The following is a 133,058-nucleotide window of genomic DNA, read 5'->3' as shown; positions in this document are numbered from 1 at the left end:
TAGCTTGTCCAGTCCTTTTATAATTTTATACGTTTCTATAAGATACCCTCTCATCCTTCTAAATTCCAGTGAATACAGGCCCAGTCTTTCCAATCTTTCCTCACATGACATTCCCGCCATCCCAGGGATTAACCTCGTGAAGCTAGGCTGCACTGCCTCAATAGCAAGGATGTCCTTCCTAAAATTAGGAGACCAAAACTGCACACAATACTCCAGATGCAGTCTCACCAGGGCCCTGAACAACTGCAGAAGGGCCTTTTTACTCCTATACTCAAATCTTCCCCCACTGTCCCCCATCAAGACTAATCGGCTTTCACTTCACGGCAGAATAATATAGTCTTACTTGCAGCAACTAGCACCATTGTCTGAAGGATTCCGAACCGAAATGTCAACCATACTTTTTTTTTCTGAGATGGTGCCTGTCCCGCTGAGTTACTCCAGTATTTTGTGTGCACCGTTGATAACTGGTTTCTAACAAATGTAGAGGCACAATGTAGTTTCTAACAAATGTGGTGGCGCAATAGTCCAACAGAGGGCAGGCACAAAAAGTTGGAGTAGCTCGGGGTGAGTTACTCCAGCTTTTTGTGTCCATCTTCGGTTTAAACCAGCATTATGGCATTAACATTGAATTCTCCCAATTTTGCTAGCCCTTGCTGTCTCCTCCCCTTCCTTAACCCTCTAGCTGTCTCCTCCCACCCTCCCATCCGCCCGCCCTCGGGCTCCACCCCCTCCTCCCCATTTCCTTCTTTCTCCCACCCCCCATCAGTCTGAAGAAGGGTTTCGGCCCGAAACGTCGCCTATTTCCTTCGCTCCATAGATGCTGCTGCACCCGCTGAGTTTCCCCAGCGATTTTGTGTACCTTCTGCAGTTCCTACACAGTCCAACAGAGGGCGATGGAAGCCCAACAAGGAAGCTTTGGGTGAATGAATGTTTGTCATTTCACAGACCTACAAGAATTGGAATGAAAACTAAAAGCTACAATTGGGGGGGGGGGGGGGGGGGAGAGTCTTAAAAAAAAGCAGAATTTCCACCATTCAGATCTGGATTAGCCTCCAATACCATTACACCAAATGAACTCATCTCCAAACTTCTGGACCGAGGCATTGGGGTTCCATCTGAAACTGGTTTCTGGACTTCCTGATCTGCAGACCTCAGTCTGTTAAAATTAGTCATGACATTTTGTCACACATGACCCTCAACACTGATGCTGCTCAGGATGTGTGTGCTCTAGTCCGTGTATACCCATGATTATACCCGTGATACCCAAGCAGTTGTCCCCACGTGCCTTAAAACCACCTCCATCGTGCCAGTGCCAAAACACTCCACTGCGGCAAGCCTCAACGACTTCCGCCCAGTTGCACTTACCCCCATCATCACCAAGTGCTTCGAGAGGCTGGTCCTGGCACACCTCAAAAGCTGCCTACCCCCCACACTGGATCCCTATCAGTTTGCCTACCGCAAGAACAGGAGTACGGAGGATGCCATCTCAACGGCACTTCACTCCGCCCTCTCCCACCTCGACAACAGAGACACTTACGTAAGAATGCTGTTCATCGATTACAGCTCAGCATTCAACACCATTATACCATCAAAACTGATCACCAAACTCGGTAACCTGGGCATCGACCCCTCCCTCTGCAACTGGATACTGGACTTTCTAACCAACAGACCCCAGTCTGTTAGGTTAGACAAGCACACCTCTTCAACCCTCACCCTGAACACCGGCGTTCCACAGGGCTGTGTGCTGAGCCCCCTCCTCTACTCCCTCTTCACCTATGACTGCACACCTGTACATGGTACTAACACCATCATCAAGTATGCAGATGATACAACGGTGATTGGCCTCATCAGCAACAACGATGAGTCGGCCTACAGGGAGGAGGTCCAGCACTTAGCAGCATGGTGTGCTGACAACAACCTGGCCCTTAACTCCAAGAAGACCAAGGAGCTCATTGTAGACTTCAGGAAGTCCAGGGGCAGCACGCACACCCCCATCCACATTAACGGGACGGAGGTGGAACGTGTTTCTAGCTTCAGGTTCCTGGGAGTCAACATCTCCGATGACCTCTCTTGGACCCACAATACCTCAACTCTGATCAAGAAGGCTCACCAGCGTCTCTTCTTCCTGAGGAGACTGAAGAAGGTCCATCTGTCTCCTCAGATCCTGGTGAACATCTACCGCTGCACCATCGAGAGCATCCTTACCAACTGCATCACAGTATGGTATGGCAACTGCTCTGTCTCCGACCGGAAGGCATTGCAGAGGGTGGTGAAAATTGCCCAACGCATCACCGGTTCCTCGCTCCCCTCCATTGAGTCTGTCCAAAGCAAGCGTTGTCTGCGGAGGGCGCTCAGCATCGCCAAGGACTGCTCTCACCCCAACCATGGACTGTTTACCCTCCTACCATCCGGGAGGCGCTACAGGTCTCTCCGTTGCCGAACCAGCAGGTCCAGGAACAGCTTCTTCCCGGCGGCTGTCACTCTACTCAACAACGTACCTCGGTGACTGCCAATCACCCCCCCACCCCCCGGACACTTATTATCACTTATTATTATTTATTCAAATCATTTGCTATGTCGCTCTTCCAGGGAGATGCTAAATGCATTTCGTTGTCTCTGTACTGTACACTGACAATGACAATTAAAATTGAATCTGAATCTGAATCTGAATGATTGTGTGGCCCAGTACAGCATCAACTTGATCTTTAAGATCGCCAAAGGTACCATTGATGTCAGCTGGAACAAAGATGGCACGGAATATAGGAAAGAGTGAACCACAGCTCAAATGCCATCTATAAATTTGCCAATGACACACAGTAGATGGCTGAATCATGAATGGTGACGAGTCAGGAGAGAGATCGTACATGTGGTTGAATGATGCCGCAACAATAGTCTCTCACTCGACATCAGCAAAAGCAAGGAACTAATTGTTCACTTCAGTTTGGGAGAAATTGGGTGACCGCATGGCAGTTTTCATGAGTGAGTCGGCGGAGGAGAGAGTTAACAGCTTCAAATTCCGAGCAGACCCTTCACAGTGACCTTCAGAGTCCAAACCAGTGACAAAGGTGATAAGGACTGTGTGGGGCGTATACACTGGATCTCAGAGAGATTCAACTCCTTCCCTTGCTATAATCCAGAGACATGGGGGTCAAACAGGAGATAGGGTTAAAGAGGCAGGCTGGGATTCTACCTTGTGGTCCATGGGTGAATGTCAGCTAGATTAGATTTCTATCATTAAAAAAAGGCAGGGAGCAGGTATCAGGATTGTTACTATCAGTTATCTGCAGATTAGCGATAAAATAATTTATGCCATACATCATTCGGGAAATGTGCTCAATGTTTGTATCAAGGTAAATTCAGTGAATTATTAGCAAATAGATTTAAAATACTTCACAACTCCGGTTTCCTCTCTGCAAGCTCCTTCCTCCGTTCTTCACCCTTAGTTTCCCCACCCACACCAATTTTACTTGGTACTTCTTGGAATTTCTTGCGATTACAGCTGCTGCTGCTGGAAAGTCCCGAGCTGTAGAAACTGTGCAACTGGATGCAGCCACAGGGAGCAAAGCTAATTACCCTCCCCAGTTGATGTCGCAGAGGGAAATTAAAGACTGGGCTCCCTCAGTGGGGAATAAATTATCTGAAGGAGGGTCTCAACCCAAAACGTCACCCATCCCTTCTATCCAGAGATGCTGCCTGTCCCACTGAGTTACTCCAGCTTTTTGTGTCTGCCTTCAGTGTAAACCAGCATTTGCAGTTCCCTCCTACAAACAGTATCTTCAGTTTTATTTTGGTGCTAGTAAGAATTTAATTGTTCCATCGTCAGTACATATGACAATTAAACACTCTTCACTATCTTTAGGATTCGCAGTTTAGGATTCAGTTTAAAGTTTGTGGAGTTAGGAAGCAAGTTGCAGGATGAAACCTTCTCTGAGCTGCTAATTTAGCCACAGAATTTATGTGACTTATCCAGTTCATGTTTCTGAGCCACACTGACTGATACTCGGGGGAGGGTGGGGGGGGAGGATTCAGCAATGCTAATGGTGGTTATAGCCATAGAGTGATACAGCGCGGAAACAGGCCCTTCTGCCCAACTTTCCCACACCAACCAACAAGTTCCAGGTTAGATGGTCTCTTGTAGTGTAGCACAGCCTGCCCATGGATAGTACCACTCAGCCCAGGTATATGTATCCCTGAAGTTAGCACATCTTCCCCAGCCAACAATGGGCCATTACAGACTCCACCCTTCCTGGGGTCATTCTGTTGCCGGCCCTGCTTCATTCTGGCCTCCTCTATCTTTCAGCCTGAAGAAGCGTTTCGATCCGAAACATCATCTATTTCTTTTCTCCAGAGATGCTGCTTGAGCTGAGTTACTCCAGCATTTTTGTGTTTATCTTCCGTATAAACCAGCATCTGCAGTTCCCTCCTACACAGAAGTATAGGTAAATTTCCTTTTTATTCCCTCACACAGTACAAACTCCACAGTTCCAGAGAGTGAATTATTCCAACTTGGGCGTAAGAAACAGGAACTCCTGCTAAGTACTTTACAGTGCTGGAATGTAGGGTGGGGTAGGGTGGAGGGGGACTGTGATTATAGATAGGTGAACTGGAGCGACACTGTAATCGATGCGAGACAAGCCTACTTGCCTTGGTGTTGTGTTCGATAAATCACTGATTCAGTTACAGTTTTGGTTCACTCAGTAATTTATTACACTACTAAATAAGGCACATACACTCACTTATCCCCGAACGCACTCGCAAACCCCGAATACACAGCAGAGCAAGCCGCAGGCTGTTTTGAACACAATTTCACTTCACATTAACCCCATACAGCAGACTTTAACTATAAGTCTGACACATGCCACGTACAGAAATATTCAGATGATACAGCGATTGTGGCATGTGTAAGGAACGGGCATGAGGAGGAATACAGGAACTTGACCAGTGCCTTTTGTGCCTGGAGTGAAGAGAACTGTCTCATCCTGAACACAACTAAGACTAAAGAGATGGTGGTTAACTTTGGCAGGTCCAAGCTCCCCCTTCAGCCGGTCAACGCTGCAGGGGCTGACATTGAGGTGGTGCAGACATATAAATACCTTGGAGTGCACCTTGATAACAAACTGGACTGGTCTGTCAACTCTGACTCCCTCTACAAAAAAGGCCAGAGCAGACTCTTTTTCCTCAGAAGGCTCAAATCCTTCAATGTGTGTAATGATATGCTGCACATGTTTTACAACACTGTGGTTGCAAGTGTTATTTTCTACACTGTTGTCTGCTGGGGCAACAGCATTAGTGCAAAAAACAAGAAGCCGGTCAAACTGGTTAAACGAGCTAGCTCAGTGCTGGATGGGAGAGTAGACTCTGGGATGGATGTGCTTGAGAGGCGTATGAGGCACAAGGTGCAGGTCATCCTGAAAAACCCCGGGCATCCCCTCCATGTAATTCTGGAGTCAAAAGAGCACTCGGAACAACTCTCCCTGCCCTGTAGAACGGAGCGGTTCAGGAGATCCTTCACCCCTGCAGCCATTAGATTTTATAATTCGGACCGCTAGGCTGTAGGGGGATGCATTTTGCAATTTTTAATTTTTAATTGTTAATTATTGGTCTTTTTAAGTATTTATTGCTCTCAGGTAGTGTCCACATTGTATTCTATGTATTTTCTGTCTGCGTTTGTTTTGAATCTGTGGGTTTGTTGGTTGGGGGCTTCTGGACATCTGAATTTCCCTGAGGGGATCAATAAAGTATTTATTATTATTATTATTATTATTATTATTATTACTCCCCAAATCCTATTACATTCGGCCCGCAGGCTCATTACCATCGCTTCATCCTGTTGGCACTTCTCACACGGCAGTGGGGAAGCACACAGTTGCAGAATATTATGCCAACCACCACCAAAACAAGCTCAGTCACCAGCCATTGCATAATAATATGCCCCCAACCTCCGAACCCCCAAGACTACCAATTCCATCATGCACTCTCCCTGGCCTCATCGTGCAACTGTTTACCGACTATATTCAAGGCCTCAACTTGTGGTCGTATGTGGGCCATCAGGTTTGTAATGTTTTCACTGGTATACAGTATGTAAGTGTAGCATTCTCTCCCTATGATGGCACAAGTCCCCCCCCCCCTTCTCGGCTAGTAGGAAGTCCAGGGTCATGCCCCAGAGTGGTCCAATGGTCTGTGATGTGGGACATGTGCACAAACTCAGTTTACGTAGGTACGCATGCAGGAGCGAGAGATAGGCGTTTGATTCCGTGCAGGCAGGCGATGCAGCAGCCAGAAGTATCAGCCCACGCCACCATCTGGTATACATGATGCGTCTCGTGGCTGTTCTGCAGGGAGAGTGCGGAGCAGGCTCACTCTCGCCTGGTTAAGTGCTGTAAAAGAAGACATATAGGATTATCCTCCCCAGTCACCATAAGCCTGAACATAATCCTGATGTTCTTTCGTCTGTGCGGCATCAACTGGCTCGACTGCAACAGCCAGATGTCGGCTCATAGGTGTGTCCCCTGCCACAGGTCATTGGTTCAAGTTTACTGCTTTCTGTAACACCAGGGCCAACCCCTTGAGGGTGTGGGAGGAAGTTAGTGTACACATCTGCTCTTTTAGTAGACCATGCAGGTAATACTGCATGCAGGTAATACTGGATGTGGAGGGTCCACTGCACCTCATTATCAGCTGCCTACTGTTGCACTTTGTTAGCGGTAAAGTGGGACCCGTTGTAAGAATGAATGTCCCATGGGGGATAATATAGGCCATTAGCTGGTGCAGACCAGGTATCTCCCATCCCTGGGACTGCCACTGTGATTGTGTCATCCACATAGCCATACCGTTGGCAACTGTCCAGGAGTTGGTGTACAGTGAGACTGGAGTGTTGTCATCGGACGAAGGGAGAGCCATGACCACCTCATGCAGACGGCTAGGGCTTCTCTCAGCCCTATCAGAGATGTACCATTTCAATTTTACAACAGAGCAGCGCTGTGCGGATTCCTCCTTATGGGAGACCTTGGCGGATTTAACCCAGGGCATAATAGGTAACTGAAGGCGTGTAACCACTATCCCACTCGTCATGAGGTGTTCGGTAGCAAGGACTGCCAAGTAACATGCAAACAACTGTCGCTCAAAGGGCGAATATCGCGCGGCGGGATCAGAAAATGTCTTTGCCCAGAAGCCGAGACGCGCCCGCCGCCCGTCATGCTGTTGCCACAGACTCCACTCCTCACGAGCAGTAGCCGACACCTGCAATTCAATCGAGACATTCTCCAGCCGTAAAGCCAGCGGGAGTACCTGTTCATCCTCCCAGCCATGTAGTGGGACACAGCCACCCCATCGGGGAGGGTAACAGGGGCATAAAGCCTCGGGTCGCCCGGTCGAGCGAGGGCTGCTGAGAAAACCCGCCGGGGACCCTGGTCACACCCCTAGACTAGGGGAACCGGCACGGTCCATCCCCGGGGACTCTCGTATCGAGCCGGGTTTTCTTCATTCTGCCCATGATTCCCCTTTTTCTCACAATGTATTTTCCAAAGGGCATAGAGGGTGCTAGTGGGAATGCCATCTATCTGCCCCTTATCCACTGTAGCTCGGAGGGCCAGAAACTATTCCATTCTCGATAGATGCCCCTTAGCCCCACCGCCTGGTCTAGGATTGGATGCATCAATTCTCCTCACTTGTTGCCTCGAGGAGGCCTGGTCCTTCAAATGGTCCAACCCCTCGAGTGTATTAAGCTGATAACTCCATATCCCATTTTAGCTGAAATTGTCAGTTTGACCCTTACACTACACTTGACTCAGTGCCAGACCATGGAACCAGCTCACTATACACCATGGTTTAATAGATGAACTTGAAATAACTTCCTAAGTTATTCCAATCGTATTATCACCCAGAAAGGCAGGTATGTTTTTGAAGAATAGTAATATCTATTTCTGTAACATCTTTCATGAGGAAAAATAATCCTAAACCTTCAGTTTTAGAGATGCAGTGTGGAAACAGGCCCTTCAGCACACCAATTCCACGCCGACTAGCCATTCATGCACACCAGCACTATCCTACACACTAGGGACAATTTACAAATTTTACCCACAAAAATTAACCTAAGAACCTGTACGTCTTTGGAGTGTGGGAGGAAATCGGAGCACCCGGGGAAAACCCACACAGAACGTACAAACACTGTATAGACAGCACTCGTAGTCAGGATTAAACCTGGGTCTCTGGCACTGTAAGGCAGCGACTCTTCCGCTCTGCCACCGTGCTGCCCTATTCAGTTGACAGAGAACAGACACCAAGCTATATGTAATTTATTTTAAAATGTGAAGCTGTTCATTTTAGTATGGGAGAGTCTTATCTTTAATTTTGTTAAGACAGTGGGTTGCAACAGCAGCCCTAATGCTTCAAACTTTTAACATAATGATGTGGAGATTAGTTTCCATGAAATCATAGACGTCACTGACTGCACTTCCTCAAATATTCACGGATGTTAATTTACCCAGCCCACGACATTGGAACTAGAATTGCTCTTAAGAGATTTTAGACCAGGGGTGGGGAACCTTTTCATGTTGGAATGCCGCATTGTTAGCTGTAATCTAATAAGGCCGCATAGAAGAAACTTCAATTAGATATACTTCAAAATGTACATTAATTTGTAAAAACTAACTACTATGTACTAACTTCAAGAAAATGAAAAAAAATTGTTAATTCTAAAGTTAACTAATGACTTTGTTGTGACTGTTTTCTAGAGTCTAGAGTCGCATTAGAACTAAATCATGAGTTTAACAAGTGTTAAAATAGCCCCCATGACTTACTAATGTTTTAATTGTGGCCGTCAGTCAGGGAGGATTATTTTGTTGAATCTTCTTTTACTCTTTGGTATTTAAAATACGTTCATTTTAAGATTAAAATAAAAAATAATAAAAGACGAATAAAAAACATATTAATAAAAATAAAAGGATTTGTTTTACAAAATTTGGATTCATTCAAAAGGCCGCACATAATGGCCTTAAAGCCGCAGGTTCCCCACCCCTGTTCTAGACTATTGTAAGCTTTTATTTGTTCTTGATTTTTAATTCTGCTCCTTCTGCTTTATACCCTCATCATTCTCAGCCACATTAGTTGGCTACGGCTCAGGGCTTGGCTGTAGTTCTCTCACTTCCAAGGCAGAATTGCTGGGTACAAGCTGCATTTCTGGGACATAAGCACACCATTAATATTGAGGCTGAGACTTCAGTGCAGCACTGGGGCCTTTCAGATGAGATTTCTAGCTAAAAAAAAGACGTACTTTCAAATGAAGGAGTTTAATGCAAGGATTCATCAAGACAAATTCAGGCAGGGTGGCACAGTGGTGCAGCTAGTAGCAGTTTCTGCAGTGTAGGTTCAATCCTAACTTTGGGTGTTGTCTGTGTGGAGTTTCCACATTCTTGCCATGATTGCGTGGGAGCTATAGTTTCCTCCCACATGCGTGCGAAAGACATGCAGGTTAGAAGGTTAATTGGCCTCTGTAAATTGCCCCAAGGTGAGTGGTAGAATCATGGGGGGGGGTGTTGGGGAGTTGAAGAGAATTTGAGGAGAATGAAAAGCGTAGGTTTAGTGGTTGATTCGGATGGTAGACAAAAGTGCTGGAGAAACTCAGCGGGTACACAGCAGCATCTATGGAGCGAAGGAAATAGGCAACGTTTCGGGCCAAAACCCTTCTTCAGATTGATTCGGTAGGTTTAGTTGTCAGTTCAGTCAGTGGGCCAAAGAGCCTGTTTCCATGTTGTATTTCTCCACGACTGAGATAGCTGAGAGGGCAGGTTTTTCACAAGAAGAGAGATTGAGAAGTCTGGGCTCTGTTCTATAGAGGTTACAAAAATACAAGGTGACCTCACTATGACATAAAGAATTCTTTAGGCTGGCTGACGAGTATAAAACAAGGGGTTGCAGGCACATAATAAGAGGTAGTCACATGGAGATATTTGCGTTCAGAGGGTGAAGAATCTTTGAATTCTCCACCCAAGAGAGTTGTAGAAGCTCAGCCATTGATTCAATTCAAACCTGATATCAATAGATTTTTAATATGGAGATGGAAAGGAAAATGTTGCTGAGGCAGAAGATCAGGCACGATCTTGTTAAATAACACAAGGCCGATTAGACTACTCCTACTCTCATTTCTTCAATGTTTATGGTCTCTCAGGAGGTGTAAAGATCATTAGTGACCCTCTTCTTCTTCTTGCGTATGGCGTGCAGAGCCTAAAGTTGTAGGACAACTTGTTCTATTTGATCTTATTTGATTGTGCACGCCGGGTTGATTGCATTCGTCGAAACAGGGCAGACCACGTGAAGGTTGCAATCTCCCACCCCACTGGTGACCCTGATAACACTTATCCTTAACCAGTGCTTGCTCGTATGTAGGAAAAGCTACTGGTATGCATGATTAATAAATATATGCTTCTTGTGACCAAAAGACAGAGTAATAACATTTAACTTTTTAGAGGTGTCAGTATGCCATACTGGCGCATACAGTCACAAAGAAAGCACTGTCCTTAACCAAATTGTAATAACAAGGAAATGCAAATGCTGGTTTATACCAAAGATAAATACAAATTGCTGGAATAACTCAGCTGGTCAGGCAGCAACTCTGGAGAAAATGGATAGGTCTCGTTTCAGGTCGGGACACTTCTTCAGACTTTGTAGCTAACAAAATAATTTAGCTATTAACATGTTTGCACATATGAGACTTTTTGCATCTTATTTCCCTACATTACAACAGTGAGTGCCAAAGTGATTTGTTTGCTACCGAGTATTTAAAACAATGTTTAGGTTATGAAAAGCCACTTCTATCTGTACAACAAGACATAGAAACATAGAAAATAGGTGCAGGAGGAGGCCATTCGGCCCTTCGAGCCAGCACCGCCATTCATTGTGATCATGACTGATCGTCCCCAATCTATAACCCGTGCCTGCCTTCTCCCCATATCCCTTGACTCCACTAGCCCCTAGAGCTCTATCTAACTCTCTCTTAAATCCATTGAAGACACTTCAATCCAAACCAAGCTATTTATTTGCCTGGATGCTACACGCTAAATGCTGGAGTAACTCAGTGGGTCAGGCAGCATGTCTGGAGAAAATGGATGAAGAAGGGTCCCGACCCAAAACGTCACCAATCCATGTTCTCCAGAGATGCTGCATGATCCACTAAGATACTCCAACATCTCAGTACATTTGACATGCCAAGCACTTTCTAAACGCAGAACTTAACTGTGAGCAAAGTGTAATGCTTTAACTGTTCAAATTAGCCATTATAAACTCACGTGAGGAATAGATCGGGTAGACACACAGAGAATCTTGCCCAGATTAGGGGAATCGAGGACCTGCGAACGTAGGTTGAAGGTGAAGGGGAAAAGATTTAATAGGAATCTGAGGGGTAATTTTTACACACAAAGGGTGGTAGATGTATGGAATGAGCTGCCAGAGGAAGTAGTTGATGCAGGAACTATCGCAACATTTAAGAACAATTAGACAGGTACATAGATAGGACACATTTAGAGGGATATGGCCCAAACGCAGGCAGGTGGGACTAGTGTAGCTGGGACATGTTGGTAGGTGTGAGCATGTTGGGCCGAAGGGCCTGTTTCCACACAGTATGATTCCATGACTCTAAAAAGAGAGGATCCACTAAGATCACAGGATTTGGAAAATATGTTTAGACCTTTCATGCTGTTAGACTACATTATTTTTGTATACCACCTCCAATTCCTTACGAGGTCACAGATTGAGCCCCATGGAGCCAGAGGAACATTTTATGGCACAGGTTGTTTGGGAACTAAGTTACTGTCTCGCATTCCACGTCTTTGAACAAAACACAGATAATTTAATCTCAAATTACAGTGATGACGGAAAGCCAAAGCATCACGGGCCTAACAAATGAGGTTTGTTTTTTTACCTGTCAGTGACGAGTGAGAAAATGCATGTTTGTCTTTAAAGTGGTCAGTTTCCTTTAGTTAGACAATGGTTAATTCACGTTAAATCATATTGTATATTCAATTAACCCAGGTGAAGCATATTGACCTAGAACTTATCGGTAGCCTTTGCTACTGTAGTGAGTTTGAAGTACAATTTGAAGTACAAGACTGCATAGAGTGGATGTGGAGAGGTTGTTTCCACTAGTTGGAGAGTCTAGGAGCAGAGCTCATAGCCTCAGAATTGAAGGACGTTCGTTTAGGAAAGAGATGAGAAGATGTTCATCCAGGAGATGTTCATGAATAAACATGTTCATCCAGCTTCTTTCAGCACATCAAGTACTTTTGAAGCGTAATTATTGTAGCATGGCAAGAAACAACAGCAAATTTATGAACCACAAGCTCTCACAGAGAGCAATGTTGTAAACCATATTAGTGATGTTGATTGGGGGATAATATAGATCATTAACACTGAGGAAAACTTTGACATGAAAGGATCTTTAATGTCCATCTGAAGGAGTTTTAATGCCGTGCACAATTAAATGATGCAGGATCGTTAAAAACCTTCAGAAGTGGCCTAGCATGTTACTCAGCTCAAGGGAAAATAGGTGGGAATAAATACTGGCTATTTCAGGGGGTATCCATGTCTTGTGAATGAAAACAAATACATTTAATATTCTTATTGTATCAGAAAATAATTCATATTTGCTGTATGACAATGACAGCACGGAAAAATGCCCTTAACTCACTCAGTCCTTGCTGAAAAGTAGGCAGCCATTGGCATGGAGAATGCAGCAGCTGGCTGAGCCCTCACTCAGATGGACTCAACTTGTCTCTTTCAATTTGGCATTAATTGAGAGAGACGTATTTTGCAAGTGAGCAGGGCTAGAATGTGTTGTAATTTCCATAATTGTGATAAATGTGGTGAAATCCCCCACTGACAGAAATTTAAGGCCAAGGACACACAACCATGATCTGAAGAAAGATTCCAACCCCAAATGTTGTTTTGTCTATTTCCCTCAACAGATGCTGCTTGACCCATTAAGTTGCTCCAGTCAGTTGTTTTTGGCTCAAGGTTACAGCATCTGCAGTCTCTTGTGTCTCCCTGCCACAATCTATTTACCCTCCATCTAAAAGACCAAAATAGGTGAACGTTAACATCTCAGGTACAAGTCAGTAATAGATCCTACAATTGTTAAAGCTGCCTTTAAAAGGTAAACTTATGGTTTTGATAGTGAATGTAATCATGTGCATCATCACACAGGTGTATTTCTGTAAATGTGGCATTCAGGAAAGTGCTGGATTCATGCCACATTATTTGACCTGCTCACTGATTTGTCAAGCCGACAAGCCACGTTGTGAAGACTATACTCGTCTCCATGGATACCTTGCTGTGAAGATTACATCTCATTTAATCCATGATCAGATAACATGACTAGCATTAGCTAGAAATTTATTTTTCTTGTGATGACGGAAGCAAAACCACTGGGCTGTCACTGAGTGCTTAAGTGACATAGTGGATTAACAGGATTAGGGTCAGCGGAGAGCGTATTGTGATCCTATTATTTCTATTCCAATGCAAAACCACCATCATGTTGTCTGTAAAATGTCCCTTTTCTTTACAGACATGATTCCTTCATAATACTATTATAAGGCTCCATATGTTTTGATAACGAGATACATTTAGAAATTAAGCAGCACTTTAATTTCTGATTTAAAAAAAGTTTCATTCTATTAAAATAGTGCAGGTGCCAGTTGTATATTTCTGCCTCAAATTCTGATCCAGTATCTAACATGGTGCTGAGGGAGTGCTCCACTTAAATGTATCATTTGAATGAGGCATTAGGTTGGTAAACAGACTTAGTATAATTGGAGAGAAGGAATGGGTGACGTTTCGGGTCAAGATTCTTCTTCAGACCGAGTCAGGGGATTCTGACCCTGACCCTTGACTCTCAATCTGAAGAAGGGTTTCGCCCGAAACGTCACCCAATCCCTCTCTCAAGAGATGCTGCCTGACCCGCTGTGTTACACCAGCATTTTGTGTCTATCTTTAGTATACTTGATAATTGTCAATTACCAAGGACATTGTGGGGTGATGGTGTTTATATGATAAGCCCCATCTGCTCTAAAAGATTCCATGACACTACTTCAAATAGCAAAGAGTACACCCTGGTTTCTGCTTCAATGCTTATCTCTCAAGCAATATCACAAACACAATTTCTCTCGACATTTTCACTTTGAGTTTGAGTGGTTGATTGCAAATTGGCTGGCACATTATCACCAATGCAACGAGAGCTTTGCTTCAAAGGTAATTCAGTAGCTATAAATGCTTTGAGACATCCTGAGAGGTGCTACATAAACACAAGCCCTTCTCTTCCACTTTAGTCGATAATGCTCAATGGTGCATCTCCAGGATTTTGAAAGGAAGTACATAAAATCCAAGTCTCCACTCTTGAATCTGTATTCAGAATAGGAGAGTCTTGACCCAAAACGTCACCCATTCCTTCTCTCCAGAGATGCTGTCCCATCGAGTAACTCCAGCATCAACAGACAGGGCTGTTGGATCAGTATGATACGATAGAACTTTATTTATCCCAGAAGGGGACCTTTCTTCAGACTGAGAGTCAGGGGAGAGGGAGATTTGAGATATGGAAGGGTAAGGTGTGAAAGGGAGTTGATTGTAATCATGTATGGGTGATTTTCCTGGATAGCACACAAAATAAAGTTTTTCATTGTATCTCAGTACACATAATCATAATAAACCAATACCAAGAATGGATGGTGGGAAGCTCACCAGACCACTGAACTGTCAAGTTGACATGAGGTTGTCACAAAACAGGTCAAACGGTGAGCTTTACGTCTGTCTTGGAGAGGGTACCACCCCCAGTGAATTCAGAATGCTAGATGCAGGAAACATGTTCCCGATGTTGGGGGAGTCCAGAACGAGGGGCCACAGTTTAAGAATAAGGGGTAGGCCATTTAGAACTGAGACGAGGAAAAACCTTTTCACACAAGAGTTGTGTGTATATATATTCATTGGTATATGGTCACACTGATCTGTTCTGTTCTGTATTTATTTATGCTTACTATATTCTGTTGTGCAGAAGCAAAGCAAGAATTTCATTGTCCTATCTGGGACACATGACAATAAATTCGCTTGAATCTTGAAAGATTGGAGGCCCCTGGGCTAGAGGAATGAAGGGATATGGGGAGAAGGCAGGAACAGGGTACTGTGATTGTGGATGATCAGCCATGATCACAGTGAATGGCGTTGCTGGCTCGAAGGGCCGAATGGCCTACTCCTGCACCTATTGTCTCCGAGCTCTGAACTGCAAAAGACTATAATATTATTTGTTATTTATTGAACTTTTATCTTTTGTTTCCGTTATGTACAATATTTGCATATTCACATATTCTGTTTTGGTTGGTTCTTGGTTTCTTGGTCCTCCAAAATATTCCAAATGGAATTTAAACTGCAGCAAGTAAGAATGTCAATGTCATGTGTGTATATATTTATATCATGGTATATGGACACACTGATCAGCAACTGGATGTCACTCAACCTTCTAAAACTCAATGGAAATAAAACAGAAATCATGTTAATTGGCTCAAAGTCCACACTCTCCAAAACCCACCCGTTCACCATTTCAGTTGATGGCTCACCCATACCCAACTCCTCCCATGTCAAAAGTCTCGGCGTCATTCTGGACAGTACACTTTCCTTTGGCCCCCACATCAGCAATATCACACGCTCTGCATACTTTCATCTCCGCAACATCTCCAGATTCCGCCCCTCCCTCTCCAAAGACAATACAGAAGTCCTCATCCACGCTCTGGTCACATCCCGCATCGATTACTGCAACGCCCTCCTCACTTGCACCTCCAATAAACTTCTTCATCGCCTCCAATGCATTCAGAACTCTGCAGCCCGGATCATCACCCGCACCAGATCATCGGACCACATCACACCCATCCTCACTCAGCTCCACTGGCTCCCTGTGCACCACCGGATTAACTACAAGATTTTACTGCTGACCTTCATAGCCCTACACCACCTTGCTCCCCAATACCTCTCTGACCTGCTGCTACCATACACTCCTTCCCGGCCACTTCGTTCCTCCTCAGCTGCAATTTTAACTGTCCCCACATTTAGACTCAGCACCATGGGTGCCAGAGCCTTCAGCTGCTCTGCCCCACGTCTCTGGAACACTCTCCCACCTGTCACCTGGACACTATCGATCAATTCAAATCACAACTCAAAACACACCTGTTTAGATTAGCATACCCGGACTGGCTTGTGATGCGAATAGGGCTGTTGAGCCAAAACCAAAAAGGCCTAAGGCAGGCAACGCCATTGTAGTAGGAGACTCCATTGTGAGAGGTACGGACAGGGGTTTCTGCGGCAACAGACGGGATGCGAGGATGGTGTGCTGCCTTCCTGGTGCCAGGATCCAGGATGTCACGGACAGAGTGCAGAAAATCCTCAAGGGCGAAGGTGAACATCCGGAAGTGGTAGTGCATGTCGGCACAAACGATGTCGGAAAGAAGGGGATGAATATTCTGCAGCGTGACTTTAGAGAGCTCGGAAAAATGCTGAAAAGCAGGACCTCCAGGGTTGTTATCTCCGGTTTGCTTCCAGTTCCTCGTGCTGGCGAGAGCAGGAACAGGGAGATACGGGACCTGAACGTGTGGCTGAGGAACTGGTGCACGGGGCAGGGATTTAGATTCTTAGATCACTGGGATCTGTTTTGGGGTAAGGGGGAACTGTACAAAAGGGACGGATTGCATCTTAACAGGTGTGGGACCAGCATTCTGGCAGGCAGGTTTGCCACTGCTACACGGGTGGTTTTAAACTGAATAAGGGGGGTGGGATGTCGAATGGGTTAGTGGAGGATGGAGTTAAAGGGAAAGGGTTTCTTAAATGTGTGAGCGTAGAGACAGAGGGGTGTAAAATGAGGGTAGAAGCAATAGGTAGCAAGGTGAAAAGTAAAAGTGGCAGGCCGGAAAATCCAGGGCAAAAATCAAAAAGGGCCACTTTTCAACAAAATTGTATAAGGGGTAAGAGTGTTGTAAAAACAAGCCTGAAGGCTTTGTGTCTCAATGCAAGGAGCATTCGTAATAAGGTGGATGAGTTGAATGTGCAGATAGCTATTAATGACTATGATATAGTTGGGATCACGGAGACATGGCTCCAGGGTGACCAAGGCTGGGAGCTGAACATCCAGGGATATTCAATATTCAGGAGGGATAGAGAGAAAGGAAAAGGAGGTGGGGTAGCGTTGCTGATTAGAGAGGAGATTAACGCAATGGAAAGGAAGGACATTAGTTTGCAGGATGTGGAATCGGTATGGGTAGAGCTGCGAAACACTAAGGGGCAGAAAACGCTGGTGGGTGTTGTGTACAGGCCACCTAACAGTAGTAGTGAAGTTGGAGATGTTATCAAACAGGAAATTAGAAATGCGTGCGACAAAGGCAAAACCATTATAATGGGTGACTTCAATCTACATATAGATTGGGTGAATCAAATTGGCAGGGGTGCTGAGGAAGAGGATTTTTTGGAATGTATGCGGGATAGTTATCTAAATCAACATGTAGAGGAACCAACGAGAGAGCAGGCTATTTTAGACTGGGTATTGAGTAATGAGGAAGGGTTAGTTAGCAGTCTTGTTGTACGTGCCCCCTTGGACAAGAGTGACCATAATATGGTTGAGTTCTTCATTAGGATGGAGAGTGACATTGTTAATTCAGAAACAATGGTTCTGAACTTAAAGAAAGGTAACTTTGAGGGTATGAGACGTGAATTGGCCAAGATTGACTGGCAATTAATTCTAAAAGGGTTGACGGTGGATATGCAATGGAAGACATTTAAAGACTGCATGGATGAACTACAAAACTTGTTCATCCCAGTTTGGCAAAAGAATAAATCAGGGAAGGTGGTGCATCCGTGGATAACAAGGGAAATCAGGGATAGTATCAAAGCGAAGGATGATGCGTACAAATTAGCCAGAAAAAGCAGCATACCGGAGGACTGGGAGAAATTCAGAGACCAGCAGAGGAGGACAAAGGGCTTAATTAGGAAAGGAAAAATAGATTATGAAAGAAAACTGGCAGGGAACATAAAAACTGACTGCAAAAGTTTTTATAGATATGTGAAAAGAAAGAGATTAGTTAAAACAAATGTAGGTCCCTTGCAGTCAGAAACGGGTGAGTTGATCATGGGGAACAAGGATATGGCGGACCAATTGAATAACTACTTTGGTTCCGTCTTCACTAAGGAAGACATAAATAATCTGCCGGAAATAGCAGGGGACCGCGGGTCAAAGGAGTTGGAGGAATTGAGTGAAATCCAGGTTAGCCGGGAAGTGGTGTTGGGTAAATTGAATGGATTAAAGGCCGATAAATCCCCAGGGCCAGATAGGCTGCATCCCAGAGTACTTAAGGAAGTAGCTCCAGAAATAGTGGATGCATTAGTAATAATCTTTCAAAACTCTTTAGATTCTGGAGTAGTTCCTGAGGATTGGCGGGTAGCAAACGTAACCCCACTTTTTAAGAAGGGAGGGAGAGAGAAAACGGGGAATTACAGACCAGTTAGTCTAACATCGGTAGTGGGGAAACTGCTGGAGTCAGTTATTAAAGATGGGATAGCAGCACATTTGGAAAGTGGTGAAATCATTGGACAAAGTCAGCATGGATTTACAAAAGGTAAATCATGTCTGACGAATCTTATAGAATTTTTCGAGGATGTAACTAGTAGCGTGGATAGGGGAGAACCAGTGGATGTGGTGTATCTGGACTTCCAGAAGGCTTTCGACAAGGTCCCACATAAGAGATTAGTTTACAAACTTAAAGCACACGGCATTGGGGGTTCAGTATTGATGTGGATAGAGAACTGGCTGGCAAACAGGAAGCAAAGAGTAAGAGTAAACGGGTCCTTTTCACAATGGCAGGCAGTGACTAGTGGGGTACCGCAAGGCTCAGTGCTGGGACCCCAGCTATTTACAATATATATTAATGATCTGGATGAGGGAATTGAAGGCAATATCTCCAAGTTTGCGGATGACACTAAGCTGGGGGGCAGTGTTAGCTGTGAGGAGGATGCTAGGAGACTGCAAGGTGACTTGGATAGGCTGGGTGAGTGGGCAAATGTTTGGCAGATGCAGTATAATGTGGATAAATGTGAGGTTATCCATTTTGGTGGCAAAAACAGGAAAGCAGACTATTATCTAAATGGTGGCCGACTAGGAAAAGGGGAGATGCAGCGAGACCTGGGTGTCATGGTACACCAGTCATTGAAAGTGGGCATGCAGGTGCAGCAGGCAGTGAAGAAAGCGAATGGTATGTTAGCTTTCATAGCAAAAGGATTTGAGTATAGGAGCAGGGAGGTTCTACTGCAGTTGTACAGGGTCTTGGTGAGACCACACCTGGAGTATTGCGTACAGTTTTGGTCTCCAAATCTGAGGAAGGACATTATTGCCATAGAGGGAGTGCAGAGAAGGTTCACCAGACTGATTCCTGGGATGTCAGGACTGTCTTATGAAGAAAGACTGGATAGACTTGGTTTATACTCTCTAGAATTTAGGAGATTGAGAGGGGATCTTATAGAAACTTACAAAATTCTTAAGGGGTTGGACAGGCTAGATGCAGGAAGATTGCTCCCGATGTTGGGGAAGTCCAGGACAAGGGGTCACAGCTTAAGGATAAGGGGGAAATCCTTTAAAACCGAGATGAGAAGAACTTTTTTCACACAGAGAGTGGTGAATCTCTGGAACTCCCTGCCACAGAGGGTAGTCGAGGCCAGTTCATTGGCTATATTTAAGAGGGAGTTAGATGTGGCCCTTGTGGCTAAGGGGATCAGAGGGTATGGAGAGAAGGCAGGTACGGGATACTGAGTTGGATGATCAGCCATGATCATATTGAATGGTGGTGCAGGCTCGAAGGGCCGAATGGCCTACTCCTGCACCTAATTTCTATGTTTCTATGTTTCTATGTTCTGTGTGCTGAAGCAAAGCAAGAATTTCATTGTCCTATACAGGGACACATGACAATCAACTCACTTGAACTTGAACAATGTCATTGTCCCGTCCGGGACATAAGACAAGAAAACTCTCTTGTGTCTATGCTATGAGTCACTCCAGCATTTTGTTGTCTGTCTCCAATGTTCATACCAAAGATGGTCCGTTCATACATACCGCTGGGTTGGGTTTGTGAGCTGTCCCACTGAGCCGTCCCACTGAGCCGTCCCACTGAGCCGTCCCACCCACTGAGCCGTCCCACTGCCGTCCCACCCACTGTGCCGTCCCGCCCACTGAGCCGTCCCACTGCCTTCCCGCCCTCTGCTGCCGGCTCGCGCCCGCCCGCCTGATCTTTGTACCAAACCGCCGAGCGCGTGATCCCAGACGGGACCAACCGCCTTTCCCGCCGTACAAAAGCGACAAATCCCCCCACGGGATAAAAACAAAGCACCTCCAACCGTTGTAGACACGATAGAAAATCTGAGATTAAAGTAGAGAGACGCGGTCGAGGGCGGTTTTGGAGGTGGGACTATATTGCGATGACGCGCGCGGAGGGACGCGGCGGGGTGTGACGCGCCCGCGTCTATATAAGGAGACGCGCGGAGCGTGCTCCCCGTTCCTCCAGCGGCATTTTGACGATTAGCGATCAGGCTTTGGCAGGTCCGCCTCTCTCTCTCTCTCTCGGCATGGCGGCCCAATAGATCGGTAGCAGCGGCCAAACGCAACAGTGCAGAGCACTGGGCATACGTGCATCCTTTCAAAATGGCGTAAGTATTAAGTTAAAGACTCCCTTTTCGCCGTTTCCCCCCCCATCTCTCCTCAAGCCACCGCGCCGGCAGCGAGCGGCGATTCAACATGGCGCGTCCGCCCTTCCCGCCAACGGGACGGGAGCCGCTTCAACTTTAAACGACGCCGAATACAACAGAACCTTTTATAATAGTTTAATAATCTATTTTTGTGAGCGGTGAATCTGAGCCGCCGTGGGTGGGTGGAAAGCGAGGGTGAAAGACGGCGATGTCGAAAACTAAAAAGGAGCGTGAAGGGGTCTGCGAGGAAGAAATGGCGCCGATTTGATCGCCTCTGGAGAGCGACTAGAGGAGTGTATGGGTTGTTGGATAGGGAGTGTGGGAAGGATCTGCAGATGCTGGTTTACACCGAAGATAAACAACATGTTATGACAGGCAGCATCCATTGAGAGAAGGAATGGGTGACATTTCGGGTCGAGACCCTTCTTCATTGTATGACATGGGGGAGTGGGTTTACGTTCGGGGAGAGGGGGTCGATTGCCGGGCTTGATCGATCAGCAGATTCATCTCCTTGAGGGTCGAAGCTGAAGGAGGCGGCGAGGTTAAGATGGCGGCGCCGGCTGGAGTGAAACGTGGCAGCGGCTGATGGGGGCGGTCCCTCCCTCGCACCGGGCGGGGCATGTCCCCGCTACACTTCCCTCCCGACAACTAGAACCGTGGCATGTCCGCCTGGCTCCGGCCGTCCCCATCCTCGTTCCTTCCCCTTTGTTTAATTCCTTAGTGTTGGTCTCCAGTTCACTTCGGGTGAGGCAAGGGTTTGTTGGGCAAAAGGGTCCGTGAGTCGTGGACGATGGGCGATTGTAATGAAACGACAGTTCCCAGTGCTGCTGCCAACCGACACGGAAACTATGACAATCTACCCCCTGCCGGACAGAAGGAATGGGTGATTTTTCCGGTCGAGACCCCACTGTCTGTACCCGCTGTGTTACTCCAGTATTTTGTGCCCAACTTAAATAGCATTGTCGGGAACCAAAATCGGTGGGTTTTGTGAAATCAACATCGGTAAATTAAACTTTTCTGAATGCTGCAGTGATACGCTTGGATTCATTGAGCCGTCTTGTTTGTCCTTCTCAGGTTCCACAATGGGCTTCTCAGCTTTGCTGTTGTCGACAGCGTAGAAACACTCGACTTGAAGACTGTGTTTTCCCTGGAAGAGTATCTCAAAGTTCAGAAAGATGTCAGTTTGGTCAGATTCATCCATGATGGACTATATGTCCCACCTCGATTTGTCGTTTCTGGTGGCTGACGGGGACCCGTGTCTCTTGCACGCAGATCTGGAGGCCGGGCCGGTGAAGCCTTGCCTCAGACCTCACCAGTTTGGTGGCAATGGGGAAAGTGAATTGTCCTACCAGTGCCCATGTATTGACCCTTTGGGCTCTTGTAATGTGGGTAAGTTAACAAATGTAGCATTGATTGAAATTTGCTGATGGCTCAGAGGCCAACCTTTAGAGTTGATGAGCAGTATTGCAATTGTATCAACTGGTAATGTATTTAATACTAAAACTGGGAATTGTTAATGTGGAGCTATTGTATGGTACCAAGTATCAGGCATTTACATGCAAAAATGATAACTAGATCCTTGAGCTGAACCCAATTGACTGACAATGTAGTGTATTTGAAGCTATTTCATCCATTTGACGGGGCAATTTTTCCTCTTTTTCTTCCAGAGGATGCATTCACCGGCTTGGAATGGATGGCTCAGAAGGTGAATCTCTTTGACACACTGAACGAAAATGAAAATGACAGCACCTCTTCAGAAGATCTGCTGGCTGTCTTGGACAGTTCTTGTGGTCTTCTGGGAGAGCTGCCTTTTGATCCCTTGCCAACTAAACAGGTAGCTGATCTTGACCTGAGTCTTGATCTTGAGTCTGTCCCAAATTCACCTGGAGGGGTAGATAAGCTGGCCCCTGCAGTTGTTCCAGATTGCATATTCTTCTCTGATGACTCATTCCACTTAGAGGAAGGAAAGATTGTTGTTTCAGATTTTGAGGAAAAGCCAGACTTATTTTTGCTTCAATCAACCATTCTGCAGGATTCCTGCACAGAAATAGACGAAGAGCCAATATTAGATTCTGATAGTGGGGTTGGTTCCAGCCCCCCTCATTCCCCTGTTGAATCTTTAGATAGAAGTGTGTCAGAGAGATCACTTGAAGACAAGTCCATACTCGACGACTATAGCCCTGCAAGGTCGAAACCATATGATCGTCCTGGTGCGAAAACTGTAGCAAATTCACCAAAAGTAAAAAGCAATTGTTCGGAACCGAAGAGTGTAGAAAAAAAAATGAAGAAGATGGAGCAGAACAAGAGCGCAGCAACACGATACAGACAGAAGAAGAGGGACGAACAAGGTGCTATTTCTGCAGAGTGTAGTTTATTAGAGAAAAAAAATAAGACCTTGCAAGAAAAAACCGATTCGTTGACTAAAGAGATCCAATATTTAAAGGGCTTGATAGAAGAGGTCAGGAAAGGTAAAAGTGCAAAAAGCGTGTAATATGGCATTAATGGTTTAGTTTTGTGCATAATATGTAGTGTTGGCTAAATATTGTACTTTTTTAATAAAATGTGAAACAACAATCACTTGCAATGTCTTGATTTGTAGTAACTCCAACTTATCCCTTCCATTTCTGCATTAACTACATATTTCAGATTTGTTTGTTTTTCTGGTTTAAATACAGGCATGTATTTTCCATTTGTCCCACCCTGGCTTTATGAGCACTTTATATTGGCAAATTAATCCTGCCTGCTGCAATTTGATATATTTCAAACCCATGTTCATGTGGTTCCTATCATTGGCAATTGAAAGTAATCAGTTGAAATAATGCTAGACGTCAACTGTTATTGACTTCAATCTAAACTATGCGGATAGGAAAATGGAACTAATACTATTGGTTCAAGGAGCTGGCAAGGATTTGGTAAATTGGACAAATTCTTTCCCTTCCAATGTCGGAGATAGTAATTTAACAATAAAAAAACCCATTAATAATCTGACTATTTGCATTCTCCTCTAGCTTTTTGTAGTCAAATTAACGAACCAGCAGAGCTTTTGATAACTTAAGCAAGCAGGTGAAACCTATGCAATTACAAAGAATATGCATTGTTGGTTGGAATTGAACCTGGTGGCTGGAGCTGTGGGTGTAGCATGTCCATAGCTAGATGTGAGCAGAGTCCTGGAAATGCTCAGCAAGGCAGCTAGCACCTGGAGATAAGTTTAATTAGCTAGTTTGGATGCAGGCAACAAAATATCAAGATTCAGATCGCAGCAAAGGTCCTTGAATGTCTGAATAGTCCATGAAGTGAAATGCTGACTGGAGTGAAGGTTCCAGTCTGATGCGAATTAGGGAGAAGGTAGAAATATTTTCACTATCTTGGTACACATTACAATTATAAGTGCCATGTGGAACAGCTAGCCTGCCTTTATTGTCGAGGCACGGAATGCTGCAATAACCAAGCTGAAAACTGTCTCAAGGTATGCAGAGGAGCATGAGTAGTCTTGAGTCGGAAGTGGGTAGATAACAACCATTAATGGAAAACCAAATTCTAATGAAAGAGTTAACTTCCAAGAATTGAAGGCATAGCCACCAATGGTGTACAAAGGATTGTAGTACAGAAGGTGGTGAAGTGATTCTCATTACTCCTAACTTTTCACTTGCGATCTTATGCGTACATTCAAACCATTTGCCTCAAGTCCAGAATGAGACCACATCTGACTGAATGCCCTTCCAGTTGGAGGAGTGGATAAAGAAACATTAGACCACCAAAGAGCTTCCCACAGATGTTCAAAGGTGCTTACAGAATGCAAAGTGCTCTTCCTCTGATCAACAACTTGCTTCAGATGATCCCCATAGAGGGAAGAACCTGCTTTGCTCTCCGATCCTAATGGCAGCTGTGCCTAGTGAGGATCCCTCTTGTTCCTAAATCATATTTAGGAGGTTTGCATTTAATTCCAGAAAATATTGCACATTCTAGGACAACTGAGATGTTGAACCAAGGCCTGTGTGTTCTCTGAGGTAGATGGGAGGGATCCCATGACACTATTCTGTTACTTCCGGTTCAATAATTCATTCCTCAAGTAATCTGGCAGAAAAGTGGGAAATGAAATGTCCCCGGACTAGTTGTAGTTGACGCCACTGACTGACCTGATACTTCAACTCTGACATGAACTGCTGTTGAAGTTTATTAAAATAGAAATTTAAGTACTTCACTTTGTAGAGAATAAAAAAAATGGTGTGAATGCAATTCATACAAAGATGTTTTACAAACAGTTGGTACATTACAGTAATTGCTGTCATTTTTCATACAAGCTGTGTGTTTATAGAAAAGATTTTGATCCATTTAGGAGTACAGGATCTATCTGGATCATAGCCTGTTTGAGTGATTGGTGTGGAAAAAAAAGTTGGCCAACTAACTATCTTGAAAAATATACAGTTCATTTAGTATGGAAGAAGAAAAGAATGGAATTATTAATTGGCGAAGGCTGCATTTGTTGCTTCCATTTTCTTTTCTTTTTTTTAAATTATTTTTATTAGAAGTACGGTAAATTACAATAATACACAACACATATATCTTAATACATTTTTTGTACGCTTCATTTTTTTTTGAGCTTTAAGAAAAAGATAGAAGTAAGGAAGGTAAAGAAAGTGCGCAAGAGTCGTGAAGTGCAAGAGAGTGTTGGGAAAAGAAAGCTCCTTAGAAAAGAAGTTAGAGAAGGAAGTGAAGTAAGAAAGTAGACCCTAGAAAAGAAAGTAAGGACAATCGCTCTATTATAACATTAAACTCCGCAGAAAGCTTCCATTTTCTGACTGGGTCCAAGCCCCACTCCAGAGAGGAGTATCCCTTACAATCAAGAGCACTATTTTCTAGAACAGCTGCCGTTTTTAATGTGATGGCAATGTTCATCCCCCAATGTCCCAGCTACGCTAGTCCCACTTGTCTGTGCTTGGTCCATATCCTTCCAAACCTGTCCTATCCATGTACCCGTCTGTTTTTTAAACGATGGGATAGTCCCAGCCTCAACTACCTCTTCTGGCAGCTTGTTCCATACACCCACCACCCTAACGGCATAGATAATCTATCAGACTCACAATATTGCATTGATTTAGGGATCTTCCTGTGTAAAGTGTGCTACATTTACAGAAAATAAAAGCACTTGCAAATGAGCAACAACTGAGCCTCAGGAAGCCCCTGACCAAACTTGTCATTTGCCTTAACCCTTCTTCAACAAAGCACAGCATCACTCTTCTGTTTGGAAACTCTTGCGGCATAAAATAATACCTATGCATTAATACCTAAGTCTGAAGAAGGCCCCTGTGAAATCTCCTCAAGGTATGCCTACTTTAAAGAAGTTCTCTCTCCGAAGACAGTTTAACAACCTCCTCTCTGACTGCCCTGTGATTCCCCCTTCCCTCCAACTCTACGGCCACACCTTAACCCAGACCCATTACCACAGCCACGTTTGTTTTCTCGCGACTTGCCTGCGCCTCCAGTCTGAAGAAGTGTCTTGACCCGAAACGTCACCTATTTCCTTTGCTCCATAGATACTGCCTCACCCGCTGAGTTTCTCCAGCATTTTTGTCTACCTATGCCTTCAAGGTTACTACTGTTGTTGCTTGGGCTGCAACAACAGTAGTTATTGGTGTAGGGAGATGTTGAGCAGTCCAGAACATGAGGTGTGTGGAAATGTAAAAAAACAGGAATAGTTAGTCTAATGGGTGCACACTCCATACAGTTCTCCATTTGCAGCTGCAGAACTCGTTCTCATATCAAACTGCCGTTGCTCAGCACGCCACAGATATTTCAACTAAGTTCTATATATTTTCAACAGAGACCGCAAATTCCACTGTAATTTGAGGCAGTTGGGTAACGACTGCTGTGATCCGAGCAGCTGCTGAGAGGCAGCTGAGCTACTATCCTGCTCAAACATACTTCTTAAACTGTTTGGCACGAGAACCTTGACATTAGGGACTCCTTACATCTAATTAATGCCCCCATCAGAGCGATTGTTGAGATGAAAGCAAATACATTGTTGGGGAACAGCAAGCAAGTTGGTAATGGTTCCCTGAGGGCGTTAGTTATAGGTTGAAAAACTGCAGAGAGTTTAATTCAAAAGGGCAGAGACAGCAAGAGCATTGTAGAAGTCGCAATGTTCAACTGGGGTGCTTATTAACCTGTCAGATGAGGCTAAGGGACCCAGTAATTTATCGGAAGGCTGAGGGTGTGTTCTCCCTTAATCTATTCCACAACCTCTCTCATTAAAGTTAAATATCAGCTTACTGTTAAGGGAGATGGCCCCTACATTCCTGTTCTAACCGCATTTGCGGAAACAGTCATTAGCCCTGCAGCAGTCGGGGAGAAGTTGTGGTAGGGTTTGTATAAAAGTTTGTCTTCCCTGTGGGGGCAGGGAGACAAAGGGAGTAACAGATGCATCTGATCGAGAACAAGCTGCATTCACAGTGAAACCTTCTAAGGTTCGTTTATGAGACAGTCAAATAGTGAAGAATGTTTAATTGTTACATGCTGTGAACTGGAACAATTAAATTGAAATGAATGTGTGGTCAGGGTGGTGTGGGTGTCTGATTATGCTGGCTGCCTTTTTGTGCTGGGACCAGGAAAGATCTTCAGAACTATGCACTTCCAGGAATCTGAAGTTTTTGACTCCACCATGAATGAATGAATGAATGAAAACTTTATTGTCATTCAGATATACACCTAGACACAGTGCACCTTGAACGAAATTTCGTTGCATTTGACTCTCCAAATCAGTAACTAGTAAAAGTGCTAGGTGCGTCCATAAAAATGCCTCATGTGCATGGTTCTGTAAAATAAATATATATAAAAAGTTTTTAAAAAGTGTCGATATTTAAAAAGTTCTAGCCTCGGTTTTGTTGATTGTTCAGTAATCTTATGGCCTGGGGGATGAAGCTGTTGCAGAACCTGGTTGTCCTGCTCTTCATGCTGCGGTACCTCCTCCCATAGTTAAGCAGTATAAACAGTCCAAATTGTGGGTGTGTGGGGGCTCTGGTAATGCCCTTAGCTCTAATCAGACAGCGCTTGTACCCCATGTCCATGATGGAAGGAAGAGAAGTCCCAATGATTTTTTCCGCTGTCCTCACCACTCTGAAGGCACTTCCAGTCCGCAGCTGTACAGCTGCCGCACCACGTAGAGATGCAGCTGGTCATGACCGACTCAATTGTGCTTCTGTAGAAAGTGGCGAGGATGGGAGGGTGGAGGTGTAAACTTCTCAACCTGCGGAGGAAGTACAACCGCTGCTGTGCCCGTTTTGCCAGAGATGTAATGTTTGTGGACCAGTTTAAGGTGTCCGTTATATGCACCCCCAGGTAACTTGATCATTTTCACCTGCTCCACTGCTGAGTTGTTGATGCAAAGTGGAGTGTGACTGGGCTGAATTTTCCTTCTGAAATCGACGACAATCTCCTTGGTTTTGTTCACATTTAGGAGAAGGTTGTTCCTGCTGCACCAGCTGTTCCACCTCCTCTCTATATGCCTGGTCGTCGTTATTGCGGATGAGGCCCACTACTGTTGTGTCATCCGCGTATTTGATGATATGATTAGTAGTGGACCTGGCGACACAGTCATGTGTCATCAATGTAAAGAGCAGCGGACTCAGGACACAGCCCTGAGGGGAGCCGGTGCTCAGTGTGATGACCGAGGAGGTGTTCTTCCCCACCCGCACAGACAGGGGTCTTTCAGAAAGGAAATCCAGGATCCAGTTGCATAGTATGGTATTGAAACCTAGTGGTGCCAGTTTGCTCACCAGATGCTGGGGGATTATCGTGTTAAATGCTGAGCTGAAATCAACAAACAGCATCCGCAATTGTCCCATTGATATAAACTGGATTGTGGGTCCTCATCTTTCCTCTTCCAAAGTCCACTATCAGTTAATTGGTCTGGCTGACATTGAGCGCCAGGTTGTTGTGCTGGCACCATTTGGTCAGTCAATTGATCGCACTTCAAAGAGCATCATACTGTCCTTCTCATCTCGAGGGCAATTGCCCCCAAGTTTTAGAGATACAACATAGACAGAGGCCCACCGAGTCCACGCTGACCAGTGATCACCCATACACGAGTTCTACCCGACACACTACGGACATTTTACAGAAGCCAATTAACCTAAAAAAACCTGAGTGTCTTTTCAATGTGGAAGGAAACCGGAGAAAACCCACCCAGGGAAAATGTACAAACTCTACAGACAACACCAGTAGTCAGGATTGAACTTGGGTCTCTGGTGCTGGAAGGAAGCAATTCTATCGCTACACCCCTCTGTCGCCAAGGAAACATAAAAAAGGGATTTCTGAAATGAGGAAGTGTCAATGAACTTCCCTTAGTAAATGTTTATTTTTGATGCAAGAAAGAGGAACAAGGAATTAAAAAAAAAAAAATGTAATTCAGTAATGTGGAATTAAATACCAAAAACAAACTCTTAAATTGTTTCAATTTTCAGACCAATATTTCAGTTGGGATTCCGGGATGTATTTTGTTAAGTGTAATAACAAGGAACTGCAGATACTGGTTACCAATCCATGTTCTCCAGGGACAACTGAGTTTTTTCCTCCAAGGATGTGATTTCTCTGGGTGGCAACTGTTCAATAACCCATCCTGGCTACCCTTGGAGGTGACACAAGGTGCTGGAGTAACTCAGCGGGTCATGGAACATCTGTGGAGGACATGGATAGGTGAGTCCATGGTAAGTCCAACAACTTGTCCATGGTTCAGATTCTGTTCTGTTATCATGGACTGGACTTTTTGGACAATTGACTTTTATCTTTGTAGATGGCACCAAAACTAATTTCACTGTGTTGTGCATATGTGATGACAAAGAATCATTCAACCGTTGAGCAGATAGACCAAGAGCATCCCAGCTTGGCAGCAAGCTTTACTGAGGAGCTGTTTGGAACAACCTTAAGGTGTTAAATACGCACATTTTCGAGATGCAGGGAGGGGTGCCAGATATCATTCCAGCTCAGCCCAGTGGACGAGACATGAGACATGTTTCCACATGTTCTGCTCCACCCAAGTTCACCAGGCAAAACCAGTTGATCCAGATCCAGATCAATGTGTATGAAAGAACTGCATAAGAAATGCTGGTTTAAATCGAAGGTGGACACTAAATGCTGTAGTAACTCAGCGGGAGAAGGAATGGGCGACGTTTCGGGTCGAGACCCTTCTTCAGACTGAAGAAGGGTCTCGACCCGAAACGTCGCCCATTCCACTCTCCAGAGACACTGCTTCACCCGCTGAGTTACTCCAGCATTTTGTGATCCAGATCAAATGCTGTTCTTGATTGATGTATCGCTGGGGCTGGCTGCCAGCCAGGTGTGCCTGGCTTCCTGTAATATCAATATCACAGATACCAGGGCAGAGTTCATTGTCACCTGCACCTTTACGGCGAGGTGCAGGTACAACAAAAATCTTGCTTGCTGCAGCATCACGAGCACATAATTAACATATAAAATTCTGCAAGACCTTAGAAAGAAAGACAATGCAAGAAAACAAGGCATTCGTGCAAATGACTGACCCAACCCGAAACGTCACCTAACCATTGCCTCCACAATGACGTCTACCCTCCATTGCTCTCTAACTTCCTCCAAATCTTGCAGAGGCGTGTAACCCTCCAAGATATATGATCCTGTGAGATCTACAACCCATTGGAGATCCTTTTCTTGCTGAATTACTCCACCATTTTGAGTCATCCTTTGAGATCTTCTGTGATCTACAAGCTCCCAAGTTTTATAACTTTCTGCAGTCTACACTTCCCCTGGGACCCTGGTACAACTCTCCAAGACTCCGTTTCATATCTCAGGTCCCTCATGTTATGCAATCAAGTCAAGTCCTCATATAATGAAAGGCACCCATCTGAAATGTCGTCTATCCATGTCCTCCTGAGATGCTGCCTGACCCGCTGAGTTACTCTAGCACTTTGTGTTGTTTTTCATGCAACAATTAATCCAGTGTCCGAACAGCAGTTACTGAACAATGACAGAAGACAGACCTTGACTTCAGGAGTTATACTTTCATTCTGTGTACGACACACATACAAAATCTTTTTCTGCATCATGCAGAGAAACAGCATTAACATTTAACGTTCATGAAGGATAACCAGTCTGTTGTATCTGATTCTCTTCACGAATGCTGCCTGACTTGCCGAGTGTTTCCAGCATTTACGTTCAGATATTCAGCAGCTGCAGGATTTTTCTTTGGCTCTGCCCATCAGTCCCAGCATAATATCGCAGTCAAAACCAAACCTGCTGCCAAGTTTAGGATGCTCCAAAATATTCCCTTTCAAACTTCTTAAAATCACGCTCTGAGAATATACGCGTTTCTTCTTTCTTCACTTTCTTTAACTTTGGACGATCCTTTGCTTTTCTGCCTCGACTGTACATCTCAACCTATGAATGAGCAAGGCGCCAAGCATTATAATCACACAGCGATCTTGGTCACATAAACACCTTCCACTATTCCACAATGGCGCAGTGGTAGAGTTGCTGTCTTACAGCGCCAAAGACCCAGGTTTGATCCCGACTACGGGTGCTGTCTATACAGAGTTTGTACGTTCTCCCCTTGACTGCGTGGGTTTTTTCAGGGTGCTCTGGTTTTCTCCCACACTCTAAAGACGTACAGGTTTCCAGGGTAATTGGCTGGGAAAAATTGCAAATTGTCCCCGGTGTGTTGGTGTGCGGGGATCGCTTGTCAGCACAGACCTGGTGGACCGAAGGGCCTGTTTCCGCGCTGCATCTCTAAACTAAACACTAGCTGTCTGCTGGGCAGACACAACAGCAGCATCATACTTATCTAACACCGTTAGAAGTTAGCGTGGCAGAAGCAAAGACCATTTACAACAGGAAAAATAATTTGAATGAGTCCCACTCCTCACTATTTCACCTTAGGTATTAGAGAGAAGATTGACAAGAATGTAACTAAGTTAGTCTTAATGTAGAAACAAGGAACTGCACATACTGGTTTACAAAATAAGATACAAAGTGATGGAGTAACTCAGCGGGTGAGGCAGCTTCTCTGGAGAACAGAAGGGTCCCGGCGCAAAATGTCACCTATCCATGTTCTCCAGGGATGCTGCCAAATCCTCTGAGTTACTCCATCACTTTGTGTCCTAAGTCATGGTCTTGTTGCTCCACTAACACACAGAAGTGCATCAGTATGAAAGGTTTTAGCCGCTCAGAACAGCCTTGAATATGGAGGCAACATACTGGTAAGCGCACTAGTATATGCATGAACTTGTTTATCTTCTTAATCCAGGGAAATTGCCAATGGCATTGTACAGCACAGGCAGGATCAGACAACAAGCTAACTAGAGGGGTGCAAAACCAAAATTGACAAACCCATTACCATCTGAACATGGATAAGTGTGGAGCCAGATCACAACGATGCTGCTTCAGCCCTGAGGAGGCAACTATGGAAAATGGCATGTTTGAAGTGCAGTCATTGTTGCAATGCTGCCGAGAACGAAGAGGGACCTGGCGGGGCAGGGAGCGCCGAGAAGCAAGACAAACCATTGGGACTACATTGAACACTTTGCAACTTTGTCTGTGACCTAGAAGTTGCGACTCTTCGCATACTTTGTTCATGGTTGACATGTCATGTGTGATAACAAAGTACCGTTCGTCCATGTTAAAACGCGAGTCACATGCGATCAGCAAGTTCTCACAAACAGCAGCGTGACAAGGGTCAAATAAATCATTTGAGGGACTTGGGTTTGGGGAAAAGTATGGTCCATAGCACAGGGAGAACCTCTCTGCTCCATGTCAGAGCAGACACATGCCCTTCAGCCCAACTTGTCCATAACGACTAAGGTGCGTCATCTACACTAGTCCCACCTGCCTATATCCCTCTGAACCGTTCCTATGCATGTACCTACCAGATCTATAGGATCACATGCCCCTGGTAAAGAGTACACAAGAAGGGATTAGGATTTAACCTCAAATGGAAAGACAACCAGTTCAATGTCCATTCATGATGTGCTCAAGTCTCTGGTGGAATGTTGGACCCACAACCATGAGATTCAGTGGGGAATGTCATGATCCTCACATTAAGACTGCAATCCTAACGTATTTCCAACAGTTCAGTAACCAATTTGAGATCTATTTTTCTGTGTGGGACCTTAACCTTCCAGCAGAGTTGAGAGAGATGTGTAGAAAGGAACCGCAGATGCTGGTTTACACCGAAGATGCACACAAAATGCCGGAGTAACTCAGCGGTTCAAGCAGCATCTCTGAAGAGAAGGAACGGGCGCCGTTTCGAACCGAAAAATCACCCCTTCCTTCTCTCCAAAGATGCTGCCTATCCCGCTGAGTTACTCCAGCACTTTGTGTCTATCTTCGACAGGAGATGGAGTGGAAATACAAACCTTTTGAGTGATGCTGCTCTCGGTCAGCTGTTTGGACCCAAGCAAATACCGGAGGTTCTCCTCAGTATGGTCAGCGGCTTTGTTTTTCTTATACTCCTCTGTGAAGGCAAACGAGACTCATTAGTTCGGAATCAGGAACTAGGACCAAGCGCTGATCCGTCGGTTGGACTGTACTCCTTCTGACATCTTTTCTCGAGAAAAGTTGTGATAATAAAAACACTACCCTGTGTTAATGTGTGGGGAGGATTATTGGTCGGCGTGGGCTCGGTGGGTCTGCTTCCTCGCTGTACGTCTAAACCACCAGGGGGCAGGTTGAGTAGAGCGCGTCTGTGATGGATTTTCTGTACAGAGTGAAGTCACTGACTCCTTATTTGGAACATAACTCTGCAGCTGCTGGTTACTTGATCTCGAATGCAGATCAACCTTAACAACAGTGTCAGCACATGCTTCCTGTTAAGAATACAGCCAGCAGTATCGGGGTTGGGCAGGTTACTATGCTGTGTAAACAAACAGTGCACCTGGTGCAGTAGCTGGTTATGTAACACGATAACCATCTCACGCTAGTAGAGAAAGCGGCACGGTGGCGCAGCGGCAGAGCTGCTGCCTTACAGCGCCAGGGACCCAGGATCAATCCCGACTACGGGGTGCATGTCTGTACTGAGTTTGTATGTTCTCCCTGCAACCTGCGTGGGTTTTCTCCGGGATCTCCGATTTCCTCCCACACTTCAAATTGTAAATTGTCCCCAGTGTGTGTGTGGGATAGTGTTAGTGTGCTGGGATCGCCGGTCGGCGCGGATTCGAAGGGCAGGTTTCTACACTGTATCTCTAAACTAAACTTACCCAGTGCTGATTTAACTATTTTCCCCTTGACGGTGGCTTTGTTTGTTTCCAACTGTCTGCGAATTCTCTCCAATTGCTTCATTCTTCCTTTCTTGGTTGTGTTGGCCAAACGGTCAGCAGCAGACGGTTGTCCTCGATTTGCCTTCCTGCCTTGAACTGGAACACAGCAAGCAGGATGCATGGGATGACAATGAGAGAGTTGCACTGGACTACAATATTTGGGGATCAAAGAGCAAGAGACTATACAACACTGACTTCACAGGCGGAAGGAGGGCCCCGACTTGAAACGTCGTCCATCCATTCCCTCCACAGATGTTGCCTGACCCACCTGAAGATGTTGCCAGGACTAGAGGGTCTGAGCTACAGGGAAAGATTGAGCAGGCTGAGACTCTGTTCCTTGGAGGGCAGGAGGATGAGGGGGTGATCATATCAAGATGTATAAAATCATGAGAGCAATAGATCAGCCAAATGCATTGAGTCTCTTGCCCAGAATATGTGAATTGATAACCAGGGGACATAAGTTTAAGGTGAAGGGGAAAGGATTTAATAGGAATCAAGACTTTGCCTTCCATCACAGTGAGGAGGAGATTCACTGTGATGGATGTTTGCGTAAATTGTGTTGGTGTGTGTCTTGGTTCTTTTCTTGTATGACTGCAGAAACCAAATTTCGTTTGAACTTCATGTGAGGTTCAAATGACAAATAAACGGTATTGTATTGTATAATAGGAATCTGAGGGGTAACTTTTTCACACAAAGGGTGGCGGGTGCATGGAACAAGTTGCCAAAGGAGGTCGTTGAGGCAGAGACTATCACAATGTTTCAGAAAAAGTTAGACAGGTACATGAATAATAATAATAATAATAAATACTTTATTGATCCCCTCAGGGAAATTCAGATGACCAGAAGCCCCCAACCAACAAACCCACAGATTCAAAACGAACGCAGACAGAAAATACATAGAATACAATGTGGACACTACCTGAGAGCAATAAATACTTAAAAAGACCAATAATTAAAAATTAAAAATTGCAAAATGCATCCCCCTACAGCCTAGCGGTCTGAATTATAAAATCTAATGGCTGCAGGGGTGAAGGATCTCCTGAACTGCTCTGTTCTACAGGGCAGGGAGAGGAGCCGGTTGTTGTTCCGAGTGCTCTTTTGACTCTCCAGAATTACATGGAGAGGATGCCCGGGGTTTTTCAGGATGACCTGCACCTTGTGCCTCATACGCCTCTCAAGCACATCCATCCCAGAGTCTACTCTCCCCTCCAGCACTGAGCTAGCTCGTTTAACCAGTTTGACCAGCTTCTTGTTGTTTTTTGCACTAATGCTGTTGCCCCAGCAGACAACAGCGTAGAACAGGACAGGTTTAGAGAGTTATGGATCAAGCGCAGGCAGGTGGGACTAGTGCAGCTGGGACATGTTGGCAGGTCTTGTTGGTCTCCAAGTTGGTCACTCTGCCTGGACACCACACAGAGAGTGGTGAATTCTCTGCCACAGAAGGTAGTTGAGGTCAGTTCATTGGCTATATTTAAGAGGGAGTTAGATGTGGCCCTTGTGGCTAAAGGGATCAGGGGGTATGGAGAGAAGGCAGGTACGGGATACTGAGGTGGATGATCAGCCATGATCATATTGAATGGTGGTGCAGGCTCGAAGGGCCGAATGGCCTACTCCTGCACCTATTTTCTATGTTTCTATACTGCCTGACCCACTGTTTTACTTCAGCACTTTGTATTTGAAACAAAATCCTGAGCTTTATAATGGGACGAATGTGGTGGGTTTGGACGAGTTGGGCTGAAGAACTCGATTTCATGCTGTGTGGCTCCATGAGCAAATGTATGGTGGAAAAACAAGCAAAAACTGAAATTGTTTTGGCTATAACTAGAATGTTAACTACGCGAGTGGCTGAGATAGTTGAGAGAAGAGAAAAAAAATCTACTCCTGCACCTATTGTCTATGTTTCTACGAATCGCCGCTGTTCTCCTCCGCACCACAAGGGGGCGCTACAGCGGACCTCCACCGCGCCCCTTGCGTTGGGAGGCCAGTACTGCGTCGCCTGGCGAGGCGGCCTTTAGGTACCTGCCGCTAAATGGAGCCTTCTCCTTCACCTTCTCCTTCTCCACCCCCCCGCGGCCGCATTATCCCGACGGCACCGGCTGCCGGCGCTCGAACTGAACCTTTGTGCCCGAGTTCTGTTACCTTTCACATCGCCGCTCATCAGATTCAGCCCCTTCCTCAGAAGAGCCGCCGACATGGCGCCGCGTCTGGTCAAGCCGCTCGAGCGCCCCCTACTGCTGCTGTTAGTCCTCCCAACATAGCGCCACCTGCAGCAGCGGCGGACCAACAACCCCCACTGATTATGAAGGAACTGCAAGGTAGATAAAAACTCAGCGGGTTGTCTGAAGCAGGGTCTCGACCCGAAACGTCGCCTATTTCCTTCGCTCCATAGATGCTGCCTCACCCGCTGAGTTTCTCCAGCATTTTTCGATTTCCCAGCACCTGCAGATCCTTCTTAAACAATAAACATAAAATAGAAGGTACACAAAAGTGCTGGAGAAACTCAGCGGGTGCAGCAGCATCTATGGAGCGAAGGAAATAGGCGACGTTTCGGGCCGAAACCCTTCTTCAGACTGATGGGGGGTGGGGGGGGGGAGAAGGAAGGAAAAAGGGAGGAGCCCGAGGGCGGGGGGATGGGGGGAGACAGCTCGAGGGTTAAGGAAGGGGAGGAGAAACTATAAAATAGATATTGTTTATGACACTTTGTTTTGTTTTTTGTATGCTGTTTCACATTTGCTTTTTATTCTTTTATTCTGTTCGAAATAAATAATAAAATAAAATAAAGGTACCGCAAGATGCTTTGGTTAAACCAAAGATAGACACAAAAAGCTGGAGTAACTCAGCGGGGACAGGCAGCAACTCTGGGTGACGTTTCGAGTCGTGACCCTTCTTTAGAAAAAGGTTACAACCCAGCAGTTTGAATATTGATTTCTCTACCTTCAAGTAACCCTTGCATTCCCTCTCTCAGTTGCACCCTTGTTCTCCGACTAGTTTAGGAGATTAGTTTAACAACATCATATATGGCATATATTGTGGACCGAAGGGCCTGTTCATATGCTGTACTGTCTCATTGAGTATAACGTAACGGTTCAATTGTTTGACGTCACATTTTCCATATATAGTACTTGAATATACATAGAATAATCCAGGTCAAGGGACACCAGTAATGCTCTGAGTGTTCTATTGAAAGGCCAGACAGATGCTGCCTGACTGCTATTTCCAGCTGATTGCACTTTGATTACCACTAAGTCCACCTTCCTCAACCTCCCCAAAATTCAACAGTGACGCAGTTGGTAGAGTGCTGCCTAACAGTGCCAGAGACCTGGGTTCAACCCTCTGACCTCAGGTGCTGTCTGTGTGGAGTTTGTACATTCCCCCTTTGACCGCATGGATTATCCCTGGGTGTTCCGGTTTTTCCCCGACACCCCAAAGAAGGGGAGAAGTACAATCCAAATGTGTTTACAGGACTGAATGCTGCTGCAAGTCAGAATTTAATTGTTCTGTTGTCAGTACACATGGCAATTAAACACTCTCTGGGTTTGCAGAGAAGGGACCGCTAAAGGATGCAGGGTCTTGACCTAAAACATATTTTTTTGCCTCTACAGATGCTGCTTGACCCACAAGTTCTTCCAGTGTTCTGATTTTGGTTCCACAATGTAGATGCCATCTCTACAGTGCGGTGGTGCCCACAGGGAACCTGTTGTCTTCAGCCACTGTAATTAAACAAAGAGGAGCAGACACTCTGCCCATTCAATAAGATCATAGTTGAGCTTTCTCCCTCTCCTTCCATGCCCCTTGACTACCTTGTAGTTAAAATGTTTCTTAATCTCCACCTGGAATACATTCATTCCCTCTATCTCCAACGTAAAGAATCCCCAAAATTACAATTCTGAGTGAAAAAAATGTTCCCTTGAAGTCTATGATCAATTGCTGATAAATTATTTCCTCTCAGTCCAAAGTTGCTGGCTCTTATCCTGGGACAATTCTCCTCGTTCTAGACTTTCCACTTAGGGGAAACTGCCTATATCCATCCACCATTGAATTGAATTGAATTGAATTGAATTGAATCCTTTATTTGTCATTCAGACCTTTCGGTCTGAACGAAATGCTGTTGCCATATCCATCCACCATGTCAAGCTCTCAGAATGTTGCCTAGTTCAATGAAATCACCAATTATTCTTTTGAAGTATAGTGTGTGTACTTGATCTCTCCTCACAAGCCAATTCCTGAAAGTCAGAGCAAACATCGACATGCAGTAAGTGAGGAACACTTTGTGAAGAGGAACCAATAAAGGGACACTAATAATCGCTCAGGCACTGTTCTTCTCTGTAGCATTCACTGTGAAGTAAATTCAGTCAGTAAGCAGACATGTCTATGTTTCCTGTCTTACTTTTATTTCAATAAGTAGAGTCTAAACAAACCAAGGCACAAGCTGTTCTGTCAATTCTACAGTTTTAATCTTTTATACATTCAAAGCGGTGAAGGCTCGAGAGGCCAAATGGCCTCCTCCTACACCTATTTTCTGTCTGAGATTGATTCTAGGTTAGTATATTGCCCTATACGTTGGACAATATTGTTGAATATGCTTGGCAGCACTCAATGTAAAATTAGTTTGGAGGCTATTTTAATTCTTAATTTGATTAATTGGGAACGATAGGGGGTTTTACCTTCTGCTAATTCATCCCACGTATTATTGCATCTTTACAATGTCCTTTCTATCTGTTAATTTAATTACTTCCTTCCCACATCCAATATTTCTACTTTGCTGAAGGGATGTGTTCTAGCATTGCTTGGAAAGGCTTAAGTTAGTGACAGGATGGAGCCAGGATCTAAGCTAGAGTGCTGGGTAAATTCAATTCCTAGCCTGGTCTTTGAAAGCAGCTCAGAAACGTTTGCCTTTTGGCAATGTCATTTGGAAGATTCATATTCATATTCAGACTTGCATTAGATCTTCTGGCATCCTAAATTGAAAGACTTGAATCTCATTCAGAAAGCATGGCTGTGCTCTTGAAGTACCGGTAATTCACTGTATGACCTGATATTACTGTGCAGCTGACTTGACTGCGAACAATCTCACACAAATCACAAATTAAGGGGTCAGGTCTGCCTCCAGGGATCTGAGTACTAAGGCTGGGGTTGTGTGATGTTTGCTATATATTCCTCTAGTGTTAACATTTCCCCCTCAACATCTTGGGGAGGGATCACCTTGGCTCTTCTCTACCAACCCAAAAGTTTATAAACCAACTTCATAAATCCACAAGTGCGGAGGAAGATGCTATTGCTACCATGAAGAATACTACCCAAGTACTTGGCATACCCTGTTAAGAGCAGATAGAACCCTTAATGTAAGATTACAAGCTTAGTTTTAAAGATTCCTTCGTCCTAACTCTCAACTGAATAAGAGATAGTGTGCCCTAGCAATAATTAAAACAATTGAAGAGACTCACTAATCTTTCAAAGATATCGAAGGGGAGAAGTACAATCCAAATGGTTGACGTTTCATGGTGCCTATTCAGTCTTCTCATTTTTCACTGAGATGATATAACTCGGGTCAGCTCTTGTGAACCATTCCACCCAGGCGCCATCGTAGACCATCACATCCTCTTTCCCGCAGAGGTGGGCAGCGAGAGCAATGTGGCAGGCAGTGACCCCAGTGCCGCACATCCCCACCAGTGGTTTAGACAGGTCAACGTCGTGTTCTGTGAAGATGCTATTCAGCTCTTTCTCACTCTTGATTTTTAGGGTCTCCGGTTCCAAGAGATCGTTGAAGGGGATATTGATGCTGCCGGGGATGTGGCCGGAATCGTAACCTGGAGCAGTACGGCAGGAAAAAATGTGAGAGCTTTTTCAAAGCAAAATACTCTGCATGTTAGAAATATTAAATAAAACATTGCAAATACTGGATGGTTCAGCAGCAGAAGGTTGTATGCAGAAGGATGGAAATTCATTACTTGTTCTAATCTTACCAAGACCTCACCCTGCTATACTTAAGCTTAGGCTAAATTAACTTTTAATGTTAAAATATGATTAATATCCTTTAATCCTCAATGTCACAGTTTTCAAATATGATCTGTAAATTCCATTTGGGTAGCACAGGTGGTTGAGCTGCTGCCTCACAGCGTCAGGGATCCGGGTTGAATCCTGACCTCAGGTGCAGCCTGTGTGGAGTTTGCACGTTCTCCCACATGTGATTTCCTCCGGATGCTCCTTATTCCTCCCATATCCCAAAGATGTCCAGGTTTGTAGTTTCATTGACTTTTGTAAATTACCCCTAGTGTGATGGGAGCGGATAAGAAAGTGGAATAACTTAGAACCAGTGTGAATGGGCGATCGAAAGTCAGCATGGATTCGGTAGGCCGAGGGGCCTTTTCCCATGCTGTATTTCTAAGCTATTCACACATTCTCAAGATCTCCCTTTTACTTCAAAAGCAAAATACCGAAGGTGATGAAAGTCTGAATAAAAACAGAAGCTGTAGAGAATACTCAGCAGATCAGCTAGCATCTGAAGAGAATTCAGCTCCTATAATTTATGAACTGCCAACCTGTTCAAGTCCTTGTACAGACTCCCTGCTTCATCACACTACCTGTCCCTCCACCTATCTCTGTAACATCTATAAAATTGGCCACATAAGCTATCACCCCTTTCTTATTTCTAAATTGCAACCATGTAGCCTCACTGGACGATTCCCCCCCAAAACATCCTCTCTAAGTTCTGCTGTGATGACCTTTACTAAGTCACCTTAGTTGCCAGTGGTGATGATTCACAATGTTTACAGAATAAGCAATCAAAGATTGAGGATACAAATACCCCTGGGATGTGCTCTACTTATATTGAGACATTCTATCTAACAGGCAATATAATTCTTCTTTTGGTGACAGTGGGTATTCAAACCAAGGGAGAAGAACATAGAGCAAATGGTGATTAACAAAGTAACGACTATTATCATAATTTAAATTGAGGTGGGTTGAACATTTTACAGAATTGAAACAGGTGGTGCTGTGGTGAACAATGACAAAACGTGAGCTGAATCCCCTTTCACATTACATCCACAATTACAAGATGTTAGGTATTGATCGTGGAACAGTCGTCAAGAATTGAGAATCGCATTTGGTTTTCTAGATCCATGCAGACTTGTTGTTTCGCCAAGCTTTTCAATGGTGATCTTTGCATAAATTGCTTGGATTGATGGGATAGAGAGGAAATTTACTGAGGGGTGAGAATTTACTTTGAGGAGGGAATTTACATTGATGAGAGGCCATGCACAGATCAACACAACCTCCTCCTACACAAAGATAGACACAAAGGGCTGGGCTAAGTCTTCTTCAGTCTGAAGTAGGGTCTAGATCCGAAACGTCGCCCATCCTTTTTCTCCAGAGATGCTGCCTGACCTTCTGAGTTACTCCAGCACTTTGTGTCTATCTTTGTGTAGGAGGAGGTTGTGTTGATCTGTGCATGGCCTCTCATCAATGTAAATTCCCTCCTCAAAGTAGCAGCACCTGCAGTTCTTTGTTTCTACAATCTCCATCTTGGTGGATTTCTGTGATTCCAGAGATCCCAAATAATTATGTTTTTTGCCACCAGTCATTGTCAATGCAGATTTCCATGTTTTGGCTTTTATATTCTAGGATAGAAAACAATATCTTCAGAACCTCTATAGTAAAATTAATTTGATCACTGAAGCAAACAAAAATTTCACTGGAATTTTTAAATGATTGCAGCTCGATTATTCATCTCTAGTTGGAGGTAGATAACACTATAAATTACATAACTCTCAGTTATTCAGGTAGTTGACCTTTAAACGTTTGATCAATCATTTGCAAAACTCTGTTATTATACTGAATCAACATGGATGTTAATCATTTCAGAGCTTTAGCACAATTCAAATCACCGACCCTCTCAGCTCGCGGGAGCCAATAATTTCCGAAGAAGATAGTTCGGCTTGTGCAGAACGTAAATGTCCCCCATGGAAAATGGTGAGTGGCTTTCAGCTCAAGCAGAGTTTGGTACTCATCATCTATCGAACAAAAGAATCCTGAAACTACAAGAATGAAATAATATGACAGCCTTTGAGACTCAGGATTCCTCAAAAATGCTTCAGCAAGAAACCCCAAACAAGAACAAAATAGCCCAATAATCTTCCTCCGATGAGGGATAGGATCTCATCAACTGTTTGAGAAAGCTGCAGTCTTCTGGACTCAATATCAGATTATACCGCTAAGCCGTAAAATACCCATCTGCAATAATGACTCCGTTTTGTAATCTCTCCAGTGACACTCATCTGCTAAGCATTTCTTGTTGCTCTGATCTGCATTTCAGAACTTTTACATGCCCCTGTTTGTCTTCTCTCTAACTGCCTTGTTAACATATCAACCAAATGACTTAATCAACAGTTTATCATAAGCCTATTCCTTTATCAAAGATATTCCTTAGCCCTATCTATTCTTCCTCAATGTCTCTGCAATTTAAAACATTTTTTTCTCATAATTTCAGTTCTGGGGAAGGATCTTCAACCAAATATTAACTCTGTTTCACTATCCATTGATGCTGGCTGGTATACTGTGTGTATCCAGCACTTTTTGATTTGATTTCAGATTTCCAGCACCTACAAATTTTGATTTACATTCAAGGCAGGGAGAATAATTTTCAAGAGGAAATATTCAAGCTGGTGCAATTGGGAGTAAAGAACACGATGATGTACTTTGGTAGAAAGATTGGGGAATGACAATACAATCTAAAATGTACAATTATAAACAAGATGTGCAAAAGAACCATAAAGTTGGCATATCAGGTTGAGGAGGTGATTAAAAGGCATACAAAATCCGGAAAAAGTCAGTCAGAAGAATGGACCTGACCCAAAACAGGGTGACAAGGGTGAAGCAGTAAACATTTTCCTCACCACTGCTGAATGTGGTTATCTGGCCAAGAGGTAGTTGGAGGCAACATGACCAGAGGGATTTGATAAAGAGTCTGCAAGTATTGTATGGAACTAACTGGGATTACTTTTAGGTTTCAGCAAATGGACAAGTGATTTCATGTTGTGGCTGTTGATTCTGTATCTTTTCCCAAAATTCCAAATTAGTCCCCAAATTTTTGGGTTTTGAACCTGGCTATGTTCTACAGAAATGGTTGTTTAAGAACACAAGATGCAATACACAACAGAAGGTTAGCACAACAGCAGGGAGCTAATGATGTGGAAGAGTTGAGAAACCTGGTCGAGGTTCGGGTTCGCTGCCTTGGAACCTGCCCGAGGACCTGGCATCCACTAACTGGAACTCCCTGCTGTCAATGTTGTGCAGGATCTGCTCGTAGTTCTTGACCCAGTCGCGGGGCTGCGGCTCGAAGCGGGCGGGGGACGACTGCGGTGGCTCGGCTGAGACCGGCAGACCCTGGCGGCACCAGTGTTTCAGTCCTCCGTCCAGCACCGACACCCGGCTGTGGCCGAAAACCCGGAACATCCACCACACCCGCGGGGAGCTGAACATCCCCCAGTCGCTGGCGTCGTAGACCACGACGTGCGTGCGGCTGGCGATGCCCAGAGATCCCACGTACCGGCCGAAGTGCTCGGCCGAGGGCATCATGTGCTCGTAGGACGAGGAGAGGTCGCTGCACTCGTCCAGGTTGAAGTAGGCGGCTCCCGGGATGTGCCGCTCCTCGAACTCCTTTCTGGCGTTGCGCGGTACCGCCGGCAGGTACCAGGAGCAGTCCAGCACCCGCAGTGTCCCTGCCTTGGCCGTGCGGATAGCCTCGGCCAGCCAGGCTGCAGACACCACACTGCGCACCCACGCCATAGCTCCGTCTCTGCCTTCACAGCGTCCAGGCGGAACCAGTCACCCAGCAGGAAACAGACCCCCCCCACACAACCAAAGATCCTATAGCACACAACTATATTCCCGAGGCCAGAACGCCCTCTCTGTCCTAATCCCATTTAGCAGCGCTGTTCCAAATGTTCAACTGGTGGATCCTTTTTTTACTCAGAGGATGGTGGGTATACAAAACAAGCTGCCAGATGAGGTAGTATCTTCAATGTTCCTCGTACCCGGCCTGATGTTTGGAGGCTGGGCCTGAGGGAGTTTACCTCATCTCGCAAACTCTGAAAAGAGAAACAGCAGAGACGAAAACGGGGTTTATGTTTCACATGGTACACAAAAAAAGCTGGAGAAACTCAGCGGGCGAGGCAGCATCTACGGAGCAAAGGAAATAGGCAACGTTTCGGGTCGAGACCCTTCTTCACAGATGTGAGGGTGGGGGCGGGAAGAAGAAAGGAAGAGGCGAAGACAGTGGGCTGAGGGAGAGCAGAGAAGGGGAGGAGAAAGCGGGGACTGCGTGAAATTAGAGAAGTCAATGTTCATACCGCTGGAGTGTAAACTGCCCAAGCGAAATATGAGGTGCTGCTCCTCCAATTTACGGTGGGCCCCACTCTGGCCATGGAGGAGGCATCGGACAGAAAGGTCGGATTCGGGATGGGAGGGGGAGTTGAAGTGCTAATAGATGGCCCCACTCATGAATGTTAAATACCGGAATGTTGAATAGAACTGTGTCGACAGTTTCTGTTGGTACTCTGATTAACCCATATTCCTCTGAGATATAATATTTATTCACAGTGCAGGTCTGACGTGATTGGTGTGTCAGAGAGCCAAACAGCATGGAAACCATGCCCTTCACACCATTTTGTCCATGCCGACTAAGATACGCCATGTCAACTGTTGTTCATTGGCTGTAAGTGGCTGTCCTTTCTCTGGCTGATCCCTGCTCTCATCTGCATCGTTGCATTCTCCCCCACCCCACACACACTCCTGTTTATTTTCTTAATGTTGCAAAGCCAGGAATGCTTATATTCCTCTTCTTCATCGCATCCTTCAGCATCTGGAACAATGCGCCTTTTGCCATGTAATGTTCAATACGGTGTAAAAAAAAAACTGGGGTGAGACTCTTGAGACAACTGGCTACGTTTGCAGGCTCTTGGAAGATTCATTCGGGAAATTATATGAAATTCAAGTTCAAGTTTATTGTCATGCGTCCCTGATAGGACAATGAAATTCTTGCTTTGCTTCAGCACACAGAACATAATAGGCATTGACTACAAAACACATGAATAAATAAACTGATAAAGTGCAAATAACAAATAATGGGGTAATAATGTTCAGAGTTTTGTCCGAGCTAGGTTTAATAGCCTGATGGCTGTGGGGAAGTAGCTATTCCTGAACCTGGTCGTTGCATCTGTCGTTAATCAAATTCCAATTGATTAGTCTACTCCAGGACATTTGGCGTGATAACTTGAGCAATATTTTCAGCATTTCTCTATAGGTCAAAACCCTGCTGAAAGGGCAGAGTTGGGCCTGATCAATCTTGCTAATTGATGGCCCCACTCATGAATGTTAAATACCAGAATGTTGAATGGAACTGTGTCGACAGTTTCTTGGCTACCAGGTTTTCATGGGTGGGATATGTTAACCATAGTGCTTTTTATTAGAACCAAAACATTTTTGTTCATAAAGAGGACAGATGACAGATTAATCAAAATGATTGTGAGACATGTATACTGTCAATGGGTTACTCCTAGTTTGTTTCCTTCCATTAAAAAAATGAATTGTGCAGCCGTTCTGAGAGCATTTATTATTTTAAATGAGAGCTGCTACCTGACATATAACAAAGTCTGTGTGGAAAGATTCAATTGCAAAGATATTTATGACAATAACAATCTTGATGGAAGTAGGCCCCAGGCTTCAACCAGACGTTGGTCACTGGAGAAGTCGAGAAAAATACCTGCCTATCATACAATGAAAAATTACACCTTTATGGTCTAGAAGACTCTTTTGACAGTCAGTGTTTGCATTTTAGAAACAAATGCCTGATGCAATGCCTCACTGTAATTCAAGTTTAGACCCTTCCATCTTCTCATCTAGACAATGGAAATTCAAGATATTCGAGATATTTACCTCGTTCAATAGTATATCTTGGTAGGTATTATTATTCCCGATAGAAGCTTAAAATTGCTGAACAGTGGGAATGGTATTCTAGACCAGCTACAGTAGTAGCTTCAGCCTGGCACAGTGGAACATTTCCTATGGTTTTACAGCATTTAAAAAGCAAGACCATCCATCTGGCAATTACCACCCCATCTCAGTGACTGAAAATCAAAAAATCTGCAGATGTTGGAAATCTGAAATAAAAATGCAGGAAGCACTCAGCAGGTCCGCGTGGAATGGGAAACAATCAATATTTTAGTTCCAAAACAGTTTCTACTGATGCTTCCTCTCTTGCTAAGTGCTTCCTACATTTTTTGTTTTTACATCAGAAATGGCAAAGGATTGTCAACACAGCCATCAAATACGATACAATAAAACTTTATTCTTCCCCGGAGGGAAATAAGTCTGCCGACAGTCACACACACAAGGTACACAAATTTTTTTTTACAATAATTCAGACTTCACATAATCCTAGTTGGGCATCATCATATCTGAGACAAGTAATATATTCATGTTGCCTTGTGTCTTTTTGGCAATATTATTCACTATACACCAGACGTTATGAATTCAGTTCCCATGTGAGTGTCCTGAACACAAAACATTGAAGCTCACACTCAAATGCAGCACTGAGGAACTGTTGTTGTATCCGAGTTACTGTGTCCTTGATGAAGCATTTACCCAAAGACTGTCTGTTCTCTGATGTATAAGTGATTGCATGTCACAATCCTGAAAGAGCAGGGAATTTCTTACTGATGTCTAGTCAATATTTATTCCTTAATCTCACGGTACTTTGAGACATCTCGATGTCATGAAATACACAAAAGAAATGCAAATCGTTTTCTTTTACCACTCATCTGTCACTAGATAGAATACTAAAATCTCCAAAAACTGCAGAGTGAGAAGGTGTACCTCACACACACCTCATGCTACCCATTAAACTTCAACCCATCTAATACAAATCATGGGAACTCTACCCACCCCCATCTGATAACACCCATTGGAAAACCAGCCACCCCACCTAATGCCAACTATGGATGCACCTCACACACACCTAATGCAACCCACTGAACTTCACCCCACCGGGCGGCATGGTGGAGCAGCGGTAATGTTGCTGCCTTACAGCACTTTCAGCACCGCAGACCCGAGTTCGATCCTGACTACGGGTGCTGTCTGTATGGAGTTTGTACGTTCTCCCGTGACTTTGTGGGTTTTCTCCGAGATCTTCGGTTTCCACTCCAAAAACGTACAGGTATATAGATAAATTGGCTTGGTACAAGTGAAAATTGTCCCTAGTGTGTGTAGGATAGTGTTTATGTGCGGGGATCTTCGGTTGGTGCGGACAGTGGGCTGAAGGGCCTGTTTCCACGCTGTATCTCTAAACTAAACTAAAGCAAACCATGGCAGCTCCATCCACCTCCATCTAATGTCACCCATTGGAACCGCCCACTCATCCCACCTTTGGGTGGATCTTAGACACAAGAGTCAAGAGAGTTTATTGTTACGTGTCCCTGACAGGACAATGAAATCCTTGCTTTGCTTCAGCACAACAGAACATAGTAGGTACACAAAAATGCTGAAGAAACTCAGCGGGTGTAGCAGCATCTATGGAGCGAAGGAAATAGGCAACGTTTCGGGCCGAAACCCTTCTTCAGACCCAATAGGCAACATTTCGGGCCGAAACCCTTCTTCAGACTCAATAGGCAACGTTTCGGGCCGAAACCCTTCTTCAGAACATAGTAGGCATTGACTACAAAACAGATCAGTGTATCCATATACCATTATATACGTAAATACACACATGAATAAATAAACTGATAAAGTGCAAATAACAGAAAATGGGCTATTAATGTTCAGTTTTGTCTGAGCCAAGTTGAATAGCCTGATGGCTGTGGGGAAGTAGCTATTCCTGAACCCTCACACCTAATGCCACCCACTGAACTTCACCCTACCTGATGCACACCATGGGAGCCGCATGCCACCCATCTGATGGCACCCATTGGAACCACCTACCAATCCTACCTCCAGGTGCACGTTACATACACCTAATGACACCCACTGAACTTCACCCTACCTGATGCAAACCATGGGAGCGCCATGCCACCTCTGGGTGCACCTCATACACAAACACCTAATGCCACCCACTCAACGTCACCCGACCTGATGCAAACCATGGGAGCGCCATGCCACCTCTGGGTGCACCTCATACACACACACCTAATGCCACCCACTGAACTTCACCCTACCTGATGCAAACCATGGGAGCGCCATGCCACCTCTGGGTGCACCTCATACACACACACCTAATGCCACCCACTCAACTTCACCCTACCTGATGCAAACCATGGGAGCGCCATGCCACCTCTGGGTGCACCTCATACACACACACCTAATGCCACCCACTCAACGTCACCCGACCTGATGCAAACCATGGGAGCGCCATGCCACCTCTGGGTGCACCTCATACACACACACATAATGCCACCCACTGAACTTCACCCTACCTGATGCAAACCAAGTTCAAGTTCAAGTGAGTTTATTGTCATGTGTCCCTGTATAGGACAATGAAATTCTTGCTTTGCTTAAGCACACAGAAAATAGTAGGCATGGGAGCGCCATGCCACCTCTGGGTGCACCTCATACACACACACACCTAATGCCACCCACTCAACTTCACCCTACCTGATGCAAACCATGGGAGTGCCACCTAATGCCACCCACCCCCACCCATGGGTGCACCACCACCCACATGCCCTGTGCCACCCACTGGAGCTGCTACAGCAGCACCACCCTCACCCATGAGAACAGCTTCACCTCCATTGAGCCTTTGCCATCTTTCTTCCATTTTGCACAAGTATTAGATGTTAGACCAATGACGTCACCGCTGCTCCAGGGTGACGCCAAGTGGCGACTTCCAGAACATTCCTCGGCCTTTTCTCCTGTCAGATGGGGTTGGTTTTTTTTAGCGAGGGGGAGGGTGGGTGGAGAAGCATTAACATTTGTATAAAGAATAAAATGATGAATATATATATATATATTAATACACAAGAAAGAAAAAAAATAGAAAACATACGAGGTTCGCCGGCAGGACGAGTCCCCTAACGGTTTTTTTTTTCAAACCGAAGCCGGTCAGAACCGGCTCCAACCGGTTCGGGACCCCACTTTTAGGTAGCGAAACACGCGCCTGAATTTTCCACTTTTTCCCTCCCCCCACCAAAAAAAAAAACGCAAGGCCATTCGGCGTTTTAGTGTCCAACCTGCAAGGGGAGGGTTGTGGCAAGGTGTTGCACTGGGTAATATTGCGCGGCGTGGGCACCTGGCGGCGCTCGGGGTTTTGTTGCAGTGGCCTGGCGGCAGGCGGCAGGCGGCCGGCGCGGGGTCCTGAGGGGGTGGCGGGGTCCTGGCGCCGCCATGTTGCAGCAGTCCCTTGTTGTTCTGTGGATGTGAATGAGGAGCGGGAGCGGGAGGGGAGAGGGACGCGCACACACCCCCCACACACACACACGCACACAGCCCCGGGCCGCGGCTCCCACACCCGCCACTCCGCCACAGGTAAGCGCGGCCTCTCCCGGGCGCCGGCGCGGAACCAGACCGCCACACTGGGCGTGGCTGCGGTGTGTGTGTGGGGGGTGAATTATACACCCCCTCTTTCCCTCCATTCACCCCCCTCTCTCCTCCTTCTATCCAGTCTTCTTCCCTCCAGTTATCCATTCCTTCCTTCCTCTCTTCCTCCATCCCTCCCTCTCTCTCCCTCCATCCCTCTCGCCCTTCCTCCATCCACACCCCCTCCCTCCCTTCCTCTATCCAGTCTTCCCTCCAGTTATCCATTCCTTCCTTCCTCTCTTCCTCCATCCCTCTCTCTCTCTCCCTACATCCTTCTCGCCCTTCCTCCATCCACACCCCCTCCCTCCCTTCCTCTATCCAGTCTTCTTCCCTCCAGTTATCCATTCCTTCCTTCCTCTCTTCCTCCATCCACCCCCTCCCTCCTCCCTCTATCCACCCCCTCCCTCCTCCCTCTATCCAGTCTTCCCTCCAGTTATCCATTCCTTCCTTCCTCTCTTCCTCCATCCCTCTCTCTCTCTCTCTCCCTCCATCCCTCTCGCCCTTCCTCCATCCACACCCCCTCCCTCCCTTCCTCTATCCAGTCTTCTTCCCTCCAGTTATCCATTCCTTCCTTCGTCTCTTCCTTCATCCCTCTCTCCCCCCTCTATCCCTCTCTCCCCCCCCTCCATCCCTCTCTCTCCCCCTCCATCCCTCTATAATCCTCCATCCTTCTCTCTCCCTCACCCCTCTCCACCCCCTCGCTCTCCATCCACTCCCCTTCCACCCACTCCCCTTCCATCCCTCCCCACTATCCCTTCCTCTGGCTGAATGAGGGGGGTGGAGGGAGGAGTGGAAAGGATAGATGAAGGGGGCGGGGGGGCTGGATGGCTAGGCTGTGGAAATGCTCAACACCCATCATGTTCTGGCCATGTTTGAGTATCGGTGAGGTATGGATGGACTGCAGGCAGGGGACTGGTCACCTAAACGAGTGGAACAGAATTAATAAACTGAACAGATGTTTGTATACACTTTTACACAGACTTCTGACTCTTAGGCCGAGGAAGTGTTTGTATAACTCACTCAACCTACACTGTTTCTTATGCATTTTTAATGTGTTGTAATAATTTCACCTGTTACTGTGCAACTCTTGCACCTCACTAAAAGCTAATGTAATCTAATTAAATTTTCTGTCTGGCATAGTTTGCCCCCCCCCCCTCAAATAATGTGAATTTCAGTTGCCATTATTTGGGTGAACTGAGTATTAAAATAGTTATGGCACCTGGAGAAAATCAGCAGTCACAGGGAGACCGTACAAACTCAGTACAGATAGTGGCCATTGTCAGGATTGAACCCAGGTCTCTGACAACGACTCTATATAAGTATAGGTCGACTCAAATGTGTGTGTTGCATGAAAGCTAGAGAATGTTCATGTGGGATGCTTCTAACATTGTTGTGCAGCAAGGATCGACAACTTTAGATTAGAAGTGGCATGTAATACAGTAAAGCTCTAACCCAGCACACTCAAGAATTTAGTGCCTTACTATCAGATTTGCTGAACTATTTGATGTTATTTCCTATTAATAGGCCAAGACACTTTTAATTTGCCTTTAAAAAAAAAGTTATGCAGTAGCATAATTCATTTCTTTTGAACCGGATAAGTTTAAAGGGAGTACAATAAGTGGGGTCCCTGATCAGTTAAAGGGGGCATAGTACCTGGTGAGCCAAATGCCAAACTGTAGATTGGATTATTGGAGTTTTACTGTAATTCTGGAAGTGAAAATATAGGGTACTCTATGCATGTTAACCTTTAAATAAATATATTATAGAGTAAACATTAACAATAGAAGAGTATCTTGTGGAGGAATTGATCTTTTAAGTGTCTTGTTTTATATAGACCAGAATCAACAGTTTTACAGTGGAATTATAGACCATTCTGCCCATCTGGTGTTTACGTGGGAGCTGATTAGGCCATTCAACCCTTTGAGCTTGCTGCCGTTCTGAAAAGTTGTTACTCTTTTTTTCCAACATTGTTGCTGTGCTGTCTCCATACACCTTGCTGCCTTTTATCTTAAAATTCATCGACCTCAAATATATTCAGTGACATGGCCTCCATTGTCTTCTGCGGTCGAGAATTTCACTGGTTCTCCATTTTCTGATGACATTCCTCTTCACCTCAGTCCTAAATGCTTTATCTCTTATTCCAAGACTCTTTCAGACATCTTCCTCTCTGAATCCAATCCATATGTATAGTCTGAGAGTTCTGGGAGGCCATGTCCATTTTAATTATTTGCTCCTTATTTGTGTAGTAGCTTTCTGAAGACCAATTAACAGTTGGATGTGACTCTGTTCTCATAAGTGCTTTGTCCCATTGTTGTGAACCTATAGTTCTGAGTTAATGTCCAATAATTCAAAGCACCTGGTAATTTGAGGCTGGTACTTAACTCGGTTATTGGCTGTTTCAATCAATGACTATTGAGGCAGTTTTGTTATTCTGCCTGAGTGTAAGGTGCCTTTAACATTACAAATTCCATAATCATTTTTAAGGAATTAACATTGCAACATCAACCAGGTTGAGCAGCTTCTCATTGAGATCTCCTGTTTGTGAAATGATTAGTCTTGATAGATCTGTTTCTTACATTGACCTATATGTAGAAAACTTAAAGGTGTTTTATTTCGGAAGTAGGTGAGAGGTGTTCTTTCAGAACTGATTTCAGGCTATCCCCCTATGTTTGATGTTCATTACTTAAGGTCTTTTTTAACTGCAGTCGTTAGCCACAAATCCAATTGCTCAAAAATTGACGTGGTTGATCCGATTTCCTGCCCTAGCCCCCGAAAGCAAAGATCTTTGCCCGAAAGTACTAGCATGGCAATGCTGCACACCCAGTCGTATTTTGTCTTTGAGTCTTTTGGATCTGTTGTGTCTAAACATCAAATAAATGGCTATTCAGCTGTAAAAGGTGTCACAACTGTTTGTACTTTCAATCACATACAACAGAAAAGCAGAAATAATTAGATCGTGGAGATGCAAGAAACTGCAGATGCTGGAATATTGAGCGAAAAACAAAGTGCTAGGTGAACTCAGTGGGTCAGGCAGCATCTGGAGGGAATGGACAGACAACGTTTTGGATTAGGACCTTTCTTGAGTCCGAAGAAGGCTCCTGACCTGAAATGGTATTTGTCCATTCCTTTCACAGTTGCGGCCTGATGCGCTGAGTTTCACTGTACCTTAATTGGTACATGTGACAATTAAATTGAAACTTGAGTTCCTCCAGCACTTTGTGTTTTTTGCTCAATAATTAGATCTTGGTTCATTTTCCTTTTTTACCATGCCAAACCCTCCAACTAGTCACGATGACAGAAAACATTTTGATTTGTTTTCTCCACTTCAAATAAGATAAATGAATTACTGAACAGCGGGAGTGATGTGTGGTCATCAGCCCAGATTGTTGAGGCTTGGTTGCATGTAAATGAAGGTTCATTGGTTGCAAGACCCATAATATGAAATTGTCTTTTAATTAATTACAGCCCCAATTCTTCCATCTCTAGATTCCCGTGCATATTGATTTGAACATGTTGCTTCGGTCTCTGACAACATTTTTTTCTGGGTACAAAAATAAAGTTATTTTGGCACGACAGAAGTCTAGTACACATTTTCTTTTGTTCCTGCTTATAGTTCTAGCTAAATCCCATCTAACAGACCTTAATTTCTGGAATTATGTGTGGACACTCATACTTAACAAAGTTCTTAATGTGATTATTTTTTTCACCTTTCTATATGTGAAAATTTACATATTCTATAATTACCAAATCTTAGAATTATTGAAGTTGGTCTATGGGAGCATAACATCTGGAGTAGCTGCAGATTTGTTTGCAGTTCATTGATTCTCAATCAGTATCATTCTTCTGCTCTCTCTCCATACTCCTTGACAGCTTTTGCATCTAGCAATCTATCGTCTCCTTTTTAAATATATTAAGTGACTTAGCCTCCACAGCTGTCAGAGGTACAAAATGCCACTGGTTCACCAACTGAATTCTGCAGATTCACCACCTGTATGAAGAAATCCCTTTAGCGTTTTTGTCTGAAACAGGACCCTGTTTTATAGTCCCAGTAGAAAAAACATGTTTCCCTTGCTGTGTCCCCCCCTCCCCCTTCCCAGCATCTTATCTATCCAGGTTCCCAGATTTTGCTCTTGTACTCAACCTTATGCAATGGCCAACTTTCATGTTGCTTGCTGTAACTGCATGCTCTCCTTCAAGGACTCGTGTACATTGACATCTCGGTGTCTGTACATTCATTTCCCAATCTCTCGTCATATAAATAATACAGGCATCTCACGTTTTACATGTGCTGTTGTTAAAATAACACACTTGTTCCTCGAATACCAAACCTTGATTATGCACCGGTATTTTCATAATAATGCACTCAAATTTACTACTGACAGTGCAGTCGCACTTTTTTAACGTGTTTTTGAGTTACACACTGTTTTTCAAGCATGTGATTCCCGTGTAAAACGCGAGGGCCTGTATTGCCTTTTTCTTACCAAAGATGTTAATTACACATGTTATTTAATCTGCCATGAATTTGCCACTCACTAGAAGTCTGAATTGTCTAGAAGCTTTATTGAATTTATAATCGCACTCAGGTCTGTGCATTGTTTCCTCTGCTACCTCCCACACTGGAGAGAAAAAAAAAATATTCCTATTCTACCAACTAAGTTTCAATCCATATCTGTGTGTTACCCCTTCTGAAGGTGCTATAATCTTGTACACCACCTGTGATGCAGGTCTTTCACCAATAGCATTGAAATTCTTACTTAATGCAGCTTAACAGGTAAATGCAAGAACACAGATAACTAATAACCAATTTAATAAATTAATAACCATAATACGTTAACCATAATTAACCATACTTTAACCATAATTAACCGTAAATTAATATCTTTCATAAATCAATGATGATTCTGTTTGATTCCGTTGGTATTTAGCATCTTTCATAACAGACATTTTCCTGCTGTTGATACGCTAAACAACCTGTATATAGTACCTTGTACTCTCTTTAATTCGCCGTATTTCATTGAAGGGTTGGTTCAAATGTTGGTTCAAATGGAACTTGATTCAAATGGAAGATACAAAAATTCTGGCATTAAACTCAACGTAAGATGTTGGAACGTTGTGGATCTATACGCCCTTTCTTCCTCCACCTGTGGAGCATTTCTGGTGTTTCTCGTGCAGAGTATTTCTTTACCCCAGTTATTGTGCAGTTGAGCCTACTTGGGATAATGGCAGTCATGCTTTATTCCCTTTGGCGAGTTAGCTTGGTGAAGATCAGAGATCTGCGTGTGAGAGGAAGGCTGATGTCCATTATATTGTGCTTGTCATTGTTGAACACTGAGCTCCAAACCAGATGTGGAAAAGGTGATGTTTTGATTAATTTAAGATGAGAGAGAGTTGTGGGATGCAATTGTGCATCAGGAATGGCTAATAATGATGCAAACTCGTGCTAATGCAACTTTTTGGCCAGAGCTGGAAAGAAGCAAAGTCCAAAATGGAATATTTCAACTGTTAGAAATTTGTGCTTAGGATTTGAAGCTTTCCAGGGCCAGATATGGAAAAAATTCTAAAAGCTGTTCATCAAAGGCTTTCATTTTTTTCTGGTTTGAGAATGCACTCCCTTGAGGAATGCAGCCACTGATTTGTTTTCCATCTGCTGTTAAACAGTGAGTCCATTAGAGGGAACCAGTGCACAATGACCATGTACTTTTCCCACAATGATAGAAAATTGATACACTGCTGCCTGAGCATCTTGGGATTGATTTGTAAAGAAATGCTAGACCCTTTTAAGGTGGGAATAACTTTTAAATTTGATATGCCTTAAAGTAATCTTCCTTGGGTTGCCTAGCGGTTGAAGATGTCTTGCTTCTCCCATACCATTGGGCCATGAGGCCATCGTGGCATCTGCAGACTACCACAGGTGGCACAACTTGCACCCTGTTCCAAACAATAAAGGTTCACAATGAGGCAGTACAACATTTCCAAACTCTATATTCCTGGCGCTACCTCTCACGAATGTCGGACACAGTGTCAAAATTCTGGGAATCTCTCACTGTCGAAAGGAGCCTAGAGTAGATGCCTGCTTCGGGTGTCTGATTTGAGCATGCGAATGATGTGGCCTGCCCATCGGATGCCATTGAGTACAATTGAAGCCTTGATGTTGGCTGGGAGCAGATACTAATGTTGGTTCACCCATCCGCTCTGAATTTGGAAGATTCTGTGAAAACAGTATTGGCTGTATCCTTCCAGTTCTTTGAGATGCCTGCTGTAGACTGTCCAAGTATCTGAAGGTAGATACCATTTCCAAAATTCATCATCATCTCCACTGTACCAGTAGAGTCTTCATAGTTTAAAGAGAAGAGTCTCATTCTCTTGCATGGTTCAGTAAATTAGTCCGCAGTGTCTTGTCCCTCAGCCTCTGAAAATGTGTACGTCTGAAACTGCCATCTGATTTACTGCAGATCAATGAATAAAATTCTGGAGTGGAGTTGAGGTGAATAGAATTATTTAATTAACCCTTCGATAAACTCCATTCCAGCTGAAAACTTTCTGGAGGTGAAGCGCAATATTATAGTGAGTAAGATAGAGACAAATGTTGGAATTGTGATGCAGCCTGACTGGACCCCAGCCTACACTAGGTCTGTAATCTTCTGGGTTATTGACATAGTGTCTGTTAATAACGTTTAGAATCATGGCTTGCATGCCAACTTCTAGCAGACGTAGAACGTGACAAATTTAAGCAGATTTTTCCACAGGTATGAACATCAAATTCTCCAATTTTATGTTACTACTATAAACTGCTTCTCTTTCCTCTCATCATCCTCCCCCCCCTACCCCCCATTTCCTCTCTCTTCCCTATGTCCTACCTGGATGTGCTCTAATTTCTCCCTTTCCCAGCCCCTTCCATCAATATTCCTTCCTCTGGCATCACAATTCGCACGTCTTCTATCCTTATTTCATTAATTCATACTTTTTGTCTTCTCATTTGTGGCCCTCGTCCAACTATCTGCCAATCAAAGATCCCCCACCCATTTCTGTATTCACTTATCACTTGCCAGACTTTTAATCCCACTCTCGTCTCCTTTCCAGCTTTCTTCCCCCACCCCCCTCATTACAATCAGCCTAAAGATGGGTCCAGATCCGAAACATTGCCTATCTATGTTCTCCAGAGATTCTGCCTGACCTGTTAAGTGAGAGCAGCACTTTGTCTTTTTTTTGTAAACTACTAGCTGCATTTCCTTGTGTCTACATAGTCCATCTTGGTTGTAAATATGAAGGCTCATGATAATTTCTCCTTTATTGTCTCTCAACAGGGTGGGTCCTTGGATATTTGGGCCTTAGATAGTCCAGACATTGCTGAAGAAACCATGTGTACTGTGGTTATCAGTAAGTTGCTGGATCTCTTGCATTTTTCCACTAGCTATCTTTTGCTCACGTAATGACAAGATCCAAGAGTACCCGTGTAGGATTGGTTATGAGGTCCTGTAATTGTCTCTTTGGCATAATGATGTTGATCCCGACACGGTTGTGTTTGGAGCATTGCATAAGGACGAGGACTCCCCTGGAGTGACCTTTACCTACACTTTCCTTGTCTGCATTGCCTTTCCAGAGGCTTTATTCTGTTCCAACTCCAGAATTGAAGTCACCCAGGAGGGAAAGTAATGGGCCTGTCCCACTTAGGTGATTTTTTTAGGCAACTACAGGTGACTAGTTTGTCACCACATGTTCGCCGGTGGTCGCCGGGCATAGTCTCGTCGGACGCGCAAAAAGTCTTAACGTATATCTGGTCGCCGCTAAATTTTCAGCATGTTAAAAGTTTTTCGGCGACAGTGGGTTTGACGCCAATGAGCATAGCTTGACGTAGGTGCTGTCATAGGTTGTCGCCGGTTTTTCGGCCACCTACTACGACTATGACAGTCGCCGGCAGTTGCCTAAACAATCGTCAAGTGGGACAGGCCCGTGAGTCTCTTTGTGGGTTTGGACTTTCTTAAAATTGGACTTGTAAACCTGCATCCCTTCATTCTCAGTTTCAGGGATCGTGTTAGATGATTTTAATATTTTTATTCTGCAATATAATGAGCTGTAGGGTTATGAGATGTTTGCTTATCCCACCGGGGTGGTTACTGAGGTAACAGACTAGCTCATTTTAGATGGCTGTTAAAATTTTTTGAAAAGTCGCAGATTTGATTTTGCAAACTTTTCATTTGCAAAACATTGGCTGCTTTCAACTGGGGTAAATGGTATATTTTCTTCATTTCCGTATTGCATCTTTGTAACATTACATGCTGATGTGAGGTCTGATTGAGTATATATTGAAATATTTAGTTCTATCTCCCACCATAGCTTCTCAATCAGAGTCAGATGTGTAGTCTTATTGAATAGCCACCTATCCCATTAGCTACTTCAGCCTTGGGCTGAAAAATGACCAGTAATATCAGTTGTGTATTTGAAAGTAACAAGCTTTTGGGTAAGGGTACCCCCTGTAAGATTTGCCAGTGCTCTTCCCATTAGTTCTATAGATTTGATCAGTTTAGAAAATATTTTGTAGCACTTACTGTCCCTTCTAATTTAATCTCATTTAAAGCCTGTTTGCTTGTAGGTTGTTCACTGCCTGACTTGTGTGTGTCACCTATTTGAAATTATTACCCTTGTATTGATATCCTTCACCTTGCTTACACTTCCTCTGCAGTGTCCTATCTATTCTAATTCCTGCACCATTAATTATGAGTGACCTTTCATTAACACAACCGATCGTCATCTGCATCTCCAATCACTAACTAAGCATTGGCAGTCGAGCTTCAGCTATCCAGACCCCAAACTTTAGAATTGTAAATTTCCTAAGTGCACACACCCTTTACATCTTCATTTGTTAATAGTCTTATTTAACATTCTGCTTTATCCAAAGTTTATTTGTCTAGTATCTCCAGTCTCAATGATTCCTTATGTTAATTTCTTGATTTTTTTTTAATGTTAATGGCACTGTAGAAATGCAGTTAATAATGTGTATCAGGAAGTGCTGCTTCCTGTGACCTAGAGTTCTATATAAGTGCTGGCCAGAATTGTTCATGATAGGACTGTGTTAAATACAATTACTTGGATATAATTTCAAGCAATGTTTAAATTTCCATCTTGTTCTGATCAAATATCTGGTTTTATTTGGTTACAAATAATGGTTAGTTACTGACAAAACTGCTAGACAATTTGCTTTCAGCTACGATACTTTTAAAAGGGTTATACTTTTCAAATTATTTCTGTCCGTGATGAAGCAGCAGGACTTCATTCTAGTATTGTGCAACACAAAATATTTTCTCGAGGCAAATACTGGCCAAGTACCAGGATTTTCATTTTCAGCGAACATAATCTAAACCTTTTGAAACTTCCAGGTATCTTCACTGATATTCAAACTGACATTGTAAAAGCTTTTGGAAAGATAGAGATTGATCTAATGTGTGTTGTTTTAACATAATAAATACATCAACGATTTGGAGGTATCAATATTGTCGGCATGAAAAGTCTGAAGGCCATCATGCACTATAGTAAGCTGACATGAATCAGTAAAGCAGCATAAAAATAAAATACCAAGTATCTGAAACTCATGGGTATAATGAGGAAGTGCTGAACATAGTTGGCAGATGACATTTGTGGAGGAAAACAGTTAACCTTTTCAGGTTGAAAGATCTTTCATTGAGTTCTGATAAAGACATCACCTGAAATAGTAAATACATTTCTTTACACAGATGGTGTCTGTCGTCATCATCCTTTGAGGGCTTTTCAATCATTTAGGTGGAATTCTGAATTGGTGTTCAGTCTTTCTCCCATGGTTGATAACTTTGCACCATTAGCTCCTCACCATATATCCAAATCTGCTGATCCTCTTTTGCTGAGCAGGATTGCCATTTTGTGGTGTGATTTTAACTTGTTCATAAGCATTTGACTTCATTAATAAATACATGGTTCATTTTGAAGATTGTCTAGTAATGGCACAGCCTGTTATATCCTGGTTCAGAGATGATTTGGTTGGTAGATCTGTAGATCAATAGGTGCAGGAGTAGGCCATTCGGCCCTTCGAGCCAGCGCCGCCATTCAATGTGATTATGGCTGATCATCCCCAATCATTACCCCGTTCCTGCCTTCTCCCCATATCCCCTGACTCCGCTATCTTTAAAGTAAAAGGCATTTTAAAGGATGGATTATATTGGTTGGCTTGATGGAATTTGAGATGTTGGTGGGTAAAATATGCACCAATGCCAGAAAGTGCAAGGTTATTGGTCTGTCTTGTGTACCTTCATTTGTGCTTTGTAAGTGATGGAGACCTATATCGCTGAGATAAAATGTTAATGCCTGTTGGGTTATGATATGAGATTTCTTACCTTCGCTATGCAAGCTGTTCCTTATTGCTGCATAGCCCTGTGCTGATTCCTGTTTGGTGAAACTTCAGTCGTAAACATTGACAGTCAAAATGCATCCTAAATTTAATTTAAATTTGTGATTGGCAGTCACCAAGGTACATTGTTGAGTAGTGTGACAGCCGCAGGGAAGAAGCTGTTCCTGGACCTGCTGGTCCAGCAACGGAGAGACCTGTAGCGCCTCCCGGGTGGTAGGAGGGTAAACAGTCCATGGTTGGGGTGAGAGCAGTCCTTGGCGATGCTGAGCGCCCTTCGCAGACAACGCTTGCTTTGGACAGACTCAATGGAGGGGAGCGAGGAACCGGTGATGCGTTGGGCAATTTTCACCACCCTCTGCTGTGCTTCCCGGTCGGAGACAGAGCAGTTGCCATACCATACTGTGATACAGTTGGTAAGGATTGTCTATCTTTGATTTTTCCAGCATCTGGAGTTCTTTCTTAAAAATGGTACTCTGTGATACATCTGGCTCTGCTATGAACTGGCAACAACCTCCTTGAGAGGGGAACACTTTTAATGATCAAATTCTTTTAAGTCATTACGAATTTTTAAAAATACCCAGAGCTAAGCTTTCTCTTGGGCATTTTTCTCCCACACAAATTTCAGGAGTCAAAACTGTAACCAGTTCTTTTTTGAGAAAAAAATTGACCATTCATAAATATGCCCGAAAGGAGGAAAGAACTAAATTGCTTGAATTTCCAAAAGCTTGCCTGTGTGATTTAAAAGTTTTATTCGTGCCTGTCAATCCTGAGCTGGCTGGAGTTTAGTTTTTTTTAAACGCTGGCTTCATTGTTAATATGAAAATACTTTTTTTTTAATTGAATTTTTCAGAAGAAGATATGAATCAAGTTGTGGTTGAGTAGAATTGACACAGATCAATCGTGATTAATTGAGCATAATGTGGTCAGTAAATAGGAAACTTAAATTCAGTGGTGAACGGTGAAGTTAATTTGGTGTCAGTTGACCTAACGGAAAACGTATCTCTGAATTTGCCTACGGGATCTTTTAAGTTAATCCAAGAGGATGGGTAGCACTTTTTCATTTTAATGTCTTAAGTGCAGTATTTTGGATGAATTTCTCCACTCAATGCTGCACTGAAGTATTAGTTACTGGAGTCTTTGGCATGGGCTTGAATGCATTTCTAAAGAACTGTAGCATGGTTAAACGTGGAGGTAATTTGGCCCATTAATTCTCTGCCAGCCTTAAGCAAGGTTCACTGCCTTGGTCTCCCCCCATACCCCTGCAAATGCTTCCCATTCAGATACTAATGCAGCTCTCTTTTAAATGCTGCAGTTGATTCTGCTTCTACTATTACCTCCTTGGCAATGTGTTCTAGACCTGAACGATTCACTTTTGTTTTGAAAGTCACTTTTGGTTCCTTGGCAATCTCCTTCAGTGTCCTAGCCCTTGACCCCTCTGACAATGGGAACAATTTATCTCTTTCTACGCTCAATATTCTTGATTCTTTTAAATCATCTTCTTTTCGTGTCTTTGAAGCTGGTTGGCTATATGACAGTTTCCCGTTCCTTTACACAGTCCTTTGCGTTTTTATTGAACACTGCAAGATCCTTTGAGCTGCACTGGTTGGGTAGTAGGGGGCAGACAAGGCAGTGCTGCATTGTATGGTCCTCTTCTCCACATTCACAGGTGGTTTGGCCAGTTTCATAGCCCCATCTGGCCATGGCAGCTTTTGATCGCCCTGTTCCTGTTCTCAGGCGGTTGAGCGTCTTCCACTGGACCCATGGTGCTTCTGAGCCCGGAGGGAGGGCTTCAGAAGGAGGGATACCCATGTCAGTAGGAGAGGGGTCGTCCTCAAGCCTTTTTGTCCATAGTTGGAGTCTGGTTTCTTCCCGTGATGCTATTAGGGGCTGGACATGGCTGAGAAAGCTTCTCCTGGACTTCAGCCGTTGGGCCGGGGGTACACGTCCGTAGAGGAGGTGGCGTTCATCACTGGTGGCCTTGGTCATCTCTACTCGGCTGGCAACTTCCCGTCTCACATCAGCAGGGGCAATGCCAGCGAGGAGGTGCAGGTTGTTTATGTTGGTGGGCTTCAAGCAGCCAGTGATTGAGCGGCAGGTGTTATTCAACGCTGGGTCTAGTTTCTTGGCATGGGATGATCTCTCCCAAACAGGACACGCATACTCCGCAGAGGAGTAGCACAGGGCCAGAGCAGTAGATCTTAATGTGTGTGCTGTGGCTCCCCATTTGGAGTTGGTCAGCTTCCGGAGGATGTTATTTCGGGAGTTAACTTTCAGTTTGGTGTTTTTGACGTGTTCCTTATAGGAGAGAGTGCGATCCAGTGTTACACCGAGGTAGGCAGGGTTGGTGCAGTGCTCAAGAGGTGTTCCAGACCATGTGATGTTAAGGGGTCTGTTTGCTTCCCGGTTCCTGAAATGGAACGAGCAGGCTTGGGTCTTCGCTGGGTTTGCATGTAGGTGGTTGCGCTCGTAGTAGAGGTGTAGCTCATCTAGGGCTGAGGTGAGATTCGCTTCTACAGCTTCAAACGTACTCTCTTGGGATGTTACACAGAGGTCGTCGGCGTAGATGAACCGCTCAGTGTTCTGGTCCATTGGCTGGTCATTGGTGTAGATGTTATATAGTAGTGGAGCCAGCACACTACCTTGAGGCAAGCCATTCCGTTGTCGTCGCCAGCGACTTTGCTTGTTGTTAAGGACAACATAGAAGCGCCTATCTTTCAGGAGGGCTCCGATGAGGTCCGTGAGTGCCAGGTCTTTGGTATTCTCCAAGATCTTTTTTAGGAGGAGGCGGTGGTTCACAGTGTCATACGCGGCAGACAGATCAACAAAGACGGCTCCTGCCACCAGTCCTTTCTGGAACCCGTCTTCAATGTGCTGTGTGAGATTCAGAAGTTGACTTGGTGTGGATTTGCCAGGTCGGAATCCAGCTTGTTGAGGGATGATGGCTGGTTCAGCGACTGGGGAAAGCCTGTTGAGGATCAGGCGCTCAAACAGCTTGTACGGGTGGCATAGCAGGGAGATTGGGCGGAAGCTCTTTGCATATGCTGGATCTTTACCGGGTTTTAGAAGAGCGATGATTTTGGTTTTCCTCCAGATCTTTGGGATGTTTCTTGTCAGCATTCAGTTGTTCATCAGCTCAAGGACCCACTTCCGTGTCAGAGGTCCAAACTGCTTGATCTCCTCTGTGAAAATATTGTCCAGGCCGGTGGCTTTGCCAGTCTTGAGGGCTTTGATGCTGATATTGAGCTCTTCAAGGGAGAACGGCTCAGTCAGTCCGGTGTTTTGGGAGTGCTGAAGTCGGTCTGCCTTTGGTCTTGGCTGTTTGGTGGTGGATTTCCCGTTGAGCAGCAACTGATGCGCAACTTGGTTGGCCGTGGTGGTATACTGTTGATGTGTTGGTGTTGATGGGTCATTGCTGATTTTTCGGATGAGGCTCCATGCCTTTTTGCTGTTTTTTGCCATATCAGTTGTCTCCAGTAGAGTTTGCCATTTCCGCTGGCGGCATTCTGATAGGGAGGTCATGAGTCTCTCACCTACTTCCATGGTGCTTTCAGCAAAGGGGTCAGATTCGTAGAGCTGTTGGTATTGCTCATATAGTTCGCTGCTTGGAGTGTCAAGGCCGGGGATGTATTGAGTGCGGCAGCCTCTCGGGATGTTCTTCCGGGCTGCCTGGTGCACTAACTTGGTGAAGATTTGATAGTTTTTGGGGTCCGCTGGAAGGTGGGCGATCTTCCCTTCAAGATCTTCTTGGAAACCAGGCCAGTTCGCTTTCCCAAAGTTGAATCTTCTCTGGAAAGGAACTTTGGCTGGGGTAACTGCAGCATTGACTGTAAGGCCAATGGGGCGGTGTTGGGTTTTTGGCAGTGGCTTCAGTACCAGCTTCTTGCCCAATCCAGAGATGCTATGGCTGACAAACGCGATATCAGGGTTGTAGCCGGCTTTCCATCGCCCGCTATTAAAGGACTTTGGTTGTTTGGCATCATGGATCAGGTAGAGCTGGTTGGTTTCGGCCCATGCTTCCACAGCATCTCCATCAGCGTAACCCCATTGTGAGCTGTGGCTGTTGAAGTCTTTAATCACTATCCTTGGTTTCCCAGATGATGGTATTTCTGGCATCAGGAAAGGTGTGGGAGGTGGCTTGTAGACGGAGGTGATGGTAATTCCTCTGAGCTCAGCGGTTAGGACCTCAATGTTGTTTTCATCGCTCTTTGATGTTGATTCGATGATTGTCCCGTTTTTTGCAAGCATGACGCTTCCATGTTTCTCATGTGGTCTTTCAATGAGGGTGGTCATGCCTTCCACTCGAGGGCGGGGATGTTTGGGTCCGCGGTGAGTTTCTTGGAGGCAGAGAATATCACACTGATGCTCTCTGCAGAGTTGGGCAACAAGTTCTTCTTTAGTTGGAGACAGTCCTTCAACATTTAGAGATATGATGGTCAAAGCCGGCCTTGGGGGCGGGTGTTGGCCTCTCTTCCTGTTCCGGGCTGATGGGCTACTGCCATTTGTTGGGCTTCTGGACATCATTTGTCTTTCGCTTGGCTTCAAAGTGTTTGGTAGAATTCGCAAGTAATTTGGTGATATTACTTGACAGGGATCGCGACGTGAACGCTTCTACCTTGATCCCCATTCTTTTAAATATCTATGTTAGATATATATATATCTGTGTGTGTGTATGTATATATATGTGTATACGTGTATATATATGCACATAATTGTGTGCATATACACACTATACTTTTTTTTCTCTCGTTTATCATATTGTTTACAGTGTACTATGTTTACATATTCTGTTATGCTGCAGTAAGAAATTCATTGTTCTATCTGGGACATATGACAATAAAAACACTCTTGACTTGACATATCCCTGAAATTGTCTTGGAAAATCTCTTCGCTAGAGAGCCCTCACATTTTTCTTGGTATATCTTGTCCAGAAATGGACATTATACTTGCCATGTCTGAACTATTGTTTTGTAAGGTTCATCATGTCTTCTACTATATGCAAATATTTTTTTTGGGGTTTTTCTAGCCACTTTCCTAATCTATCTTGGCACTTCCTTGAACCATACACATACTCCCAGATCTCTCTTCCTGTACTTCTTTTCGTATTGCCGTCTGATTTTTCCCATTTGCCCAATATTTTATATTTGTCAGCATTACATTTCAATGGTCACTGTTCCACTTGACTGTATCTTCCTTGTAGTCACAAAGTTGTGCAGCACGGAAACAGGCCCTTCAGCTCACCTTGTGTTCTGTATATAGTTTGTAACTATCCTCATACTTGACTCTGGCTCCAACTTTAAAGTCCTGTACAAATTTGTAAAATGTGTCCAGAACATCTAAGTCCGTTAAATATTACAAAAATCATGTCTCCAAGGATCTCCAAATTGTACTTTCCTCTAGTTAGATAAAAACCCCTTTCTGTTACTGTTATTTCTGTTTGCTTAGCCAATTTTGGGGAATAAATAAATCTGTGTTGGATTTATCCGTGCTGCTCCAGCTCTACTTATTCACAGCCTTCATTCTTGAAGAGAAACCTATGCGTGGCAGTCAGATGTTGTTTGGAAGTCCATATATCCTATATCACCCACAGTTCCTTTACTTGTTTAAGGATATGCTTTTAAATATTTTATTCAGTTCTGCTAGTGTTCATTTACAAATGTTGAAACAGAAGGGGAATAGGTATAGCTGCTCTTTGTACAATGCCAACTTTGGTATGCCAACCTCTTTTTTTCTTTCCTCCCCACTCAATCTCTCCCGACTGGTGTAGCAGCTCTTTAGTAATGTTCCTTATAATTATTAGTTGAGTGTTTGCACAGCCGAGCTTAAAGCAGTCATCCTTTGATATCTATACATTTCCCTGAAGAGATTGCTGAACAAAAGCTGGAAACTAAAATCTTGGCTATTGCCTTTCACTCCTTCATTAATTCCCATTGGCTCGAGATTTGTGAGAGTTCATCTGGCTCCGATCACTTATTCTGAGAAATATCACAAAATTGAGGCAGAAACCTTCCTGAACTTTGCATTCACCCACAATCATTTCAGAAAATGGCTAAGTACATTGATTATCCAATATTCCAAATTCAGACATGCTCTATCTAGTCACTGGTATTTTTAGATCGATCAGTCTGAAGAAGGGTCTCAACCCGAACCGTCACCCATTCCATCTATCCAGAGATACTGCCTGTCCCACTGAGTTACTCCAGCATTTTGTGTCTACCTTCCATTGTCTTGAATGTTGGAAGTAGTTTTTTTTTTTAAATGAAGGAGCATTGCAGATACAAAGTCATTTTGGAACTGCGCGAGTAACCTTACACTTCATGTAATAGTTTACTGAAATGTTATGAATATTTGTGCAGGAAGTTAGTTGCTTGCGATCCTCTGACTTTGAACAGACATCTTTTATTTAAAGAGAATCTCTGCTTGAAACTTTTGCTGGAGTCTTACAGCACAGAAACAGGCCCATGGGCCCAATTCGGTCATGCCGACCAAGATGTCCCATCTGGGTACATCTGTTCCATATTTACCTTGCCTAAACTTATTATAATCATATACAAATCTTGTCAAATTTCTCATTGTTTGCCCTGAGGTTACAATCCCAGCTTCTCCACTAACACTGGAGTTGAAATCTCTCATCTTTTATCCCTGGAACCTTTCCATTAAATTGATACTCCATTGTTTCAGGGGCTTCACATTCTTCCAAAAGTATCAGAAGAATCCGGTATTAGTAGTATTTTACCAGAGTTCAACTTCAAATGCCTATTTTCTTTTCTTGTTTCATCACCTCCCTTTTTTTCTCTCTGGTTTTGTTTTAATTTGTTAACCTCAAAATTCCATTGCTTTACCAACTGTTCTTTAAATTTGTCCTGCTGCTTTCAAAGGTACAAATGCAAGTCCTTACCAGGTTATGACACAGTTGTGTTCATAATCCAAGCAGTTCACAGGTTGGAAACCATCGCCGTACCCAACGGCTCACAAGAATCGAATGGAAAATGTCTAGGTGACACTGTTCAAGGGCGACGAACTGTGTATTTAAATAAAAGCATAGGGCAATCAAGGGCAAAGTGGAGGTAAACCAGGGGATTTTTGCTGTGCACAGAGTTCCCACTTGGTGGAAGACTCCTTCAGTCGCTCAGCAACCGGCAACCCATTCTGCCGGTCCCCAAAATTCATATGTACGGATGTTCATGAGTTGGTGTGTTTGTAACCTGGCAAGGACCTTGTACACTCGGGTTCCATTTTTGCACACTTAAGATTGTGCCATTTAGTCCAGATTTCCTTTGTTCTCTCTGACAAAATGTACAACGTCATGCTTTATCTGCATTCACTTTCCTCTGCCACTTGCCTGCACAGTCAGTCAACCTGTATCCTCTTCCACAGTCAGTCAACCTGTATCCTCTTAATTTTTCTCATCATTCTTTGGTGCAAATAAATTTGAATTTCTGGAGTTTGAGGGTGAGATTGCTAGGCTCTCTGCCAATTTAGGCATCCGTGGACAGCAAAGTTGCATTTAGGATGGTGACCAGTGTCGGGTCTTGAAAATGCTTTTTTCACTTATTTTTGATTTGCATGCATAGGACTGACAGCTTGTGGTGACGAGTCGACATTGAAAGTGCCTACGACCAACTTGAAGGTACAGACTTTGATAACATTTTTCTGTCAAGTGGTTAATTGCATTTTTTTTTTGTACTGGTGAGTTAACATTTTGATTTTAGACCCTCAAAGAATTCTATCCAAAATATTAACTTTGTTTTCTTTCAGAGGCTGATTGACTTAGCATATTGTTATCATTGTTGCTTTGCTTTTGTTTTCATTTGCTTTAGATTTTTTTTAAATCTGGCTTTCAAAAACTCACTGACTGGGCATCTTGAACGCAAAGGCATGGTGGACAAAACTTAGTTTACGTTATAGTGCTTTTTGTAAGTCCAATGTCCCAAAGTATTTTTAAGCCAACACGTTGAAGTGTAATTACTTAAGTATAGGAAACATGACAATAATGTGATAATGACATAATCTGTTTTAGTTGATTGTGGAAGGATCAATGTTGATCAGAGTCATTGGAATAACTCCCAGAGTCGTCCAGTAGGATTTGTGGAAGGGTGGGGTGGGAGCTTGGTTTAACATTTAGTTGGAAAGATGACACTTATGAATGCACAGTGCATCAGTATTGTACGCTGGGTGCTTTAGTTTTGTTGTGCTCTCTTGTATTTGGTTCTGACTTTATTCTATGGAGCATTATTTTTGGATTGCAAGTAGGCCATTTGGCTCCTTGAGCCCATTGAAGCATTTAATTAGTTCAAGGATGGCTGAACTGTATGGTAGCTCTGTTTACCTACCCTTGTGTATTCCTTGTTAACCATTCCAAACAAAAATATATCAATCTGTCTTCGAAATTTTGATTGATCCAGTATACATAGCCTTTTGGGGAAGTGTTCCAGATTGCTAGTTTTTGTTTGGAAAAAATGCTTCATTAGACCTTTCTGAAATATCCTAGCACTGACTAGAAGAGTACTCCCGCTCTGTAATGCCCCATAAAAGGAAATGTGTTTATCTTGTTGAATCCCTGAACTATTTTGACCATCTCAATTGAATTGCTGAAACTTCCAAACCAGGTGTATCAAACTCGGTTTACAGAAAGGGTCTGATTGACTTTCTATCATTTACTATATTCGCATTTAACAAAAACACAATCTGAAATAAATTGCCAACTACATTGGGTCGAAATTAGTGTACATTTTATCTGTTCAACCAGACAAATACTGAAATTTCAACCTTGAGATCCTGCTCCCTCATATTTATTGTTTTTACACATGCCAGCAGATATCCGATATCAATGAATCATTTTATTTAGTCAAATAGTCCTTCTGGAAAAACCTTGAGGCATGTAATATGGTAGTTTTATCTACCTAAAGCTATTTGCTTAGTGAAAATTGTAATCTCAATCTGGTTAGCAGATCACCATAAGAGAAGATTTTGCATTTTGGTGTTCCCTTGGTATGTGTCATGGGGTAAGGAGGACATTTTGGGTTACAAATGAATGAAACGGTTTTTTCTCTGTTCAGATTTGTGAAGATGATAGAGAATTGATGACCAATTGGATTGACTAAATTGGATTGGTTTTCTTTCGGACAGAAAATTTAATGTAAAATTGAGGGGCTTGGAGTCGATTTGAATGTCAATAAATTCCCTGGTTCAATTACTTGGGGACATTTAAAGTAGTTGTAGAAGATATTTTTGTGAAGATAGAGAAGCTGTGGAAAATTTCATCCAGAAGTTATCTGAAGCTCATTAGCTGCAACAATGGAAGAGACACTTAAGAAATGCATTGAGGCTAAGAAGGTATTGGTTTATTCACATAACTATTGCTCTCTTGCTTAGATGTATCGGGCTGAAGGGTCTCCTGAGTAGCGAATTTCTAAAATTCAGTATGAAGTTGGCTACTAGTTTAATTTACACCCGGGAAATGCATCTGGGAAGACTTGCTTAGTGTTTGGTAGTTTTAATAACAAGTAGTACCAATTACTAATTGCATTTATGAACACCCAATAAATCTTTCCATCCTATGTTAAAATAAACTGATAATAGAAAAGTACACTCCAACCGAAAGCAATTACAAACCAGTGACTTCGTTAATTCCTTTTTAGGAATTGAATATCTTTCTTTGTCTGTGTGAATGTCCGCAGATAATTTTAGCATTTTTCAGCTGGCAATGCTTCTTGCAGCAGGAACACTCTGTCCTCTCAACTCATAAATCACCATGTTTAGGCACACTGTCATAAAACATGGCGAAATTCAAGTGCCAGCGGGCAGTTATTCTTGCATTAAGGCATTTATTTCTACCTATCTTGTTGTCTGAATATGTTGATTTGCAATTGGCGAGTGCACTGGAGTCATACTAACCCTGTGCGTCACGTTAATAGATGTCTTGACTGACATGGGCTGCAATCTTCAAGTGTAGGTTTCAGAAATGTAAATCATCTCCGATTCCTGCTCTCTAATTACAATTTCATAGACTAAACCACAATTGAGACAGTTTTGGAATGGCCTGTGGAAACACCATAATCAGATGTAAGATGATATTATGAGGGAATTTTTGGATGAAAGAACAAAAGTAGGCGGAATTATATATTCGGGTGGAGGGTATATTTGAGGACGGGTGGCTGATGAAATTGCATAGGATGGGTTGGGCAAACAAAACGCAAGATGCCATGCAATAACCAGAATTTATTTTATTGAGCCTTCAAGAACTAGAGAGCTCCAGTAAGATTTGGAGGATGGGCGTGCAGAAGTAATACGGACAGTGATATTCCTAATTGGTTGCAGTGAGAGGACTTGAGGTCATCTGGAAGAATATTGATGCTGAGATCTGAGTAATACATCTGTGTTGGATTTAACAATGGTGCTGAAACCAGTCTCAGAGATGGGGATGCTGTCGAGATTGAGAAGAGAGTAATGTCTGATAGTAATTTGGATGCAAGGATGAAATCTCATTTTGGGATGAATATGACTACCAAAGGCTCATACGATGGTGTATTGCAAATAGAGATTTGGGAGTAGGCTTTACACAATCGGCTGAACATTGATACTGTTTCTTGGAAGTAAAGAAATAAATCATTCAGACTTTGTTCCACAGGAATATCAAGCTTGTTTTGTCATTAAGGTAGCTGAGCAAATGTTAGGTAGACACAAAATGCTGGAGTACTTCAGCGGGACAGGCACCATCTCTGGAGAGAACCAATGGGTGATGTTTCGGGTCGACACCAATTGTCTCAAAATGTCAAAAGAGCAAATGTTAAGTAATTTGCCCTAAAAATATGTCCTTTTGTTCTTCCTATAAATGGAGATTTTTTTGTATGTGAAAGATAATAAGAAAGCGAAAGTGCGATGTTTCCAGCAGTTATACTATTAAATGTACTTGGCTTGCTGTCCTTGAGACAAAGATGCCTGTAACAATTAGAAAATAGGTGCAGGAGGAGACCATTCGGCCCTTCGAGCCAGCACCGGCATTCATTGTGATCATGGCTGATCACATGGCTGAACCTGTGTCTGCCTTCTCCCCATACCCTTTGGAGAAACTATTAGAACTAATCCTGGTTAGACTACTAATTAAATGGTGTAATCTAGATCAGTATTCTCATTTAAATTCCCTAAAAGTTGGAGGAAACCGATAGTCAATTACAGGAAATGTTTTTTTAAATTTGTGCTTCTGAGGAAATCTCTGACCCTGAAGCTACCTGTAACTCTTTAATTTTACTTGGTAGTAAATTAATTCCATTTTAAGACTTATTGACACTAAACCTATCATGATTTTTAAGATTTTTCATGAATATACTGGTTACCTGTTGTAACCATATTAAGGTTGAAGGAGTTCATGTAAAGAATGGATCTGTTGAGCCTTGTAAACACAGGGAACTTCATTTGGTTGACAGTGGTTTCCGAAGATTTTTTTAAATTCCGAAATTCATCAGTGGTAGATGCATGAATTGCTCGTTGTGGACAGCATAGTTACATATTTAGAGTCTTGTATGTCATTGCCAAGGAGATGCAAGGAACTGCAGGTGCTGGTTTACAAAATACCAGAGTAACTCAACAGCTCAGGCAACATCTCTGGAGAACATGCATAGGTGGCGTATTGGGTCGGGTTCCTTCAGACTCTTCGTTGCTAAGATGCCTTCACTGTGTGGTAATGTTTTTAAGAGTCGCTGAAGAGTTTTAAGAGTTTTTAAGTGTTGCTGAAATTTAGTCAAAACTGTTATGTTGATAATGAGGGCGACAGCATGATATTGATCAGCTAAAAGTTAGGTGGAGTTATGACAGATGGAATTTATTCCTGACAAGTGCAAAGTGATGTGTTTTGGAAGGTTAGATAATGGTAAGTCAGGAAATTATAGGGCCCTAACAAAGCAGCTGCGTCCACAGATCCATGAACAAAGCAGCAGAAGTAGATATGTCACTGAAGAAGGTCTATCGGATCTCTGCTTTCACCAACTGTGGCATGAAATAGAAGAGAAGCAATATGACATTATAACTTTACGAATCATTTGTTTGGGGCATACGTGGAATATTCAGTGCAGTGCTGTTTCTTACACTATAGGAAGGAAGTGATTGAGCTGGAGAGGATGCAAAGGAGACTTGCCAAGCTGTTGCACATTGGTGCATTTCTGTTATAAGAGTGTGGAAAGGCTGGGTTTGTTTTCCCTGGAATGGAGGAGATTGAAGGGTAACCTGAATTTGAGAGGGGTAGAGAGAGTAGACAGTAACAATCTTTTTCCTTTGATGGGACGTGTCTAAAACATAAAAGTATGTTTACAAGGAGGGAGAGGGGGAGAGAGAGAGGAGGTTTAGTAGAAATCTGAGGGGGGGAATGTTTCACACAGGGTTGAAATGCCGGACGTCATGGTTATGGTGGTAGGCACTCTTGAGAAACACTTGAATCACCAGCCTGTTGAAAACTATGTAGCAACCATAGATGTAGGACTAGTTGAGGTAAGTACAGTGGTCGGCATGGTGGGCCTAAGGGCCTTTTTCTATGCCTTATGATTCCATGGTGCAAGAACACGAATGAATGAAAAAATGCAGAGGAAGAATTCAACAACTAGCTTGAGGAACCGAATCTCCAATTCCTGCGTCGTGAATCTCCAATTAGTGGGCTGCATTAGAGTAACCTTACCTTAGAAAAAGGACATCGATGTTCACTGCAGTGCTGCCTACTTGTATTTGATAATGGAGAATCTTTGTATGGGCCTCACAGCATGTGTCATGAATGATACCACTAGCTTATTGATGTTGCCTGATGTGTTGGACCCTGTACATTTATTTTGCATTTCAACAATCCAGTAAGCTGTCTTTCAGTACAGGAGCAGAAATTTTGGATTGCCGTTATTGGTAAATTTGGATGCAAATCCTCTGGTAAATTGTTTTTAAGCGAGGTCTTTGTTTGATTTTGGTTTACAGTACAGATTTTTGATGCTTCTGTCTGCAGTTAAATCCAGAACTAATCCTCATAATTAAAACTCCAGAATTTTGCCAGAGCTTGTGTATCAATTATGAATAGGAATTTTTTTTTTTTTTTTAATTAATCTCTATCATTCATAACTTATTGCCCCTTGTTCATCCTATTTTGGAAATATGGTTATGCCTCAAGAAGGTTTCACATCAGCGGAAAGAGATGACTTGGACCAGTGTTTTGCAACCATTTTGAATGACAGCTATACCTATTCACACGTGGATAAAAAAAAACCCTTGATGTTGCCTTAGGTACTTGGAGATTTTGCGGTTGTTTGGAGATTGGTAGCGATCGATCACCAGGGTAGTTAGCGTACAAAGTATATTTTTACTATTTATGATCTTCCTAACTACCATGACATTATAAAAGTCTCCTGCTGCCCATTTTATTTTTACTGACACCTCGCCTACTGCTAAGGAGTTTTTACAACCAGGGTTGGGAACCACTGCTTTAGAATTTTTCTTATTATGATGGGCCAGCTTTGGAAACTGAATATTTAAACGTTGTGATCTGGCAATTATTGTTTGTTTTTCCTCATCCTTGGCTTGCAAGTTCCTTGTTTGTACCTTTCATGTTACCCTTAATCTTTTCTAACACTGCAGCCCTGTGAAATCTCTCAGTATTCTTCCAAATTCAGACTCTGCAGTATTTCTGATTTTCCTTAATTTGCCACTGATGATTTACCTACTGCTATTTAGGTGCACAATTCAATCCATAACTTCTCAGGCTTTCTCCTCTCCAAGATGCTCTTTCGGTTCTATCTCTTTGACCAAGATTTTAGTCAACTATTCTATCATCTCTTGAGGCTCAGTGTCAAATGTTGTCGGCGCTTCTGTAAAGCAGTTTGGAATGTTTCACCATGTGAAGATTGCTACATAAATACAAAATGTTATTGTGCGGCATGTCCCAGGGAGATCAGTGAAATTTGAATGAAACTTGTTTCAAACTGTTGCAAAAACAAGTGTCAGATTAGATAATCATGATTATGAATCTCAAGTTGTAGTGGTGTGTTTTCGTTCCTTCTACTTTTGGAGCTTCCCAGTGGCTTTTTGCTTTGTTTCTGCTGTGGAAAATGTCAAGCCTATCTGAAATAATAGCAGAAAACGCTGGAAATGTTCAGCAGGTCGAGCAGCATCTATGGAGAGAGAAAGGAGAGTTAACATGTCGGCTCGATGATCTTTCATCAGAACCTTTTCATCTGTCTGAGTGGCCTGAGCGTGCTCTTGTGACATTGAGGTGCTTTAACCAATGGATATTTCTCCACTATTTTGGAGGAGTCTCTAGGGCTTCCCCTCGTTAGAGTACCATATCCGGATATGTAGTTCCATATGAGCTCTCTTATCATTCTTTTAACTTATGTGCTGCTTCAGAGTTTTGTTCAATATTGCTTTTTTTCTTGTTCATGTTTTTCATTCGGATTTTTTATATTATAATAATAATAATAATAAATTTTATTTATGGGCGCCTTTCAAGAGTCTCAAGGACACCTTACAAAAATTTAGCAGGTAGAGGAAAAACATGTAAGGGGAATGAAATAAATAGTAGAGACATGACTAGTACACAAAGTAAAGACAGAATTCAATTCAAAACACAATACGAGGCAATTAATGCACAGATGAAAAGGGAGGGGGACGTGGGGCTAAGGATAGGCAGAGGTGAAGAGATGGGTCTTGAGGCGGGACTGGAAGATGGTGAGGGACACGGAATTGCGGGAATATGTCGGGAAAGGGTGGGGGCACAAATTTATCTGCGAGCTGCGATAGAAGTGATTGTTTAATAAAATGCACTCTCAGCTTATGCCATTTGTGTTCCGTTGATTTTAATTTATCACTTACTCAAAGTCTCCCACGACCAATATCAGTGAGAGAATGCAAGTATTATTCTCAGGATTATGTTTGGAAGAACAAAATGTATTTTTACCACCCCCACACCCCCCCCCCCCCCCCCTCCCCCCAAAAACTCTCCCCTCAGACTTCAGAGTAGGTATGTACCATGTTCTTCCACTCACTGTGTGCTTTCCTTAAATCTCAAGGTGAAAACTAGGCAGGCTAAAATAAAAACAACTGATTCATGTAAACCATGGATAATTATTTTTCAGGGGACTGTTGACGTAAAACAATGTCTGGAATTGCATTGAGTCGACTTGCACAAGAAAGAAAAGCTTGGAGAAAAGACCATCCGTTTGTAAGTATGCAGTTCAACAATGTTTAGAAAGCCAATAGATCAAGGAAGTAAATCCTTTAGAATTGAGGTTCCCAGTCATTTTGGTATGACTACCTAATCCTAGCATTCACAAGCTGCCCCATATCCCCCTGTAAACATTTTGTATTTTGACATTTTAAATATGATTTTTAGTTTTTACTATTATTTGTGCAAATTCATTGCATGTCCCATAGCGTTATATTATGTAGACCCATGGGTTTGTGCGACCATAGATTGTGAAGCGCTGCTTTAGAAGCTAGCGGTTCACAATCCCTTGACTTGACCTCCCTGTGGACATGTCAACTGTTTAGGTTTATTGTTGTCACATGTACTGAGGTACAGTGAAAAGTTTTGTTTTGCATGCTATCCAATCAAATGGGTGGTGAATCTGTGGAATTCATTGCCACAGACGGCTGTGGAGGACAAGTCAATAGATTTTTTAAAGGCAGAGATTGACAGATTCTTGATTAGTAAGATGGTTATGGGGAGTAGGCAGGAGAATGGGGTTGACAATCACACATCAGCCATGATTGAGTGGCAGAGTAGACTTGATGGAGTGAACGGCCTAATACTGCTCCTGGAACTTATGAAATCAAATAATACGATACATAATCTTATAGAAACATATAAAATTATAAAAGGACTGGACAAGCTAAATGCAGGAAAAATGTTCCCAATGTTGGGTGAGTCCAGAACCAGGGGCCACAGTCTTAGAATAAAGGGGAGGTCATTTAAGACTGGGGTGAGAAAAAACTGTTTCACCCAGAGAGTTGGGATTTTATGGAATTCCCTGCCACAGAGGGCAGTGGAGGCCAAGTCACATGGCCTCCTCCTGCACCTATTTACTATGTTTCTATAAATACAATCTAGCCAATCATGGGTACAATAGGTAGAGCAAAGGGGAATATACAGAGGGCAGAATATAGTTATCAGCATTATAGTGCAACAGTTCCATAGACAAAGTTCAATGTCTGCAATGGGATAGAGGTGAATCAGATGGTACCCTAGCTTACAGAATGACCGTTCAGAACCTTTGATCTTATCTGCACTGTAGCTAAAATGTAAATCCAGGCTGTAGGTTAGAATCATGGAACACTATGGTTGAGAGGGAAGCCAGTCAACCTACTGAGTTTCTGTCGTCTTCCCTCAGTCTTTCTCTGTATTCTTGCAGTTCTTTTCTCCAAGTATAATTTAACTTTCTTATGAAAGTTACTGCACCATCACGGCAGAGAAGGAAGCTGTTTTATTAAGGCTTATCTGCATGATCATTCAAACATTAGTAATGCAGTAAATTATTTGTCATTTTGGCTGAGAAAGCCTTAGTTACAATGAGCCAGCAAGACTAATTATCCCCTTGTATCACATAGAAAACAAAAACCCTGGTTGTATTACATTGTTCAAACAAGGAACTGCAGATGTGAGTTTGCAGAAAAGGGGACAAAGTGCTGGATTAACTCAGGGAGTCATGCAGCATCTCTGGAGAAAATGGATAGGTGATGTTTCGTGTCGGGACACTTCTTCAGCCATCAGCTTGAACTGACCCAGAAAGTCACGTATCCATGTTCTCCAGAGATACTGCCTTTGGCCCACTGAGTTACTCCAGCACATTGTGTCCTTTTATTGTATATTGTATTGGTTGACTAGTTTCTGGATTTGGAAAACATCATGGTGATGGTTGAATGATCAAAATAATCACTTAAAGCTTGTGCTTTACAGCTAAAAATACATATTAATCTAGGGATAAACTATTTAGAGCTTGATCTTATCTATCTTACAATAAAGAAATGTGAGCTCTTTCATTACATAGATTTCTGTGGTAACAAGTCAACTAGTTATTAGTGAATGTTCTGGCCTGTGAAGAACTGTGCTGAGAAAGGGAGAAACTAGTTCCATTGCATGCAATAGTGGGCGATGAGAGGCCATGGGTCAACATTTGAAGCAGCTGCAGCAACTCCCCAGCAATGTCCTAGGTTTGGATTTAGGGTATGGGTTTATTATTGTCATGTGTACAGAGATATAGTAAAAGGGCTTGTTTTGCGTGCTATTGAATCAGATCGCTCTCGCTGTATCAGGTTTGGTGCAGCCTGGAATCCACATTTCTCCTTCTCCCCGGCTCTCAGTCCGAAGAAGGGTCTCAACCCGAAACCTCACCCATTCCATCTATCCAGAGATGCTGCCTCTCCCGCTGAGGTACTCCTGCATTTTGTGGCTCATCTTCGGTGTAAACCAGCTCCTTCCTACACATCCACATCTCAATGTTGAGGGACTGCACTGCTTTCCTCGACGCCCCCACAGGCAGCCTCTACACTGAGCCATGACTGATTCATTGCTATGCAGAGGGCAGGAGTTTGTTCCAGGTTCCTATGGCAGCAGGCGTGATCCAAGTGGGTGTCTTTTTTAAAGTATATTGGAGTACTTTTGTTTGAATTGAAGGATCAAAAGTGCTGTAACAAATCTGTGCTCATTAAGAAAATACTAACTTGGGTACCGTATGTTAGATATTAAAAAGTCAAAAAAGATGACTATTGTTTGTGAGGTACACCTTACTTGATGCGGTGAGGAGATTAAAAGGTGCTGACTTTTGGAACTATTGGAATATATTTTCGAATGCATTCACATGATGCTCAGTGACCTGCTCCCATTCTTAACAACAGACTATGCCGATCAAATCCATTGTGATGCCTGGCAATGCAGTATACCCGTTCAGAGTAGCAAATTTAAATTATTCTGGAGTTGTTACTGTGAACTGTTTGAGAAGCAATTAGGATTATTTTTATATGCCTTTTTCTAGCTGCCAGGGTCTGCAGTAGAAACAATAAAATACAGAAATATATCTGTGGAAAAAGTAGTTAACATTTTGGGTCCAAGATCACTCATCATTGACTCTAACCGGAGCAGCTCAATGGGGCTGCTGCCTCACAGCACCAGAAAACCAGGTTTAATCCTGACCTGGGGTGCTGTTTGTATAGAGTTTGCCTATTCTCCCTGTGACTGCCTGAGGTTCCTATAGGTGCTCTGCTTTCCTCCCACATTCCACATATGTGTAATTTGGTATGTGTAGGAAAGAACTACAGATGCTGGTTTAAATTGAAGATGAACACAAAATGCTTCAGTCTGAAGAAGGGTCTCGACCCAAAACGTCACCCATTCCTTCTCTCCAGAGATGTTGCCTGTCCCGCTGAGTTACTCCAGCATTCTGTGTCTATCTTTGTGTAATTTGGTAGGTGGTTTTGACCACCGTAGATTGCTCTTGGGTGAGAGATAGACTCTGGGGAGGGATGTAATAGATAAGAGTGTGTTGTGAATAACATACAACTTATTTTTACAACTTAGTGAAGCCAATTAACCTACAAACGTGTATGTCTTTGGAGTGTTGGAGGAAACGTACAAACTCCGTACAGACAGCACTTGTAGTCGGGATCGAACCTGGGTCTCTGGCGCTGTAAGAGAGCAACTCTAGTACTGCACCACTGTGCTGCCCGAGAGGAATAAACCTTTGAATAAAATCTTCACCGAATGATGCGTTGAACAATTTCTGTGATTAAATGTTGGGGAGAAACAGATATTTGATCCTGCAGATCAGTGTGCTTTGTCGTGACTCACTGCTGGCAACTTGATGTCCCTGTTGGAGAGGAAGCATATTCAAGTCTATGGGGTTATTTATGGTCGAGGTCCTGTAGGTTTGTGTAGAAGACGTGGGGAGGAAGTTTTATTTACCCGAAAGGGGAATGGGTGCCTGGAATATGCTGCCAAGGCGGTGGTAGAGGCAGATAACACAATGGCATTGATGAGTCTTTAATGTATTACATGGATATGCAGCAAATGCAGGGATATGGATCACGTGCCGGCAGAGAAGACTAATTTATCTAGGCATCATGTTCGGCACAGACATTGGGGCCAAAGGGTCTGTTCTTGTGCTCCACTGTTCTATGTATTTTCTATATCTGTCTAGAAACTTTTACAAATGATGACCTGAAATGAAGTACGTTCATTTCTAACGTATATTTTGTCCTACCTACAGGGTTTTGTTGCAGTACCCACAAAGAATCCAGATGGTACTTTAAACTTAATGAACTGGGAATGTGCTATTCCAGGGAAAAAGGCAGTAAGTATAAGATAGATCTTATCTTGAGTCTGAAGATAGATAAGATAGATCTTATCTTGAGTCTGAAGAAGGGTTTCGACCCGAAACGTTGCCTATTTCTTTCGCTCCATAGATGCTGCCTATTTCCTTCGCTCTATAGATGCTGCTGCACCCGCTGAGTTTCTCCAGCATTTATGTCTTACCTTCGATTTTCCAGCATCTGCAATTCCTTCTTAAATATAAGATAGATCTATATATGATTTGCAGACCCCTTTATGTAGCCCCCTTTGCGTCAAGTTTACTTGCTTCGAGCAGGAGTCTGGTGACACTGGGGAAGAATATAACTTTGAAAAAAAAATGTGTCTTTTACAATAATAATTGTTCCTAACCCTTAAAAGTCAAGAAACGTTTATGATTCTCTTTGCGTATATATTTAAGCTTGAGCACTGTAGTTTTGCAGCACTTCTTGTCGCTGTCAGCAGTATGTTTAGTTAGTTTAGAGATAAAGGCGGACACAGGCCCTTCGGCCCACCGAGCCCGCACCGACCGGCGATCCCTCGTACACAAGCACTATCCTACACACTAGTGACAATTTACAATTTACAGAAACCAATTAATCTACAAATGTCTTTGGAATGTGGGAGGAAACCGGAGCACCTGGAGAAAACGGGGAGAGTGTACAAACAGCACGCGTAGTCAGGTTCGAACCTACATCTCTGCAAGTCATCAACTCTATTGCTGCACCACCATGCTGCCCCCGTACCATATGGTGGAGGGAAGAAAAGTAGATTGCAGAGGACATGCCCTCTTAAATGAAATGTTCTGTTCTATTTAAACACTGAAAGGGCTCATGATATTTTGGCATGAATGCCTTGACTGACATTTGCTCTTTTATGGAGCGTTATCAAAAATGTGAACAGGCCATTCATCTTAGTTTTGCTTGCGGCTATCTTGCTGTGCAGATACTTGCTGCTGCATTTGTGTACATAGGATTTGAAGTATTCATTAAAAAAATATATTATAAAATATAAAAAATATAGATTTAATCTAGCCATTACGTTTGTACTCAATGTAAAGGGAAGGTTTTGTGCTTTTAAAGTTTATCAGCATTAGTGGACTGATCATTTCCAACTAAATTAAAGCTGCATTAACAGAATCAATCACAGAGACTGCGCAACTATCTCGATCTAACTATCCTAGCTGCCATTTATCACCCAGCAGATTTTGGGCACCTTTCAAGCACTTATCCATTTGTCGTTAAATGTTAGAATCATACCATCCTTTTGGGGTTTTGCCTCCTCATAATTTTAGTTTTTAAAATAAACTTTATTTTACCTCTTGAAGGTAGACACAAGAAGCTGGAGTAACTCAGCGGGTCAGGCAGCATCTCTGGAGAGAAGGAACGAATGACATTTCGGGTCGAGACCCTTCTTCATACTGATGTTTTACCTCTTGTTTCTTTTGCCAATAACCTGGAAGTCTGTCGTTTGACTCTGAATTATTTACATTGTTTGAGTTGCCATTCTCAGGTTTCTGAACATTAATTCTCGTCATGCAGTGCCTTTTCTCCAAGGTGTACTGTGCTTTAAAATAGTGAGGTGTGAGTATCTTAAGGTGTGTTCCCACAGTCAAATTGCAGGGTTTCAGCCAAGCAGAGCCAAGGACTGCATATTTACTTGGCACCACTTTGGCATTGATTTATTTGAGTTTTAAAGTTTGAAACATTGTTCAGTTGGAGCCTGTACACAGCATGAATGGTTCCATTATGTTTATGAATGTTACATTGTCCAGATATCGTTTGAAGTGTCTCCGACAGTGTAAAATGTTGGTTGCAGACCTCCTTTCCGGCACTTAATCAACAACTTGCATTTATATGGGGTCTTTTAATAGACGAAGATGACCAAAGCATTTTACAGGAATTTAAAAAAAAAAAAGGGTAAAATGTAACTGATTCAAACACTGATTCGAAGATATTATGACACTTGGAACACAGGTTAAAGGAGTAACTGCAAGGAAGGGGAAGGAATAGGAGCAGTTTCAGCAGAGAAGTTGAGAAGTTTTGATTTTGCTAAAAGAAGAATCAAGTGTTTTCGACCAGGAATGTGTAAGAACTATAACAATGCCGTCATCCTGGAGGCTTTTAAGGCTGGAGAGAAGTGGAAATAGGTAGAAAGAATCCCATGGCAGGATTTAAATGCAGATGGGGATTTAAATGTTTACTGGATTAAAGCCAGTTTAGATCAGAAGTGCCAAAGTATGAGAAGAAGTGACTGGCTCTCTAGTAAAGACCTATATATATTGACAATGTATTTCTTTTTTTCTCTGGATGAAATGGTTGCAAGTATAATTTTTTGATAAATAGGAGAAATTATATAATTGGAAATTATCTTGGATGGGTTGTACCCTTTGATCTGCATTTAAAAAGAATCAATCCTTGGATTTGTAACTGATGAAAGGGCCTGTCCCACTTACGCAATTTTTTTCGGCGACTTGCAGGCACCTGTCATAGTCGCAGCAGGTTGCCGAAAATTTTCAACATGTTGAAAATCCAGGGTGACGCCTGTTTGGTGGTGAGTAGTCGCCCAAAGAGTCATACCTATTTCTGGTCGCCGCTGGATTTTCAACACGTTGAACATTTTCGGCATCCTGCTGCGACTATGACGGGTGCCGGTAAGTCGCCTGAAAAATCGCGTAAGTGGGACAGGCCCTTTAGTGTATTTTGATTGTTTGTAATGATTGGTCTGTCCATTAATACGGTACGATTAATTGTACTTTTTTTTTCCTTTAAGTAGAAAGGCAACAAGGCCCACTGCATATTAGATAAAGATTTTAGAATTGTTATTTACAGAAGTCTTGGTATTGATTTTGCCAAATCGCTAACAATATACGGATGGTTTACTCAGCATTTAAAAAAAAAAGATCAGTTGATCAAATGGTCAATACTAATGAGCCATTCTCTTTCAGACGCCGTGGGAAGGTGGGCAGTATAAGCTTCGAATGCTGTTTAAGGATGACTACCCCTCATCGCCACCAAAGTGTAAGTGTACAGACAGTGCAGACATTTCTTGGGCAGATCTCTTGAGTGACCTGGTGAAACCCCTCAAAATGTTCTAGAGCTGGTTAGTCTAGGTGGGGGTAAAGGCTTGTTTCATTTTTTTTTTATCATTCTTTGTATAAATTGCAAATGGATCATTTCAATCATTCAATTCTTTGTATTTGCATACAATTCACAAAGTACGCAAAGAGTCTCCACGTATCTGGCCCCTACAAAGTAGTCGTTGGAGTCCTGATGGTCCCTCTTTGCTCTTGGCGCCCCCTGGGTCCCTCCTTTGTTCTCGGCAGCGTGGCCTAACTGCCTTTCCCTATCATACGGTTCACCAGTGAGCCGTCAGTCTCCTCGCCGTCCATTGGCCTTTGTGGGCGTCTCCCACATCGTCCTTGAAGGCGTGGGAGGTTACACCTACACCCCCCCTGACTTCCCCCTACCGGCCCTTTGTCCAGTGTCCGCCGATCCGATACTCTCCTCCCGGTGGTTAAAAATTAATGCTTTATCAGCATTTTGATCCGTTGGCACAGTTTAAAATTTAGGCGCCGCACTTGATTATTTTTCACGTCGCTTCAATTTTAATTGCTTGAATATAATTCTGGTAGTTCCTTAGAGAATTGTATTGTTGGGATGTTTGGGCCTTTGACACTTGTGAGTCCAGATAAATGGACCCCAAGCTTAATGGATTCTAGCTGGTGAATCTGTTGTGCAGAGTCCAATGGCGACATAATCTTGCTGACATTTCCCAGCACTTGTGTGGGGTGTTTCTCTTCTCCGGCATAGTTTGCCACATTTGCCCTGCTACAAGGGCAGTCATAAAATAAAATGTTATGGCTACAATGGTAAAGTTGCTTATTAAATTGTTTGCAATGTTTTGTGATTTTAAGTGGTTTTATTTTATTTTTCAAGTTGATTTTTATATGCTCATGATGGTCAGGCCAGAAGGGACCTTGATTATTGTGAGATATGGGGAGGGGGGGAGAGTTGTTATATTTGATATACTTGATTGTTATATTTCCTCAGCAGTGTTAAACAGTACAAGGCATGTTTATGAGAAAACAGAACTCCCCATTTATAATTCAAGGCCGTTTGAATCACAATTCCTTCTTTCCTCCCTCTCACCGTTGCTAATTAGCAAGCCTTTTTTCCCAGGGTAGAGGAATCAAGAACTAGAGGGCACGGGTAGAAGGCGAGAGGGGAAAGATTTGATTAGGAGGTAGACTAAAATGCTGGAGAAACTCAGCAGGTGAGGCAGCATCTATGGAGCGAAGGAAATAGGCAACGTTTCGGGCCGAAACCCTGCTTTCTCCTCCCCTTCTCTGCTCTCCCTCAGCCCACTGTCTCCGCCTCTTCCTTTCTTCTTCCCGCCCCACCCTTACATCAGTGAAGAAGGGTCTCGACCCGAAACGTTGCCTATTTCCTTCGCTCCATAGATGCTGCCTCACCCGCTGAGTTTCTCCAACATTTTTGTCTACCTTCGATTTTCCAGCATCTGCAGTTCCTTCTTAAACAGATTTGATTAGGACCTGAGGGGCATCTTTTTCCAACAGAGAGTGGGCGGAAAATGGAATGAACTGCCAGAGAAAGTAGTCGATGCAGATATAATACACTTTAAAATACATTTGGGCTGGTACATGGATAGGAAATGTTGGAGGAGTATGTGACAAACGCGGTCAAATGGGACTAGCTTAGATGGGGCATCATGGTCGGCGTGGACGAAGGGCCCGTTTTTGTGTTGAATGACTAACAATACTTGCAAGCTTGTTTTGATATCTCATTAATGAAAAGACTATGAACATAATCGTCAGCTCAGTGTTGACTGAGGTACAGCCCAGTGATTCATTCAACACAGTTTGAAAAGGAGCTGCTGAAGAGAGTAGAATTGAAAAAATATCAATAGATTGAATTGGGTAAATTACTTTTACAACAAATTAATAAAGTGGATGGAAACTAAACAAAAATTAGACTAGATTGAGAGTGGTGAATCTCTGGAATTCTCTGCCACAGAAGGTAGTTGAGGCCAGTTCATTGGCTATATTTAAGAGGGAGTTAGATGTGGCTAAGGGGATCAGGGGGTATGGAGAGAAGGCAGGTACGGGATACTGAGTTGGATGATCAGCCATGATCATATTGAATGGCGGTGCAGGCTCGAAGGGCCGAATGGCCTACTCCTGCACCTATTTTCTATGTTTCTATAAATCTCAGTCTCAGAAGCCGATGCATTAAAGCATGTCATCAGTGACGGAAATATCAAAAATAAATTGAATTGGATGAATTATGAAACCTATGTTCTGTTTTAATATAAAGAATTTTGTTAATAGTTTTCTTATAATTTTGGCTTTGCGCGAACATCTTGATTGATTTTGCATGAATAAGCATCTAACCTAAGTAAACAAACCATGTAACGAGTAGAGTTGAAATTGGCATTGATACAAACAGATAATGGACAGCCCTTTGTGATCAATTTTAGGGGCAATGTATTTTAAACGTGTATATTTTTAGGTGGGGCTGTCCCCTCATTCAACTATAAGATTGTAACTAACTTGCTCCTTGTCATGTTTAGTATGAAAATATAATAGTTTTGAATATGGACACTGTCAGAGTGTACCATTAATACAAAAATGTGTGAAGTAAATTTTTGATTTGCCATTCCAGTTGATATCTATTCAAGTCTGTTTAGTATTACTGGATTGTAAAGCCCAACTTTTTTTTAAAAATGCACAGCCAACTCCCAGGGGAAAAACATGTTTCAGGTTATGTAGATTAAAAACAAAACGTAGAAAGAACTTGGCAAGTCTAGCAGCACCTGTGGAGGTAAAAGGTTTGAATTGACGTTTTGGGTTGAGACCTTGCATCAGGACTGATGGGGACTGGAAGAATTGCCAATAAGTGACATTAAGGGTGGGATTAGAAACATAGAAAATAGGTGCAGTAGGAGGCCATTCGGCCCTTCAGTACCCCGTTCCTGCTTTCTGTTGTATTTGCTGCTTGCGATGTGGCCTCTCTACATTGATGAACCGAGTGTAGACTGGGCAACAATTTTAGATTTAGAGATAACATTGCGGAAACGGGCCTTTCGACCAACTGAGCCCACGCCATTCAGCAATCCCCATACACAAGCACTAGTCTACACACTAGGGACAATTTACAATTTTACCAAAGCCAATTAACCTACAAACCTGTGTGTCTTTGGAATGTGGGAGGAAACCGGAACACCCGGAGAAAACCCAAGCTGTCACAGGGAGAACGTACCAAATCCGTACAGACAGCACCCATAGTCGGGATCGAACCAGGAAACCCCCAATGCTGACCTCCAATCCATGCTCTCCTGTCCACCGAGTTGTTTCATCTTCTTATGTTCATCCCTCTCAGCCTCTCTCCCACTCCGTTTTTGAACTGTTTAAATATTGGCAATTTTTTCCTGTTCTTTCCCAGTCCTAACGCAGGGATGCTACTTGCTCCTTTAGTCTCCCGCAAATATTGCTTGACGTATAGTTCTTCCAGTGTTCTGCTTTTATTATAGATTTCAGCATCTGCAGTCTCTGCATTAGGACCAGTGGATACTGACTTTTCTTTTGTCAGTAAGATCTTCAAATGGGCTTTTAATGAAGGAAGCACAATGAGGAAGATGGTTGAAAAGTTCTTACCCCCCCCCCCCCACCACCACCACTACCACTCTTATTACTCGGCTTGTATACTCTGGTGTTTAGAAAGATGAGGGGGATCTTATTGAAACATATAAGATTATTCAGGGTTTGGGCACGCTAGAGGGAGGAAACGTGTTCCCGATGTTGGGGGGCTCCAGAACCAGGGGCCACAGTTTTTAAGAATAAGGGGTAAGCCATTTAGAACGGAGACGAGGAAACACTTTTTCTCACAGAGAGTTGTGAGTCTGTGGAATTCTCTGCCTCAGAGGGCGGTGGAGGCCGGTTCTCTGGATACTTTCAATAGAGAGCTAGATAGGGCTCTTAAAGATAGCGGAGTCAGGGGATATGGAGAGAAGGCAGGAACGGGGTACTGATTAGGAATGATCAGCCATGATCACATTGGATGGCGGTGCTGGCTCGAAGGGCCGAATGGCCTACTCCTGCACCTATTGTCTATTGTCTTATTAGTCTAGGACGATTCCTAACCTGAAACATCACCTATCGGAGATGCTGTCTGACTCACTGAATTACTCCAGCATTTTGTGTTTTTGGTTGAAGATGTAGGCATGCACTTAGAAGGGAATGTGAAAGTCTTGCCTATCTTTTATTTGGTTGTATTGGATCAGAAGAAATCTAGTACAAGGTGGGTTTATTATTTTAGCCCAGCCTTAGTCAACCTTGTGCATCTACCGTACAGTTAAATTTACAGGTTTTAAGGACGCATTTTTCTAAACTGTTCTCCAGGTAAATTTGAGCCGCCAATATTCCACCCGAATGTCTACCCCTCTGGAACGGTGTGTCTATCCATTCTGGAGGAGGACAAGGATTGGAGGCCAGCCATCACCATCAAGCAGGTCAGAAATCAGATTCACCTGACAAAAGTGGTTTTGTGGAGCTGCACCGGGTTCTTAACCTTCAACCATTGACCTGCGATCTGTTTTTCAACATAGATATTACTAGGAATTCAAGAACTTCTTAACGAGCCAAACATTCAAGACCCAGCACAAGCAGAAGCATACACAATCTACTGGTAAGTAGGAAAGCAAACAAATGCATGACTTGAGGAAACCCAGTTATCTTTCTCATCCAAATATATTAATCTGCGTTTAATCTCACTCGGGGGGGGGAAAAGGTGATTGAGAAATTGTTACACAAGGTATAATCTTGATCCAATGTTCAACCCTCTTAACTAAGGCTCCTAACCCTCCTAACTAACCCCCCTCCTAAGGGCAGCAAGGTGGCGCAGCGATAGAGCTATTGCTTCACAGCGCCAGAGACCCAGGTTCGATCCTGACGACGGGTGCTTGTCTGTACAGAGTTTGTACGTTCTCCCCGTGACCTGCGTGGATTTTCACAGTTTCTCTGTTTCCTCCCACACTCCAAAGACGTACATGTTTGTAGGTTAATTGGTTTTGTATAAATGTAGATTGTCCCTAGTGTGTGTAGAGCAGTGTTAATGTGCAGGGATTACTGATCGGTGCAGACTCGATGGGCCGAAGGGCCTGTTTTTCTGCTGTATCTCTAAACTAAACAAACTGAAATGGCACAAAGTTACATGCTTGGTAATCATGTATTGTCTTTCCGCTGACTGGTTAGCACGCAACAAAGGCCTTTCACTCTGTACATGTGACAATAAACTAAACTGATCATTAAATCATTAAAGCTGTATTAATGATCCTGGCCTATTTGGATTAATTGTTAAAGTATAAATTTGTATTTGCTGGGTGATAATTAAATACATTCTAAATAAATTTCCTGATTCTAGCTCTAGGAATATTTACAATTTAAATGTCTCTGCACTCTCTGGCTTCACCTGATACTCGCTCTAGCCAACTTAAAATGCTGCACACTTAATATTTCCATTGAATAAAATGGCATTAACTACGGATTATCCTGCGGAAATGTGATTTAATCTTTATACAGACTGAAAATAAACTGTTCAAAAAGATATATGGACTAGCATCATCTGATAACTGCCACCAAATGCATTACATAGTGCACAAGCACCTTGTGATTTAAGCCAGTTTGATTTATGTGCGTTTGGAATAACACGCTTGTTCCTTTAATACCAAAGCTTGATTACGCGCTCATGATTTTAAAATAATGTGCTCAAAGATACGGCCGACAGCATAGTTGGGTATATGTATAATTTGCCCACCTTTAAATTATGCACCACTTTTCAAGCAAGTAACCCTGACGTAAAATGCGTGTACTCTGTTTATCTATCCCTGATATTTTTTAAAAGATAGCCAAGACGGCATGTATATTGACACATAAATATTTAAAAGATTGATATGTGTAAGAAAGAACAGCAGATTCTGGTTTAAATCGATGGTAGACACAAAATGCTGGAGTAACTCAGTGGGTGAGGCAGCTTCTCTGGAGAGAAGGAATGGGTGACGTTTTCGGGTCGAGACCCTTCTTCAGACTGATGTCGGGGGATGCTGCCTCACCCGCTGAGTTACTCCAGCATTTTGTGTCTAAGTGCTATTGATAGGTGCACTCAGTATTTTCGGATCAGTGAAAATAGAGTGTTACATGGGGCGACTCTCTATTGGGCTTGGATGAGATTATCATCCTCCGTTTTACTTGTGTGTGGTACGGGTTCTGATTTTCCGCTCATGGATATGATTAAGGAAAGCTAGAGTGAGGCAGAGGCAAAATTCATCTGGCTGATGCTTGCTGGTTGTCTGCCAAAGGAAGCACAGTCACCTGGAGCCCAGCTGACTATTTTCTCTCAGACATGCAGCCGGATTTCAGGCAACCAGTATTTAGGGGTTTTTTTGTTTAGAGATATGGCGTAGAAACAGGCACTGAGTCCATGCCGAATATCGATCACCTCCTTGCACTAGTACCATGTTATCCCACTTTACCACTCCCAACACACCCACGTGTCTTTGAGATGTGGGGGGAAACCGAAGCACCCAGAGGAAGCCCGTGCGATCACAGGGAGAACGTGTAAACTCCAAAGAGACAGCACCCAAGGTCACCAATCGAACCTGGGTCTCTGGCACTGTGAGGCACCAGCTCCACCACTGTACTAGTTCTCGGGAGAATATTTGTGCATCTTCGTGCACCAAAACGAGATGGATTTGTTCATATGGCTTGTCTTGATTGATTGTATACATAAATATGGTTATTAAGATAGAAATGCTTGCTAAGATCTGTTCTGATTTCTGCAATTCCTTGTTCATCATTCACAGCCAGAACAGAGTAGAGTACGAGAAGCGAGTGCGAGCACAGGCCAAGAAATTTGCTCCAACATAAAAACCAAGCAACAACAGGATATGGATTTCTGACTGTCGGCTAAGAAAAGAAGGCACGCTATTCACATTTAGCAAGTTCCTGTTACAAGCAATTGGGAATCTCTGGGGGAAATAAATGCATCATTACTTGGACAGTTCCAGTTCATTAAAAAAAAAAAGAGGCAAATCATCTCGGCACGAAACGTGCTGTGTTTCTGTGGCGGCTGTATTAAAATGTTTAATTTATATTTAAAAAAATAGCCCTAATGCTCGATGGGTTGATTGGCTTTCAGTATAGCCAGAAGTTCAGGCTCCTATTTAATGTTGGCTGACTAGAAAAAATGCAGTTGGGTTTTTTTCAGCTTTCAACTGTGTGGTTTCCAGGCCTCTTTCTAAGCATCTCTAAGTTGTCAAGCTTTCAGGACTATTCATCGAGAGGAAGATTTTCCAAGAAGAAAGTGAGAACTATTTCATCTGTTTGCATACCATGATCTGCATTTTGCTCTTAATGCCGAGGCTATCTTAAATCCACAGTGGCCCTTTAAAAGAGACTTGACTCCTGTAATAAATGGTGTATTTTTAAAAAATAAGCTGTTAATAAAATGTTCTTTCTATATACCCATTCTCCAAAACGCATCCCATCCCAGCACGCACGTGATTGTGGGAGTTTGCCCTTTTTTAAAAACATCACTGTTTGTTGATTTCTTTGAAAGAACGTGAGTTAACCTGAACGGTTCATTGTCGGTGCAAGGGGCTGCAGATGCTGGTTTATAAAAACACACACACAAAGTGCTGGAGTAACCCAGCGGGTCAGGCAGCATCTCTGGAGGACCTGAATAGGCGACGTTTCAGACGTCAGCGGAAAGATCCCAACCTGAAACATCGCCTCTCCCACACCCTCCCAAAGATGCTGTCTAAACCGGCTGAGTTAATCCAGCACTTTGTGTTGCTTTTTTTCCTGAGCAATTCATTTTTGGTTCTCAGTAAGAGAAGCTCAGTATATGCACCCAGCTGCTGTGTGGTGTATTGGCTTATAACCTCAAACAAAATTTGGTGCTTATTCTTAAATGTGGTAGTTTGGCACATGTGAATTGTTTTGACCACAGCTCCCTGCATGGGTGCACTCTTGGCGCCTCATGTTTTGTCTTTGCTTTAGATTTCGTTCCCGTGCTTCTTTGGAATAGTTTGGAATAATGTTATTCTGTCCTCCTGTCCGGAAAGTGTAAGCGCATGTGCCACAGTTGTAAACAAAGATCTGGAATAAACAAAAAAAAAAAGGAATAAAGATACCATGTGCCATCTTAGTGCAGTTTAGTGGCTTTGCGAAGAGTTTTTTTAAGTGTAAAGCAGGGATTTTTAGAGAAAAAGGCTAACCATGTAGAAAAGTGCATGTTTAAGATTGGAATCTAGACTTTTGTATTTCACTTGGAAGAAGGGATTTTGCATCTGTTCTTGTTTTTTCATGTATTAGTAGTGAGAGAATTCCACAATAATCGTTTTAAGCAGTTATAACTCTTCCCCTGCAACTACTGCAAGGAATTTTTTTATTTTTTTTTATGTATCTAGTTACAATTTAATTGGATGTGGCGGTTCTCATAACACACTTCATGAAAGTTTTTTGGATTGAACCAGGTGTTAGTTTGGCATGCAGAGACAATGACGGGTCCCAATCCTTCCCATTGCATTTCTGTTCAGAGTGACGGTGGGTCTTTACTCGCGCTGTGCAGCATTATTCTGGTGTTTGATTCGAGGGAATAGAATTTGTAATTTTCAGGAAGGATTGGGAAACCGAGATGAAGAATTTTGTGAATTGTGTTGCATCTAAGAATTGCGTAAAATCCAACTCTCGCTGCAGGTTTAGAAAATCAGATCATTTGGGTGAGTCGGTTCGAGGGCGCCTGTTCTTTGGTGCCTTTCGGGCTTGTGTCTATCAGTTGGGTCGCCTGATTTCCATCCAGCTTTGTGCATTATGACTTCAGGGTCTGTGTTCTAAAGCCCTCTGATATTCAGATTAATAATAAATCTGTGATCTGGCTCAGTTATTAAAGATAGCATGGTGTAATTGTTGTATTTACATTTTGGGTGGCTTGATCTTGTTTGCTGGGAGACCATTTCTGCAAGTTAGTATTTTGATTTGAGGAGGGGGGGGGGGGGTGGGAGAGGAGTCTTTCTCTGGGTAAGTGTGTTGCTGGAAAGGCCAGTAAAATTGCAACCTGTGTAGCAAGGAGCATGATGCTGCTGTTTCATTCAGATACTACTGCCTCTGGCTTTGAAAGGGATTTGCGTAATCTTTCCCCCCCGCCCCCCCAAAATCCCATTGACAACACTATCTGTCCTACATCTGACACTGCAGGCACGTAAATAAAGTTAGCGACTGTTCCGTGAACGTTGGCTCTTAGCGAGAGTTTGCCCCTTGTCAAACATTACATCGGTTGAATGCACCTGTTGCCGCTGTATCTTAGGGTGAATTGGTGCAGGGTTGCGTGTTGGTTACGGAAATCCAGAATTGCCCACAGCTGTTGTCATGCTAGATGCCCTGACATGTGACTTTGTTCCATTGTGCATCGAGTGCTTCACTAGACAGGGAGTGAGTTGGTCCACCCTTTGCGTGAAATGAACCTGGATGGAGAATGCTATTCGGGAGAGTGCTCCTAGGATGGAACAAGCCCCCGATTGTGTGGTAACAAACATAAGGATGTCCAGACTTTGATTTTAATTCCTTGATGTGTGGTATGAGTGCCCTGAGCCAAAGGGATACAGTTTAAATTCCATTCGTATCAATGCAATTATCTCGTCCCATGCTCCTCGTGTTTTCTTTGTATACATTCCATAGGAAGCATTGGTTTCTGAATTTGTTGGTACTATTATTTTACCAATATGAGAGTTAAGTGATAATGCAATGTCTTGTGTGTTTGGCTTGCTGAAATTATTGGGTATCTCCTTTCATAATTTGCAAATGTGAATTAGACCACTGCGGCGGCGTGACTTGAGTTCCAAAGGTGTCCTTGAAACTTGATGGGAAGCAAGTGCCCATTGGAAAAAAAAATGTCACTTCTATTCACAAATACTTTGGACGGGTCTAAACGGGCATTTCACACTTGACCCCGGTCACTAGTGTTATATCCTTTTTTTTGACATAAGGTTTTTTTTTAAATTTTTGTACAGTGCTGAGCATCAAGTAATGTATGTAAAAAAAACGTGATGCTCATCACAAAGGCTTTGCTGTTTCCATAGATTTCAGCCAGCAACATGTGTTTCTTTCCACAGTCCAGTTTCGAGCAGCTGATTGCCTCGTGAACCTGTGGAATCGCGAGTTAAGGATGTTCTCTCTTTGATGCTGGTCAGATTTGTAATAATTTGGCACAGTAGTGCACTCACATGTACAGAGCCAAGAAGTGAAATTTTGTGGTGTAAATTTGAACATGCTGATTGCATGAAAGAAAAGGGAACGAGTGCTTTTTTAAAAAAAGTGTATTTATGGGGCATCTTCAGTTGGAAATTCCAGAAGGATGCAATTTACCTATAATATTGTGTTTGAAATTTAAGGGGATCTTTTTAAAAAATAGAAATAAAATGGCTTTTAGAGAACGAGGGCTAATCACCAGGGCCCACTTTATCTCTGCATTGATAACATTTAACTTGCAGTGAACTTCCTTAATTGACCCAGAACAGGCACTTGCTAAAGAAATTTTGAAAAAGAAGAAAAACTCCCTTGGAATACTGGTGCATCCATTTCTTTGTTTATATTTTTTGATGGATAAAGCAACAAAAAAAAACTAAAAAAAATTTTCAGCCAGTATTCCGGGGTAGTGTTGTAAACTTGTACAATACTTTTATATCTTTTTTTTTTTCACAAGTCCATTGGATTTTGAGTATGGAATTGGCAGGTCTTCAGAATACGTGCTGATTTTAATGTCCCCCAACCTTGCCTCCCTGGGAAAAGAAACAAAATCAAAAAAAATATATCGATGGTTGTAATGGTTGCCTCTTGCATGGCCACGTGTGGTTGGGATTCCTGGTCTGTTTCTCTTGTCTTGAATACGTCACCATCTCCTCATATTGCAAAATCAGACAACCGTGAAACTGGTAATTGCATTACCAGCACATCTTTGATCCTTTAATGTGCTCAGGGTGTTGTGAACTGTTTAATTAAAACTATAAAAACATGTCCTTGCATTCCCTATTTGCTTGTTTTTTTGTTTTGTTTTTTGCATCTTTTTAAAGTGGAATAAGTGGTATTTTAATGGAGTTCTTTAGCTATGTCATTCTATTCAGTTTACTTTTTACAGCAAGAACCAACTCTTGGTGTAAAGACATCTAAATAAAAATTAAGTACAGAATTCCAAGTCTGTAATAGGATTTTATAGAGTTATGTAGCTGTCTGAACTTCTAAATTTTAATTAAAATGTAGGTTTATACCTGGGTGCTTCATTTCCTCGTAGCTCTTTGAGTACTGATCTGCACTCAGTATGGCATGACAGGTGTGTCTTTATCATCTGATCCACACTAGTCGAGGCTGCGGCCGCTAACCTGGTTTGATTTGTTTCAGTTCTACAACATGAGATGCTGCATTTAATCGACATCTTGATAATAGTTTTTAGAAACCTGGCAAAGTACTAATGTATCATGTTTGGCCTAATATCTGAGGTGGTTTTCATCTGTACTTTTAAATATGGGTCCATTGATGTGCAGGTGGAATCCCATGTTTAATACGAAAACTATTTGAGCAATTGGTGATCACTGCATTCTTACACTTGGGGGGCATTTATTGTGTGTGTGATGTAAGGCTGTATTAGCTTTAGCACACAGATGCATCTGGAAAAGCAGACGCAGTTTGCTTCAGCAGATATCTTACACTGCTTCATTTGTTAAAACAAAATCAGAATTGGGGGCATGTTTTTTTTTAAATTGCTGGGTTAGCTCTTTATCCAGGTCATTGCTTGTTTTCGAGAGAACACTTTCAGAAATTTGTACAATTCTGTAATGTAATATGGTGACTTGTGCGACATTACTGACATAGAATCTGCCACCTTCCCAGGCACACTTCAGCGGGCCATGTTTGCTCTCCTTATCTCTTGCTTCCCGAAAAGGAAATTGAAATTGTAATATTGAAAAAGCAGCTCGAACAGCAAGAAAATGCGCTTGTTTAAAAATAAATTTCTAATGAATGGAAAGTTTTAAACGTGAAGAAATCATTCCACTGAGGCTTAAATCGCCTCTGAGCACCATGTACCATTGCAGCACACACCATTTCAATCACTGATACCTCTGTTTGTATGCTGTTTGTTAATGTATTTGTGTTTAGAAAAAGAAATTAAAAAGCAAAAAGTACAGAGTTTTCTTGGTCGTTTATGAATTATTGCGTGCATAACATGTTAGCTCCACTCTACAGTAACTGGTCGACATTGCTGAAGTGATGGGTTTACTGATGGCTAATGGCTTTGCCATGTGGCCAATACATGGAGTCATGGAATGGTAGAAACAGTTGGGCTTGGGAGGGGGGGGGAGTAAGCCCCTGTGCCACTTAGGAAACCTGAACGGAAACCTCTGGAGACTTTGCGCCCCACCCAAGGTTTCCGTGCAGTTCCCGGAGGTTTTTGTCAGTCTCCCTACCTGCTTCCACTACTTGCAACCACCTGCAACCTCCGGGAACCGCACGGAAACCTTGGGTGGGGCACAAAGTCTCCAGAGGTTTCCGTTCAGGTTTCCTAAGTGGGACAGAGGCATTGTAGAGTACCCAGGCAATGCTCGATTTCACCAAGTTAACAGTTGAGATGATTAAAGCATGTGTGTCTGGAGCAACAGGTGAAGTTTGCTTCAGCAGACATCTTCATCTGACGTGCACACTGCTTCATCATTTGTTAAAAAACAATCAACCAGAATTGGGGGCACAGCAGATCCGGCCTTATCCCCAGATTCACTGAAACCTCTGCTGGACCTTGTGGAGATGCAGTGAGAGAGTCTAATCCCTCATCAAGCCACCTGACCCACCTCCGTTACAACCCAGCGGTATAAATATTGATTTCTCTAATTTTGTAACCCTTGTATCCTCTCTCTCCATCCCTCATCTACCCTAGTCGTCACGGTCATCTAGTTTCACTGTGGTCCTGCTGAGCTTCATTGCGTGTTCAAGAAGGAACTGCAGATGCTGGAAAATCGAAGGTAGACAAAATTGCTGGAGAAACTCAGCGGGTGCAGCAGCATCTATGGAGCGAAGGAAATAGGCAACGTTTCGGCCCGAAATGTTGCCTATTTCCTTCGCTCCAAAGATGCTGCTGCACCCGCTGAGTTTCTCCAGCAATTGTATCCAACTCCACTGTTGTCTTTATGCTGACTGGATAGCACGCAGCAAAAGCCTTTCACTGTACCTCGCTACACGTGACAATAAACTCAACTGAATTGTTTGGGGGAACTGGATAAGAGACATGGCAAAGATATTGTCGCAGGATAGTGGACTTGATCCGAGACGCTGAATCTTACCGCTATCGTAAGGTGACACCCAGTAGATTTGAAGCAGCGATGCTCAGTGCTATCCAAAGACACTATAGTATCTTTCTATCTACCTAACCCTAACCCGAAGATACTATCTACCCCCTTTCAAAGTTGGTGTTTAGAGGCAAGGATGGGACTGCAACTGCTGGTTTAAACCGAAGATAGACTCAGCGGGTCAGGCAGCATCTCTGGAGAAAAGGATGGGCGACGTTTCCGGTCGAGACCCTTCTTCAGACTGAAAATAAAGAGTGGTGGGGGTGGAACTGGAGATAGGGAAAGGCCGGAACAAAGCAGGGCTGGCTATAAGATGACCAGTGAAGGGTGGAGCCCGTGATATCCATCTCACACGTGGGATGTTTGTCAGTCTGAAGAAGGGTGCCGAGACGAAACATCTTCTATTTCTTTATCTCTAGAGATGCTGCCTGACCCGCCGAGTTACTCCAGCACGTTGTGTCTTTCTTTGGTATAAACCAGCACCTGCAGTCTGAAGAAGGGTTTCGGCCCGAAACGTTGCCTTTTTCCTTCGCTCCATCGATGCTGCTGCACCCGCTGAGTTTCTCCATCTTTTTTGTGTACCTTCGATTTTCCAGCATCTGCAGTTCCTTCTTAAACACCTGCAGTTCCTTGTTGTTGCACTCGGAGTGTTTACCTCGGTTGCCGCGGCAACTGACGTTGCTTTCACTGTCATGGGTCCGGCTACCTGGGCGTCGGTTGGCGGAGGGAATGTAGCGAATCTCCTGACTTGACGATGTAACCACTTGACAAATGTAACAAACCCGAGCCGCTGCCACAGGTGGGACTAGAGCTGCCGGAGTTCCCACGCCCAACCTCTGAACACACATCAGCCGGGGACAGGACCGGCCGCAGTTCCTTCACCCAGCTCGCGAAATGGACCCAGCCACCGATTGCCCTCAGTTCCAAGGTCGGTTATTCTCAAAAGCCACGAATCTACCAAAAAAAAAAAAATGAAATGTGATTTTTTTTAAACTTACAAGAGTGAAAGTCAAAGATCTAACCGCTGTCCGCTCTTTCTTTTGCAGTCTCCGAAGTCATGAAACTGGCAGGTAACAACATTTTCATTTCTTGATTCGGAGCTCCTTTTGTTAAGCCGCGACACGTTGATGATCCCGAAGATAGACACAAAATGCTGGAGTAACTCGGGTCAGGCGCAGCATCTCTGGAGAGAAGGAATAGATAACGTTTCGGCTCGGAACCCTTGTTCAGACGCGGATCAGATTCAGATAAGGGTCTAAAGAAGGGTCTCGCCCCGAAATGTCACCTATTCCTTTTCTTCAGGGATGCTGCCCTTACCCGCTGAGTTTCTCCGGCATTTTGTGACGATCTTCAGCAAAAACCAGCATTTGCAGTTCCTTCGTACACATTTAGATGACAGTGTCGGTTCTCAGTCAGAGAGTTTAAGATCCTCTTGGTGACAAACTGATCCTACCGGACGGTACTGGTGGAGTGTTACAGTGTTGGAAATAGCTTCTTAAAATATGACGCCGAGGTCTCATCTGCACGGTTGGGTTAACGTAAAAACTCCCGTACACTATTTATTGTGATAAGACTTTGCCTTCCATCACAGTGAGGAGGAGATTCGCTGTGATGGATGTTTGTGTAAATTGTGTTGTGTCTTGGTTCTTTTTCTTGTGTGTATGACTGCAGAAACCAAATTTCGTTTGAACCTCAATGAGGTTCAAATGACAACAAATAAATTGTATCATTGTTAGGCAGAGCAAGAATGTATCCCTCACGTCCTGGCTAATTATGCATCTTCCTCGGTTCAATACCATTAACGCAGACCACCTTTACACGCTGTTGAAAATAGAAAAAAAACAACTCGCCAGACTGTAACATCAGAGGGTAATATCCCAGTGACCCCTTCCTCCACCCTAGTCGTTTTTACCAGTTCCACAGTTCTGTTGTTTTGTTCTTGCGATCACACCTGCCCTAGCCATCTAGACAATCCCTCCCAGCCTCCACCTGCACCACTGTTGTTGCCACATCCTCTGAGGCAGAGAATTCCACAGACTAAATTCCACCACTATCGTTTCTGCCACCACCCCTGGCAGCGCGTTCCAGGCACCCACCACCCTCTGTGTAAAAGACCTTGCTCCGCAAGTCTCCGTTAAACTTTATCCCTCTCAGCTTAAAGCTGTGGTCTCTAATCTTTCAAATCCCCACCCTGGGTAGAGTCCAGAGCCCCAAGAAGAACGTGCCAACTCCACACAGTCGGCAGCAGTGGTCAGAGGCAGAGGATTCCACAGACAATATTCCACAGTTACTCCAGCATTTTGTGTCTATCTTCAGTGTAAACCAGCATCTGCTGTTCCTTCCTACAAATCAACTTTAGAATAGTTTGTATTAAAAAATATATATATATTCCAGAGAAACTGATGAAAACGAAAGTGGCAGCAGCAAGCAGTTTCCCCGGTCGAAGCCTCTTTGGCACGACGTTGGACAGTCAAGGTTTGGACAAAGGTAAGGGGATGCATAACCCGACATTTTATTACCAGAGGATGTGGCAACAACAGTGGTGCAGCTGGTAGAGTTAGTTCAGTTTAGATACAGCACGGAAACAGGCCCCTCGGCCCACCGAGTTCGCGCCGACCTACGACCCCCGTACCGTTCAGTTGAGTTTATTGTCACGTGTACTGAGGTACAGTGAAAAGCTTTGTTATGTGCTAACCAGTCAGCAGAAAGACAACACGTGAATACAATCGATCCATTTATAGTGTATAGATGCATGATAAGGGAATAACAAAGGAGCAGGAGTAGGCCATTCGGCCCTTCGAGCCAGCACCACCATTCAATGTGATCATCGCTGATCATCCCCAATCAGTACCCCGTTCCTGCCTTCTCCCCATATCCCCAGACTCTGCTATCTTTAAGAGCCCTACCTAGCTCTCCCTTGAAAGTATCCAGAGAACCTGCCTCCACCGCCCTCTGAGGCAGAGAATTCCACAGACTCACCACTCTCTGTGAGAAAAAGTGTTTCCTCGTCTCCGTTCTAAATGGCTTACTCCTTATTCTTAAACTGTGGCCCCTGGTTCTGGACTCCCCCAACATCGGGGACATGTTTCCTGCCTCTAGCGTGTCCAAACCCTTAACAATCTTATATGTTTCAATAAGGTGTCCTCTCATCCTTCTGAACTCCAGAGTATACAAGCCCAGCCGCTCCATTCTCTCGGCATATGATAGTCCGAGGGTCATCAAAGAGGTAGATTAGATACACTGTAATAGTTCAGCACTGCTCTCAGGTTGTGGTAGGATGGTTCAGTTGCCTGATAACAGCTGGGAAGAAACTGTCCCCGGATCTGGAGGTGTGCGTTTTCACACTTCTGTATCTTTTGCCTGATGGGAGAGGGGAGAAGACGGAGTGGCCGGGGTGAGACTCGTCCTTGACACACTAACACTACCCTGCACACGCTAGGGACAATATACCATTTTTACCTGAGCCAATTAACCAACAAACCTGCACGTCTTTGGAGTGTGGGAAGAAACCAGTGCACCCGGAGAAAACCCACGCAGGTCACAGGGAGAATCTACAAACGCAAAGGTTTAAGGTGAACGGGGGGAGGATTTAACAGGAACCTGAGGCGGAAATTATTTCAATCAGAGGCTGGTGGGTATATGGAAAGAGCTGCTAGAAGTGATAGTTGAGGCTGGTACTCCAACGGCATTTAAAAGACCCTATGGTGTAGGGTGATGTTGGTCGGCACGGACTCTGTGGGCCGAAGGACCTGTTTCCACACTGTATCACTGTTGTGAATTTATGGAATTCCCTGCCACAGAGGGCAGTGGAGGCCAAGTCACTGGATGGATTTAAGAGAGAGTTAGATAGAGCTCTAGGGGCCAGTGGTGTCAAGGGATATGGGGAGAAGGCAGACACGGGTTATTGATAGGGGACGATCAGCCATGATCACAATGAATGGCGGTGCTGGCTCGAAGGGCCGAATGGCCTCCTCCTGCACCTATTGTCTATGTTTCTATTACAGGAATTTGAACTAGGTTCTCAACATTCAGTGGAAATTGAGTGAGCGAATGTGCAAATTGCACCCTAAATGATTTCAACTCTGGCTTGCAGACGTACCAGAGGAACACAGCCCTGATGCGTCCAGGTGTCGTTGTCAACCCGAGTCTCCGTTGGTGCAAGGGACAGAGAGAGACTGCAGGACGCAGCCAGTCCACACCCCCAAGTCTGGCCAACTGTGCCACGACCTTGTGAGGCGCCCAAGCTCGAAGGCGGGCTCTGCCGGGGGCGGGACGGCCACCCCGTGCGGCGGCTTGGCCAAGGAAGGGGCTTCCCCTTTCCCCCCGAAGAAGTCGCCCAAATCGCAGACCGGCAGCCCTGTCAGAAGCCTCGAGGGGAGCGCGACGTCCATGCAGGGGGAGCAGCCCGGCTCCCGATCGCCGATGTGTGAGACTCCAGACAGGCCGCCCTCTCGGGACCTGCAATGTCTAATCCCGAGAAACATCGAGCACAAGTTTAGGACCCACGTTGTGAATGAGGTCCTATCGGACGAAAAGGTTAGTGAAAAGACCTGTTTAGCTGACGTGGATGTGGAGAGGATGTTTCCACCAGCGGGGAGAGTGTAAGGCCAGAGACCAACAGTGGTACAGTGGGCCTATCCCACTTTCACGAACTAATTCACGATCTCTGACGAGTTTGCCCCTGACTCATATTCGCAGCATGGTCGTCGTGAGGTCGTAAGAAGTCGTAGGTAGGTCATAGCAGGTCGTGATGCTAGTCGTAGGTGCTCGTGGCAACAAGTAGGTCGGGGCGTTTTTTCAACATGATGAAAAATGCCCAGGAGTAAAAAAAGGTCGGGAATTAGGTCGTGAAAGTGGGACAGGCACAGTGCCTCAGACACCTGGGTTTTATCCTGACCACGGGTGCTGTCTGTGTGTGGAGTTTGTACGTTCTCCCTGTGACCGCGTGGGTTTTCTCCGGGTGCTCCGATTCTCTCCCACACTCCAAAGACATGCAGGTTTGCAGGTTAATTGGCCTCTGTAAATTGCCCCTGGAGTGTAGGAGGAGAAAGTGGGATAAGATAGAACATGGGTGACCTTATAGTTGGCGTGGACTTGGTGGGCCGAAGATTCTGCTTTCCCTTTAGTTTATATTTAAACTAAACTAAATTAAACAATATGTAGGAAGGAGCTGTGGATGCTGGTTAACACCGAAGATATACACAAAATGCTGGGGTAGCTCAGTGGGACAGGCAGCATCTTTGGAGAGAAGGAATGGGTGATGTTTAGGGTTGAAACCCTTCTTCACATTAAATAATACTCAACACTAAATACAAACTAAATAGTAACCACATATACTCAATCTGTGAATATTGTTACACAAGATCATAAGTAATAGGAGCAGAATTAGGCCATTGGGCCCATCAAGTCTACTCTGCCATTCAATCATGGTTGATTTATCTCTCCCTCCCAGCCCCATTCTCCTGCCTTCTCCCCATAACCTCTGACACCTGTACTAATCAAGAATCTATCTATCTCTGCCTTAAAGATAACCACTTACTTGGCCTCCACAGCCTCCTGTGGCAAAGGATTCCACAGATTCACCACCCTCTGACTAAAGAAATTCCTTCTCATCTCCTTCCTATAGGAATGTCCATTAATTCTGAGGCTATGCCCTGTAGTCCTAGACTCTCCCACCAGTGGAAACATCCTCTCCACATCCACTCTATCCAAGCCTTTCACTATTCAGTATCAATGAGGTCCCCCCTCATTCTTCTCATCTCCAGCGAGTACAGGCCCAGTGCCATCAAATGCTCATAAGTTAACCCACACATTCCTGGGATCATTCTTGGACCCTCTCCAGGGCCAGCACGTCCTTCCTCAGATTTTGTGCCCAAAATTGCTCACAATACTCCAAATGCGACCTGACCCAGCGCCTTATAGAGCCTCAGCATTACATCTCTACCAGAGTTCTGGCAAGCGACCAGAATCAGATGACATCCATGCTACACAAGCCCACAAGGTCTCACCCCTTATTAAACAAAGCGGAGGGAATGCTGTTTGGACTGTGTCCACCCTGACCTGCGTTTTATTGCTGTTCCCCTGAAGGTTAAGGAGTTCTTGTATAACAAAGAACATCCTGCAGGAACGCTGGATGCCAAGGACACCACAGTGGAGGCAGCAGAGAACATCATTGATGAGGCAAACATGTATGAACAAATTGGCTTTCCCCTGCGATGTAACATCTTCCCAGGTACTGCCCATTCTAACTAAAGCCCTTGGCTGAAAACATTCATAAAGTGTTCACTCTGATCTTCAGCTAATGCTAGTACAGCCAATCAAGTTACAGAGGAGTGGGAAAGATTGGAAAGTAAGTATATTCCAGTGTGAATAAGAATATATCTTGGATTGAAGGATTTGAGTATAGGAGCAGGGAGGTTCTTCTGCAGTTGTACAGGGCCTTGGTGAGACCACACCTAGAGTATTGTGTACAGTTTTGGTCTCCTAATCTGAGGAAAGACATTCTTGCCATAGAGGGAGTACAGAGAAGGTTCACCAGACTGATTCCTGGGATGGCAGGACTTTCATATGAAGAAAGAATGGATAGACTCGGCTTGTACTCGCTAGAATTTAGAAGATTGAGGGGGGATCTTATAGAAACGTACAAAATTCTTAAGGGGTTGGACAGGCTAGATGCAGGAAGATTGTTCCCGATGTAGGGGAAGTCCAGAACAAGGGGTCACAGTTTAAGGATAAGGGGGAAGTCTTTTAGGACCGAGATGAGAAAAACATTTTTCACACAGAGAGTGGTGAATCTGTGGAAGTCCCTGCCACAGAAAGTAGTTGAGGCCATATTGGCTATATTTAAGAGGGAGTTAGATGTGGCCCTTGTGGCTAAAGGGATCAGGGGGTATGGAGAGAAAGCAGGTACAGGATACTGAGTTGGATGATCAGCCATGATCATATTGAATGGCAGTGCAGGCTCGAAGGGCCGAATGGCCTAGTCCTGCACCTATTTTCTATGTTTCTATGTTTCTATCCCTATGTAAGGTGTTTTATTGACAGCATGTTGATTATTTGTAAAGTGCTAGATAAAGTCAAGTACTTAAAACCAGTGTGTCTATTAACTGTAAAACCATTAGGTATAGTGCAGGCAAGTAGTTTAAAACAGCAGGGATATTATCTTAATACCAGCAGAAATATTAAAACCAGTAGGTACATTATCCTTAACACCAGCAGATATATTAACCATAACACCACATGTATCTTGTCCTTTAAAACCAGTGGGCATATTAAAACCATCCCTGGGATGGCGGGACTGTCATATGAGGAAAGATTGAAAAGACTAGGCTTGTATTCACTGGAGTTTAGAAGGATGAGGGGCCACCTTATAAAAAAACATATAAAATTATAAAAGGATTGGACAAGCTAGATGCAGGAAAAATGGTCCCAATGTTGGGCGAGTCCAGAACCAGGGGGCCACAGTCTTATAATAAAGGGGAGGTCATTTAAGACTGAGGTGAGAAAATACTTTTTCACCCAGAGAGTTGTGAATTTGTGGAATTCCCTGCCACAGAGGGCAGTGGAGGCCAAGACACTGGATGGATTTAAGAGAGAGTTAGATAGAGCTCTAGGGGCTAGTGGAGTCAAGGGATATGGGGAGAAGGCAGGCACGGGTTATTGATAGGGGATGATCAGCCATGATCACAATGAATGGCGGTGCTGGCTTGAAGGGCCGAAGGGCCTCCTCCTGCACCTATTTTCTATGTTTCTATGATTCTAAATATATTGACCTCAAACCCAGCAAGTATATTGACCGTAAAACCAGCAGTTTCGTTGACCTTCAAAGAAGATGTATTGACAAAATCAACAGGTATATTAAAACATGCAAATATATTGACATTAAAGCCAGCTGGTATGATACCAGCAGGTATCATTTTTATTCAGGTAGATGGGAAAATGTTGATATCACGGTTAAAAAGGAAAGGAGGGAAATAGTCAGCAGGTCAGGCAGCGTCAATGGAGGAGAAAACAGGTCAGAAAAACTATCCCCGACCAGGGCCCTGCCATTCTGGGCCGAACATTTTAATTTGGATGAACTTCTGAGGAATTAATCGGGCTGTCGCTTTGGAAGGAATAGATCGGGGAGACGCACAGTCTCTTGCCCAGAGTAGGTGAATCGAGGACCAGAGGACACAGGTTTAAGATGAAGGGGAAAAGATTTAACAGAACCTGAGGGGTAATTTTTTCACACATAAAGTGGTGGTGGGTGTATGGAACAGGCTGCCAGAGGAGGTAGTTGTGGCAGGGACTACCCCAACAGTTAAAAAAACAGTCAGACAGGTGCATGGATAGGACAGGTTTGGAGGGATATGGGTCAAACATGGGCAGGTAGGACATGTAGATGGGACGTGTTGGGCGGTGTGGGCAAGTTGGGCCGAAAGGCTTGTTTCCACGCTGTGTCACTCTATGACTCTATAAGGCTTTATTATGTGTGAACCATCCTTGCGCAGGGAGTGGGGTCTGATGTGGATGCCTGTGTTGTTGTGACGCCAGGTTACTCGGGCTCCTGGAAGAGCGAGGCCCATTCCACCTACACCAAGGAGGTGTTTGAGCGGCATCGACGGGACCCCAAACAGTGGCACGGCCGAACATCGGATGATCTGAGTACGGCACTTGTATACCTTGCCTTGCGCGCGTCCTTGCCCGCTATCCAACCCCTCTGAGATCTGCCGGAAGCTGATGGGGGAAAGGTGGGATGGAAGGAGAACTCAGTTTCAGTTTAGTTTATTGCCACGTGTACCGAGGTACAGTGAAAAGCTTTTTTGTTGCGTGCTATCCAGTCAGCAGAAAGACAATACATGATTACAATCGATCTACTTACAGCGTACAGAAACATGATAATGGAATGACATTTAGTGTAAGGTAAAGCCAGCAATGTCCGATTGAGGATAGTCCAAGGGTTACCAAAGAGGTAGATAGCAGTGCAGCACTGCTCTCTGGTTGTGGTAGGATTCAGTTGCCTGATAACTGTTGGAAAGAAACTGTCCCTGAATCTGGTAGTGTGCATTTTCACACTTCACTAGCTTTTGCCTGTTTGGGAGAGGGGAGTATTGGGGAGTATTGTCTCTTTTTCTTGTGTTCTAATCCACACAAACTCCCCAGTCCCCTCCTGAAGGCAGTCAACCCTTTGTTGGATGGTCACAAAAAGCTGGAGTAACTCAGCGGGTCAGACAGCATCTCTGGAGAAAAGGAATAGGTGACGTTTCGGGTCGGGACCCTGTTAGGCTTTGTTCCAAGCGAAAGGATATTTTTAAGGCAGAGATGGATAGATTCTTGACGAGTACAGTTGTCAGGGGTTATGGGGAGAAGGCAGGAGAATGGGGTCAGGAGGGAGAGATAGATCAGCCATGATTAAATTGTGGAGTAGACTTGATGGGCTGAATGGCCTCATTCTGCTCCTATCACTTATGAACATGAACGCTGCCAATAATTCTTCAACCCATGATCCTTACTCTAAGATGGACACAAAGTGCTGGAGTATTCAGTGGGTCAGAAAGCAAGTCTGGAGGGTCATCATCCAACATCATCAGAAGGGTCTCGACCCCAAACCTCACCCATTCCTTCTCTCCAGAGATGCTGCCTGTCCTGCTGAGTTACTCCAGCTTTTCGCGTCTATCTTTGGTTTAAACCAGCATCCGTAGTTCCTTGTGTAGGAGTTACTCCAGCTTTTGTGCCTATCCGTAGTTTCTTCCAACACATCCTCACTCGAATACCCACACAAAACTCAGTGTATGAAAACACAGTACACTGTAAACACTCTAATAATCACTCTGTAAACACACACACATTCATATATATATATACCAGTCACCCTCCACACACACTAACCACACCCCCCACACCTCCCCGCACTAACCACACCTACACATACTAACCACCCCCCACACACACTAGCCACCGCCCACACACACTAGCCACCCCCCACACACTAACCACACCTCCCCGCACACACACACACTCCCCGCACACACACACACTAACCACCCCCACACACACTAACCAGCCCCCACACACACTAACCACCCCCCACACACACACTAACCACCCCCCACGCACACACTAACCACCCCCACACACACTAGCCACCCCCCGACACGCTAACCACACCTCCCCGCGCACACACACACACTAACCAGCCCTCTTGATATTATATTAATATTATTCATTCGCTCCGTTTACCCCACCCACTCACTCTTAGCCCCCAACTCGCAGGCGCGCTAGAGAGGGAGAGGGAGGGGGTAGAGAGAGAGGGCAGAGAGAGAATATATGGTGGCTGCGCCACCATGCCGCCCTGTTTCTCGGGAACTGAACCGTCCCGTTACCCAAAGACTACCTGTATAGTTTGATCAAGATAGTTGAATTGCAAGTTTAAGCCCTGATTACTAGCAAGGTTGTGTGCATCTTTTAGGTCACTGGATTGCCATGAACGTCATTCACCAGAGAGTCAAGAAAGCGTTAGCGGAGCTGGAGAAAAAATCGGACAGTTAATAGCACCATTGAGGATATTAAAACAATGAAATAAAATCAACTTTAGTCCTTTGTGTGGAAAGTATAAAATTCCTGGAGAATAGTCTCGTATTGTAATAAAATATTTTGAACGAGTACGGTTTTAAGTAAGAGCCGGCAAGGAACGGTGTGTGAGCCAATGTCACGAGCTGAGATAATTTTGCCCCTGAACCTCGTTCATAAGCTCATAAATGATAGGAGCAGAATTAGGTCATTCGGCCCGTCAAGCCTACTCTGCCATGCAATGATGGCTGATCTATCTCTCCCTCCTAACCCCATTCTCCTGCCTTCTCCCCATAACCTCTGACACCCGCACTAATCAAGAATCAATCTATCTCTGCCTGATGTGGCAAAAAAAAGATCCACAGATTCACCACCCTATGACTAAAGAAATTCCTCCTCATCTTCCGAAAAGAATGTCCTTTAATTCATAGGCTATGACCTCTAGTCACAAGATAGACACGAAAAGCTGGAGTAGCTCAGCGGGTCAGACAGCATCTTTGGATAAAAGGTAGAGGAGATATTTCGGGTTGAGACAGTCTGAATAAGAGTCTCGACCCAAAACGTCATCTAATCCTCTTCTCCAGAGATGCTGCCTGTCCTGCTGAGTTATTCCACCTTTTTGTCTCTGTCTTTGGTTTAAACCAGCATCTGAAATTCCTTCCTACACATTTAGTGTGTAGGGGATCAGATCTCATGGCTTTGAGTATTTTGAAAAGGTTGAGGAGGGCAGGACAGTAGACACTGACTATATGGACTTCAGCAAGGCCTTTGCTAAATTTTGAAAGTTGGCGGCCCTTAAGGTTAGATCACATGGGATCCAGCGAGAGCTAGGTAACTGGATACGTAATTAGCTTAATGGTGAGATGCAAAGATCCTATGGTAAGAAGCAGAAGGTAACTGGAGTGCAGTACCGTGTAAGTCCACCATAACTTCAGAGATATGCAGTGGAAACAGGCCCTTTGGCCCATTAGTCCGAGTCGACCAACGATCACTTCGAACACTCGCACTATCCTAGCATCAAGGGATAATGGTTACAATTTACAGAAGCCATCAGCCCTACAAACCTGCATGTGTTTGGCCATGCAGTAGGAAACCGGGGCACCCGGCGAAAACCATGCGGTCACAGGGAGAATATACAAACTCCGTACAGACAGCACCTGTAGTAAGGATCGAACTGGGGTCTCTGGCGCTGTGAGGCAGCAACTCTGCCACTGTGCCGCCCTTAAACATAGAAACAGAGAAAATAGGTGCAGGAGTAGGCCATTCGGCCCTTCGAGCCTGCACCGCCATTCAATATGATCATGGCTGATCATTCAACTCAGTATCCTGTACCTGCCTTCTCTCCATACCCCCTGATCCCTTTAGCCACAAGGGCCACATCTAACTCCCTCTTAAATATAGCCAATGAACTGGCCTCAATTACTTTCTGTGGCAGAGAATTCCACAGATTCACCACCCTCTGTGTGAATTTTTTTCTCTCATCTCGGTCTCCCTTATCCTTAAAATGTGACACCTTGTTCTGGACTTCCCCAACATCGGGAACAATCTTCTTGCATCTAGCCTGTCCAGCCCCTTAAGAATTTTGTAACATCCTTTACCATCTACTAGAGAGTGCAGTTTTATTTCACACTAAAGGCAACATCTCTTGACATTACAACACACCTTCGAGAGGACCCCTTGCCTTATTCTGTTCTCAAACCTCTGTAGTGGGACTTGAATTCAGACGACAGTCCCCTGGGTGACGACTTCTTTTGGAGATGGGGGTCAACATCTGGTTGAGGGGGTGTGTTGGCGGTGGGCTGGCGCGGGGACGATATTTCACGGTCACTCTACCCGTTCTGCTGTTTCAAGGTGCCCGGAGCGACACGCCGCCGGCCCGCCAGAGGTTGTCAAGAAACCTCCAACTTTACGTGGAGGAGCAGACCAAGTACACGCCGGCCTGTCCCCAGCTCAGCAAGCCCCGCGTGAAGGCAGGCACGGAGCAGCCAGGTCAACGGAAGAAAGCCGCTGCAGAGCCACCGACAACGGTCCCGAAGACCAACAGGCCAGACGCTAACCCAGAGGCCGCGCTGTTTCTGGAGCGCGGAGAGGAACACAAAACCACAGCTGGTCGGGATGAGAAAAAGGACGAGACATTCTGGGACTTTTACGACCAATCTTTGGAGTCGGTGTAAACCTGATACAAGCAGTTACGGTGGAGTTGCTGCCTTACAGCAAATGCAGCGCCGGGGATCCCGATTACAGGTGCTGTCTGTACGGAGTTTGCACGTTCTCCCCGTGACCTGCGTGGGTTTTCTCAGAGATCTACGGTTTCCTCCCATATTCCAAAGAGGTGCAGGTTTGTAGGTTAATTGGCTTGGTAAATGTTTTTAAAAAATTGTCCCTAGTGGGTGTAGGATAGTTAATGTGCGGGGATCGCTGGTCGGCACGTACCCGGTGGGCCGAAGGGCCTGTTTCCGTGCTGTATCTCCAAAGTTTGATAGGCACATTTAACCTCAAGAGTCACAGCTGCCTTATTTAAAACTAAAATCGACCCAGTACTTTGTGTCTTATCATGTATACTGCTTACACTGCAGCTTCATGCAAAGCAAGGACTTTCATTGCACACAGGGATACATGACAATAAACTAACCGGAATCTGAATGCAGGAAAAATGTTCCCAATGTGGGGCGAGTCCAGAACCAGGGGCCACAGTCTTAGAATAAAGGGGAGGTCATTTAAGACTGAGGTAAGTAAAAACTTTTTCACACAGAGAGTTGTGAATTTGTGGAATTCCCTGCCACAGAGGGCAGTGGAGGCCAAGTCACTGGATGGGTTTAAGAGAGAGTTAGATAGAGCTCTAGGGGCTAGTGGAGTCAAGGGATATGGGGAGAAGGCAGGCACAGGTTATTAATAGGGGACGATCATCCGTGATCACAATGAATGGCGGTGCTGGCTCGAAGGGCCGAATGGCCTCCCCCTGCGCCTATTCTCTATGTTTCTATGAATGGAACCTTGTCCGACCTGTTAAAAAAAATGGCAGTTGGGGGCAGTCTTGTATATCATTCCACATCAATGATGTTGATGTATGATTCAATGATGTATTATGTGTGTGTGTGTGTGTGTGTGTGTGTGTGTGTGTCTGTGTGTCTGTGTGTCTGTCTGTCTGTCTGTCTATCTATTGAATAGGAGAGTTGTGTGTGCTTTGAAAGAGTATGACGACTGATTGGACCACAATCTCAGCAGGAGTTTAAACAATGTCCACAATCTCAGCAGGAGTTTAAAGACTCAACACCTGTACTGTCCCAGGTGTGGACACCAATATATCAGCGAGACCAAGCCCAAGCTCAGCGATCGTTTCGCCGAACACCTCCGCTCGGCCCGCCTAAACCTACGTGATCTCCCGGTTGCCAGACACTTTAACTCGCCCTCCCATTCCCACACTGACCTTTCTGTCCTGGGCCTCCCCCACTGTCAGAGTGAGGCCCAGCGCAAATTGGAGGAACAGCGCCTCATATTTCGCTTGGGCAGCGGTATGAACATTGACTCAGTCTGAAGAAGGGTCTCGAACCGAAACGTCACCTATTCCTTCTCTCCAGAGATGCTGTTTGTCCCGCTGAGTTAAGTTTTAAGTTTAAATTTAAGTTAATTGGCCAAGTATTCACATACAATGAATTTGCCTTGGTGCTCCGCCCGCAAGTGACAACATGACATACAGCGACAGTTAAGAATGATACATTAAACATTCAGCTTACCCCAGCTTGTTGTGTCTTTCTTATGAACATTGACTCCTCTAACTTGAAGTAACCCTGTTGCTTTCCCTCTCTCAGCTTGGGAGGGGGGCGGAAACTGACGGCAACGTGACGCTAGCGGGGCGGAAGCTGACGGCAACGTGACGCGAGGGGGGGCGGAATCTGACGGCGACGTGACGCTAGCGGGGCGGAAGCTGACGGCGACGTGACGCGAGGGGGCGGAATCTGACGGCGAGGTGACGCTAGCGGGGCGGAAGCTGACGGCGACGTGACGCGAGGGGGGCGGAAGCTGACGGCAACGTGACGCGATGGGGGGACGGGATCTGAGGGCGACGTGACGCGATGGGGGCGGAATCTGACGGCGACGTGACGCTAGCGGGGCGGAAGCTGACGGCGACGTGACGCGAGGGGGGCGGAATCTGAGGGCGACGTGACGCTAGCGGGGCGGAAGCTGAGGGCCACGTGACGCTAGCGGGGCGGAATCTGACGGCAACGTGACGCTAGCGGGGCGGAAGCTGAGGGCGACGTGACGCGAGGGGGGCGGAAGCTGACGGCGACGTGACGCGAGGGGGGCGGAATCTGACGGCGAGGGGGCGGGGCGAGTGGTGTCTGTCGCAAGCAAAGATCGCAAGCGCGCCCCGATTGGCGGGGTCTGACGTCCATCAACGCCAGGGGGCGGGGCAATCGGCTGACGCGTTGCGATGGTCGGGGCGGGCTGCCAATCAGCGGGAGGGGGGTGGGCTCTTAGCGACTGCGCGACCCGATTGGCGCGGGATCGACGTCATTCAACGGGAGGGGGCGGGGGCAAGATGACGTCGACGCGCCGCCAGGGGGGGGAGGAGAGGCGACGCGACGGGACGGCACGGCAGCTGAAGATGGCGGAGGGGAAGGAGCCGAATAACAAGTGGGTTCGGCTCAATGTCGGCGGCACGCACTTCCTCACCACCCGGCAGACCCTGTGCCGCGAGGAGAAGTCCTTCCTCTACCGCCTGTGCCAGGAGGAGGGCGAGCTGCTGTCTGACCGGGTGAGCAAAGCGGCCTGGGCCCGGTGGCCGGGACTTGGGGGGGCGGTGAGGACAGAGGAGGGTCGGGGTGTGAAGGCCCGGCCTAAGGGGGGCTGGGTTAATGGGGAGAGGGGTAGAGTCTGGTGATTGGGGTAAAGCCTGGGTACATGGTCCTGCCTTGTTGGCAAGGTTTGAACTGAGGGGCAAATGCAGGTGAATTTAATTCCTACACAGCCATCAGGCTGTTAAACACTACAACATATAATATAATATATCTTTTATTGTCATTGCACGTCAGTGCAACGAGATTTAGTATGCAGCTCCACTGATGTACACATCAAACTAACTCTGAACTACATAGGCTATTTTTTGTTATTATTGCACTATTTTACATATATATAGCCAATGCTATTATTATGGTGAGTCTGTGGAATTCTCTGCCTCAGAGGGCGGTGGAGGCCGGTTCTCTGGATGCTTTCAAGAGAGAGCTAGATAGGGCTCTTAAAGATAGCGGAGTCAGGGGATATGGGGAGAAGGCAGGAACGGGGTACTGACTGGGGATGATCAGCCATGATCACATTGAATGGGCCCAGGCTCGAAGGGCCCAGGCTCGAAGGGCCGAATGGCCTACTCCTGCACCTATTGTCTATTGTATAGGTTATATATATCATTGTACATACACACAATAATGTATAGGGATTGAAGTGGCATGGTGCTTGGGGAAGAATGGGGGCATGGGCCCAGCTTGCCAAGGTTTGAACTGGGGGCAAATTTAGGTCGTTTATGGGCTGAATAGGTGAGGGGTGTGAAGGTACTGGGCATAACTGCAGAGAGATACACAACAGAAAGGAGAACAAGAAAGAGAAATGAAATGCAAATAGAAACCCCATTCGCTAGGACAGATATTTATAAGAACTCATTCTTTGTAAGAACCGTAAGGGAATGGAATAAACCAAACAACAATATAGTCAAAACTCAGCGGGTGCAGCAGCATCTATGGAGCGAAGGAAATAGGCGACGTTTCGGGCCAAAATCCTTCTTCAGACGTTTCGGGCCAAAACCCTTCTTCAGACTGAAGAAGGGTTTTGGCCCGAAACGTTGCCTATTTCCTTCGCTCCATAGATGCTGCTGCACCCGCTGAGTTTCTCCAGCATTTTTGTGTACCTTCGATCTTCCAGCATCTGCAGTTCCTTCTTGAACAATATAGTCAAATCACCTTCACTAGACAGTTTTAAGGGGGCACTAACAGCACGTTAATATGCACAACACATCCAAGTTGGCGATATACAGAGTATTGCCCTGCCGACTACAAATTCAGAAGGTTCAGAAGGTATGGGGGGGAAGGGGGGGGGGGTGATTGGGGAAAGGTGTGGGGTTATTGGGGGCATAAAGCCCGGCTTGATGTTAATGATTGAACTGAGGGACAAATGCAGGTTGTGAGGGGGTGAGAAGACACAGACTAGGTGGGCTGGGGATTGAAGAGGCATGATGGTTGGGGAAATGAGGGGTGGATGAAGTTGTAGGGGGCATGGATCCGGCTTACATTACAATACAATACAATCAGTTTTATTCGACACTGTATTTGCCAGCAGTGGTAAAATGAAAAAGAACACACAAAAACACAATCAAAATTTAACACAAACATCCACCACAGCATTCATCACTGTGGTGGAAGGCACAAAATTTGGCCAGTCCTCCATTTTCCCCCGTGGTCAGGGGTGTGAAGGCAATGCTGCCTGACCCGCTGAGTTACTCCAGTATTTTGTGTCAATCTTTAGAGAAAACCAGCATCTGCAGTTTGTTCCTACACAATGCTCTTGATTGCTATTGGAGTATGACATGCTGTCAAGCTTGTCCTAGATTGGGCACTAAGATAAAGATCTCTTTTCTTGGTAGGGGATTTGAATCTACAATCCTGGATTAGACCAATCAATTTGTCAAGAGAATTATAGTTGTTGACTTGGTAGACTCTGGTGTTTATGTGGACTGTGATTTATTCTAATACTGCTTTGTTAGTTACTGCCCTGCTGCAGCCTCTCCTAAGGATTTATCTGTCACTTGTTCTTTTGATCATTTAGTTTCCTGGAACTCTTGCAATTCCTCCACTGTTCCTTTGTGAATATGTTGTTCCTGCATCAATTACTGTTGCTGGTGTTCCAGCCATCTCTCGGGTGTGATTAATTCTCCTAGCTGTCAAGAACTGTACTCCACCTGTATTTTCTCGATCATTCACGTGTAGGAAGGACCTGCAGATGCTGGTTTACACTGAAGATAGACACAAAATGCTGGAGTAACTCAGCGGGACAGGCAGCATCCCTGGAGAGAAGGAATGGGTGACGTTTTGGGTCGAAACTGCAGTCTGAGGAAAGGTCTCAACCCGAAACGTCACCCAATCCTTCTCTCCAGAGATGCTGCCTGGCCCGCTGAGTTACTCCAGCATTTTGTGTCTACCTTCAGTGAAGTTAGCAGGATGACTAGGATGGGGAAGGGACGGGGAGATGTGGGGAAGCAAGGGGTTATTTGGAATTGGAGAAAACAATATTCATACTGCCGGGTTGTAAGCTGCCCAAGTGAAATATGAGGTGCTGTTCCTCCAATTTGCATGTGGCCTTGCTCTGACAGTGGAGGAGGCCTAGGCTGCTCCTCCAAGAATGGGTTGCTGTGATGTGCTGATCTCCAGCATTTTGCATCTATCTTCTCTATCATTTATCTGTTTCGAGAATGTCTGACCTGCAATGGAAGTGTATTCATTTTCAAGCACTGGGGTGTGGGTACAGTGTTTGTTTTGGATTAGTGGAAAGCCACACATGTAGGTGGGAAAGGGTTAAGAGGGGAAAAAAATGTTGAATATCAAAACAGTAAAGCGAGGCAGGAGCATTACGAAAATAAACATGATAGATGCGGATCCAATGCTCCCGAAGACTATCCGATATTTTAAATTCTCCTATGTGGCGCAGAACAAACACTACCATTTGACTTTAGGCTTTAGGGATACAGCTCGGAAACGGGCCCTTCAGCCCACCGAGTCCGCGCTAACCAACGATCACCCCATACGCTATCACTATCCTACACACTCGGGACAGTTAACAATTTGTTTAACCAAAGCCAATGAACCTACAAGCATGTATGTCTTTATTTATTTATTATTTTTACAATAGGTGCAGGAGTAGGCCATTTGGCCCTTCGAGCCAGCATCGCCATACAATGTGATCATGGCTGATCATCCCCAATCAGCACCCCGTTCCTGCCTTCTCCCCATATCCCCTGCGCTATTTTTAAGAGCCCTATCTAGCTCTCTCTTGAAAGCATGCAGAGAACCTGCCTCCACCGCCCTCTGAGGCAGAGAATTCCACAGACTCACCACTCTCTGTGAGAAAAAGTGTTTCCTCGCCTCTGTTCTAAATGGCTTACTCAAGCATGGCATACAAGCATGTATGTTTTGGAGTGTGGGAGGAAACTGCAGCACTTGGAGAAAGCTCACATGGTCATGGGGAGTATGAACAAATTTGTTACTGACAGAATTGAACCCGGATCTCTGACGTTGTAAGGCAGCAACTCTACTGCTGCGCCACTGTTCCGCCCTAAAGAGAGGTTCCTGTAAAGGGAACATTTTGTGTTCTCACTTGCAGTCGAGCTGGTACTGGTTTCATGAATGCCTGCTAGTCACCTGATGGCGAGTGTCATTTGGCTGTGTGGGACTTGGTTTATTATTGTCACGTGCACTGAGGTACAGTAACAAGCTTTGTTTTGCATGCTATTCATATAGATCGGATATACCATACATACAATCAGTTCAAACTCAAGTACAATCGGTGTTTGCTCGAGCAAAGGGGAAGATACAGAGTTTATAGGATATAGTTCTCAACATTGCAGCACACCAGTTCCTTAAGACAAAGTCCAATGCCAATGGGGTGGAAGTGAATTGAACAGTACTCTAGCTTACAAGATACATCTATTTGTCACATGTGCCAGTTGGCACAGTGAAATGTGATTACCATACAGCCATGCAATAAAAATAAAGAACACAACACACGATAGAATTCAACATAAAAACATCCCCACACAGCAGAATCAAAGTTTCCCACTGTGAGGGAAGGCACCAAAGTCAGTCTCTTCCTCTAATGTTCCCCAATGTTCACCCGTGGTCGGGGCCTCCCCGAGCCCTCCGCAGTCGCTGCTACGGGCGGCCCGATGTTCAGGCCCGCTCGCTGGGGTGATGTAAGGATATATAGAAAGACTGTTCAGACGCTTAATAACAGAGGGGAAGAAGTTGTTATTGATTCCGGTGGTGTGTACCTTCTTCCAGACGGGAGCAGAGAGACGAAGGAATAACCGGGGTATGACAAGTCTTTGATTATGTTGGCAGTGTGAAGTGTAGATGGCTTCAATGGTGGTAAGTCTGGTATGTGTGATGGACTGGGCTACATCTACAGCACTCTGCAATTTCTTGGGTTATGGACGGAATAGCAATCCAGACGAAAGTATTTTCAGAGCAGAAGACTGCAGATTCTGGATGTCTGGACACATGAAAAATACACTGGCTGACTAATGCACTTAAGAGAGATTATCTGGTGCAGGGTTTAAGAAGGAACTGCAGATGCTGGAAAATCAAAGGTAGACAAAAGTGCTGGAGAAACTCAGCGGGTGCAGCAGCATCTATGGAGCGAAGGAAATAGGCAACGTTTCGGGCTGAAACCCTTCTTCAGACTTTGTACAGTAGTCCTAAAATAGTCTCCTCCCCTGGCGTAAGATTATATTTGGTGTATTGGGTTGTTGTGAGGCTTTTGTTAGGTCTACCCAGTCCAATTGCCCTCTGCGGTTGGGAGATTATACGTTTCTTTAGCTTTGCGTGGGGATGGGGTGAAGTGTTTTTAAATTTGGTGCGTGATGAATGGAAATGCACTGTACAAATGCCAATGTATTGCACTGGCAAACCTCCGGTGTGTCAGATGTTACATAAAGAAAATAAGTGATGCAAAGCACATTGTGTTGTGCAAGTGTTGGTGTCAGTGCATTAAATACAGCAAGTAATGGCAATCTGTTTGTTGTTGGGGACTTCTGCTGCACACTTTGCATGCCTGTGCATTCAAATAGCTGTTTACCAGTAAAGTTGAACAGACCTGCATCCATTACTACACGGCAAGGCTGACCTGTATATCATCTTTTGATAGACAAAGTGCTGGAGTATCTCAGCGGGTCAGGCAGCATCTCTGGAGACAAAGGATCGGTGCTGTTTTGGGCTGGTCCCCTTCTGCTGCCCGACCTGCTGAGTTACTCCAGCACTTTGAGTCTATCTTTGATATATATCAGTAGAGGAAGGTGTGGGGGGGGAGAAGAGATTTAATTGGAACCCGAGGTGTAACTCTTTCACAGGTGGTGAATGGTGGTGGGTGTATAGGACGAGCTGCTGGAGGAGGTTGTTGAGGCAGGTGCTATCGCAACATTTAAGGAACATTGAGACAGGTACGTGGATAGGACAGGTTTGTAAGGATATGGGCCAAGCACAGGCAGGTGGGACTAGTATAGATGGAACATGTTGTCCGGTGTGGGCAAGTTGTGGCTGTTTCCACAACAGTAAGACTCTATAACTCTAATTGCCGTTCCTTCCTACACATGGTCCATCTTTTTGTTGGATAGCGGATTCAAAAATAGTAAAATCTTGACTTTATTCCTCAGGACGAGACGGGGGCCTACCTGATTGACCGGGATCCCACCTATTTTGGGCCAATATTGAATTATCTCCGACATGGCAAACTTGTCGTCAACAAGGAACTGGCAGAGGAAGGTGAGTTGTTCAGTTCTTTCATTGTCACTTTGGAACATAGGAATTGGTTGCTCCACTGTTCAGTGAGAGGTTCCTGCATCCTGACCCAATCTACCCATCTTGGCAACATGCACTGAAGAGCAAAGGTCTACTGCTCACTGATTTAACATGTAAGTTGATGCATTTTGGAAATGAAAGTTGCATTGTTTTGTTTTGCTATATGTTACAGATATGGATCTTAAAATTCTTTGCAACCCCAGTTCTATCATAATACACATGTCTATCCAGTTTTTAACTGAAATGGAATAATCTCGGATTATGTTGAACCATCCAATGAACCTGTGGATATCTTCTGCGCTACATATAATCTCAACTATCTTAAAAAAAAATTCAGCTCCTACTCGGTGTACAAAATCTTCACGGAGACATGTAAATAACGACAAATTCAAGGTGTCACCCCCTGTAAATGCGGACAAATTTATGGTGGACCCCCCCCACCGTAAACACCAACAGGTTCACAGTGCCCCTCCTGCAAATACTGTCAAGTTAAAGGTGCCCTCCCCAATAAATACTGATGTTTAAGGCTCCCCTTGTAAATACTGACATTCACTAGGTGCCCCCCCGGAAATACTCTCAAGTTCAAGGCAACCCCCTGTAAATATTTGGGTTCAAGATGCCCCCTGTAAATACACGTTTGAAATGCCCTTCCCTGTGAATATTCACTAGTTCAAAGTACTCCCACTGCAAATGCTTGCTCGAGTTAGAGTTGAGCGAGGAGATGATTGATAGTCATTTGAGGGAGGATTTATGAATGAAAACGTATCACATGTGACATCTTTACAATTAAATTCTTTGCCATGCATACCATGTGCAAAGGGTTACCACGAATAGGACATCGTCAAAGTTACAAAATGATCGACGTAGTCCCAATTGTTTCCCTTCGTACCCGGCGCCCCCCACATGGGGTCTCTCTTTGTTCCCGGTAGCCCCCTCCACACCGGGTCCCTCTTTGTTCTTACCAGTCCCCCAATGCCAGCTCCCTCTTTGATCTCGGTAGCCCTCTCCACAATGGGCCCCTCTTTTTGTTCTTGGCACTAAGCTAAAAAATAAAGGAATTCAGGAAAACATTTCCCTACCATTGGAATGGTTAAAATACAGAAGAGGTTATGGTGGCGAATGGATGCATTCAAAGGGAAGGTGAATAACGCAAATGTGGTCTAGGAGGGTATACAACTGCACTTGTGTGAAATGGAATGGCCCTCTGCGTTCTAACTTAATGAGGAAGTCAGGGATGGGAGCCACAGGAAGACTAATGTTAAAACTATAACTGGCCTAGTTTTGGAAAAGGATATCTCAGATGGGCCATGAGTGTCTTGTGAAGCCTGCAGAGTAACACCAAATTGCGTGGGCATGACTTGGGTGTGAGTCCATAGTGATGGAATGTTTCTGTGTTGCAGGAGTTCTAGAAGAAGCAGAGTTTTACAACATTGCACCTCTCATTAAATTAGTGAAAGAGAAGATCAAAGAGCGAGATTGCAAACCCACGCAGGTAAGGAAAGGGAGTGGATGCACTGACGACCACCTCTGCTCTTGCCCTCCGAACAAAATTGGTTTAGGTTTACTATTGTCACGTGCATGCGAGGTACGATGAAAAGATCTGAAGAAGGATCCTGACCCAAAAGGTTAAGAGTCTGAAGAAGGGTCCTGACCTGAAACGTCACCTCTCCATGTTCTCCAGAGATAGACAATAGATGCAGGAGTAGGCAATTTGGCCCTTCGAGCCTGCACCGCCATTCAATGTGATCATGGCTGATCATCCCCAATCAGTACCCCGTTCCTGCCTTCTCCCCATATCCCCTGACTCCGTTATTTCTAAGAGCCCTATCTAGCTCTCTCTTGAAAGCATCCGGAGAAACTACCTCCACTGAGGCAGAGAATGAAATGAAAATGCTGCCTGACCCGCTGCGGTTCCTGCATCTCCTATTGTTTTGCATTCTAGTCAAGCCGATCAGATAGGCCACATGTATGTACAATCAAGTCAAGCTCTAGTACATTGGATAGATCAAAGGAGGATATGTACAGTGTGCAGAACATAGTTCTCAGCATTGTTGTGCATCAGTTTAAAGAAAAAAGACCAATGTCCATAATGGGGTAGATGCAAATCGAACGGTACCCTAGCTTATGGAAGGAGTTTTACAATATTGCCTAGTAAAACTCTGGCAGAGCGATCAGAGGGGCTTGGCTCATGTATAAGATCAACTGCTGTTATGCATGTATATATTTAACATGTTGGTAAATATATACAGCTCCACCACTGATTTACAGGCCAGTTCATTGGCTATATTTAAGAGGAGTTAGATGTGGCCCTTGTGGCTAGAGGGATTAGGGGGTATGGAGAGAAGGCAGGTACGGGATACTGAGTGTTCAAAAGGGAACTGCAGATGCTGGAATATCGAAGGTACACAAAGGTACACCCTATACCCAGCCACTGACACTCTCCTCCGCTTAGCGGAGTTGGTCCTCACCCTCAATAACTTTACATTTGACTCCTCCCATTTCCTCCAAACACAAGGCGTAGCTATGGGCACACGCATGGGCCCCAGCTACGCCTGCCTCTTTGTCGGGTACGTTGAACAATCCTTGTTCGATGCGTACCAGGGCCCCATCCCCGACCTCTACCTCCGCTACATTGACGACTGCTTTGGTGCCACCTCCTGCACCCACACACAACTGACTGACTTCATCCACTTCACCACCAACTTCCATCCGGCACTCCAATACACCTGGACGATTTCAGACACTTCCCTACCATTCCTTGACCTCACCATCTCCATCGCAGGGGACAGACTCCTGACCGACATACATTACAAACCCACTGACTCACATGGCTATCTGGACTACACGTCTTCCCACCCTGCCCCCTGTAAAGACTCCATCCCCTACTCCCAATTCCTCCGCCTACGCCGCATCTGTTCCCAGGATGAGATATTTCATACCAGGGCATCGGAAATGTCCTCGTTCTTCAGGGAACGGGGATTCCCCTCCGCCACCATAGATGAGGCTCACACCAGGGTCTCATCCATACCCCGTAACACTGCTCTCTCTCCCCATCCCCGCACACGCAACAAGGGCAGAGTCCCTCTGGTCCTCACCTTTCACCCCACCAGCCGGCAAATACAACACATAATCCTCCGCCATTTCCGCCACCTCCAACGTGACCCCACCACTCGCCACATCTTCCCATCTCCCCCCATGTCTGCCTTCCGCAAAGACCGCTCCCTCCGCAACTCCCTCGTCAATTCTTCCCTTCCCTCCCGCACCACCCCCTCCCCGGGCACTTTCCGTTGCAACCGCAAGAAATGCAACACCTGTCCCTTCACCTCCCCCCTCGACTCCATTCAAGGTCCCAAGCAGTCGTTCCAGGTGCGACAAAGGTTCACCTGTATCTCCTCCAACCTCATCTACTGCATCCGCTGCTCTAGATGTCAGCTGATTTACATCGGTGAGACCAAGCGTAGGTTGGGCGACCGTTTCGCCGAACACCTCCGCTCAGTCCGCAATAACCTACCTGACCTCCCGGTGGCTCAGCACTTCAACTCCCCCTCCCATTCCCAATCCGACCTCTCTGTCCTGGGTCTCCTCCATTGCCAGAGTGAGCAACAGCGGAAATTGGAGGAACAGCACCTCATATTCCGTCTGGGGTCCTTGCGTCCCTATGGCATCAACATTGAATTCTCCCAATTTGGCTAGCCCGTGCTGTCTCCTCCCCTTCCTTCACCCTCTAGCTGTCTCCTCCCACCCTCCCATCCGCCCGCCCTCGGGCTCCTCCTCCTCCTCCCTTTGTCCTTCTTTCTTTCCCCACCCCTCATCAGTCTGAAGAAGGGTTTCGGCCCGAAACGTCGCCTATTTCCTTCGCTCCATAGATGCTGCTGCACCCGCTGAGTTTCCCCAGCAATTTTGTGTACCCACGGGATACTGAGTTGGATGATCAGCCATGATCATATTGAATGGCGGTGCACGCTTGAAGGGCCGAATGGCCTACTCCTGCACCTATTTTCTATGATTCTACGGCAACTGGTAGACCGGCCCGCCTTTAATCCGGACAGACATTTGCTGGGGTTGAATGAAAGGAATTAATTACAAGTATGTGGTCATGTCTCTGCAGATTCCTACGAAACATGTTTACCGAGTTCTCCAGTGTCAGGAGGAAGAGCTTACACAAATGGTTTCTACTATGTCTGATGGCTGGAAATTTGAACAGGTGAGAGTTTTAACTCAATGTCATGAGTGTTTGCTAGAACAATGGAAACCTTCCTCTTATTGTGACCCTTTGAAAGGTGCTGAACCTCCGTGTTACCGTCTTTAACCCATCCCCACCCGTCAACACACACGTGCACACTCGGGCATGGGCACGAGAAACTCAAAGAGAATCGGGGGGGTTTCCTTTAGCCCTAAGAGCTAAATCTAACTCTCTCTTAAAAACATCCAGTGAATTGGCCTCCACTGTGGCAGAGAATTCCACAACTCTCTGGGTGAAAAAGTTTTTCCTCAACTCAGTCCAAAATGGCCTACCCCTTATTCTTAAACTGTGACCGCTGGATGTTGGATTCCCCCAACATGGGGAACATTTTTCCTGCACCTAGCCTGTCCAATCCTTTAAGAATTTTATATGTTTCTATAAAATCTCTTCTTATCTTTCTAAATTCCAGTGCATGCCGGTCTAAATTCCAGTGCATGCCGGTCTAAATTCCAGTGCATGCCGGTCTAAATTCCAGTGCATGCCAGTCTAAATTCCAGTGCATGCCAATCTAAATTCCAGTGCATGCCAGTCTAAATTCCAGTGCATGCCAGTCTAAATTCCAGTGCATGCCAATCTAAATTCCAGTGCATGCCAATCTAAATTCCAGTGCATGCCAGTCTAAATTCCAGTGCATGCCAGTCTAAATTCCAGTGCATGCCAATCTAAATTCCAGTGCATGCCAGTCTAAATTCCAGTGCATGCCAATCTAAATTCCAGTGCATGCCAGTCTAAATTCTAATGCATGCCAGTCTAAATTCCAGTGCATGCCAATCTAAATTCCAGTGCATGCCAGTCTAAATTCCAGTGCATGCCAATCTAAATTCCAGTGCATGCCAGTCTAAATTCTAATGCATGCCAGTCTAAATTCCAGTGCACGCCGGTCTAAATTCCGTCATGCCAATCTAGATTCCAGTGCACGCCGGTCTAAATTCTGTGCATGCCAGTCTAGATTCCAGTGCATGCCAGTCTAGATTCCAGTGCATGCCGGTCTAAATTCCAGTGCATGCCGGTCTAAATTCCAGTGGATACAAGAATTTTGTGTCTCGGTGCAAACCAGTATCTGGAGTTCCTCTCTGCACTGTATAAATGCATTCTGTACTTTTTGCAGTTGATCAGCATTGGATCTTCCTACAACTACGGAAATGAAGACCAAGCAGAGTTTCTATGCGTCGTTTCCAAGGAGCTGCACAACACCACCAACGGGATAAGCTGTGAACCAAGTCGAAAAGCTAAGGTGAGCAGGGTGTGCTGTCCTGTGCCAATCTGGCTGGGGAGAGTCGCTGATGGGAAGGGTTGATTTGCTACCACTGGCTTTTTGGAATCCATTGTTGCAGATAAATCTATAGCTTCAGTTCAATGTTATCTCAGTATGGGCCATATAACCCTTGTGTCAGCTGATTTGTTATTCAAGCTGTAAAGCGGCTGAGGCCAGGTGCTCGGTGCTTAGGGACCCAGTTTGGTGTTCTTGGGCACCTTTGTCCTGGCTTACTGCTAACCTTTTGCGTGGCTCTGACTATTGTCTCCCTGTCCCGGAAGGCAGGAAAAGGCGGACTTCATTCACTCTGCTTCAAGATTTCAGAGTGCAAGAAGAGTCTACGAAACATTTTAGTCGTAGTAACGTGCAACCTCGTGGCCTCAGCGAATCTCTCGCCATCAAACCGAGGGTCCAGCTGTCGAAGATGCAGAACAATCTAAAATCAAGGCGTTGAACTGGGGGATAGCATGGACAATGTGTGCTAATGCAGTGTTAACCTTGGCCGAAGGAGTACCGCTGAACCCAGCTGTACCGCCACGTGCGATCATAAATAGTGGTGGACAATCCAAAGCTAATGGCAGGAGGCTTCACTGATGTCTCCATCAATCACGTTGGCAGATTAGCGCACACAAGCAGACATTATTAGCCAAAATAACGAGTTCCATCTCAACCTTCTGCTCCCACTGAAACACGCTAACATTTTGGTCAGAAAAAGCCTGAACAACTCAGCGAGTCAGACTTCTCCTCGTAACCTTTGACACCCTTGACAATCAAGTACCTATCTTCGGTTTAAACCAGCATCTGCAGTTCCTTCCTGCATAGAATGTAGCTTTGACTAATATGAACCAGAGAGTAAATTCCTGAGGTGAAAGTTTCTGCCCAGAGGATAAGGCAGTATCTCCGCCAAGTGTGGCATTGTGGAGCCCTGCTAAAATAGAACTGGACGACAATGAAGGGGGAAATCGCACCGGTGTCTGGCGTTGTAGATTGCAGAAAAGAAGGTGTCTGAAAGTGAGACTAATCTAAGACAATACAAGGATTATGCTGAAATATTCAATGGAATTCAAGTTAGATGAACAGAATGAGGCCGTTTGGCCCATCAAGTCTACTCCACCATTCAGTCATGGTTGATCTATCTTTCCCTCTCAACCCAATTCTCCTGCCTTTTATATGGAGGGTTTGCTTTGAATTTGCTGAACGGTGGGGCAGGCTTATGACCTGTATAGCGTGCTCTTGCTCTCAAATGTAACGAGGGTGGGCGGAGAAAAAGATATCTTCAATTTATTTTTAAGAGCCTGTAACGACATGGAGATCTGAAACATCGATTTCTCCTCCATCTGATCACATCTCTACCATTTATGTCACTAGTAATAGAAGTTGCCACTCCCATCCCCTCCAAAACTGGGCGCAAGGATGATCGCCCTGCATTGCCTTGATTGCCTGGTCTCCATTCACCAGAGTGCCCATGGAGCATTGAGGCGTTTGACAGCGGCACTGCCTGTAAGGCTGGTGACTCACAGTGCCGAAGATCGAAGTTCAATCCTTGCCTCCCAGTTGCCACCTGTGTGGAGTTTGCTTGTTCTCCCTATGACCACGTGGGTTTCCTTCCAGTTCTCCTGTTTCTCCCCACATCCCAAAGATGTGGGAGCTTGTAGGTAAATTGGCGGCTGTAAATTGCCCCCCCCAGTGTGTTGAGTGGTAGAATCTGCGAGGAATTGGGAGTGTGGGGAGAAGTTAATAAGTTCTAGGAGCAGAATAAGGCCGTTCGGCCCATCGTCTACTCCACCATTCAATCATGGCTGATCTATCTTTCCTTCTAACCCCCATTCTCCTGCCTTCACCTCATAACCCCTGACACCCGTTCTAATTAAAACAAATCTGTCAATCTCCCCCTTAAGACTATCCATTGACTTGGCCTCCACAGCCTTCTGTGGCAATGAACTACACAGATTCACCACCCTCTGACTAAAGAAATCCCCTCTCATTCTCCTTTCTAAAGGTGCATCCTTTTATTCTGAGGCTATGGCCTCTGGTCCTAGACTTTCGCAAACTGTCCATATCCACTCTATCCAGGCCTTTCACTATTCGGTAAGTTTCAATGAGGTCCCCCCCTCATCCATCTAAACTCCAGTGAGTACAGGTACAGAATGGGTCACTGGGAAACTTTGGTGGGGGAATGGATTGTTCTGTAAGCTGATGTGAACTCCTGGCCGAATGGAGACAGTCCCATGTTGTAAGGAAAAAATGAAACTTGTGGAAAATGTTTTGCAAACTGTAAAAAAAAAAAAAAAAAAAAAATGATTGGCTGCTTAATCTGTAGTCATTTCTTTTCTGTTTGACATTTGAACCCTTGTGCATGCTGCATGCTGGACAAAAGGGCGAGGACGAGGAAGCTGATTGTGATATGAATGACGGGGAATAAAATGTAACGTACACAGTGGTGAGAACTGATAGTGACTTAGCAGGAGCTGGTGGTGGGATCATTTCTGCATTGCCGTGTAGTGAATCTAATGGCCATACGCCGCAGAGCATGTGTAAAGCAAAGCCTGGTTTAGCCTCTGGGTGAATGAGTAGACCCTTAGTAGGTGTGTATGGGAGCTGCACTCTTGTTTGACTGCTTTGTGCACAAGACTGTAGTGTGGGTGAGTGCATGTGTCCTGACTGTGCTATGTGTTCACTCACAGACCCTATTGTGAGTGTGTCTCTGTACCCTTGTTGATAGACAATAGGTGCAGGAGCAGGCCATTTGGCCCTTTGAGCCATTCAATGTGATCATTGCTGCAGAAATAAGGTCGTAAGGAGCAGGATTAGAATTAGGCCATTTGGCCCATCAGGCCCACTCCGCCATTCAATCATGGCTGATCTATCTCTCCCTTCTAACCCCATTCTCCTCCCTTCTCTCCATAACCTCTGACACCCGTACCAGTCAGTTACCGATGCCTTTCCTTCTCTGTTCAATTCATTCGGATAATTCTGGCTTGGTTTTGATCTCATCTACAGGTCAGCAGCCAGATGTCTGAGACGGCTTTCTCGCTCCCCTTCCTCCCTCGACATCTGGCACGGTAGAGTTGCTGCCTCACAGCGTCAGAGACTCGGGTTCGATCCTGACTTTGGGTGCTGTCTGTACGGAGTTTTTGCATTCTCCCCGTGACCTACGTGGGTTTTCTCCGGTTTCATCACACACTCCGAATAAGTACTGGAGCTGGCCATGCAGCAACTCTGGAGAACATGGATAGGTGACGTTTCAGGTCCAGGCCCCTCTTCACTTTGTGTCTTTTAGGTAAACCAGGATCTATAGTTTAGTCTGGAGATACGGCGCAGAAACGGGGCCCTCTGTCCGCCGAGTCTGCGCCGACCAGCAATCGCCCTCACACGGGCGCTATCCTGCACGCAAAGGACAACTTACAATCTTTACCAAAGCCAACTAACCTACGAGCCTGTACGTCTTTGGAGCTTGGGAGGAAACTGGAGCACCTGGAGAAAAACATGGGGAGAACATTCAAACTCTGTACAGACAGATGGCATCCGTAGTCTGGATCGAGCTGGGTCTCAGGCGGCAACTCTACCGTATGCGGCCAGTTCCTCGTGTCTACCATTTAATGTGTTGTCCTTCACGTGCTCGATGGGAAGACTGAAATCTGGCTTCAGCTACCACTAATTCTAATCCTTCCTGGCCACTATCAGCTTGAAGCAGTCTGTTCTCGAGCTGAGTCTCCACCACTGTATGATTCTCTTCCGTTTACCTCTGCCTCCATCCTTATTGAAGTCTCCATCTATGCCCTGGCCATTCCAATACTCTCCAGGCCCGTGTTTCGTTCCTCACCCTTTGGGTACAAAACGTTTGAACCTGTGCTGTTTGCATCCTTTCCCTCACCAATCTTCTCCTTCGCCCCAGTCTCTAGAGTTTAAATATAGCCAGACCCCCCCCGTCCACTCTACCCGGGTGACTCTCACAGTATGGAGCCACTGTGTCCTTAGAAAACTATCCATGTCGTAGTTTTCTATAACATTAACCCACTTTATAGGTCATGTCTCACTGTTGCATGTGTGGTTGCCTGCAACCCCGGTGTGCATCGTCAAAGTCTGGCTGCCTTCCCATGGGCATGTGTGGTGCACAGCAGTGGTGTGTTTATCTTTAGTATTTAGAAGACTTGCTCAGTGTGCCTGGGTGAGTGTGCCTGGGTGAGTGTGCGCGTGCCTGAGTGTGGCACCCTCTTCTAGTATCAATGATACACTTCCCCCTTACGATGTGTGTGCATTCTCTTATCCGCGTATGTACCTCTGCAGTGCTTGTAGAACAGTGCTTCTCTCCCTGAATTAGTGCTCTGCCGTGCACACGTGTAGGTTTAGAGCTACACCAGCCAGTCTTGTGTTCTACTGCCACACAGGTGTGACAGTCTCTATGCAATTCCCGCGTGTGTGTGTGTGTGTCTTAGTAGCTACATAGTCGCTTTGCATGTGTCTGCCTCTTACTGTGTGTATTTTTGTGATTTATTTGATCTCTCTTTAATCTCTGTGGAAGTTCTGAACATGAGAACGCAGGCACCGTGTGCATTTGAGCATCAGGAAGATTGTGAATTGAGGGGACCTCAATTGTGAATTAGATATTATTTTACCTACTTTTGATTAAAGTTGGCATGAATCGTGTGTTTCTTCTTGTGAGATAGCGTGTTTTGTACCAGAAATAGAATCATCTCATTCCTCATCTGTATATTTTATCCTTTATGCAATAAAGCGGCTTGTATTTGAACTAACTATGCCTCACTTGCTATTAACTCGGTCGGCCTCTGGAGAATTGAAGGAACACACGTCCATCAAAGGTGGCCCTTGAGTACAGATGAAAAGCATGTTTTCTAAGCGTGTCCCAGAGCACCACTGCCACAGTGGGAGCAACATTCTAATTGGGGAAAAATACCTGCCTCTAATGTTTGTGAGTAGCGATGACTGGTTAGCACGCGACAAAAGCTTTTCACTCTACCCCGGTACACGTGACAATAAACTAAAACTCGATTACTGCAGACCAGAATTCATAATTGCCATCAAAATGGCCGATTGTAAGAGTTACTGACGGCAAAGGTATAGAATTGTGAGAAAACGCACACCTCCAGATCTCTAAACTAAACTAAAAATGAATGGAAACTGGAATTATTTTCTGTGATTCTCTTTCTGCAGTTATGGCCTTGCCCTCCTTCCAAACTTCCCTTCGTGTAATACATTATATTTGCTGCGCTGATATAGGCCATTTGGCCCTTCAGCTTTATGTTGAAATCACTATGGATTTTGATTTGATTTCACTGGAATCTAAGTTTGCCTGGAAAGATCTTGGTGAGGTTTTAATGGTTGCTTCTTAACCCACCCTTTGCTTACCATTCACTTTGTGAGGACCAGCACCTAACCAGAGACCATGGAATAGATTCACCTGAGAAGAAATTATGAGTTTGTGCTCTTTTCCCTTGTATCCAGAGTGGTGTCAGGAGCTAGGTGATGCAGGTCATAGAGTGATACAGTGTGGAAACAGGCACTTCGGCCCAACTTGCCCACACTGGCCAACATGTCCCAGCTACACTAGTCCCACCTGCCTGCGTTTGGCCCATATCCATCCAAACCAGTCCTATCCATGTACCTGTCTGACTATCTTAAACGTTGGGATAGTCCCTGCCTCAACTACCTCCTCTGGCAGCTCGTTCCATACACCCACCACCCTTTGTGTGGAAAAAGTTACTCCTCGGATTTCTATTAAATCTTTTCCCCCTTCACCGTAAACCTATGTTTAAGGTGAAAGGAAAAAGATTTTCTATGGATGTACAGAAACGTAATTATTTATTTTATATAAAGCACTTTGGTTTCAACGCGAGTTGATTTAAACGTGCTATATAAATACAATTTACTTACTTAATAGGAATCTGGGGGGTAACTTTATGTTTGGGTGGAAATCTACTTGTGTTTTAAATCTGTTCGTCACCATTTTAAAACCTTTTTGTTTCTGATTATTTGTTTTTGTCTCTCTCTTTCCCCCCCCCCCCCCTCCTCCCACAGCTTTTGCAAGCAAAAGGCTCCACGATGTGATGATGTGCCCAACATGCCTTTCCTTCCCTTTTTTAAAATACCTAATGTGTATCCCGGTACGGAAGATGCGGAATTCTACAGCATACCACCGACACCAAAAGCCATAACAGGATGCACTCGATGGGTTTCTCTGCAATGTAAAAAAAAAAAAAAAAAAAAAAAAGATTGTGTTTCAAATTCTCCTCTCAGCTAAATGCCTGATGAAGAACAGCGGCATACCTGGTGTTGGAGCCTTCCTTGGTAAATGGATTTCTTTCCGTGTTGGTTGCAGAAGCCAGGAAGATCCTTGCAAAAAATAAAAGGACATCGAGGCATTTTTCAACTGAAGCTGTGTCTAATGCAGGCAGAATAACCAGCTAAAAAAAAAATTTGTTTTTAAAGGGGTTTACAGTGGTAACACTATTTGGACCTTATCTGCCTCTCCGGGCAAATCCTTTGATCCTCTGCTGTCATTCTAAGGTTTGCAGTGCATGTTGCAAATGTAGACACGATAGAGAGAGAGAGAGAGAGAGAGAGAAAAGTGACTCTTATTGACCAGGCGCCATTGTCATTGTCCTCCCTGGGTTTTCTCTTTGTTTACAGTGGGTCGCAAGTCAAAGGTTTGGGTAGTTGTGGTGCTGGGGTGTGGGAGGTGGGGCGGGAAGGACAGGGAAGACTACTTGAAAATGTTAACTTTTTAAAACAAGAATTCCTTTGGTACATTTTAGCTTTGGCTAAAACAAAAAAAAAAACGTAAGATTAATCTTTAACAAACACTTTTTTAATGAAAACAAACCCGAGGGGGTTGAGCTCGTAAGGGTTAGGAGGTCGGGTTGGATTATTGATTATTTATATTTGGAAAACATTGATAATATAACAATTATGTGACAAATGTTATTGTGTTGAAATACATTTTTATTCATTGCTGCTTTGATTTTATTTTTTTTAATGGGCATTTGACATTTTCTTGTAAATGAAATTTTAGGCAGTCAAATAATTGCTCTCTCAGAAGATGAGATCAGTAGCTTTAGGTTTTGTTCACTCTGTCGGGGCATTTTAAAAAGGTGGGACAAGTCGCATTCACCTGCTCTGCTCTGATGGGCGACACAGTGGTGCAAGCGACAGAGCCGCTGCCACACGGGGCCGGAGACCTGGGTTCAATCCTAGCCTCGGGTGCTGTCTGTGGGGAGTTTGCACGTTCTCCCTGTGACTGCGTGGGTTTCTTCCGGGCGCTCTGGCTTCCACCCACGTCCCAAAGGCATGCGGGTTTGTAGGTTAATTGGCCTCTGTCGGAAATTGAATATAGAGTTAATGCGGAAAGTGGGATAACGGAACTAGTGCGATCGGGAGATCAATAGTTGGTGTAGACTCGGTGGCTCAAGGGGCTTTTTTTTTAAACTATGCACAGCTGAGAGGTTTAGGATACCCTGTGAGAGGACTGATGTTGAGTGCAATTAAAAGAAGAAACACTATGTGTTGGAAGGAATTGCAAATGCTGGTTTACACCAAAGATAGACACAAAATGCTGGAGTAACTCAGTGGGACAGGCAGCATCTCTAAATAGAAGGAATGGGTGACTTTTTGGGTCAGGATGCTACTTCAGGCTGAAGAAGGGTCCAGACCCAAAACCTCACCCATTCCTTCTATCCAGAGATGCTGCCTGTCCCGGTGAGTTACTCCAGCGTTTTGTGTCTAACACTGTATATGTCCTGTTGTGAGAGTAGATGGTTGAATTGGAAAGGCTGGTCAGCATTTGATCTAAAGGCCCGGTTAATGTTTTGGGTGTTGATATTGCTATTGGCTCGATTCCTGAAGATACCACCTCGCCCAGTCAAACCACCCTTTCTGGTTCCAATTTTTTTTAGAAAATCAACTAATAAAAATGTTCAATAAAAACGGAAGACTTTTTTTTTCAATGTTTTATTTTCTTGAAGTTGTAGCATTAGGGACTTCATGAAGAAACAAAATTTAATTATGACGGTGGGTATTTTGAGCCTTTTCTACTCTGCAGAGAGATCGTGACACCTCGTGCTTCTCCAGGGCAGCTTCCAACCCAGTGGGATGAATTGATTTCTCAAACTTCAAGTAACCCTTGCAACCCCCCTCTCTCTGTCCCATCAACACCAAAGACGTCGTACTAGTTTCGCAGTCCTGACTTTCACCGTATCTCTTCATTGCCTCCTACCCTGAAGCCAACAATGGACTATTGTGGGCTCCGCCTTTCCTTCATCATCGTTGCTGGCTTTGATTTGTCCTTTTGCATCCCTTTTATTCATTTGTTCAATGTACCTATCCATACCCCTCGTTTCCTTGACGAAGAGTCTCGACCCGAAACGTCACCTATTCCTTCTCCAGAAATGCTGCCTGACCCGCTGAGTTACTCCAGCATTTTGCGCCTACCACACACCAGACACCAGTCTGAAGAAGGGTCTCGACCCAAAACGTCACCATTCCTTCTCTCCAGAGATGCCGCCTGTCCCGCTGAGTTACTCCAGCATTTTGTGTCTATCTTCCATGTACCAATCTTGCGTAGACTTCATTATATATGACAATCTCAAATCTTATGAATGAGTAAGATAAGACACACGATGCTGGGGTAACTCAGCGGGACAGGCAGCATCTACTAATCAAGAAGAATGTTTGGGTGGATAAAGAGAGCAGAAATCCATGTTTGCTGACCTTGGGGTGTAGACTGCAAAGGTGGAATATGAAGTGCTGCTCCTCTAGTTTGGAGTGGCGGTTGCCTCTGGTTTTCACCAAGTTGAATACCCAGCATCAGACTGGAGCGGTTTTATGACGAAGACAGACACAAAATGCTGGAGTAACTCAAGCGAGTCTGAAGAAGGGTCTCGACCAGAAACGTCACCAATTCCTTCTCTCCAGACATGCTGCCTGTCCCGCTGAGTTACCCCAGCATTCTGTGTCTACGATTTAAACCAGTGTCTGCAGTTCCTTACCCAAACAGAGGCTTCATGACTGCTGCATTATTGACCAGATCCACCAGGGGTCACCTGCATCCATTGTAACTAACTGGTCGAGTTGCTGCCTTAATGCCCCTGTCCCACTTAGGAAACCTGAACGGAAACCTCTGGAGACTTTGCGCCCCACCCAAGGTTTCCGTGCGTTTCCCGGAGGTCGCAGGTGGTTGCAGGTAGTGGAAGCAGGTAGGTAGACTGACAAAAACCTCCGGGAACCGCACGGAAACCTTGGGTGAGGCGCAAAGTCTCCAGAGGTTTCCGTTCAGGTTTCCTAAGTGGGACAGGGGCATAACAGCTAGACACCCGAGTTCGATCCTGACCACGGGTGCTGTCTGCAAGGAGTTTGCACGTTCTCCCCGTGACCTGCGTGGGGTTTCTCCGGTTTCCTCCCACACTCCAAAAATGTGCAGGTTTGTAGGTTAATTAGTTTCTGTGAATTGACCCTGGCGTATATGATATAACTAGTGTACAGTACAGATAGATGATCGTTGGCCGGCGTGGACTCGGTGGGCGGAAGGGCCTGTTTCCATACTGTATCTCTAAACTAAGTGCAACCAAACTAAAATTGGACACAAAATGCTCAGCGGGTCAGACAGCATCTCTGGAGAAGAATAGGTGACGTTTCAGGTCGAGACCCCTCTTCAGACTAAACTAAACTTTGAAACACTAAGTGCTGGAGCAAAGTCCTCAGGTGCTTTGCGTTTTGCTCAGCATTCCTATATCTGCAGTCCTTGACTTTGATTAAGTTAGTTGTTCAGCACATAGTCGAGTTTCCCTATCTTCTATTTGTGGGTGGCATTAATAAGTCAACCTTTGCTGCACTGGTCCTATGTACATAACTGACCACAGAACTTGGAAGAACTTCAGTAAATGTTTAACCTGAGCAGCCTATGCTGGAGTGTTGCAACCAAGGGCATTGGTCAATTTAAGTTAATAGTTGCCTCGGGCAATGAGTATTTGGTTTGGCAAAGCAGTAAAGTTCCCTCCATCAATTCTAACTGTGTTATTCTGCTTTCTCACCCCCCTCCTCCCATCCCACCCCCCCCCCCCCCCCCCCCCCCCCCCCACAACCCCTCCTCCCCCCCCTCTCTCACTTGGGCAATTTAAAGTGGCCAGTTAACCTTACACACCCGCTTTGTCTTTAGAGTGTGGGAGGAAACCGGAGCACCTGAAGGACGCCCACATGGTCACAGGGAGAACATGCAAACTGCATAGAGGGCACCCAATGGCGAGATGGAACCGGGGTCTCCGGCGCTGTGAGGCAACCTATGATGGGAGACTGGGGAGAATTCCTCCGGACAACTGTGACACAGTGTCGGAAGGAACTGCAGATGCTGGTTTAAACCGAGGGTGGACACAAAATGCTGGAGCAACTCAGCGGGTCAGGCAGCGTCTCTGGAGAAAATGAAGAGGGGGCGTTTCCGGTCGATACCCTCCTGCAGACTGAGGTATGAAAAGGTACAGAGCAAATCAGAGCCGGCGCAGGTGGCCAAGGAGCCCACAATGATCCATTGTTGGCTGTGGTGGAGGTGATAACGAAGGGATACGAACAGTGAAACTGGCAGGACGACTAGGGTGGAGGATTCCCCCTCTCTGTCCCTGCCCCACCCTAGCCATCCTGCTGGTTTCATTGTCCGTATCCCTCCGCCACAGCCAACAATGGATCATTGTGGGCTCCTTGATCATTGGTGCTACAGTTGTTCTGTACCTTTCTCATACCAGAGAGGGGTCCTGAACTATCTACCTTATTGGAGAC

The 133,058-nt window shown here is 44.5% G+C and overlaps 5 protein-coding genes and 1 long non-coding RNA gene across 14 annotated transcripts; 3 read left to right on the top strand and 3 right to left on the bottom strand.

Annotated features, from left to right (window-relative positions):
• Positions 1 to 20,535: 20,535 nt before the first annotated feature.
• Positions 20,536 to 23,322, top strand: atf4 (activating transcription factor 4). The gene is made up of 3 exons (XM_033013313.1): positions 20,536 to 20,709; positions 21,823 to 22,137; positions 22,416 to 23,322. Exons 2-3 carry the CDS (start codon positions 21,924 to 21,926, stop codon positions 23,237 to 23,239), a joined length of 1,038 nt encoding a protein of 345 aa, XP_032869204.1. The 5' UTR covers positions 20,536 to 20,709; positions 21,823 to 21,923; the 3' UTR covers positions 23,240 to 23,322.
• A 7,434-nt stretch (positions 23,323 to 30,756) lies between these two features.
• Positions 30,757 to 36,277, bottom strand: rps19bp1 (ribosomal protein S19 binding protein 1). Of its 3 annotated transcripts, none has more exons than XM_033013326.1 (4): positions 36,165 to 36,277; positions 33,966 to 34,121; positions 33,126 to 33,223; positions 30,757 to 31,152 (listed from the first exon to the last, which is right to left on the bottom strand). In XM_033013326.1, the coding sequence occupies exons 1-4, from the start codon at positions 36,217 to 36,219 to the stop codon at positions 31,021 to 31,023; spliced, it is 441 nt and encodes a 146-aa protein (XP_032869217.1). In that variant the 5' UTR covers positions 36,220 to 36,277; the 3' UTR covers positions 30,757 to 31,020. The 3 variants fall into 3 exon arrangements, with proteins under 3 accessions (XP_032869217.1, XP_032869215.1, XP_032869216.1); XM_033013324.1 differs by having other exon boundaries at positions 33,966 to 34,136; positions 36,165 to 36,273; XM_033013325.1 differs by having other exon boundaries at positions 33,966 to 34,127; positions 36,165 to 36,269.
• A 2,118-nt stretch (positions 36,278 to 38,395) lies between these two features.
• On the bottom strand, positions 38,396 to 43,879 carry mpst (mercaptopyruvate sulfurtransferase). The gene is made up of 2 exons (XM_033013314.1): positions 43,232 to 43,879; positions 38,396 to 39,832 (listed from the first exon to the last, which is right to left on the bottom strand). Exons 1-2 carry the CDS (start codon positions 43,809 to 43,811, stop codon positions 39,531 to 39,533), a joined length of 882 nt encoding a protein of 293 aa, XP_032869205.1. The 5' UTR covers positions 43,812 to 43,879; the 3' UTR covers positions 38,396 to 39,530.
• Positions 43,880 to 49,364: 5,485 nt separating this feature from the next.
• On the top strand, positions 49,365 to 94,522 carry LOC116966937 (SUMO-conjugating enzyme UBC9). 5 transcript variants are annotated; one of them, XM_033013321.1, is made up of 9 exons: positions 49,371 to 49,538; positions 56,894 to 56,966; positions 67,536 to 67,591; positions 75,063 to 75,148; positions 79,188 to 79,271; positions 82,215 to 82,287; positions 86,688 to 86,797; positions 86,894 to 86,973; positions 89,147 to 94,522. In XM_033013321.1, the coding sequence occupies exons 4-9, from the start codon at positions 75,083 to 75,085 to the stop codon at positions 89,208 to 89,210; spliced, it is 477 nt and encodes a 158-aa protein (XP_032869212.1). In that variant the 5' UTR covers positions 49,371 to 49,538; positions 56,894 to 56,966; positions 67,536 to 67,591; positions 75,063 to 75,082; the 3' UTR covers positions 89,211 to 94,522. The 5 variants fall into 5 exon arrangements, with proteins under 5 accessions (XP_032869213.1, XP_032869210.1, XP_032869209.1 ...); XM_033013319.1 differs by lacking the exon at positions 56,894 to 56,966 and having other exon boundaries at positions 49,368 to 49,538; XM_033013323.1 differs by lacking the exon at positions 67,536 to 67,591.
• A 1,663-nt stretch (positions 94,523 to 96,185) lies between these two features.
• On the bottom strand, positions 96,186 to 110,013 carry LOC116966939. The gene is made up of 3 exons (XR_004410095.1): positions 109,960 to 110,013; positions 104,338 to 104,392; positions 96,186 to 96,628 (listed from the first exon to the last, which is right to left on the bottom strand). It is a non-coding gene; the product is annotated as an uncharacterized LOC116966939 (long non-coding RNA).
• A 770-nt stretch (positions 110,014 to 110,783) lies between these two features.
• Positions 110,784 to 130,186, top strand: LOC116966935 (BTB/POZ domain-containing protein KCTD5-like). Of its 3 annotated transcripts, none has more exons than XM_033013315.1 (6): positions 110,784 to 110,981; positions 116,637 to 116,745; positions 118,182 to 118,273; positions 120,890 to 120,985; positions 122,133 to 122,258; positions 122,561 to 123,415. In XM_033013315.1, exons 1-6 carry the CDS (start codon positions 110,832 to 110,834, stop codon positions 122,717 to 122,719), a joined length of 732 nt encoding a protein of 243 aa, XP_032869206.1. In that variant the 5' UTR covers positions 110,784 to 110,831; the 3' UTR covers positions 122,720 to 123,415. The 3 variants fall into 3 exon arrangements, with proteins under 3 accessions (XP_032869206.1, XP_032869207.1, XP_032869208.1); XM_033013316.1 differs by lacking the exon at positions 122,561 to 123,415 and adding an exon at positions 124,657 to 124,993 and having other exon boundaries at positions 110,785 to 110,981; XM_033013317.1 differs by lacking the exon at positions 122,561 to 123,415 and adding an exon at positions 128,316 to 130,186 and having other exon boundaries at positions 110,786 to 110,981.
• Positions 130,187 to 133,058: the final 2,872 nt, after the last annotated feature.

The sequence above is a fragment of the Amblyraja radiata genome, chromosome 38 (assembly GCF_010909765.2).
Source record: "Amblyraja radiata isolate CabotCenter1 chromosome 38, sAmbRad1.1.pri, whole genome shotgun sequence".
Lineage (NCBI taxonomy): Eukaryota > Metazoa > Chordata > Chondrichthyes > Rajiformes > Rajidae > Amblyraja > Amblyraja radiata.
The sequence above is the reverse complement of the archived record's forward strand: the minus strand, read 5'-3'. Positions and strand labels throughout refer to the sequence as shown.

Coding starts and splice junctions, on each gene's coding strand:
- rps19bp1 (XM_033013324.1), bottom strand. CDS start 36,219: ATGTCGGCGGCTCTTCTGAGGAAGGGGCTGAATCTGATGAGCGGCGAT. Junction 33,224..33,965: donor AATAGTTAAATCAGCACTGG/GTAAGTTTAGTT, acceptor TTGCCTTCACAG/AGGAGTATAAGAAAAACAAA. Junction 31,153..33,125: donor AGAGCAGCATCACTCAAAAG/GTTTGTATTTCC, acceptor GCTCATTCATAG/GTTGAGATGTACAGTCGAGG.
- atf4 (XM_033013313.1), top strand. CDS start 21,924: ATGTCAGTTTGGTCAGATTCATCCATGATGGACTATATGTCCCACCTC. Junction 22,138..22,415: donor TTTGGGCTCTTGTAATGTGG/GTAAGTTAACAA, acceptor TTTTTCTTCCAG/AGGATGCATTCACCGGCTTG.
- LOC116966935 (XM_033013315.1), top strand. CDS start 110,832: ATGGCGGAGGGGAAGGAGCCGAATAACAAGTGGGTTCGGCTCAATGTC. Junction 110,982..116,636: donor GCGAGCTGCTGTCTGACCGG/GTGAGCAAAGCG, acceptor TTTATTCCTCAG/GACGAGACGGGGGCCTACCT. Junction 116,746..118,181: donor CAAGGAACTGGCAGAGGAAG/GTGAGTTGTTCA, acceptor TCTGTGTTGCAG/GAGTTCTAGAAGAAGCAGAG.
- LOC116966937 (XM_033013318.1), top strand. CDS start 49,434: ATGAGGAGCGGGAGCGGGAGGGGAGAGGGACGCGCACACACCCCCCAC. Junction 82,288..86,687: donor CCCCTCATCGCCACCAAAGT/GTAAGTGTACAG, acceptor ACTGTTCTCCAG/GTAAATTTGAGCCGCCAATA. Junction 86,798..86,893: donor CAGCCATCACCATCAAGCAG/GTCAGAAATCAG, acceptor TTTTCAACATAG/ATATTACTAGGAATTCAAGA.
- mpst (XM_033013314.1), bottom strand. CDS start 43,811: ATGGCGTGGGTGCGCAGTGTGGTGTCTGCAGCCTGGCTGGCCGAGGCT. Junction 39,833..43,231: donor CGAACCCGAACCTCGACCAG/GTTTCTCAACTC, acceptor GTACTGCTCCAG/GTTACGATTCCGGCCACATC.